The sequence below is a fragment of the Cetorhinus maximus genome, chromosome 3 (assembly GCF_964194155.1).
Source record: "Cetorhinus maximus chromosome 3, sCetMax3.hap1.1, whole genome shotgun sequence".
NCBI classification, from domain to species: domain Eukaryota; kingdom Metazoa; phylum Chordata; class Chondrichthyes; order Lamniformes; family Cetorhinidae; genus Cetorhinus; species Cetorhinus maximus.
The window spans coordinates 179,197,017-179,325,487 of NC_135881.1; the positions used below are offsets into that span (position 1 = coordinate 179,197,017).

General features: G+C 44.0%; 1 protein-coding gene across 1 annotated transcript; it reads left to right on the plus strand.

The window, feature by feature from the left end:
• The first annotated feature begins 59,889 nt into the window (after positions 1-59,889).
• LOC144679072 (acidic amino acid decarboxylase GADL1-like) lies at positions 59,890-120,447 on the plus strand. The gene is made up of 12 exons (XM_078539345.1): positions 59,890-60,066; positions 75,215-75,381; positions 77,912-78,038; positions 87,120-87,210; positions 91,313-91,419; positions 97,289-97,404; positions 99,680-99,759; positions 104,501-104,555; positions 107,123-107,239; positions 108,088-108,152; positions 111,131-111,212; positions 119,505-120,447. The coding sequence occupies exons 1-12, from the start codon at positions 60,003-60,005 to the stop codon at positions 119,706-119,708; spliced, it is 1,275 nt and encodes a 424-aa protein (XP_078395471.1). The 5' UTR covers positions 59,890-60,002; the 3' UTR covers positions 119,709-120,447.
• The last annotated feature ends 8,024 nt before the right edge of the window (positions 120,448-128,471 follow it).

The following is a 128,471-nucleotide window of genomic DNA, read 5'->3' on the forward strand; positions in this document are numbered from 1 at the left end:
AAGCCCCAGGATGTTGATAGTGGGGTATTCAGTGATGGTAATGCCATTGAATGTCAAGAGCAGATGGTTAGACTCTCTCTTGTGGAGATGGTCATTGTCTGGCACTTGTGTGGCACAAATGTTACTTGCCGCTTGTCAGCCCAAGCCTGGATATTATCCAGGTCTTGCTGCATTTGGACATGGACTGCTTCAGTATCTGAGGAGTCGTGAATGGTGCTGAACATTGTGCAATCATCAGCGAACATCCCCACTTCTAACCTTATGATGGAAAGAAGGTCATTGATGAAGCAACTGAAGATGGTTGGGCCTAGGACACTGCCCTGAGGAACTCCTGCAGTGATGTCCTGGAACTGAGATGATTGACCTCCAACAACCACAACCATCTTCCTTTGTATGACTCCAACCAGTGGAGAATTTTCCCCCTGATTTCCATTGACTCCACTTTTGCTAGTGCTCCTTGATGCTACACACAGTCAAATGTCAAGGACAGTCACTCTCACCTGATCTCTGAAGTTCAGCTCTTTTGTCCATGTTTGAACCAAGGCTGTAATGAGTTCAGGAGCTGAGTGGCCCTAGCAGAACCCAAACTGAGTGTCAGTGAGCAGGTTATTGCTGAGCAAGTGCTACTTCATAGCACTATCGATGACCCTTTCTATCACTTTACTGATGATTGAGAGTAGAATGATGGAGCAGTAATTGGCTGGGTTGGATTTGTCCTGCTTTTTGTGTACAAGACATACCTGGGCAATTTTCCACATTGCTGGGTAGATGCCAGCATTGTAGCTGTACTGGAACAGCTTGGCTAGGGGTGCAACAAGTTCTGGAGCACAAGTCTTCAGTACTATTGCCGGAATGTTGTCAGGGCCCTTAGCCTTTGCAGTATCAAGTGCCTTCAGCCATTTCCTGATATCAAATAGAGTGAATCGAATTGGCTGAAGACCGGTACCTGTGATGCTGGGGACCTCTGAAGGAGGCCGAGATGGATCATCCACTCGGCACTACTAACTGAATATTGTTGCAAATGCTTCAGCCTTATCTTTTGCACTGATGTGCTGGGCTCCCCCATCATTGAGGATGGGGATATTTGTGGAGCCTCCTCCTCTGAGTTGTTTAATTGTGCAACACCATTCACGACTGGATGTGGCAGGACTGCAGAGCTTAGATCTGATCTGTGGGTCGTGGAATCGCTTAGCTCTGTCTATCACTTGCTGGTCTATGGCAGTAGCACGAATCACACTTGTGGTGAATTGACATCCGTTTTATAACCTGCCCGTTTTTTCTTATTGAAGATAATGGAATAGAATATCAGGTGGGATGTAAATGAGTCACCGATTTGCTATCACTCATTCTGCATTACTGACAATTTTCATTCTCCATGGACGGATACTGTGACAAATTATTAAAAGCTCTATTTAAATCATGAATTGAGACAATTTTGCAGATTGAGCAGAAATGAATCCCACTTCCTAATTCAATTATGCAAAAGAGGGACTGCTGAATAATAATGCTCTGTTCAGCAGTTTGTAGCTTCTCTTGACAGGATTGAATACTAAATATGTCTAAGATTCAGGGTCTGAGGACCTGAGCAGCTGAAGAAACAGTTAACCACAAGCAGAGGTGGGGGGAAACAGACTCAGGAGACACCAAAAGGCCAGCACTTGGAAAGAAATTCTCTTCCATCCCCGCCATCTGGAGTTGGGAGTAAGGTTGCCAACCCTCCAAGTTTATTTGGCAGTCTCCAGGAATTAAAGATTGATCCCCTGAACACTGCTGCAAGCAATCTAGGAGGAAAATCATAGGGCATTATAAAAATATATTTTATTTTTCAATTTTCTTTGAACACTTTTGTTTATAAGTTATGAAAATATTGTAAATGGGGAATAATGGTAATTTGATTGGTTGGAAGTGGAAGGTCATGTGAGGAACTTTCAGGAATAAGTTCAATCAGAATTGGCAACACTAGCTCGGAGAAATAAGGGATGCTTTCCAAACAAGGCTAGATAGATACTTGACCAGCATCTATGTTGGCACTCAAACCATCTATAAACAGTTGACTGGACAAATTAGCTTACTGATCAGTCTGCTGGTGCCTTTCATTTATTACAGCCCACCATTTCCACCCACTTTGGATATTGCTTGATTGACTTGTCCTGATGTGTTAAATACCTAAAATGTAGGCCTCTTGTGAGAACTTTGAGTGTGAGTGTAGCTGATGGATTAAGGGGAGGGGGCCATGTAGCCTTATGATGGTGATGCATGTTGATTTCTGCTAGGCTAACGAGAAAGGTGAGATAGACTCACCTGTCCCATGAAAACCTAGTGGATTAGGCAGTGTAATGGTGATGATGTGTCTGTTTGATCTGCAGTCCATAAGTTTTAAGGGAGCTGAATCTTACATCAGTCCATGCAAAAGAATTCTATAAAGATTGCAAGTGTTTTCAGCGGCGTCCTGTCCAATTTTCTTCTCTCTTCCCCTGAAGTTGCTGCCCTTCATTTAAGTCCAGCAGATCACCAATATGTCCCATGTGTCCAGTTTCACATTTGAGACTGAGAGAGTCAGCAGAATACTCTACGCTGAAGCTGCTACTGTTCTCTGATCCTGTTCTCTAATCCAGTCCCCCATTCATTCTCTGATCCAGTCCCCCATTCATTCTCTGATCCTGTCCTCTGATCCAGTCCTTCGTTCATCCTCCAATCCTGTCCTCTGATCCAGTCCTCCATTCATCCTCTGTTTCTGTCCTCTAAATGCCCACTGATGAATGTTGTCCTGGTGGGGTGGAGGGTGCCACTGGATAAACATCAAGAATGGGAGTGTTAGCTAATCTTTTCCCCTTCCTGAGCTGAGGCATGCTGGGACCAATTGCAAGGTCGCAACTGCTACTAACAGCGACAATAACTTGCATTTACACTGTCTTTAGAGGAGCGTTATCAGACAAAAGTTCTGCCTGATATCAACTAATTTAACACAGGCTGTGGATTGAATCTGGAATCTTTTCATTTTGTGTGACTTACTATCACACCTCACCGTCCAATAAAGCGCTGAGGAAACTGAGCTATGGTTTTAGAACTGTTTCAATGACATGTGGACTGTTACCACATTTGACTTTCTTAGACTTAAGATATGGGGACTATTTTCACAGGAGCTAAGAAGGCTAATTAATAATTTAATAGAGGATTTTAAAATTATGAAGGGCTTTGATAGGTAAATAAGGAACATTTATTTGCTCTGGTTACGGAGTTCGTAATTAGGGATTATCAATTAAAATTGACATTAAGAAAGTGAGGAACGAGGATAGCAAAAATTTGAATAGGAAGTATCAGAGCATGGATTGCTTTGTTAGAGAGACTGGTTAAAATGTCTTTTAAGAGAAAAGTGGATAAAAATTTGAATTGGAAGAAGATACAGGATCATGTGGAGAAAACAAGGCACTGGGATTAGTTTTGGATTTATCCACAAAAGAACAAGTACATACATAATGGGCCAAATGGCTGCTTACTGTGTTATTTGCTTATGGTTCTATGATAACAACATTAAATTTCAGATTGCTTTTAGAAAATTGCAAATCTGAACTCAGAGTCTAAAGTAATACAAATAGTCATCCAATACTGCAATGGAAAGTGTTTTAAACTGACAATTCACAAAATAGATTTGGTACCAATGCGTGCTCTATAGTAACAATAATAACAGCAATTTAAATTTTTGTAGTGCTGTTAGCACAGGAAACTGCCTGAGCTGTTTCACAGATGGAAATTGGGATTGAACCAGGCTAGAAGAGTGATATTAGGATTTAGAATGGAAATCTTAGCTGAATAATTAGGTTCTAATTAGGCATGAAATACCAAACAATTATAGGTCAGTTAGTCTTACATCGGTGGTGAGCAAATTAGTAGAATCAATCCTGAGAGATAGGATTAACTGTCATGTGGAAAGGCATGAACTAGTCAGCATGGATTTGTTAAAGGAAGGTCTTGCCTCACAAATTTGATTGAATACTTTGAGGAAGTGACAAGAAGGGTTGATGAAGGCAGTGCAGTGGATGTTGTGTACATGGATTTTAGCAAAGCATTTGACAAGGTCCCACATGGCAGATTGGTCAGGAAAGTAAAAGCCCTTGGGATTCAGGGTAATGTGGCAAACTGGATAAAAGGTTGGCTTTGTAACAGGAAACAAAAGGTCAGGTCGATGGATGCCCTTGCGAATGGAAAGGTGTCTCAAGTGGTGTTCCACAGGGCTCGGTGTTGGGACCCTTGCTGTTTGTGTTGTATATTAACAATTTGGACGTGAACGTGGGGGGCACGATTGGGAAATTTGCAGATGACACAAAGATTGGCCGAGTAGTGGATAGTGTAGAGGATAGCCATAATCTCCAAAATGATGTAGATGGGTTGGTGGAATGGGCGGTAAAGTGGCAGATGGATTTTAACATAGAGAAGTGTGAGGTCATACATTTAGGGAGGTCAAACAGTTACAGGGATTACACAATAAATGGGAATATACTAAGAGGGGTAGATGAAGTGAGAGATCTTGGCATACAAGTACACAGGTCCCTGTAGGCAGCAGTTCATAGGTAAGGTTGTAAAGAAGGCATATGGAATGCCCTCCTTCATTGGCAGAGGTATAGAATATAAAAGTAAGGATATAATGTTGGAATTGTATAAAACACTGGTGAGGCCACAACTGGAGTATTGTGTGCAGTTCTAGTCACCACATTACAGGAAGGAGGTAATAGCTCTGGAGCGAGTGCAGAGGAGGTTTACAAGAATGTTGCCAGGGTTAAAAAAGTGTAGCTACGAGGAGAGATTGGATAGGTTGGGGTTATTTTCCTTAGAATAAAGAAGGCTGAGAGGTGACTTGATCGAGGTGTACAAAATTATGAGGGGAATAGATAGAGTGGACAGGATAAAATTGTTTCCCTTGGTGGATAATTCTAGAACTAGGGGACATAGATTGAAGATAAGTGGCAGAAGGTGTAGGAGGGTCTTGAGGAAGAACCTTTTGACGCAGAGGGTAGTGGGTGTCTGGAATTCGCTGCCCAAGTTGGTGTTAGAAGCAGAAACTCTAAACTCTTTTAAAAAGTACCTGGATTTGCACCTTAAGTGTTGTAAGCTGCAGGGCTATGGGCCGGGTGCAGGAAGGTGGGATTAGAAAGGGCACCTGGGTGTCCTCGGGCTGGCATGGTCAAGATGGGCCGACTGGCCTCCTTCTGCGCTGTAACTTTTCTATGGTTCTGAAAAATTTAAATATGGAGAAACAGTTGGAGAGGCAAAGAGGTGAAGGGAAAGACTTCCAAAGAGAAGGAGAGTTATGGCTCAAGGCTCTACTAGCATTGTTGTGGTGAAATAAGGAGAAGGTAAATAGGCAGCTAGAATTAGAGGAACAGAGTATTCTGGAGGGCTTGTAGAGCTAGAATAGGACTGATAGAAAAGGCTTTGGTGGGATTTACAGATAAGAATAGTGGTACATTGGAGAACAGCAGTGATGGATAAATGAGACAGTACAGGACATGATATATGCAGCAACATTTTGGATAAGTTGGTGAAAGGAGACGAATGGGCAGCCAGCAAGAGCAAGAACATGTTATGGAAGTACCATTAATTCCATGTTCCCCTTTGAGTCTCACACCACCATGTCTTTGAACTGAACCAAGCCAGTCATAATCATAGTGTGATTTTGATATTAATTGAGCTTCAAAACACACATTTACCCATCACCAAAGTCTCACACTACCATGTCTTGTACATCTATTCTCATTCCTTTATTGACAATGGGTCAATGTGTCAAAATTCCTACCAAACACAAATCTGGTAGCACGATCACTGCAGAAACTGCAGACATTCAAGGAGAAGGTCTACCACCATCTTTCCAGGGCAACTGGAGATGGGTAATAAATTCAGCTTTTCCAGTGTAGCCCACACACCGAGAAGCAATATAGATTAAAAAGGAGGGGTGCAGACGGAAGCAAGCAGCATTGCAGATTTTGGTGATGGGTAAATGTGTGTTTTGAAGCTCGGTTAATATTAAAAATCACACCATAGTTATGACTGGTTTTGGTCAGTTCAGAAAATTGCTGGAGAGGGAGATGAAATTCATGTCAAGGGAACAAAGACCTGAATTTCACTCCCCACCATCAGCAGGTTTGTAGGCAGGGAGGGGAGGAAATAGAAGGTACAGGCTTTCCTCTGGGTTCCCGTCCAGCCTGACCTTGCAGCAATTTTAATGCTGGGGTGGGCAAGGCCTCGAATGGGCTGCCCACCCTTGCCCCAATTGAAGCCCTCAATTTTTATGTTGGCGGGAGGATTTCCCTGGCATGGGGGAAGCACAACAAGGAACAGGCTTAGGTCTCGGGTGGGAAGCGGGGGGCACCTCCATCAGAATCCTCCTTCTAACTGAGGGCGCCCCCCACCCTTAAAGTCCGGTGCCCACTGGACCTCCCTCCCCCATCCCCGGCTTGGCCACCACCACCCAAATCGCTCATTTTCCACCGGACCCCCAGGCCTTCCCTGGCCTCACTGCACTGGGATCCCAAAAATTTACCTTTCCGTCTTGTCCCGGGAATTACGCTCAGGCATCTCCCTGAACTTCCTCTTCTGCCCACTGCAGTTCCTGTTGTTGCAGGGACTAGGGAGCTGCCGGCCAATCAGATTAGCTGGCAGCTCTCTAAGGCGGGACTTCCCCCTGAGTGAGGGACACAAGCCCTGCCTGCACACAATTGACGCTCATTCAAGTGTGAATGGCTGCGGGGCAGAGAGGGGAGCCCCACCGTCTGAAATATTCAGACCAAAGTCTGTGGGAGAGGCCCAAAGACAATGGTTTCAATCTCTCTTGATGTTGAGCGGGGGAAGTTGTGGCTCATTCAGGACTTGATATCAGAAATCCAGTCTGATAGCACAGAGGTGGTCAAGACAAGTGATGAAGAGGCGGAGTTGGGCATTGTTGACATACATGTGGAAGCTGACCATGTGTTCACAGATGATTTTACCAAAGACCAGCAAATAGTTTAGGAAAAATATCTTGGTTTTGACGCAACCGTTTGCAATTGCTATCACACTGTGGTGTCTACACCTCTAAAAAATAACATTAATATGCATACTGTTGTGCCTATAGGTTTATCAGAAATATGACCCCTATGTCACAGAATTACACCAATGTTCCAGGTCCTATAGTGCAATTAGCTTCTCATTTCATCGAGTTGAAAGATGAAACGCTGAAAGACGCTTTAAAACTACAACAATGCAATATTATGCATCATCAATAGATGGCGCACCTGTTTTTAGATAGCTCCCAATGATTTTCCTGTGCAGTATTTTCAGCCAGGCAATTTGCTTCCCCGGGAAGAAGATAGCCTTCTCAATAAGACTTTCAGATGACGTTTGCTTTCATAGATTATAATCATTAGTGCTGTGTTTCTTTTCACTTGAGATTTCTAATGAATCTGTTATGTGGAAAAGCAAATTTTATGTGTGAGGCCTAGATTTTAAAAATGTAACAATATGCACTGATAGACAATGGTGAGGATCCAGCAACCTGCCCAGTTTGGATAAATGAACAATTAATCCTATTAATAAACTCATTGTCAGCTTTTCAAGGGACAGTTTGGAATTTTGGTGGAGGCACACAGGTTGCACGATGGCTGAGGAACTGTCCAGGTGCAAGGTGGCAGCAACACAGCAGAGAGCCAGTTAAGGCTGTGTCATGAAATTAAGTGGCCCCATAAAAGGGTGAACTAGAAACATTGAAAATAGAAAATAGGAGCAGGAGTAGGTCATTCGGCCCTTCGAGCCTGCTCCACCATTCAGTATGATTGTGGCTGATCCTCTATCTCAACGCTATATTCCCACTCTCTCCCCATACCCCTTGACGCCTTTAGATTCCAGAAATCTATTTCCCTCTTAAATATATTCAGTGACTTATCTCCACAGCCTTCTGTGGTAGAGAATTCCATAGGTTCACCACCCTCTGAGTGAAGAAGTTTGTCCTCATCTCAGTCCTAAATGGTTTACCCAGTATCCTGAGACTGTGACCCCTTGTTCTAGACCCCTCCCCCCATCAATCCAGAGGAAATATCCTCCCTGCATCCAGTCTGTCCATCCCTGTCAGAATTTTATATGTTTCAATGAGATCTCCTCTCATTCTTCTAAACTCCAGTGAATACAGGCTTAGTCAGCCCAATCTGTCCTCGTACGACAATCCTGCCATCCCAGGAATCAGTCTGGTGAACCTTCGCTGCACTCCCTCTATGGCAAGTATATCCTTTCATAGGTAAGGAGACCAAAACTGCACGCAATACTCCGGGTGTGGTCTCACCAAGACCCTGTACAGCTGCAGTAAGACATCCTTGTGCCTGTACTCTCGCAGTGAAGGCTAACATACCATTTGTCTTCTTAACTGCTTGCTGCAACTGCATGCTTGCTTTCAGTGTTTGGTGTACAAGATCACTCAGGTTCCTTTGTACAACAACATTTCTCAATCTATCACCATTTAAATAGTACTCTGCCATTCTGTTTTTCCTACCAAAGTGGATAACTTCACACTTATCCACAGTATACTACATCTACCATGTATTTGCCCACTCACTCAACCTGCCTAAATCACCTTGAAGCCTCTTAACACCCTCCTCATCACTCACGTTCCCACCTAGTTTCATGTCATCAGCAAACTTGGAAGTATTACATTTCGTTCCCTCATCCGATTCATTGATATATATTGTGAATAGCTGGGGCCTATGCACTGACTCTTGTGGTACTCCACTAGTCACCACCTGCCACTCCGCAAAAGACCCATTTATTCCTACTCCCTGTTTCCTGTCTGCTAACCAATTCTCAATCCATGCCAATATATCACCCCAATCCCAAGTGCTTTAATTTTACACACTAACCTCTTATGTGGGACTTTATCAAAAGCTTTCTGAAAATCCAAATACACCACATCCAATGGTTCTCCCTTATCTATTCTGCTTGTTATGTCCTCAAAGAACTCCAGTAGGTTTGTCAAACATGATTTCCCTTTCATAAATCCATGTTGTCTTTGTCTAATTGTGTTGATATTTTCTAAGTGTCCTGTTATCACATCCTTTATAATAGACTCTAGCATTTTCCCTACTACTGAGGTTAGGGTATCCTGTCTGTAATTCACTGTTTTCTCCCATCCTCTTTTTTTAAATAGTAGGGTTACGTTTGCCACCCTCAAATCTGCCAGGATTGTTCCAGAATCTACAGACTTTTGGAAGATGACAGCCAACACATTCACTATTTCCATGGCCACCCCCCTTTAGTACCCTGGGATGTAGATTATTGGGCTCTGGGGATTTATCAGCTTTCAGTTTCATTAATTCCTCTAGCACTATTGTTTTAGTAATATTAATTTCCTTCAATTCCTCCTTTTCACAAGACCCTTGGTTCCCTACTATTTCTGGGAAGTTATTTGTGTCTTCCTCCGTGAAGACAGAACTAAAGTAGTTGGTTAATTGCTCTGCCATTTCCTTGTTTTCCATTAAAAATTCTCCCATTTCAGACTGTAAGGGACCTACATTTGTCTTCATTAACCTTTTTCTTTTTACATACATTTAGAAGCTTTTACAGTTTGCTTTTATGTTCCTTGCAAGACTCTTGCAAAACTCTTGCTAGAGGTCACTCAGCTATTAGCACACAGGTGCCATTAAGTATGCAGAGGTTGTGGACTGAGTGGTATGTAAATGCCTAGCAGTGGACAGGATTCTTGACACTCCAGGGATTGTGGTGCCATAAGGAGTGGGACCAGAAATTATAGTGAATGCATCTGAGCACAAGCAAGACAGCAGCTAGACATGGAATTAAAAGTCTTAGATATTGGGCCGAGTGTTGATGAGGATCAACATCTTCAGCAGCAGCTGAAAATTCCTGGGAGTGAGGAGGGCACCAGAGAGGAAAGAGGGGCAGGAAGGCTACAGATGCCATACCCATATCATTGGCAATGATGAAGCTACCTGGACATGTCGAGAACCAGTGCTACAGGAGATTGCACCTTTCCAGGCTGATTCTCATGAGATTTGTACCCTCACTGCAGAAGACCTCACGCCTCGCAGCAATGCTCATCATTTCCAGTCGCCGTCAAATTCAATGTGGCCTTGAACCTCTTCACCTCTGGCTTCTCCCAAGGATCAGCAGCGGATTTTGGTGGTGTCTTGCAAGTGACAGCACACCATGCATTTTGCAGGTCACTGATGCCCTGTTTGCGAAAGTTGGGCAGTGTATACAATTTCAAACAGGGCATCACAGGCAGGAAGGGCTGTGGGATTCACCTCCATGGCTGGATTCCCAAAGGTGCAGGGCATCACTGATTACACTCATGTGACCATTAAGGCACCAAGTAAGTGGCCGGTGAGATTCATCAACATCAAGGACTTCCGCTCCCTCAATATTCATCTGGTCTGCGACCACAACAAAAGTTTCCTGTATGTGTGCACCTGCTTTCCTGGCAGCTGCCATGACTCCTTCATCCCCTGGCAGCCCAGCCCTGACCCCAAATTTTGTGGCTGGATTCTAAGGGGCAAGAGTTACCCCTTGAAGAAATGGGTACTCACTCCTTTACGTGATCCCAAGGCATCCACTCTGTTGCTGCCGATGGCCCTCCATGAGGTTGGCCACCCTCTCAATGTAGGATCTCATGTGTTGAAAGCCCTGAGCCATGGTGGTACACATGAGCTGAATGGGCCTCTCCATTCTCAGCGCATGACTCCACGCTGCCTCAGAGAACTCTGACATGTTGGTACACATCTCTTGCTACTTTAGTGTAGTTTTCTGGTGAAAAGAGTTTGGTGGCTGGGAATAATTGGAACAGGCATGCAGACCCCATAACCCAGTCACCTTTTTAAAGTTGTACATTCCCTCCTTACCTGTATAATAAATACTTTCATTTTACATAATTGTGTATAGTTAAATAGCAATTTGAAAGCGGGGAATTTCTTTGCAGTACAGGGGCAGGGAGCCAAAAATGTGAGGCAATACCAGCACCACAGGTAGGAGGGTGCAATTATAAACAGGTTTCTACAGTCAGCTCCCATTTTAAATGCAGGCATAGGAATCTATAATGGAAAAAGCTGAAGTTAGAAGGTAATGATTTATGGAGCATGCAGGCTATAAGTGGCCGAATTTAACGCTCCTGCTTCGTGGGGCACATTATATGGCGTGATGACGTCGGGCGCCATTCTGATGCCATCACGCTGGTTCCGCACAATACCACGTGTGGGCAGGTCAAAATGTTGGAACCCACCCGTGTTATTCAAATCTCAATTTAAATGCCCATCGAGGCAATTAACAAGCACTCAGAAACAATAATACGGGCAGAAGGAAATAAAACACCTTCAAGGTCAGGTTCTCACCAGGCGTGAAAATCGTTATTTTAAGGGCAGGCGTGGTCGAGCGAGTTTTTATAAACTGCAGCTGGGAGCAGAGTCTCAGCCTTGCAGTTTCAGAAACCCCTGGCTGCAGGGAGTGCTCATTTGACTAGGTGTTGCAGAATTTCTGATCTTGTATCGTCAGAAGGACTATCCTCACATTTAGAAGGGTCATCTGAAGTCTCATTTAACATCCTCTCTGTCAACTAGCGGTGAGTGGTGTCAACGCTCATACACAGGTGGGGATTGTAGGAGGCACAAACTCCTGTGAGGAGGATTAGGAGGAATAGGAGGAGGAGGAGGGTGAGAGGAATAAGGGATCAGAGAGATGCCCTGGAGGCAGTGCTCCTCAGTATGGGGGCAGAGTAGCACCAGGCCCTGATGGTCAGGAGGAGCCTCGGGAAGCATCTCACAGGCGCTGAAGACATTATGCTGCACTGAGGGTGTGCAGGCAGTGATTCAGTCACCTCCAAATGACTGAAACTCAGTGCCAAAGAAGACTGAGTCTCTCAAGGGGAACTGTGACGTTTCTTTGTGAGATTCTGGCTGGAGTGATTGCGTCAAACTGCATTGGGGGAGGCCACCCGATGCCTGTCGCCCTGAAGGTTACAGTGGCCCTGAATTTTTTTTGCCACAGGCTCTTTTCAGGCAGCATCCAGGGACCTGACAGGGGTAACCCAGCTGGCTGTGCACCACTGCATCAAGGTGTTTACAGATCCAATGTTCCAGAGGCCGGTAATTACACAGCTTTCACCACTGATGATCAAAGCCAGATAGAGAGGGCCTGAGGATTTGCAGCCATTGCTGGTTTCCCCAGGGTGTAGGGAACCATCGATTCACTCACATAGGCATCAAAGCTCCTGCGGGACAGCCCTGTGCGTTCATAAACAGAAAGGGGTTCCAATCAACGTTCAGCTGGGCTGCGGCCACAAAAGGGGGTGTCACGCAGGTGTGTGTCCACATATCCAGGCAGCAGCCATGATGCATATATCAGGAATTTGCAAATTTCGGCTCTTTTTACCGGCCCAGAAGCATTGGAGTGTTGGCTTTTGGGTGATAAGGGCTATCCTCTCAATTGATGGCTTATGACACCTGAGAGGGCCCCAAGATCTGAGGGAGAGGGGAGGTTTAATGGGAGTCACGCCAGAACCAGGGCTACAGCGGAGCAGATAATCGGCCTTTTCAAAATACATTCCTGATGCCCTGACCGATCAGGAAGAGCATTACAGTGCTCCACCTCAAGGGTCTCCCTGATGGTTGTGGTCTGCTGTGTCCTCCATAACATTGCTATACAAAGTGGAGATACTTTGGAGGATGATGAGAGGCCACAAGGGGACCAGTTGTCTGAGGATGATGGCGAGGATGAGGCAAGGCAAGACGGCGAAGGCACTATGAATGCCACTGTCCGTGAGCAGGTAGATGCTGTGACACTAGGGATGCTTTAATACAGCAATATTTTGTGTAGAGCCTTGCAATACATCAACTTAACAGATGTCAGAAAATATATCCATCCATTTTGCACTTACAATGAGCAACTCCTGAGACCCTAACAGGCCACACTTCTCCAATCACCCACAAGAATCCACATATACTCCAGCCCTTACTCAAAATTTCAAACCCTAGCTTCACCTACAGACACAAATCACACATTCTACATCTTTGAAAAAGAACACAAGCCTGAGGAAATTTGATTTTGGAGTTTAATCAAAGGATTAACAAGCAAAATACATTGTTAATGATGGTTTTCACCTGTGTGCCTCTATTCGTGGCTGCTGTGAATATGGACAAAAATATCTATGCGTGCTCCAGTGTAGTGGTCCCCCCTCGCTTGCAGCTGCACTGGACAGAGGCGTCTGACCTGCCACCTCCCTTGCTCTGGGTGACTTCAGCGGGCGTCCATTTGTGTGACTTAGGCCTTGAGGTGCCAGCCACTTCAGGAGACTCTTGCACAGATGCATGTGGGTCTTGAGTCGCTGTGGTAATTGCCGAAGCCAGTGTCAATGGCTGTTGGGCGTATGAGATGCTGTCCATTCCCCCCTTACAAGTGCCATGAGAAGAACTCACAGATGGAGGTAGCAGCTGCTCATCCACTGCCACTAGGGCTGCTTGGTCCTCCCTGTCAACCAGTGAGGTTCCAGGAGCTGTGTGGGCGAACAAACTCCCTGTTCCCCTGTTACCTTGGGCCTGAGCCCCTGAGCTCAGAGCCAGGGCAAAATGGTGTGGAGGTCAGAGGGCATCCTGACAATCGCATCTGCAATGTGCTCAGTTTGCCTCTCCAAGGCAGTCGCCAGTCTGTTCATGGTGGAGGCTTGGCGCTCTGAAGAGAGTAATCACAGTGCACAAGGCCTGCATGGACACCTCCACAGTCCAGGCCAAAGCCACACAACCCCTCTGGCATACTAGCCATATCTTCACAGACCTCACGTTGCACATCCAGCATCTGCTGTCTTGCAGTCGACTCAAGAGGTTCATCATCCGACTCAGAATCAGACTCAGGATCACCCCGGGCACTCCCCTAAATGCCCGAGGCCTGTTCAACCACACTCTCCGGCAGTTACACATGTGATTGTTATGTGCCCTCACCAGTGTATACATGACCCCTGACCGACACGTATACCCTGTTGAAGTGCCAGTATCTGCGATGGTGCTGAGTGCCGAGAGAGGCTGTGATGGTGCACTGTCTGAGGGTTCCTCGGAGGAGGAGGAGGGAGGTTCCTGAACTGTCTCCGATGTAGGCTGCACTGAAGAGGCTTCTCCTGTAACAGATAGGAATCATTAAGCTGGGTAATCGGCTATCATTTTACTTAACGCATCATACCTAACTCTTGACTCACATACACCTTTTCGTGGTCAGACATGCATGAATGAACTCTGCGGAAACAATGAATCTATGAACGAAGATCTGAACCCTTAGATCATGACACTTGTCAAGGGTCCAGAGTGTGTAATCCCAGCACCAAACACCGTGCAGTTTTCCATTACACACCTTTAAACCGCACTGACCGTCACATCTTATCACCCAGTGTGATAATTTTGCCATCTCACCAGGACCAGGCCTGCTTCCAATCTCGCCACTGACTATCCTCCTGGAACGCTCATTGTCTACGAGGGACTGAATTTGTTCTTCAAATTGTGTAGGGATCTTCAGTCTTGCCATTCCACCACCTGTGTGGGAGCGCTCGCGGGTATTCTTGTCTAACTAAATGCAAGATGTTTCTTTTAGTATTAAGTGTGCTCTGAAGAAGGGCCTTGCCTGAGACAACCTGACTTCTTCAGGGTGCTGACAGGTCTGCTGCCTGATCCTATCATTTTCTGCTTTATGCTGTATTTGCAACTTTTGTTTGGGTTTTAGTAGCATTTTGTGTGGCCTTTTATGTGAATTTATGAGTTTATTAAACTAAGGGATTTATGTGCACTCAGTGCCAGCATCAAGTATGCCCTGCATCAATAGAAAATTGATTAAATGCATACTCTCTTTAGTCTTCTCAAATATCATACACTATTGTTCCTTTTTTATTTGCTCTGTGTTTTTCCATCCTGAATGCACAATGGCTACATTTCAATGATGTTGTTCAGTACAGAAAGACATTTCAGAGTGAATTAGGGAAAAATGTACGGTGGGCAGGAAAAATAAGGGAAACACATAAGTTGGTAATGGAGACTAAAGCATAGTCAAAGTAGAGCTTTCCAGAAGGCTTTAGAAAACAAAGGGATGTGACAAGGAGGAGGAGGAAGGCAGGGCTGCAGAGGGAAGGGGAATAAGAAAGCATCTAGTGCCTGAAGAACGTAGGTGTGAGCAGTGATGTACAGCTGGATGGATTGCTGGAGGATGGTGTGGCAAGGACCTTGAAGGATTTGAAAGTAATTGTGTTTAGTTTTGTTTTGAAATGTGGGCATTGCTGGAGAGGCTGATATTTATTGTTCATCCTTGTTTGCCGTGAGAAGGCAGTAAAGTCCATGCGGTGATGGTGTTCCAACTATGGAGTTAGGATATTTGTCCAGCAAGAGTGAAGGAACTGTGGTGACTTGCAGGAGAATTTCCTCCAAAATGGGGAGCTCTTGATGTGGGGAATTTCAGATGGAATTTGGCTGCCCAACATCTCTCCATTCCACTGTACTTGGAGAACAAATGTGCTTCATCAGTTAATTGGCAGAAGTTTTGAAAAAGAATCTAATGTTTCTTAAAATGAGCTACCTATCTGCAAATGTATTTTTAAAAAATTGCAACTGAATGCTAATTTTGTTCTCTCACCATCTATCCTTTGTGGATGCACCGACTAAGATTACCAACTGAAAGCCAATTAATGCTGAATTGTTCTCCTTTAATGAAGCAACCCATATCTCCTTGTGATTACACTGAGGTGAGTCAAACTAATTTTGCACAAGATCTTTAACCAGCATTCCACTTTCAACCAGCAGTGCTGCAAGTGTCATTATATATTTCTGTTTGCACCATTCATTACTCTTAAACAGCATCATTTCACACCTCTGTCACATTTTGTGAATTTCAGTAAGTGGATAATACTGAAGCAAATAAATAGAGGAGTTGCAAAATATATAATAATTAGGGGATCCCATGATGTATAAGAAATAAAAGGTTCAATGCTTAAGGCTGAGAAACATTTTCTTGTGCTTGAACCTTGAATTACCTGTTATCACTTGGGCCTTCATTTGTATTCACAGCAACATAGACAGAACCAGATGGCCCATGTTTGGAAACCTCTAGCTTTCTGCATTCTATAAATGGAGTCTATTTTGCATTGCAGGTTTCACTACAGGTACTCCTGTGTAGAAAACATTACACTGTCAGACTTTATCATTCAAGCTAAAATTAATAAAGCAGGGTAATTACAAAAATATAATTAAATGAAGCAAAAGAAAATAGCAGAGCCTCAGTGAGAATCCAGCAGGTTTGGGTCCAATACCCAATTCATGCCCTGCCCAGTTTTATGCTCCACAATGAAAAAAAATTTGAAACAAGACGGAACTATGCTTCCATCGCACAATACATTCCCTCAGGTTAAAAGGTACCTACTAGGCTATGCTGCATAAAAGAAAGCAGAAGCTAGTGGTGAACAGCTGTTTTTCGGAGTGGAATAAAGTTACAGTGGTGTTCCCAAAGGGTTGGTATTAGGACCAACGCTGTTTTTGATATACATTAAGGACCTGGACTTGGGTATTCAGGGGATAATTTCAAACTTTGCAGATAATATGAAACTTGGAAATGTTGAAGACAATGTGAAAGATAGTAACAGACTTCAGGAGGATGTAGACTGACTAGTGAAGAGTAGGAAGAATGAGCAGAGACAATATAAGCTAAATGGTACAATTTTTAATTGGCTGCAGGAACATAGAGAGCTCAGGGTGTATGGGCACAAATTTTTGAAGGTGGCAGAATAAGTTGAGAGGTCTGTTTAAAAAGCATATGAGATCCTTGGCTTTATTAGTAGAGGCAGAGAGTACAAAAACAAGGAAGTTAAGCTAATCCTTTATAAAACTGGTTAAGCCTCAGCCAGAGTATTGTCTTCAATTCTCAGCACTACACTTTAGGAGGAATGTCAAGGTCTTCAGGAAGACACAGAAGAGATTTATTAGAATAGTGTCAGAATGAGGGATTTCAGTTATGTAGAAAAACTGGGGTTGCCTTCCTTATAGCAGAGGAAGTTAAGAGCAGATTTGGTAGAAGTTATCGAAATCATGTTTCCAATGGCAGAAGGGTCGGTAACCAAAGGACACAAATTTAAGGTAATTATCAAAAGTACCAGAAGAGACAGGGTATTTTTTGATGCAGCAAGTTGTTGTGATTTGGAATGCACGGCCTGGAAGGATGGAGGAAGCAGATTCAATAGTAACTTTCAAAAGGACATTGGATAAATAGTTGAAGGGAAAAAGAATGACAGAGCTATGGGAAAAGAGCAGGGGAGTAGAACTAATTGGGTAGCCTCCTCCTGTGCTGTATCATACTGTGACATTACCATGATTATACAAAACAAACACTTCATTAATAATTCAATATTTTTCATTACTGTAATTGTCCTAACATTATGTGCGGCAGTTATTAACAAAATAAACTGGTTTCAGAAACATGAGATGCAAGTTTCCAAAAATATTTGTTTTATGCATATCTCAAATGCAAGGAACAAATGCCCTATATTAACAGCAGTAAAATCATACTATTAATACATAGTTACAAATATAAAAGAAGGGAAATGACAACCTGGTCCACCCAACCTGGTCCCATCCAGACATGGTGCAGCTCACATGTGAGAACAGCCCAATCCCCCTGTCCTGCCCATCACACAATTCCATGGAAGCAGCAAAAAAAGGAGAAAAATAAGCTGAAGCTAATTTTGGAAAACCTTTGAAAAATTCGATTCTGACCTCCAAAAGCAAACAAACAAATCTTTAGGAGATGGTAGTAACTCATGGGTATCACTAATCCTAGAAACCCCACCACAAGCTTCAGTCACTCCTGCTATCTCCCTCTGGTAGCCAAATGATACATACCGTGTCTCTAAGTATAATTTGGGTTCAAGCTTGTCAAATCAGATATTCATACTCAGGCATGTATTTAAAAATTGTCAATTTTTCTCAATTCTCAATCATCTTTATTAATGACAGACTTCACATATACTAGCAAAGCAATAACATGCAACAGCATTGTAAGGTCACCAAACTACATTCCCAATCAAGGGCAACTTTAGCAACAGAACACAGTGATTATCTTTGCCCTGAGAACCACCAAGATGTTTTTTATTTTTGCGGAGGATTCACTGTAGCTCTCCATCCAGACATATCCCTTATACACTATCTTGTCACTACCATGTGACAGCTCTGTTGCAATTGCCTTTTGTTTCTCAGGTTTCACAAGAACTTTACTACCCTTGCTTGGACAGTCTGGACCCTCCTGCTGCTGATGACCTTTCAATTAATACCAGCAAATTTCAACTACCTTTCGCCCAGCAGATTCATTCCTTTTCTGATGGCCATTTGATTTTAGGAATCATCCAATTTAAAAGTCTGAAGACCCATTTATACATCCACCCTCAGAATTTCGCAAGGGCTTCAATTTGTTCTCACACAAGCACCATTCCCTAAAATCCCAGACATTGATAAACTAGATCAAAATATTATGATTTAAAACCAAATGCTAAATTTCAAACACACAGCTGCAATAATATTAAGATAAAACATAAGACGCTAGCAAACTCCATCAAATTCTGCTGAGAGCTCAATTAACCCTTTCGCTTCTTGGTTACTATGGGTGGGATCATCCCAGGTTTCCACAAAGGCACGGTAGCGGGTGGGAAAAAAGTTGATATACCTGCTGGCCTCAATGGCAAGTTTTCACGCCGTATCATCCCCTTCCTGCCTCATTAATTATTCACTCACAGGGAACATTCGATTTCGCTGGCGGGCAACCTCTGATTTACTCGCCGCGCTGTCACCTTGACGCTTTCTCATGCTGGGCACCATATTTAAACTGCAGCCATGCGCACACCTTCAGTAGCACCCCCCCACCCCCAATTCAGTCACACCTCCCTGGAACGCCTTTTGGACACTGTGGAGGCCTGTCATGATGTCCTCTACCCCCGCTCTGGCTGCAGGAGGGACTACAACATCATCAGTCCAGCTTGGGAGATGGTGGCAGTGGTGGCCAGGGCCAAAGCTGCCCACAAGAGGTCAGCCATCCAGTGCAGAAAAAGGATGAATGATCTTATCTGTGCCACCAGGGTAGGTCAACCATCTCATCACTCTAAACTCACACACTCACAAGACCATCACACATTCACTGGCATCTCACTCACTGTCAGCTCAAGGGACATCACCACTCACTTTCTCACACACATCCTCACATCTCCGTTTGGCCTCATCTCCTCTGGAGTTTACCTCCTCATCCTGTCCATGGCTCCACTCTGCACCTACACGTACACCTGGCATCATTCTCATTTGGCCTGGCATGCACCTTGCTCATGCTCTCTCCATTGGCCTTTATGCAGGTCAAGATCACACAATAAAAGGGAGCGGTCCCAGGCCGGAGGTGGAGTGCCGGACATCAGGGTCCTCACTCCCTTTGAAGACTGTGTGTTAGAGCTGGCCGGAGGGGACGTGGACCACCACTTGGGTGGCCAGAGTTTAGTGTGCTGCGTGGCTGCCCGAAACCCCACCCTTCTGACCGATTGGCAGCAGCTTTGCCCACTGGACTCCAGGCTGTGCTCTCAGCTCAGGCGCATGCAGTCTCCTAACCCGCACTGCAAGGCTGCACTGTTAGCTTGAATCATGGGGTAGACTGGTCCAAACCCAAATGAAGACATTGCAAGGGGCTGTGAGGGCCTCCACCAGTGACTGCTCCATGGCCAGCTTTAGCAAGGAGATTGTACAACTTGCATAGTCGTCTAATTTTTTGGCAGCCCCCTAAAATGCTCATTAATTTGCAGTCTGCACCCGAAGGGTTAAATGCTCGGGAGCATTTGGTGGCACTTTCATCCCTCTGTGTTCCTTGAGTGGGCAGATAAGCTAGAGGCCTGACTCAAAGCATGTCAATGTGGCTGTGCCTGACTGTCTCAGCTGCGGAACACTGCTCATTTTATACAAGGTTTCCCTGCTGCGTCACCTCTTCCCTCCCCCACCGCATTTCATTGTGCATTACCATCAGACCGTACTGCCTAGCTGTCCACCTTGCCCCAACCACAGTGCAGTCCTTTCTTGGCTCCGCGCTGTCAGCCAGCCGGGAAAAAGCGACTTACATGTGCCCTCACCTGAATGTGTGACATCTCTTCCTTGAAGTCGAATGGGTGACCCTCGCCTGATTCAGTGAGCGCTGTGCAACGTTAGTGTGCACTCAACTCCGATGTTCCCCTCAAAGTTCAGCTCGTCAGGTGCACGCCTTTTAAATGCTGTTATGAATCACATCGTTTTGAAGTCACACTGACGTGGGAGATAAACTCGATGTGGGGGACAGCGGGAAAGGTGGCCCGCCATTGATGGGCAGAGCAGACAATGGCTAACTGGCTTCACAATGACGTGAAACCAATTTTTGACCCTTCCCGCCATATGGTTCCGCCCGGGCCATGACGCCTGCTGCCAACGGGGACGGAAAATTCTGCCCTACATTTACTCATCCACCATCCTTATTAGGGATTCATTTAGTTCTGTTTTGAAGTGCTGCTGTGAACCCATATTTATTGCACAATTCGGTAAGCTGTTACAGAGCTTGAATAGCTTCTGTGAGTCACGAACAGCAATATTAAGATCAAGCCATGTGAATAAATAATACAATTCAAATTAATGTAAGCAATTACATTTTTAAGCAACCTCGGTCAACAGTAATGATGTATTATTTCTACTTGTGTCCTTTTCTATTATTCTCATTGGCTGCTGTAAGCATGTAACTGGCTTGAATGTTGCATGTTTGATTGGCTGGATGCTGGATCAATGCTGGCAAAGGCATATCTGTTGGAGAGGTGATTTGCTGGGTTTCAGTTTATATAGTAAGAAACTGCTGGTTCATGATAGCTAAATGACTGTTTCCATGATAACTATCACTCATTGGTTTTGAGAACCATGAGATATGTGGGACTATTGTGACTGAAAAAAGCACTCTTGTCTTTGGTTTGTGGTAGCTAGCCATTGCTCATTGATATCTGGGAAGCACATGACCATAACCTGGAAAGACATCAAAACCATGAGAAAACACTGATACAGGATCACCAGAAATCACTAATATAAAATCACTAAAAATAACTAATGCAGAATCACTGGAAATCACCATTACAAAATCACTGGAAATTGCTGATAGAGAAACACCGGAAATCACAAATACAAAAATCACTAGAAACTACTAATACAGAGTCAATGGAAATCATTAATACAGAATAACTGGAAATTACTAATACAGAATCACCAGAACTGGTAATATAAAATCACTAGGAATGACGAATGTAGAATCACTGGAAATTACCATTACAAAATCACTGAAAATGACTGATACAGGATCATTGGACATCCCAAATAGAAAATCACTAGAAATTACTAATGCAGAAACACTGGAAATCACTAAAACAGAATCACTTGAAATGACTAATACAAAATCACTGGAAATCACTAATACAGAATAACTGGAAATTACTAATACAGAGACACCAGAAATCACCAATACAAAATTATGAGAAATTACTAATACGGAATCACTGGAAATGACTAATACGGAATTACTGCAAATGACTAATACAAAATCACTAGAAATCACTAATACAGAATAACTGGAAATCACTAATACAAAATTATGAGAAATGGCTAATACAGAATTACTGGAAATCACTAATGCAGAATCACTGGAAATGACGAATTCAGAATCACTGGAAATCACTAATACAGAATCACTGGAAATGACTAATACGGAATCATTGGAAAGTACTGATACAAAATAACTGGAAACTACTAACAAAGAATCACCAGGAATCACCAGAAATCACTAATATAGAATAACTGGAATACACCAATACAAAATCACTAGAAAGGACTAATACAGAATCATTGGAAATGACAAATACGGAATAACTGGGAATCACTAATACAAAATCATTGGAAATCACTAATATGGAATCACTGGAAATGACGAAGACAGAATCACCGGAAATTACTAATACAGAATCACTAGAAATGACAAATGCAGAATCACTGGAAATCACTAAAATAGAATCAGTGGAAATCACGAATACAAAATTTTGAAAAATGACTAATACAGAATCACTGGAAATGACTAATATGGAACCATTGGAAAGCACTGATACAAAATAACTGGAAATCACTAATGCAGAATAACTGGAATACACCAATACAAAATCACTAGAAAGGACTAATACAGAATCATTGGAAATGACAAATACGGAATAACTGGAAATCACTAATACAAAATCATCAAAATCACTAATACAGAATCACTGGAAATGGTGAAGACAGAATCACCGGAAATCGCTAATACAGAATCACTAGAAATGATGAACACAGACACACTGGAAATCACTAAAATAGAATCAGTGGAAATCACGAATACAAAATTATGAGAAATGACTAATACAGAATCATCGGAAATCACTAATACAGAATCACTAGAATTTACAAATACAGATCACTGGAAATCACAAATACAAAGGGCAAAATTTCCTGTGCCTGCTGGCCTTGGGTGTGCTTGGCGGAGTGAGCGGACAATATGGCAAGGCCAGAAATCGGTTTCACGATGTCGCGAAACCAGTTTGTGATCATCTGCTAAGCCCGTCAATGGCGGGCCGTGTTTCTCGCCATCAGACGCCGGGAACCTCATTGTAACATATCTGCATATCATTATAAGGCCAGCCTGCTGGAATCATCCCCCCTCCGCTGGATTGTCCACCCGCCACACCAATGTGTTTCAGAACACCATATATAAGGTGTGCACTTGGCAGGCTGCACTTTGAGGGGAACTTGGAGGTCAGTGCACAGTAATTGGCGCAAAGGTCACCTGTTGGACTTCAAGGTTGAGGCGCATTGGGGGTGGTCAAGGGCTGCCCTGTGGTTGAGGCGCATTGTGTGGGGGGTGGGGAGGGCAAAGGCTGCCCTGCAGTTGAGGCGCGTTGTGGGGGGGCAACGGCTGCCCTGCGGTTGAAGGTAGTGCACAAGCACGTGCAAGATGGGGAGGGGAGGGAAGCAGCCATGCATTAAGGAAACCTTGTATAAAGTGACCATTCCATTCATTCTGGTTTGGACCAGCCTCCCCCATGGTTCAAGCTAATAGTGCAGTCTTGCAGCGCGGGCTAGGAGAATGTCTGCACCTGAGCTGGGAGTACAGCATGCTGTCCAGTGGGCAAAGCTGCCGCCAATCGGTCAGGTGGAGTGGGGTGGAGGTGGTTGGGATTTCGGGCAGCCATGCAGTGCACTAAACTCTGGCCATCCAAGAGATGACCAGCACTCTTTGGAAGGGGCCTTCAGACTTAACCAAGAGAGGTTCTTAGAACACCCAAGCTAACCCATGCATCTCTCCCTTTCATCCTGCAGGAGGAGAACATCAGGAGCATGGAGCCTGGTGAACTAGGTGTATGCCTTGTGGCTTACAGAGAGTGAAGACAACAGAGAAGAGAGCGACGGAGGCACCTGGCTGCACAGAGAGAGGAGCAGCACCAACAAGGGGCGGCTGGGGCTCCTGCACACGCCGCTGAAGAGTCACAGCGAGCCATCGCTGGTTGACACCTAGTTAGACCCAGGGTCTATAGACACCGCCTTTCATTCCTGCAGATGACCGAGAACCAGTGTCGCCGAAGACTGTGCATGTCTAGGAAACTGGTTGGTCACATCTGCCAACTACTGCAGGATTTGGCACCACGGGTCATGGAGGGCATCCACTGCCAGTGGCCATGAAAATGACCGTGACGCTCAATTTTTACACCAGTGGCTCCTTTCAGGGCTCCACAGGTGACTTCTGTGGGATATCACAATCCTCCGCCCACAAACATGACTCACGGCTGTCATCTTCGTGAAGGCACACAATTTTGTGCATTTCACCCGGGAAAGCCAAGATGCAGGAGCGATTGGATTTGCCCAGATCTCGGATTTCCCACGGGTGCAAGGTGTGACCAACTGCACTCATGTGGCGCTCAGATCTCCGTCACAACAAACGGTCAACTACATCAACTGCAAGAGCTTCCATTCACTGAATGTGCAGCTGGTGTGCGACCACCACAAACACATCCTGCAGATCTGCGCACGGTTTCTAGGGAGCATTCATGACTCCTACATTCTCAGTCAGTCACAGATCCCTGACATCTTCTAGGGTCCACAGAGGCTGCAGGGATGGCTCCTCGGGGTCAGGGGTGACCCACAGAGGACGTGGCTGATGACACCTGTGTGGCCTCAGACTGCAGCAAAGTGAAGGTACAATGGGGCTCGTGCTGCAACTCATAACTTGGCAAAGCAGACCATCGGGATGATGAAAATGAGGATCCGGTGCCTGGACTGGTCTGGTGGAGCCCTGCAATATAGTCCACAGAGGGTCTCATGCATAGTCATCACCTGCTGCACCCTTTACAACCTAGCGCTGCAATGGGGAGAGGAGCTGGCTGAGGAGGAGCTGGAGGTCTCCTCTGTTGAAGGTAACGAGGGTGAGGAGGTCCTCGAAGGTGATGATGACGGCTATGAGGCCCTTGCACTGGCCAGACAAGGCCGGTGTGCTTGGGAGGCCCTTATAGTTGCTAGATTTATGGAGCATGATGATGATATGGGGTGAGGAGACACCATAGATCCTCATATTGCATCTACGAACATTTGACTCCAGTCTAGCTTATGGCAGCACAGATACCCTTTGATAATGCTCCTGTCATGGAGGTGCAGTGGAGGCCCTAATAGTCACTCGATTGCAGGAGAGTGATGACGACATGCAGTGATGACACTCCATAGATCTTCACATAGCCTCTGAGAAAGTCTGACTCCTGTCTGGCCAAGGGCAGCTCTCTTGTGATCAGGGTCATATCATGGAGACTCAGCCATGAAACTTTAAAGGCATCTGATCCTTTGTCCGCCTTCAGCACCTGAGCCCTTCAGGAGCACAGCATCACTGGCCACAGATGCTGAAGAAATGGGGGCCAGCTCCACCTTAAAGGTGCTGAGAGCGCTCGGAGAGAATGATGGAACTTAGTGATGTCTGCCCACAACATCCTGGCAGCATTGTCAAGCACCGTTGAGGTGCAGGCATCAGTAATGTATCCAGGGAGTGTGAGGCTGGGCCATCACTTTGGTCTGAAGGCTGCACAAAGCACAGGGAAGAGGCCCTGGACTGAGACACCTGCCCTTATCTTGTGCAGAAAGATTTCACATCTGAGTGACATGAACACTGCTCATCAGAACAAGGAACCACAGGCAGGAAGTCATTGTTGAGAGTTTATTTACAATAGTGAACATTATGTAGAAGTGATTAACACCTGTGCCCAGGCTGTGTAACTGCATCTTCTTAACCTTCCTATCCCTGCCGCTATGTCTTGGTGCGCCCCCAACATCCACAGTGGAGGTGGAGACAGCCTGCTGACTGCGATGACCTTGACGGGCATCCTCTGGAGGGCTGAGAACTGGAGGGCCCTGGCCTCCTTTCAGGATCCTGCTGTGTGGCAGTGGCACCCTCCTCGACCTGTGGAGCTGGAGCTGCTGGGGTCACAGGAAGAGAGGATTCGGATGGATTGGACACTCCCGGAGTCACCTGAGTGGATAGGCCTGGGGTGTGCACCTGTTGATGCTCCTCCCTATGAGCGTCCTTGGGCTTCTGGCTGACTCCTTGAGGAGAAGGGGTAGCTGGAGCGACATTGAGCTGCCCCACATCCCTCTCGTGTACACATTGTTGCAGGCCAACTATGGCATCGGTGATGGAGTTCAGCCCATGCAGCAGTGCAGGACCGATGCCCTAGACCAAGGCCTCCATAGTGGCCGCCATCCTACCAGTGTTGACCTCGGTGCATTGGCATGCCAGCGCCATCACTTCAGCCTGAAGGTGGACTGGCTCCTTCATTGTGCCTTGCAATCTGAGGAGTGTAGCAGACATCCCTTCCTGATGTTCCCGAGCTTGCCTTTGCAGCTCCAGCAACTGTGACATGACTGAGTCCAGAGGCTCGTCATCTGACTCTGACTCAGCAAACTTCTGGCCTCCAGCGGTCCTCTGAGTGCCGGGGACCTGGGAAGTCCCTGCTGCTGCCTGCTGTGGATCAAAAGTGTGATGTGCTCACCAGATTGTGCTCCCGTGGCTACTCTAAAGCTAGGTCCCACCGAGGTGTGTCTCTGTGCTGGTGGAGGGTGTGGGTGAGCACTGTGATGGGACTTCAAGGTTTCAGATTCCTCTTCAGAGGTTTCTTCGGGGCGTGATTGGAGGTCCTGGGTTGTGGACTCAGTCGGCCGTTTCCCAGGTGTGCCTGCAGAAGCAAGGAGAGATAATTAGTGCATGGCAGTGGCCTGTGAAACAGGACACATCACTCACAGCATGGTTGTCTGATTGATGTTGCACTGCTGAATCCTCACTTGGTAGAGCACCGCCAACCTCACCGTCAGCACAGGAATGGTCCAGATCCTTGCCGGCCAGCTGGATGGTTCTGTTTTCAAAGTCCACGAGGACCTTGATTTCAGGCATTCCTCCACTGGCCTGCAACCTCTCTCTCCCATTGTGTGCCAGCTTGTCCTGCATGAATAGAGATGGAGAGAGTGTAAGCAGGGTGCCTGCCAGACCAGATAATAAGTATGCCTGGCATGTGTGCGTGGTGAGTGGTCCCACGGACGGGATGAGGACAATGAATGTGTGTTTGAGAGAGTGAATTGTAATGTCCCTTGAACTGGCAGTGAGTGAGGGCCCTGTGGATTCCATCCAAAATCACTGTAAATTACTAAGACAGAATCACGAGAAATGACTAAAGTAGAATCACTGGAAATCACTAATATAGAATCGCTACTACAGAATCACCAGAAATGATGAATACCGAATCACTGGAAATCACTATTACAGAATCTCTGGAAATCACGAATAAAGGATCACTGGAAATTACTAAACAGAATCACTGGAAATCATTAACACAAAATCAATGGAAATTACTAATACAGAATTACTGAAAATTACTTATTCAGAATCAGGGGAAATCACTAATACAGAATCACCAGAAATCCCTAGTACAAAATCACTAGAAATCACAAGTACAGAATCGCTAGAAATCACTAATGCAGAATCACTGAAAATTATGAATACAGAATCGCTGGGGATTACGAATATGAAATCACTAATCCAAAACCACCGGAAATCACTAATATAGAATCACTGGAAATGAGTAATAGAGATTAACTGGAAATTAAGGTGACACGGTGGCGTAGTAGTAATATCACCAGACTAGTAATCCAGATGCCCAGACTAATGTTCTGGAAACAGACAACCCGCGGCCCTCTTCACATGAGCAAACTTTAGGCCAACAGCATTGAGACTCTGCAGATTTTATCCTTTATCTTATAGCACCCATCCTCCAAAGCCCATTTCTGCAGAGAGACTCTATCTGTTTGTCCTTTGTTTGTCTGTGTCCGTGTGTGTGTCTGTGCGTGTGCTGGGGAATTCTATAAGAAGAGATAGATAGTTATACTTCCTGATTACAACTGTGTGTTAACCAGTACTTGCAACTTGTTGAAAGAAGTTTTGTTAAAAATAAGTTAATCGTTCTGAGTTTTTGAAAGAAGCCTGGTCAGACTCTTTTTTTCTTCTGGGTGTTAGAGGTATAGGTACACAATTAGTCATTTTGGTGAGAAAATTAAACTTTTAAATTAATGGTACAGCCTGTAGAGTAGTGGAGCTTGATAATTCGTGCACTCCTCCCATCCTGGTCATAACACAAGCAGCATGTAAAATTTGTGGAAATTGTTTTTAATCATTGCTGTGTGCAGCCAGTGCTACTTGTGCTGTTCATTTATTGCACGCTTCAGCAGGAGGCCCTATAACACACGTGGCTAGTACTACTTAATGGCAACTTGCCCCTCTTAAAGGGGAGGTACAGGGTTGCTGCAAGAAGTCATGGGAGTTTAGTGAAAAGTGAACCTGTGCTGTGATACTTTGAGGGAAGACTGTACACATGAGAAGGCACTCACCTAGGTTTTCTGACAATGCACTGAAGGTCTTGGCGCAAGACATGGAGAGAAGTAGCGATATGCTGTATCCACAGCAGGGTAGGATGCCTTCTAGGCATATGCTCAGTGGAAACAATTATCACCGGAGGTCAGTGCTGGGAGTGTTGCTCCAAGAACATGGATGCAGTGCAAGAAGATGTTTAATGATTTGACACGAGTTGTCAAGGTGAGCAAGTTCATTCTCAATGATCTTGTGAAACCCACTGCAAAAGTTAATCTGGTCTCCGAATTCCTGGCTTTTCCTTTGATAAATACCTGGTGTGACTGTGGACTTATTAATTCTTCACGTACTGTTTCGGGCAAAGGAGCATACAAATTAAAAAATAGTCAAAATAGAAATAATCCAATTTCAGAATCCTTAAATAAAAATCTTCATTTGCAACAGTATTAGGGAAAAATATGGCCTCCTAAAGGATTAACAAGTCATGGAAGTGAGAAGATTGACAGTAGACAGAATATTATTAATTATTTAATCATATAGCTTTCACTGGGTAAGAGATTGATAGTCTCTTTGAGTATCTAGAAAATGTTGTAGAGAATGTCCCTGGGGAGAAAACATAGGTCAGAGATGAAACAACTAATTACAAGCTAGAGTTCTTTAGAGGAGAAAAATATTTTTGGGAGATACAAGATGTGTGCTGAGTGGATGAACAACAGAAGACATTTGGGTAAAATAATAGATTGATAGTAAAAGTAGAAGGTGATTACACAGTGAAGAGTGTGAGGCTATACAGAGTGTAATGGAGCATGGGTCCGCTCATTAATCAAATGTTGAAAATACCATCACACTATATGTTCCCAGACTTATGCAAGGAGTGACAAAATTGATAGTTTGCTTCCTGACCTAAAGAGGATCTTTAGTTACAGCTCAGATTCATCCATTGATTTAAATAGCAAGAATGCTTTCTGATCAAAAACAAAAATGTGTGTGTTCCATATCTCTCCCATTGATGTCATATGAGCTCGTACCTGTAATGGCAGGAATTTCTGATTGTGTATGGGTTGGGAGAATTTGCACAATCTGCACAAACCCCTCCGCTAACACCCCCCAACCACCACCCGCCACCCCCCAACACACACAAGCCTCTTCTTGCGAAATTCAGCATTTGAAAAATGATCTCACCTGAGGAAGCTCCCACTTGCAATGGGCTACCTTTGGGTCCAAATTTACATGTAACTCAGCAAGAATGAACTTAGAGGGCTCCAGCATAGTTTAAAGGGTTTTATTCTCTCCTGGAAGATGAACTAAAGGGTTTAGAACTCACCAATCCCTAAAAAAATTCTTGCGTGTTCCTAGATCACATACATATGCCATGTTGGGTGGAAGAGAAGCAAAACTGTAAAAGGCACACTTTCTAGAAAATAGTATCCCAACAAAACTGGAATACAGTGTGACCTTTGTTTCCAGCTGTATTCTGCTTGATTTTAAGGTTGAAATTAGATGGGTGAAGGCAAGCATGGGACTAGGACCTGTTACACCAGAGCCCTGCTTGACCATTTCAGGACATGGCAGGGCAGCTCAGTCAAGTGGAATGCGTGTCCTGTAATATGTGCGAAGTCATGGACGCCACTGGTGTCCAAGACAACCATATGTGCAGGAAGTGCTGTCAGCTGCAGAAACTTGGTTTGGGTTTCAGAGCTCGAGTGGCGGCTGGAGTCAGTGGTGCATCCGTGAGACTGAGAGCTATGTGGATAGCATGGTCAGAGAGGTGGTCACACCGCAGCTTAAGAGCCTGGAGACAGAGAGGGAATGGGTGACTACCAGGTAATCCAAGAGAAGTAGGCAGGTATTGCAGGAGTCCCCTGGGGTCCAGCTCACAAATCGATTTTCTGTTTTGGAAGCTGGTGAGGGCACTGGTTCATCAGAGAAGTGCAGTCAGAGCCATGTTTGTGGTACCACGAGCGGCTCGGCTGTACAGGAGGGGAGGAAGGAGAAAGAAAGAGCAATAGTGATAGGAGATTCATTGGTTAGGGGAACAGACAGGCATTTCTGTGACTCCAGAATGATATGTTGCCTCTCTGATGCCAGGGTCAAGGATGTCACAGAGTGGCTGCAGGACATTCTTCTGGGAGGATGAACAGCCAGAGGTTGTGGTCCACATTGATACCAATGACTTAGGCAGGAAGGGGAGGGTGTGATCCTGCACTCAGAATTTAGGGAGCTAGGTAGAAAATTAGCAAGCAGGACCTCATACGTACTAATCTCTGGATTACTCCCAGTGCCACATGCCAGTGAATACAGAAATAGGAGAATAAGGCATATGAATGTGTGGCTGGAAAGATGGTGCAGGAGGGAGGGCTTTAGATTCCTGGGATACTGGATCTGGCTCTGGGGGAGATGGCACCTTTACAAGCCGAACGGGTTGCACTTGAACAGAGCTGGGACTAAGTTCCTTGCAGGGCATTTTGCTAGTGCTGTTGGGAGGGCTTTAAACTAACTCGGCAGGGCATGGGAACCAAGAGAAAATATTAGAGAGGAACAACAGTGTGCATAAAATACTGGAAGGGACAGATAGTACTAGCATAGAGAATAGTAAATTAATAGGTGAAGTCGGGATGAGGAAGAAAGTAACAAAATTTAAATCAGGGTTACTGTGCATGTATGTGAATGCACGGAGTATAGTAAATAAGATTGGGGAGTTACAGGTGCAGATTGCCATGTGGAAATACGATGTTGTGGCGATAACAGTGGCCTGGCTCAAGGAAGGGCAAAATTGGGTGTTAAATATTCCCGGATATTCAAAAAAGAATTAGTTCGGGCACAGTCAAGGTATATTCCATCATAAGGGAAAGGTAGGGCAAACAAATCCAGAGCTCTCTAGATGAGAAAGGAGATAGAAATTAAGATAAAGAAGAAAAAGTTGCTTATGACAGGTGTCAGGTAGAAAATACAATTGAGAACCAAGAGGAATACAGAAGGTCCAGAGGGGAGGTGAAAAAGCATATTAGAGAAGTGAAGAGGGATTATGAGAAAAGACTGACGGCCAACATAAAGGGGAATCCAAAAGTCTTCCACAGGCGTATAAATAGTAAAAGGGTGGTAAAAGGACGAGTAGGGCCGATTAGGGACCTAAAAGGGAATTTACACATGAATGAAGGGGCCATGGCTGAGGCATTAAATAAATACTTTGCATCCGTCCTTACCAAGGAGGTGGATGCTACAGAGGCCACGGTGACAGAGGAGGAAGCAATTTTGTCTCAAAATTGATAAGGAGGAAGTGTTGAATAGACTGTCGGTACTTAAAGCTGACAAGGCACCTGGACTGGATGAGTTGCATCCAAGGATATTGAAGGACGTGAGAGTAGAAATTGGAGGGGCACTAGCCAGAATTTTTCAGTCTTCCCTATACTCAGGGGAGGTGCCCGAGGACTGGAGAACTGGAAACATGACGCCCTTGTTCAAAAAAGGATGAAAGGATAAGCCTAGCAATTACAGATCAATCAGTTTAACTTCAGAGGTGGGCAAGATTCTAGAAACAATTATTTGGGATAGAATTAGTAGTCACATAGAAAAATATGTGTTGATAAGAAAGAGCCAGCATGGATTTCTAAAGGGGAAATCGTGTTTGACTTACTTGCTGGAGTTTTTTGAAGAGGTAACAGAAAAGGTCAATGAGGGTAATACAGTTGATGTGTACATGGAATTTCAAAAGGCATTTGATACAGTGACACAACAGACTTGTGAGAAAAGTTATTGCTCATGGAATAAAAGGGACAGTAGCAACATGGATTCAAAATTAGCTGAAAAATAGGAATCAGATCAATGGATATTTTTCAGGCTGGATATTTTTCAGGCTGGTGGAGCTCCCCAGGGGTCAGTATTGGGACCCTTGCTGTTCCTGGTATATATAAATGATCTAGATCTTGGTGTGCAGGAGACAATTTCAAAGTTTGCAGATGATACAAAGCTTGGGAGTGTTGTAAACTGTGAGGAGGACAGAGTAGAACTTCGAAAGGACATAGACAAGTTGGTGGATTGGGCAGATAGGTGGCAGATGAAGTTCAATGCAGAGAAGTGTGAGGTGACGCATTTTGGTACATGGAGAGAGAGTATAAAATAAGGGGTGAAATTTTGAAGGGGGCGCAGGAGCAGAAAGACCTGGATGTATATGTGCATAGATCATTGAAGGTGGCAGGACAGATGGAGAGAGCAATTAATAAAGCATATAGTATCCTGGGCTTTATTAATAGAGGCATAGAGTACAAGAGCAAGGAGGTTATGCTGAATTTATATAAGACCCTCGTTAGACCTCAGCTGGAGTATTGTGTACAGTTCTGGGTGCCACATTATAGAAAGGATGTGAACACATTGGAAGGAGTGCAGAAGAGGTTTACAAGAATGATTCCAGGGATGAGAAACTTCAGCTATGAGCATAGATTGGAGATGTTGGGACTGTTCTCCAGAGAGAAGAAGGCTAAGAGGGGATTAGATAGAGGTGTTCAAAATCATGAAGGGGCTGTACAGGATAGATAGGGAGAAGCTGTTCCCACTCGTAAAAAGATGAAGAACGAGAGGGCACAGATTTAAGGTGATTTGCAAAAGAAGCAAATGTGACGTGAGAAAAAACTTTTTCACACAATGAGTGGTTCGGGTCTGGAATGCACTGCCTGGAAGTGTGGTGGAGGCAGGCTCAATCGAGGCATTCAAGAGGGCATTAGATGATTATTTGAATAGAAGCAATGTGTAGGGTTATGGGGAAAAGGCAGGAGAATGAAATTGAGTCAATGCTCATTTGGAGAGCCAGTGCAGACACAATAGGCCAAATAGCCTCCTTCTGTGCCACTAAAATTCTGTGATTCTGTGAATCTGTGAAGTTTAAGGACAGCTGTGCTTCTTCATTGCTTCATCATCGTGGGTCTTTATTGAACTGCCTTAAGGTGGCGACCTGACTACGGAAAGCCGTGTGTGTGTCATGTAGACTGATTGCGTTTCAAACCCAATCATCCCCCTTTTCACATCAAACAAAAGATACAAACATCCCTTGTTCTTAACGAACAGAAGAGATATTTGCATACATGATAAATATGACTGTGAGTTACCCAAGTTCTCACTGCTCTCATGCATTAACAACTGTTTGTTCTACTAGTCAGTCTTTGCACAGATAGGCTTGAATTTTATGCATGTTGTGCATGTGCAGTTGGCAGGTCCAGAAGCGGAAGTTTTATCTGCTCCTGCCCGTGATGGCAACCTGGATGCGATTTCATGCTGGGTGACCAATTAAGGTCAGCCCAGCCTGAAACCGGTCCAGACATTGGCTCAGCACTGCCGGTGGGGGTGGGAGCGTGGTGGGTGCTGAGTCCGATGGTAAGCCGGGGGGGGGCGGCATTTAAAAGAACACAGGCAGCTCCCTGAAGGCTGTCAATAGTTGGAGAGGAGCCTCAGGGAGCTGTCAATCTGAGAGTGCAAGATTGTATGCATGCCAGGACTGATGGCCTCAGCACCCTCTGGGCATGCCAGAGGGAAGGCAATGCTGGTGGGCACTCTCTCCCCTCTCCAGTTCTCTGACGAGTGCCTGCATGCTCTAGTAGAGGCAGTGAGTGCCTGATGTAACATACTCATGCCCTGGGATGGCAAGAGGATGCCACCCTACCAGACGAAGAAGGCCTTGATGGAGATGGCTGCCCAGGAGAGTCGGCATGATGTTGTGTGCCGCACATGGATCCAGTGCTGGAAATGGTTCAGTGATCTTCTGCGCTCCACAAGTGTGAGAAACAACTTGTTTGGAATTGTGTATCGATGCCTAGGAGGGTGGGCATTCTTCGTGGCACTCAGGGGTGTGAGATGCGGAGTGCCAAATGGTTCATACCCTTGTGCGTGCCAAAGCTGGGAGATGTGCCCGCAGAGTGAGGTGTGCTAATCTGACATGCACCTCAACCTGTGTCTCCTTGGGGTGCAGGGGGTGGGGGGTGCAAGACTGGGATTGTGTGGCAGGTAGAGGGTGTACTAATGAATGCACTTTTGCCCATACGGGAGAAGAGAAGCCATAATGCACCGGAGTGCACACGAATGGGTGGTGGGGTGCCCAACATACTGATACTTTCCAAGGTCGAGATGGACATGGAATGCGAGTGTGGAGCAAGGTACATAGATCATGGAGAGGCAGTGGTCTTGGAGGAAGGTAAGAGTCCAGCGGACAGGTGAGAGACTGGGGAAGTGTGTAAGAGCTGTAGGATCGTGGCATCTCCAATGAGAAGTTCTAATCAACAGTCCCCATTGCTCATCCAATCACAGTGCCTCAGTGAGGCAGTTGTCCATTGTGACAAGCAACCGTCATGCACAGTCATTTTGTTACAGTGTAATCAACTGACATATTCTGTTCCTCCCACAGATGTGCCACCCTTACGATGCCTGAGAGGAGGCACAGACAGATGCACCCGCGTCACATGGTCTCTCCGTTCCAAGCACCAGTGCAGGTACAGGCACATTGTTGGGCAATAGCACCTCAGATCAGCTGGTAGTGCACACTGGTGAAGGCACATCACAATCACATGAGGAGCTGGCAGAGGCAGAGTGTGCCCAACATGTCAGCAGTCGGAGGGCTGCTAGAGACCAGGAACAACTGAGTCTGAGGCAGATGATGAGTCTCTGGGTTCATCCATCAGGTAGCAGGTGCTGGAAGTCCAGCAGGGTGCATGGAAGGATCTGGTGGAGATCCATGAGGGTCTGCACTTCATGGTCTCTGCCTTGGAGGAGTCCATTCTTAGCATGAACACTGCATTGACCCGGACCTCTGAGCGCACAGCCTCCTCCATTGATAGAGTGCCAACTCTCACGGAGGGGCAGCTCCAGGAATAGAATCAGGGGTTTCTTTGGCTGTGCTTGGACTTGCAAGCCCACATACTGGCAGTGACTTCAGCAGGTCACTGCCTGTGTGAGAGATGGATGAGGCACCTAGTGACTCTGCTAGGTGCTCATCCATCAATGGTGAGCAGGGAGGTTCAAACCAACCTCATGTTGGCGGACGAGCTACATTTCGTATCTGCGGGCTCCTCCCAGGCTGCTCCAGACGAAGGCAGCAACTCCTCACCCCTCTGCCATTGTCTGTGGCATCTGATGACACCACAACAACTGAGGCGTGCCCAGCCATGGCGCTGTTTGCTCCCTCCCAGGCGGTGCCTGCACAGGCTCCGCTGGCCAGAGGACGTCAGCCAAGGTCATCAAGGCCCAACAGGACATCACAGTCAGCAGGCTGCCTCCAGTGCTGCTGCCAGTGAAGCAGTGCACCAAGACGCAGCATTCGCAAGCGGATGTTTACATCACTATAAACATAAGAAGGGTCTTCACTGGTGATATTACTTCAGTCGAAACGTGTTCTATATTCAAATTGTGTAAACATGACCATCATTTAAAGATGTTATTATGTTTCATGGTTGGAATGTGTTTTACGTTTCTCATTGATGTTGGGCATGGGAGTGGCTTGTGACAGGCTGGAAGGGCTGCAAACTTTATGTTAGAGGTAGTTAGCTGACATAGGATCACAAGATAGCCTCATCAGGAACATTCAGTAAGGAGGCGTCACCCTTGCCCTCACTTTCAAGCCATTTCTTGGATGCCAGGCTGAATGAACGGAGAATCAAGCCCTCCCTGGTCTCCCTCCCTCCCACAAGGTTCATCACTTCTGCAGCCATATCCTCACCCTGGGCCTCCTCTGGATCCTCATCAGACCCATCAGTTCAGTGGTCCCCTGCAGCCTGGGGAGCTGCCTTGCTGTCTTTGTCCTCCAAAAGGACCCCCTTGACAGAGCCAAATTGTGCAGAATGCAGCATATGATGACAATAAGCAAGGTGCTCTCTAAAGGATATTGCAGTGCTCCCCCGATCAGTCCAGGCAGCAGAGCCTCATCTTGAGCAGGCCAATGGTCCTCTCAATTACTGCCCGTGTAGAGGCAGGACTTCTAATGTACCTCTCCTCTGCTTCTGTCCTTGAGTGTCGGCATGGCATCATGAGCCACCTTTTCAGGGAATAGCCTTTGTCACCCAGGAGCCAACCATCCAACTGAGCTGGAGCGACGGAGAGCTTTGGAACCTGGGAGTGCCACAGGGTGTACGCATCATGAGAGCTCCCCGGTTACCTGGTGCAGGCCTGCAAAATCTGTGTCCTGTGGTCACAAACAGTCTAGCTGTTGATGGAGTGAAAGCCCTTTCTGTTAACAAAGGCACCCAGCTCACCTGCTGGCCACCTACCATCTTTGGGCCACATGACAAGCCAGGGGCTGGCGGCCTGGTTGTGGAGCAACCATTGACGTTCTGAAACAACAATCCCACTACCTGGACCACCCAGTTTCAACTCCAAGTTTGTTAGGTCTGCTTTGTCCTCCACAGCCTTCCTGTCTTGAGGATGCAACACTTGCTAGTAGACCTCGGGAGGAGGAGAAAGAAGAAGAGGAGTAGGAAAGGAGAAGGTATCTGAGTTCACTTTGCTCCAGACAGGTAGTCTGTGATTGGTTACTCAGATTCCAGTTCCCCTGTGATCTCATCCCCAAATTACTGTTGCTCCATAATTCCCCACCTTTCCATCCCTCTGCTGCAGGCAACAACAGCATCCTTTTGGCGAAAATCTTAAAAGACACCACAAAAAAATTCCACAACTTTATACAACATCACTTTTAATGATACATGCAAAACCGAACTGTTCGCCCTTGTGCATTCCCTTAGTGCTGGTTTTGCTGGTCTTCTGACTGGCCTGGTGCTCCTACACAGAGTTACCCCCATGGCTGCAGCAGGGCTGGTGGAAGGCTGCTGATTATGACTGGCGGGGAGACTGCAGGTGGCATTATGGGAAGACCTGAAACTACATTGGACCTTGACGGCCCGGCTCTGCACCACAACAACTCAGCATGGGTAGCAGCAGTCGGAGATGGTTGGCTGAAAGACGACAGCAAGAGCACTGGCAGAGTGGTAATGGTGGGAGCATGAATATTGTCATCCGGAGAAAGGACAGCAGGTTTGTGCTTCATGGTGCTGATACCACTATCTCAGGACGCCTCCACAGTAATCCCAATAATTCTTGGAGCTCAAATTGCTGGACAGTGTGAGAGCTGTAATGGCAGCAGGCAGCGCCTGCATGGCACCAAGCTGACCCTGCAAGGCACAAGCAACAATCTCATGACCTCAGTCTGAGCTTCCATTTAAACATTGAGATGTTGGGTGGCTTCGGCCTGTGTTGCAATAGAAACTGAGATTTCAGGCACTAGGCACTGTATCAGGGCTGGGCCCTCAGGTGCTGTCCTGGAGTTGGCCACCACTTCCACGATGGAAAGGATAGGCTCCTCCATGCTCCTTGACAGTGACAACAGATTTTCTGGCAGGCCTGCCGATGCACCAAGGATACTTGTGTGCCTGCCCATCGATGTTCTCCTGTTTGCCGCCCCGTTGAAGTTCTCACCTGAGTTCTCTGCAGCAAAACCCATCTGTGACCTAACCCTCCAGTGAGCTGCCATGCACCCTTTCCCCTGCCTTGACTGTAGTCCATTCATGCCTGGTGACTCAGCACATGCTGATCCTAACCTAAACTACCTTCTAACTTACACACGGTGTCAGTATCTGAGCTCCTGGCTACAATTGTCAGATAAAGTGATGGGGCTTCTCCATCAGAGGTCAACTGTTGCTTCTGTCCTTCACAGTGAGGCTACACCGGGTGGCCGGGTGGCAAACCTTGCATCTTGGATACTGGGTCTACAAAAGGGAAAAAGTCTGATTTGCATTCATAAAGCACCTTCTGGATGTCAACTCTTTTGAGTCAAACATTAAACTAACTTAAAATCAGGGATAAAGTAAAAGCAGTCCCTTAAAGGGAAACTGCAAAAATAAAGACAAAATTTCAAAGGAAACTTACCAACATTAAATCAAAATGTGGTCAAAAGGGTCTATAAAACACCGCTGCAACTGCGGTGCCCACCAAGCACGGAAGGCCTTGATGGTGCCAGCAGACACTGCGTGCTCTCTCTCCAGCGACGCCCAGCTGCGAATATAGCCGCAGAAGAGGAGCAGACAGTCAGGCCAGATGACCCCCTCGATCGCCCACTACCTGGACCTGTTAATGGCCAACTTGGCCAGGCCCAGGAGCAGGTTCACGAGGAAGTACTCCTCCCTCCTGGACCCCCTCCACACCGGGTTTCCGTAGATCAGGAGTGTGGGACTGAAGTGCAAACAAAACAAAAGTAGAAGGTTTTTCAAATAACTGAAAAGGGAGTGCAGCCTAAGACACCCTATATAAACGCGGTCCACGGACTCTACAAGGCCGCAAAAGACGCAGGTATCTTGGGAGTCTGTGAACCGACACAACCTACGGTTGTACGGGACTGCTGCGGGCAACACTTTCCAACCCAGGTCCCTGATGGAAAGTGGGAGGACATCCCCGTAGAGGGCCCCCCACAGGGGACCTCCCCCGCCAGATGGCAACAAGACACACCAGGGCGTGTCCGGGCGATGGGTGAGGGCAAGGAAGTGAAGGGTGTGCAGCAGCAGCCCATGTAGGAAACCCCTCCACGCTTTGCTAACGGGCACGGAGGACATTTCCGTGAGGTGACTCAGGTTGCGGGGCACCGGATCCCGAGGGAGGGTTCGGGGCTTGGGGCTCTTGCGGCACTTCGAGTCCCAGTATGAGGTTGGGGCCGAGCACAACTGTCCTAAGGCCTTGGATGGCATTGGCCGCGAGCCGGACGTCCACCGACACACATTGCGCCAACTCCTGGGGAATCATCCAGCCCACTCCTCCGCCACCTAGCAGGTCCCTGATCCTGGTCACCCCAGCAGCCACAGTCCTTCTCTCTGCCAGCCATTGAAAAGGGCGGAGGTGCGGATTCCTGAGCAGCGGCTCTCTGATGATAGCCGCTACTCCTGACGGAGGAGAGCTGCGCCACGAGGCGGCCATGTTCCAGACTTTGATCAGGTCCTGGCAAAAGACGGGCTGTGTCTGCAAGGAGCCACAAAGGCCCCTCAGGTCTACAAACAGGAGCTGCACGTCATAATTCAGGCCGTGCACCTGATGGAAAAAATACATCGCCAGGGCACACCATTTGGAGGGGGCTCCAGGGCCTGAAGGCAGAAAGTCGCCACCTGGGTGCGTAGGCACACAGCGCCTGACCACCCTCCCAAAAGGCAATCACATGGCAGAGGCGAACGTTAAGTTTGAACCTGTGGTTTTGCTTTCAGTCTTGTCAAGCTGAGGAAGAACAGCTACTCTAGCTGACTCCCTCTCTCTGCATCTATAAAGCACCTCCTGGATGGTAAGCTGTCCAATTGTGCTTTACAGTCAATGAGGTACTTAATAGAAGTGTTGTCACTTATGTAATGTATGAAATGCTACAGACACGCATCAAGGTCTCTCAAACTATAATGTGATAACGATCGGATAATCTCTTTATTTAAAGTGTGCCATGGCATCTTTTACATCTACCCAAGAGGGCAGATGGGGCCTTGGATAATATCTAATCTGAAAGACAGCATATCAGAGCATTCAACACTCATTCAGTACTGTACTGGGCATGTCAGCCTGGATTATGTGTTCATGTCTCTGGAGAGGGACTTGAATCCACAACATTCTGCCACAGATGAGAGAATGTCACCATGAGCTACATCTGACAGCTATAGCTTGACTTAATTTCAACGAAACACAACCAGTGAAAATACACTTACCATGAAAATAACTCTATAATATTTAATCTTCCTGGCTCTGTCTCTCCTCAATACTCATACCCCCTCTCCACAGCTGGTAACAGATAAGCAGCTGATGTTATCTTTTACACACACACACACACACTCCTTTCTTTGACATTTCAAACACATTTAGTTTAAAATTAGTTCAAAATATTTTAAATGCTGAGGGGCGGAGCATGTGTCAAATATAACACCAGCTGGAGCTGACAGCTATTCGAAGTGTTGGTCTGCTATTTTAAATCAGTATTTCATTCTACAGTATTTCCAAACAGACCAAGCCAATTATCAAAAAATGGTGTATTAAAAAAAGTTTCCTGGCCTGATACAGTTGACAGGGAACCTTGCCTCTTTTTACCATGTACTGAGATTGAGGCACGTGCTCATTCGATTTTCTACCCTATAGTTCCATCCACAAAAACACTAATAGGTTTATCAAACATGATTATTTTTTCTTAAAAAATGTTAACACTCTCTAATCATTTATGATTTTCTAAGTGCCTTGTCAACACCGCCTTAAAAATGGATTCCAGTGGGATTGGTAGGTTGTGGGGCTGTAGAATTCAGCAAAGTGGCAGTATTGAGAATAGAGGAATAGAGGGGTAGGGCACAGATTTTAAAATGAAAACCACAGGACCTTGAAAGAAGTGGGGTCTTCCTCTTTTAATTGTGTCAGATACATGCCATGGGATTATGGCAGAAAGTCAGTGATTTTTTTTATCCCTGGTATTGATTCACAATCGGAAAGCTGGATGTGAGAGAAACATGTTTGGTTTGCTCATTGAGGAACTTCAGATGCATCCCCAGAGTAATAGAATTATATTTTTATGATTGCTAGCAAGACTGCTCAGTCGCAAAATATCAGCTATCACTTCCACCCTGCCTGTCCAACATTGCATTGGATGAAAGAGAGAGATAGGACATTGGGGGAGAGAGAGTAAGAAGAAAGGAAAGAGGAGAGTGGGAAAAGGAAAGGTGACAGAGAGGAGAGATAAGCTGTATTCTGGTTGTGGAAACCCATTATTATGGCATGCACATCATGACACTAATACAATCTGGAAATCCATAACTTGTTTTGAAGGCCGTGTCCATTTGCAACACAAGCTTCCTAAAACTGAAATCCCATTTTTCTACCAAAGATACAGGCTCCTTATCAAAGATATCCATGAAAGCATTCTGACCCATGAGAATATGGGTAATTTATTGATATTATTTTATGAGCTTATTAATTTTATTTTCTTCCCTCAGGTGGCTGGCAAACCAAAATGGCAGCCACAAAAGTTCTGGATGGCTTCATTGGTTATGCTCCTTATTTATTGGGAGTTGTTTCCTGACTGCCTTTTCTTGAGTAATAGCTGTAGCTCCCAGTCACTATTTGTTGAGCAGTGCGTTCCATAGCTGTTTCATTACAATGTATTAGTGTTTTATCAAAAGCTATATTTCAGCCGATTAGGTGCAAGTGTGCTACTTTACATGTGACGCTTTGAGGTATGATACATGAGTGTGAAATGCAAGAGCGGTCTCCTGTAGCATTTCTCACAGCAAGTTCTCACAACAGTCTTGCTCATCTCTGTTATTTTAATGTTGCTGGATCTCATTCTGTTTCTTTACTCTTCTTTTTCTCCCTTCCTTTCTCTTCTCAGCTTCTCTCTCTCTGCCATCTTCTCTTTCTTTCTCTTTATCCTACCTTTCTTTTTTCTGGGTGGAAAATGAATGGGTGATATGATGTGGTTAGGGCAGGGAGTTGCTGACGGATGCCCATATTTTGGATCACTCCCATTGCATTATATTTTCAAGTTTTTAGATACTCTGTCCTTTTCCAATCTGTCCTCACATGCTCCTTCCACTGACCACCTATTCTTCACTTCGATGAGCATTGCTCTCCTGTAATCTTCTCTTAGTGGCATTCCTGCTGTTCTAATATTGTTTCCCATGTTCAATACTCTTTGGGTTGTGCTTTTTCATCTCTCATATTTCCCTGCTGCCCTCCCCAATCCTCACCAGTGTTAACCATAACAGTTTTGAAGGGATACCCCCCTCAATCCTCATCTCTAACCCTCTAATCACCAATGTAAGCCAAAGATTTGCTGAAGAGATAAATGTCTCTCCCTTGCCATGCTGCTATTTGTCAGTTTGGGAAACTGCCCCTGGCTCTTGCCTCCTGATCCTGGGCCCATTGCCTAATTCTCACTGGTTTTGGAATTCAGCATTTTAACTTTCGAAGCACTATGAACACCCAGCAGTCAAGTTTTGAGGGATTTTGCTGGTGAGATCTTGCAGTCTGTCAGTTCGGGTCATAAAATTGTGGGTGGGACCATGAATGTCCGATGTGCTCTGCACCTGATTTTGCGATTCAAGTTTTGGGGATATTTTTGAGACCCATGCTCTGGGATTACACAGGCTTCATTAGCATGTATAGATGGATACTTAAACAACCCGAGCCCAATCTTTGCACATTATGTGCAATGCGGTTCTCATCTAAATAGCATCAATCATGATGCCTTCTTTGTGCAGCATTGCATGGTGGCTGCATCATTTGTAGGAGCAGCAACATGGAATGGATGGAGTGGAACTTGAAGAATAATCAGACTGCAATTTAAACGGCATTTTCCAACCACTGTAGTGTTTAACTTTTTTCAGAACTTGTGTTGTTCAGGAATTTAAAATTTTTAAATCATCCCTGCTAGGTCTTCTGACTCTTCACACTCTGGGTGTTAAAGCTGGACTTCCACAGGATTCAATGGAGTCTTCTGCTGCAATGAAGAATTTAATTTCTGCCTTCAGCATCCAAGCCATTTTATTCCACAGGGCAATGTCTTGACCAATTAGGGTCAAGCTGCCTGGTTTAAATTTCAAAAAGTGCTTGGCAGTTAACTGTCAGTCACTATCAGTGGTACATTCTTCATCGCAATGCCACATGCCAACCAATCAGCACTCTCTTCACATACAGCATAATTGGTCTCTTCCCCTTATATTGGTATTCTTGCGATTGTCCTGATGAGTGCAAGACAAAAAGCTTAGACAAGCCTCTTATATCAGCAATTTTCCTTATCTGCTTTTAAGGTCTAGATTTGCTCTTTCATACTGTGAATCACATCCTGTATGTTGTTCAGATTGGATCAAAGTTCAAGAATTTCATCAGCTTTGGTTGTTAATTCTGCTTTCAAGCAACTGTTCTGATGCATCAGCAATTCTTTTTCAACCTTCTCTGTTTCTTTCAAAGCCTCTTCAGAAATTGACACCTCAGAAATTTGTTTGTTCAGATCGTGAACAGTTTGATTCATTGAAGACCTTAGTTTATCATGTGTTTTCAAAGGTACATAGTCAGCTTGAATCTTAAGTTTTAAATCTTCCAGTTCAGCTTTGATATGAACGTTTTCCAATTTTACTTCTGCCTTTTCTTTCTCTGCCTGCCGCAGAGCTTTGTTCTTGTCATCCACTTTGATTTCAGTGTTAGCGAAGTCTGCCTGCGTGAAGTCTTAACTTGTTCCAGTTCTGTAATGGTGTTGCATGTGGCTTCAATATTTTCTCACAGTGTAGAACGGTCCACAACTTTTGTCTCGACCATAGTCATCTGGCTTAGCACTGCCACCTAGTTTGGGAAATGTATCAGCATTTTCAAAAAGATTTTATCTTTAAGGCTTCAAGAAGTTTCCCTGCCTCTCTGGTACCCTCATGTGGTTCCTTGGGTAGTGTCTTGTTCCCTCTCGTAGCTTTACTGTGGGATTCCTATCCATCTTTTTAAGCTCTGTGCACTCCACACTTGAAAGTTAAAGTATCTGTCAATGGCTTTTGATATTTCATTGAAGCTGGCTGAGGCTTCATCAATGCATTGCAATAGGATTACTTTGTCAGCAAATTCACCAAATGAGTATAAAAACATATTAACCTGGACTTTTCTGATTTCCTACTTAGACCTGATGTACTCCAGTAATTTAAAAATTTTCTTCTCCAGGAGGCCCAATTTTGTGTCAGGTTTGGCACTTGCATAAGTCCAAATTGATCTGGAAGAGTGGATTTCTGATCATGGTTAAACTTTTTAAATTGCAGGTAAAAGCTGATAAATAGCTTATGAACATACAAAGTGCTCTCAAAATAAGAATGCTGGTTTTTGAAACCGGTGAAACTTAGTCAGCGGGGGTGAGACGAAGCATCCTGGGAAGGAGATGAGGAGGGCACGGGAATCTTTCATACACTAGAGAATGCAGTAAAGAACACAGTGGGCATGGGGATGATAATTAGTTTGACTGATAGGCAGCAGCCTCAGGAGAGGGGATGGGAGTGGAATGGGGGGGGATGCAGACTGCAGCAGAAGCCGAATAAAAAGATAATGAATGTAAAACGAAAATGTTAAGCTTTCCAATTGAAAAGAAAATATACCACATATTACCTTGATAAATGAATGGGTCCAAGAGAAGTACACTTAGGGCAGAATTTTGCCCTCGTCAGGCGGGTGTGGCAGGCGGGCCCGGGAGTGGCCACGAAAGTGAACGTTGTGGGCGATCGGGGCACGACTGTGTTTTCACACTGACGGGATAATTAAGGCCTTACGTGGATGAGGTTTCGCAAAAAATCCAAAGGCCGCTTGGCCTTTTCACCTGCCCACCAACCATAAGGTTGGACGTGCAGCCAAAAATTTCATTTAATTAGATCTTTTAGAAGTAGGCCATTTAGGACTGAGTTGTGTAGGATTATCTTCAATTAGAGGGGGGTGAATTTTTAGAAGTATAGATCCCATAGGGAAGTGGAGGCACCATCATTGAGTAGGCTCAACTATTAGATTGGAAGATTTCTAGCTGATAAAAATGTCCAGGGATATGAGGTTATTGAGGGAAATCGGTGGCCAGAACAGCCTGATCAAGGTGCATGGTGGGGAAATCTAGAGGGGACAAGTGGTCTACACATGCTGTTTTTTCCTATGCACCAATGTCTCTGGGTCCACCTGAAGGAGTTCTCTGCAAGGCATTCTTCTCATTTGGAGCAGGTGCCAGGGTGACATGTCATGGTGAAGGACATCCTGGAGGGTCACATATGAGTGTTCCTCAAGTTCATACTTTCATGTGAATGGAGACATTTCGCATTGACCGGGGTAATGACAGACATGTCTGTGAGCCCTCCCTCAGACTATTGAACTTCCCTCCATCACTTTCGAAGCACAATCGAGAGACCCTTGCCTTGCCATCATAGAGGTCCACCCATCTCCTTATCACTGATGAACATGTACCTGGGAGACTCGGTCTGAGTCAGGACATTGCTGCTGTTCCCCCACCTGTGCCTTTGGAGGTACCAGCTCCCTCCCACTCTCCCTTCTTCCCTGCCGCAGATAACACAAGATGCCAATCATCACGCAATGTATTGCAGCTCCCAACCTTGATGGGATCTTGCTGGAATGCGAGCCGTGAGCCATGGAGCAGCAAGAGAAATGACTACAGGGCAAGGACAGTGTGGGAAAATCTTCAACGGAAGTCCACAAAAGGCTACAGTGAAAGGAAGCCATAGAGAAAGTCCTACCTTTACCAGAATGATTTGACCAAGTGGAAGGCCTGGGTCAAGCTGAGAAGTGTCAGAACTGGCATTGCAGGTTTACCAGATATAGAACCGCTTCAGGACTAGCAGATAATCCTAGTAAGGAACAGGCCGGTACCCTTCTCTACACCATAGGCAGCAGTGCAGACGATGTAATGGTCAGACGGGGCATAAACGAAGTGACCGTGAGATGTGAAGAAGTTATCAAAGCCTTTGATACATATTTTAGTTTTCGAAGGAACACCTTTATAGAGAATATGAAGTTCAATATGCACACTCAAAGATCGGGAATGAACATAGATTCTTTCATTAATGATTTATGTCAACTAGCTCAGAATTGTGAATATGGAACCCTGAAAGATGAATTAATTCAGGATTGCACTGTTGTAGAGAGGAAAATTTGTCGGATTTTCTTCAGTCGGGGGAAGGTTGGACCCTATCAAAGGCTTTACAATTAACAAGGCAGGCCAAAAGCAAAATCAGATATTTATTTGAAGTGACAAAGAGATTTAATGGAGAAAAACAGCTGACACAGTGCAGTTTGTAGGACACAGAAGTAGCAACACACCTAATCCAAAACAGGGAACGAGTGAAGAGAACATGATAGCCGCTATTATTCAGTGTTCTCATTGTGGTGGGAAAAGGCTGCACTGGCACGAAGAATGCCCTGCCAAAAATGTGGAGCGCCATTCCTGCAAGAGAGGCCACTTTAAATTGGTATGTCGCAGCAAAAAGCTACTAACACAAAAATTAAAGGAGAAACAACTAAGATCACATACCAGTCAGATGAAAAAGAAAATTAAGTGCCATTATTGGGAGAAATTACAGGATCAAATGTGAACTATTGGAGCACAGATGGTCAACAGACATAAAATAAACTTGAAATTAGACACTGGAACAGGATTTTTAATTCTTTTAGACTCAAAACAGCGGCTAGAGCAAGATTTCCTCCAGCATATGACTCCGCAGTCCAGGAGTCATTCATTTGAAGATCAAGAGACAGTTGACTGCTAAACTCCAGTACAAAGGATGAGAAATCACAGAAACTTTGCATGTGATGCACAATCAAGAATTCTCACTGTTAAGTCAAAAAGCTTGCATAGATCGACACCTCACCTACAAAGTAGATGAATTGGAAAGCTCAGAAAAATCAACAGAATCCAGGACAGAATTCCCCAAACTATTCAGATGTCTTGGGAAGTTGAAAACAGCCTATCGTATCACATTGAGATCAGATGCAAAACAGTGTGCTTGTTCACCCTAAGGAAGGCTCCATACCTACTTTTACAGAAAGTGAATCAAGACATTGAATCAATGCTGCATCTGGATGTCATCTCACCTGTGACCAAACCTACAAGTTGGTGTTGAGGTATGGTTCCAGTACTGAAGCCAAATGGTTCAATAAGAATCCAATTTGAACTCACACAGTTAAACAAAGCAGTGGAAAGGGAGATCTGCCCAATGGCATCTGTGGATGAGAGTCTGACAAAGCTAGCAAAAAGTACAATTTTTACGAAGCTGGATGCAAACAGTGGCTTCTGGCAACTACCTTTGGATGAAGAATCCAAATTACTGACTACATTTATCAAACCCTTCAGGAGATATTGTTTCAATTGCCTACCCTTTGGAATTACATCAACACCAGAGATTTTTCAGAGAACAATGACAGGCATTTTGGATGGACCAGAAGGGGTAATCTGCTACATGGAAGACATCCTGATCCACGGGTCCACTGTATTGGAGCATGTAACAAAGGTGAGAGCAATGTTGCAAGCAGGACCCAACTCTTAACAATAAGTGCGAGTTCTCACAACCAATCATTATATCTCTGGGACACATTGTTCATACATCAGGCGTCAGGGCTGATTCCCAAAATACCAAGGCAATCAAAGATTTTCCACCACCCCACAATGTTACAGAGCTTCAATGCTTCATAGGGATAGTCAATCAGGTAGGGAAGTTCCTCCCTAATCTGGCACATGTGAACAAACCACTATGACAATTGCTCAGGCAAGACCAAACTAAGCCTGTATTGTACATGGTTAGTATAATGTTCAATAAAAGGTAAAGTTTACCAACAGCCTAGCCTCCAGCATTATTTATGAGACCAGATCCTGAGAAACCCCTAAGGCCCACAACAATGATAGCAGACAGGTGGGCCTGGAAGATTCCACTCAGTATGTACGTGTCAGCACTTAACACTAGGTTTATTTCTTTTCCTATATACAGACACATTGGGTGGAATAATACGGTGGGGGTGGGATGGGGGGGCGGTGGTTGGTGGACGTTGGTGTGGAGCTGACATGTTCCATACTCTGACCTGTCCCGCAGCCATAAAGCAGGCCGGATTAATGAAGGCCAGATGGGACTTCCTGCCCCTCGTTGGGGAGGAAGGGCCACCCTCTGTCCTGGCAGCGCCTGGAGAGCGTCAGTGGCCACTGCTGGGACTGCAGAAGAAGGAGAAGACCGAGGCACAGAGATTCCCCCGAGCAGGTAAGTCTGGGGTCTTGGGCCAGGAGGGTTTGGGTAGGTTAGGGAGAGGGATGGGGGGGTTTAGGGAGGGAGCAGGTAGGAAGGATGGGGGCATTCGATCTTAGTGGGGGCTGCCCGGAGTCAGCAAAGGGCAGGCCCCGAAGAGCAAACCCCACCCTTCCTTTCCCACTCTTTAAACATTTAAGTGAAAAAAATCAGGCTTCCTGCTCCCGCCCGGCTGCCTATGCTAAACGTTTTATGGCGTGGGCAGCGTATTACCAGGGTCAATTAGCTTGATATCATGCCTGATTGACCCTTGATTATTCATTTAAATATGACGAGCATGCTGCTAATTTCGGCACCCATCCACCCCCTCTGGGGCTGAGCTCAGGGTTGGGCAGGAAGGTGGTGAGGTGGGCACCCGCCCCATTTTATATGTCTCCCCACCTTGGGAAACATGCTTGGTCTGGGCACGTAAAATTCAACCCATGTGTATGTCAATACTTTTCCACTAGGTTCATACCTTTTCCTGTAGAGAACCACAGGCTGGAATCTTGTTCTCTGGAGTATAAGTTTGGCGGCGGGAGTGGAAAGAAGAATAATTTCCACTGGGGGTGGGATGACTGGCCGCATGCGATCTTGTGCTGTTCAGCTCATTACATATGCATCAATGAGGAGCTTGGTGAATCCTGTGGTGGGGCAGGCAGGAAGTTGCCTTCTCCACTGTTACCTCATGGGGTTAAAAGTCCAGGTGTCACATTTAAAGGGCACCCAGATAGCCATCCACTCACTGCAAGCCAAGAACATCAGCCTGGCTGTTGTGCAGGAATCTACACCAATGAGAAAGTCCCAGAGAAGACAGTGTGTGGCCCCATGGTTTAGCGAAGTTTCCCTGCAGTTTCTCCTCCAGCCTGTCCAGGAAAGTGGGGAGGTGATGTTTCTCAGAGATGGTAGGGCAGATCTGACCATGGCGACCTGGGTGGAGGTCGCAGTGGAGGTTGGTGCCCATGGGGCCCACAGGAGAAAAATGATAAATGACCTGCTGTGCTCTGCCAGGGTAAGTGGCACAGCCTACTAACTGCAAAGGGCATCAGGCAGTGCAAGTGTGCATGTGAACAGGGATGTCAGGCAGGAATTTGGGTTGCAGGACTCAGCAGAAGATAGGACATATGCACTGAATGTGTGCCGGCCACTTCATGCTGTCAATCTTCTATCAGTTGCAGGGCACCCTGATTGTTAATCGCTTACTGGGGAAGGCTCAGGAGCTGGAATAGGCATGCATGCTCCTAAACTGCACATGCACCCAAAGGGATGACAATCAGTCCTCCTGTCTGTCTGCAGGACAAAAACACGCACAATAGAAAGGACCAGGCCAAGACTGCTGGCGGCCTACCTGACATCTAAATTCTGACCCCATTCAAGGATGAGGCCGCAGGATTAGCCATGGAGGAGCAGGACCATGCCTGTGCTGAAGGTGAGATAGGACTCCCCCAGGAAGCCAGTGAGGATGCCTCCAGCCTGTAGTTGTCAGATGTGCTGACAGAGTGAGATATGCTTTAATAAGGGAGCCAGCTTAAAGGTACACTAAATCTTTCTTTATGGCCAAGTCCAGAGGCTTGTCATCTGCAAAGGGCTCCATTTTCTCCATTCCAGGTACCAGTAAGGAAAGGGGGAGGCCCACAAGAGAGACCAGCCACCAAACTAGCCCCAACATCACCTCTGAGGAGGATGCCCTCAGAAGCCTCAGAGGATTCACCATCAGGGCATTCACCTGCACCCTCCACCAGCACAGAGACTTCCACCTCGGTGGCTGCATGTTCTAGAGTAGGCTCGGGGTTAGAGTCTGGTGAGCATTTCACTGACATGGGTCTACAGCTAATGGAGGAAGTGACAGCCGAGGTCTTTGATACTTGGAGGACTGCAGGAGACCAGGCCCCTGCTCAGCCCCATGCAGACGACGAGCCTCTGAACTCAGCCATAAGAGACCTGATGGAGATGCAGAGGCAGGTAGGGGAACACCAGGCAGAAATACCAGAGGTCATGAGCAGACTGGAGGAATCAATCCACATTCTGTTTGCTGTCATGGCTCCAGCATGCGAGTGTTTGGTTGCCTCAATGGAAGAGGTGGCGGCCATCTAGGAGACCTAGCTCCAGCAGAACACACAGTGGCTTCAGGATATGCACTCAGATCTGCACTCCATCGCTCTAGCCATGGGTGCAGTGCAGCAGTGGCTAGGCGAGAGGGGGATAGGGCACTTTTACCTCCTTCCAGGTTCCCCTTCCCCTCAAGGAGTCAGGGAGATGGCGTTGGACACCCACAGGGGGGAGGAGCACCAGCAACATATCCCAGGGGCTTCAGCCCAGGGCACTCCAAGAGTGCCCTGTCACTCAATCTCCCCTCTGCCAGTGACCCCAACACCTCCAGCAGATCAGGACGAGGAGGGTGCACCTGTATCTGGGAGCCCCTTAGCAGACCGGGGCCTTCTAGGTCTTGGGCCACCAGAGGACATGCGCCAAAGTCATCACAGTCAACAGGGCATAGCAGTCAGCAGGCTGCCTCCACCTCAGTTGTGGATGTTGGGCCTGCACCCAGACATAGTAATAGGAAAAGAAACATAAAAAGTTTTGAAGGCACACAAGTGGCATGGGTGTACAACCATTGTGTATATTTTTGGCACTTGTAAATATATGTTCACTTGCACTGTTTGGAAGGTCCTGGATTCCATCTTGCTGCTAGTTGCTTCGATGGTTGTGGGCATTTAAGGGTGTGGAATCTGAGCCACATCGGAGTCCGATACTGAATTCCAATGGATTCAGTGCTCTCACATTATCAACATAGTGAGTACTCAATAATCCTACATGCGCATGATTAAACACAGGCCATCATTTGTGAGTGTGCAGCCTGGGCACACATCATGCAATCCATTGCTTGAAATTCACCATATTCTGAGCTTTGAAAATGATGTCTGCGCAGAGTGTTCAGCGAGGTCATTGCATCTCCTGCTGCTGTTGCCCTGATGTGAAATGTGGGTGGATGCAAGGAGCACTCAAGGGGAGTTAAATCTGCTATGTGAATGGCAAGGAACACTAAATCCAGTTTCAGGGCTCAGAGTGTGAAGCTCTACATTGTCTTCTTAACAGTAGAAAACCAGAGGCTGCCCTACATGTTTGGAGAAAGCTGTGATGGGCACATTCAATCATTAAATGCCTTCCTTGTTGATTTGTTATTCTGAGCTAACATGCAGGTGAAGATTGCAAGTAGGGAGGCAACAGGCAAGTTAGCCTTGACTGTAAGAAGGATTGAGTATAGGATTTAAAGAGGTGTGTGTGCAGTTGGCTGAAGCATTTCTGAGACCTCACATGGAGGTTTGTTTGCCCTGCTTGTCTCATTATCAAGGGTTGCAGTAGACCTTGCATGAAGGAATTGCAACCAAAGTGCATCAGATCTCATTGAAGGACCAGGTCTTAGTCCATGAGGTGAGAGAGAGTAAAATGGGCCTATGTGCTGGGCTGTGCCGAGGACTGTGAGGCTATCCATGTGAAGCATCAGCAGTTCTAACAGGGCTCTGCAGGCTCCAGGCAAGAAAGATACTTACCTTGGCTGGAATTTCCACAATGAGGGATCACAGTCTTGCACTATTATTAAGGCCATCTAAGACTGGGACTTGTAGGAGTCTCTGCAATTGGAGGGTCCAGAGTGGTTGCTACTCAACAACCCATAGTGCAGGTGAGGCCTCTCAGTGAGTGGACTCCAAAGTAACCCTAAAACTTTGCGGCATGATAATGTTGTCAAGGGATATGGGTTTATTATGGGCAAGTAGTGATCCGGGGGCAGGAACACGATCTTCCCTGATCAATCTGCATGGAGAAGCGATCTCGAGGGGACAAATGGTGTTCCCATACTACTCATTCCTATGCACCCATATATCTGGTTCCACCTGAAGTAGCAAGGTCTACCCCCCGCACCCCAGCATTAGAACAGGTGTGAGGGTGACATGAGTGCATCCCTGCCAAGGTAAGGTTTATGTTGCTTCCAAGTTGCTACGCATACGGAGCCTGCATCATCTCATCCTCAATGGACCTGTGAATGAATTGTAGTGATCTAGTTAGTGAGCATATTCTTTGCAAATTTGTCTCCATCTCTGAACCACTAAGCCAGTATTAAGCCCTGTGCCTGCCTTCAGTCTAGACATGGCATCACCACCTTCCAGGTGAAGGGTATCCTGGAGGAACAGAGATGAGTATTCCTCCCGATCATACATCATTGTGCAAGGAAACATTGTGCTTTGACTGGGTTAATGACAGCCACATGCGAAGACTCTCCCTCAGACACTATTCAGCTTGCCTCCATTACCCTCAAGACTCCACAGAGAGATCATTGCCTTGGCATCATAGAAAGACTTACCACATGAGCCCTTGTCAGCCATGACCATTGACCTGGGAGGATGGAGGTTTGGAGTCAGGAGTTTGCTGCCAACCACCAGCTGTGCCCCTTGGAGACATTCACCTTCCTCACTCTCTTTATCCCTGCCTCTGACAGCAGCAGATGGCAAATCACACAGAATTATCAACACCTCCAGACTTTGATGGGTTCTCACTGGAATGCAATCCATTAATAAGAACATAAGAAATAGGAGCAGGAGTTGGCCCCTCAAGCCTGCCCCGCCATTCGATAAGATGATGGCTGATCTGCCTCAGGCCTCAACTCCTTTTACATGCCAGCTCCTCATACCCCTCAACTCCCCGATATTTCAAAAATCTATATAACTCCTCTTTAACTACTTTCAATGACTTTGCCTCCACAACTCTCTGGGGTAGAGAATTCCAGACATTCACTACCTTCTGAGAGAAGAAACTCCTTCATATCTCAGGTTTAAATGAGTGTCCCCTTATTCTGTAAATAGGTCCTCTAGTTCGAGATTCCCCACTAGTGGAAACATCTCAACATCTACCCTGTCAAGCCCCCTCAGAATCTTTCAATAAGATCACCCTTCATTTTACTAAACTCAAATGAATAAAGGTCTGTTTAGCCATTCTTGATAAGTCAAACCCTTCATCCCAGGAATCAGCCTAGTGAATCTCTTTTGAACTGCCTCCAATGCCCGTATATCCTTTCTTAAATACGGGGACCAAAACTGTACACAGTACTCCAGATGTGGCCTCATCAACACCCTGTACAGTTGTAACAAGAGTTCCCTATTTTTAAACTCCAACCCTCTAGCAATATAGGACAAAATTATACTTGTCTTCTTAATTACATGCTGCACCTAACTTTTTGTGTTACACGCACAAGAACTCCCAGATCCCTCTGTGCTGCACTTTTTTGGAGCCTCTCTCCATTTAAATAATTAGTCCTGGAGCAATGCTGATTTATTGGGCTTTGGAGCCTCGAGAGTATAACTCAGCAGAGCTTGGTTCTCCATGGCGTGGACTATTAATTAATAGGGTGCTCCTTCACTTGACCCAAAAAAATGAGACATTAAATCTGTTATAAGTATATATTTAGACTGTTCCAATTTGGCTGTGTATGGCCTAATACTGGAACCCAAACTGCCCTTTTAAACTGTTTGAATTTGACAGAGATATAATTGTCAGGCAAAGATTCAGACACCACACCAGTAAATAGTATCAAAGTTTATTAATTATAAGCAAGTTTTAGAAACTTATCAACTAACTAACAAAGGCAGAATATAGGTAAAGCATACTTATCAATGAAACTCTACCAACTCCAATGGGTGATCAATCCAAGAGAAGTGGACAACTACTTGAACACCTCACGCTGACAGAGAAACAATCACTGCCTCTGAGAAGCACTACACCTTCCTGGGATTTCTAGAGGTGTCAGCTGTGGCTCAGTTCATAGCACCCTCGCCTTTGAATCAGAGGGTTGTGGGTTCATGTCCCACTCCCGGAAACCAAGAACTGTGATTGTACTCGAAAGAGTTGCAATCTGTGACTGTTGATAACTCAAAAGAGTTTCCTGGGATTTCTACTGGCAGGAATCAGTCACAGTACTAACTATCCATCTGCCCTGAAGTTTATTGGAAACGACCTTCACTCTGATAAGATACTCAAATACCCCCAAAGATCTAAACCGGTTCTTCCACACTTGATGTAACAAAGATGGTTACTGCATACCCTTTTTTTTATATATACTCAAAAGATGTTGTAAGGTCACCTTAGCCAAGTTGTTGGAAATGGCTAATTGGTCTATAATTTGTCAATAATGTGATGAGTTAACTTCATTGGTTCTAGCTAATCATGTACATTGCCTTAAATTTAAGGCAATGCCTTCCTTTTAAGCTATGTCTCTTATCTTGATGTTTTTACAGGAGTCCCATTCATTAAGACAGACCCAACAATCAAGGACAGTGCGTGTTTCCTGTTAGGGAGGGAATCCAACACTTATCGCATTTCTTTCCCGGCTGTTACAGCACTTTAATTCTCTCATAAGAAACACGAATGGAGAAATACAAAAATAGCATAAAGTGACTTCTCATTAATTACTAATTATTAATTACTTATCTTTCAATTATCTGAGTAATTGAGGTATTTCTCCTAATTAAATCATCTGTTGCTAGTCAGTAACTGCTTCGGTAATACTGTTTTGGGTTAGTTTGTTGTAAAAGGTTAACAACATCAAAATTACTTCTCATCTCAGCGTTAACACAAAATGGTGTTTTGACCTTGTTAGCTTATTACAATGAATATAACATGAAATTAACCTGAAAATGGTTGTTACACTAAAATCTAGTAGCCAACCTTACAACTCTTCCCACCCGTTCTGAGACCCCTCTCACATCAAATGCTTGAGAAGGTTTATGAATTGCATGACAACCATAACAGTTTCAGCATTGTGCATGTGAGGTTTGCGAGAGCATCAAGAACCTTCTACCCTCCCCCGTTACCCACCAAGTTTTGCCCCATCTCCTCTACAATCACCGCCTTCCCATTCTTCTTCCTCCCATAACCATTCAGCCTTCCCCCGTTAGCCTGGACCTAATTATTATTTATGCTAGCATTGCTGCTCTCCCCCATTCTCTTCACTTTCGATGAGCCCATGTCCCTTCTAACCCTTCCTGTTCTCGAGGCTAGTTGTACCCTGACTTTCAATGACCATCTCCATGAGACCATCCACTACACCTCCCCTTGAACCTAGCTAGCACTTGCACTCTACTTGATTCTCCCTCCCATGTCCTGCCTCTGCTTGACCCTTTCCCCCTTCAACTGCCTCCCCTGTCCTACCTCTGCTCCACTCTTCCCCTCCCTTTGCCTGTCTCGCTATCCAGCCTCCAATCCACCATTCCCCCATAGCCTGCCTCCCTTATCTAGCCTCCGCTCCACCCTCTTCCTCTTCCCCACTGGACCTCTCTCTTGTATCCAGTCTCTGCACAGCTTGGCCTACCAGCACTTGATCTCAATCAAGAGGCTGATATTTGTGAGTGGTTCCTAAGAAGGCCAAAGCAGTTCACTTCACTTCAAAGTTCTGGAAGAAGTTAACCACGCCAGGTGCACACCACTTATATACAGTTGCAAATGTGAATGTTCTAATTTCTTACTGGTGGGGAACTTAATTTTGAGGGGGAACTTAATTCTGGCAAGCTGGCCTTTTAATGAACATGCATGACATGCTAATGCATGCACAAGGGCTTCCCGTCATTGTTCGTTGGGAAGCTTGACCCGTCTTTAAAGTCCTGAGAACTTAATTGCAAAAGTTCATCCTGCTGTTGGGAATCTGATTCTTGGCCTCACACCAAATTAAGATCCCCCACCCGCCAAGCTTCCCACTGCAGGTGGGACCGGAAGATTCTGCCCGCAATGTTCACATGTGTCAGTACTTTTCCAGGAAGTTTATATCTTTTCCCGTTGTTACAGAGGTACGTTGATATCAAATGTTAAATTTCAATTTCATCTGTTGGAATCACATATGGAATTTATTTTTAAAAAAGTCAGTTGCGATTGTTAAAACAAAGGCACTGACTTAAGATGGCTGCCACAGGTCACCTGACATGTCTGCAACTGCAAGTCGGTCAAGTTTCTGGAAGTTTCCAATGTGGATTACAACTAAAACATATTCAGGCAACCCTCCTGTGGAATTTCATACCTGCTGGTGTCAAGGATTACTTCAAAGATAGACTGAAACTTATAATGGCTCTACCATTTGCATCACTATAAAAGCTACCATCAATTCTGTTAGTCTGGAGATGGAGAATCTAAAAAGACAATGGCTACCTTGGAGGTGTTGTATATGTTTTCCCTGGCTCATTACATGGAAGAATGAGTCAGTTGGAAGTGATGGTTTGGACATTTAAAAAAATAGTCACATTGGCTGGAACACAATAGCAAAGGTCTGTCTAGACATGAACTAATCAATTACCTTCTGTGGAATATTCAGTCATGAACAGAAAGGTTATGTGACTGGGATCACCACTCTGAAATGTCTTTTATTACAAAACTCTGCTTGCTAATGGCAGTCTAGAGAGTGAAATACCTGAAGGCAGCAAAAAGGCTGTTTACCTCTCTCCCTATTTCAACTGAACTCGACCCTGCCAGCTTATATTGCATTGTGAACAGCAAATAGAGAAATTCTAAAGAATACTTCAAATTCCAAAGCAGTGTTTCCAGCGGGGAAAAAAAACAAGGACTACCACTTTAAGAACTGCCCCAGCCATGGACAGTAGTGATCTGTTAATTCTTTATATCTTTGCCTTTTATTGTTGAATCTTAATTTGGCCAAAAGTTAACCTCCTCTACTTTATAACTTGTATTTTTGCATGCTTGTGTGCATGTGTATTCTGACAGACTGGACATGTGTTTACCTTTTTAAATATTTTAATATCTTTACCTGGTTGGGTTTTTAGCACAATAAAAACGAACCCCTTACCTGGTTAAACTCAAGAAAATCTGTTGCACTGAGTTCCTTGCCATTAGCACAAAAATAAGTAAGTACACACATTGAATTGACACATTCATCCATATAAATTTCGAACCCTGATAAAATCAACCGAGAATAGAAAGAAAGGGGGAATCCTTGCACCTGTCCTCACCTGGTCGTAAGGGATATTTGGGAACGAGTGTCCAGATTTGAGTCCACAGATGTAATGAGAGTAATTGGAAATGGGAACCAAATTAATTCTTAGAAATAAATTAAAAAACTTCAATCCAGGTTTTCTTGTGTACAGTGCTATAATGCTAACAACATGTCCACTTTTGAAGCTAGTGTTTTTCTAGAATTGGGTGAGGTAACTTGGAACAGTTTGAAGGCCCTATCCCTTGAAGAATTGAAGAGTGTGGCTAGATATTTAGAGATAGAAATAGGGCCAAAAGCTAAGAAACCTGACATTCAAAAACTAGTGGTCAACAATCTGGAAATTGAATTGGAAGCGACAGAGATAAGCATAGAGATGGGAACAGGAACTAGCTTTTGCAAAGATGCAGCTGGAACATAGGAGCCTAGAGTTAGAATTCCAGGAATGTCTAGGGAAAAAGAGAAGAAAGGAAAACAGAAAAGGGAAGAGAGGCTAAGGAGCGAGAAACAGCATTTCAAGAGAGGGAAAAAGGGAGAGGTAGGAAAGGAGGAAAAAAGGAGAACTTCAACTTAAACAGCTTGAGCTGAGAGGAGAAAAATCCACTGTACCCAATGAGGACGCCTATAGTGAGAGAACCACTGCTAATTCAGGGCCAAGTGCTGAAATTTTTAAATTCTCCCAAATGATTCCAAAACTTGAGCAGGGAGATGTAGAAGCATTTTTCATTTGATTTGAGAAGATAGCAAAGCAAATGAAATGGCCAGCAGAGAGCTGGACTCTGCTAATGCAAATTAGGTTAGCAGGCAAAGCCCACAAAGTTTGTGCCATGCCATCCGATGAGATTTTAGCCAATTATGAAATTACTAAGAAAGATATCGTCAGCTTACGAACTAGTCCCTGAGGCAGATTGCCAGGAATTCTGAACCCTCCAGAAACAGCCCGAACAAACTTACATGTTGTTAGTATTATAGCACTGTACACAAGAAAACACTTTAAAAGAGTCAAGCAACTTGATTTTGACCCCTGGATACGTTCACTTAAAATAGAGACCACCTATGAAAGCCTCCGGGAGATAATTCTCCTCGAAGAGTTTGAAAACTCACTCTCTATTTCTATAAAGAACCATGTGGAAAGGGTTTCCAGGCAGCCTTCATGGTATATGATTATGAGTTAACCCATAGACCCCCGAATCCAAGAAAACTGGGATCTGCTAACTCTCACAGACGGGGGGAGAGATAGAAGGGAGATGAATGAAGCTGGGACAGACAGAAAAGTAAAGGGACTAATGAAGGAAGGGCAGAACAGATCCCACCTTTTAAAAGAAGAAACCCCGATGGGAGACCAGTAGGGAACTGCCCATGTGTTTTCATTAGGGTTATATCTTGTATATAGACACAAGTGTGTGTGTGTTTGTGTATGTCTGAATGTGTGTGTGTATGTGAGTACTTTTCCGTTAGGTTTATACCTTTTCCTGTATATGGCCACAATTGTGTGTGTGTGTGTCAATATTTTTCCAGTAGGTTTATATCTTTTTCTGTATATAGACACAGTGCTTGTGCGTCAATATTTTTCCACTAGGTTTATATCTTTCCCTGTATATAGACACAAGTGTGTGTGTGTTTGTGTATGTCTGTATGTGTGTGTAAGCACTTTTCCGTTAGGTTTATACCTTTTCCTGTATATGGCCACAATTGTGTGTGTGTATCAATACTTTTCCTGTAGGTTTATATCTTTTTCTGTATATAGACACAGTGCTTGTGTGTCAATATTTTCCCACTAGGTTTATATCTTTCCTTGTATGTAGATGCAAGTGTCTGTATCAGTACCTTTCCACCAAGTTCAATCTTTTCCTGCATATAGACACAAGTGAGTATAGTTCTGCTAGGTTTATATCTTTTCATGTGTATAGTCAGTGTGTGTGTCAGTGTTTTCCATTAGGTTCATAAGCTTTAATGTTTATAAATAGGTATGTGCTTCAGCACATTTCCACTTGTTTCATGTTCTCATATAGATAGAATCACGCAACTTAGAAGGAGACCATTTGGCCCTTCAAGCCTGTGTCGGTTCCAATGAGTTCTATTCCCCTGCCATTTCCTCATAGTCTTGCAAATTTCTTCCCTTCAGGTATTCATGCTTTTGAATCTACTTCAATCACCCTTTCATGCAGTGCATACCGGATCATGACAACTTGCTGCATAAAAACATCTCATCTCCCTTAAATGGGGCGTCATAATCCACAACACATTTGAAAGTTAATAAAGAAGATGTGCTCAAAGATGAAAGGATTAAATATTCACAAGGCTTGTTGCAATATGTAAAACATAGAAGCAGGAATACGACACGCAGCCCCTTGAGCCTGTTCCACCATTCAATTTAATCCCGGTTGATTGTAGCTCAATTTAAAACCTTTATATCCTTTGTTTCATATCCCTTGATACAAAAATCCAACAATTGTAGTCTTACAAATTTCAATGGATGCATTAGTTTCAAACTTTTCCACTAGATTTATACGTTTTCACGTGCATGTGTGTCTCAGTGCTTTTCCAGAAGTTTTATAGCTATTGAAGTGCGCAGATAGTTATGCACTGTGTTCATACATATATTTATTTAAGTAAGGGTAATATTCATTCCTTAGATATATTATCTTATGTACAGTTGTAGATGTATCTCCGTACTTTCTCATCTTTTACATGCATTTGACTTGCAGATGATAAATACGGGGATGTTTCAGCACTGTGCCACTCGGCTTGTTCACTCTTTTTTGTTTTGTGTATATATATAAAATATATTTTTAGACAAGCATCTGTGTGTTAATCTTAGTCTTTTACCATCAGCTTTTTATAAACACACATTTGTTTTATATGGTCAGAAGGAACCCCAGTAATTTTCCATTGGGTTTATATATATATAAAAATGTGCGCGCAACAGGGTTCGGTACTTTTCCACTGGATTTACATGTTGCATGGAATGCATACAGATCTGTGTCTCGCATGCAGTATTTTTCCACTGGGTTTACATTCCCCATTATACACGCACACGAGCGGGTTTCAGTACTTTTCCATTGAGCTCAGTTGCTCACTCGCTGTGCTTTCCCATTCTGACGTCAGGAGCTACTTGTCTGTCTCGATCTGCCGCTGGCTTCCCACTCTCCGCCCCTTTCCCCACCTTCCTCCTCTTTCGGTGCCTTTCTGCCTCTTCCCCTCTCTCCATCCCTTTATTACGTCCCGCGAACCGCTCGAGCGACACAAGTCAAGACGGAGACCACAGGCATCCGACAGCTTCGATGGGAGACACGAGCCACAGCGCGCAGACAATGGAGATCCAGGGATACAGCAGTCCCAATGCGGGTAATGTTCACTTGCAGTGCTGCAGCTTGTGTGTGTGTGTGTGTTAACAGGTGTCAGTGCAACACAGCGCAGATGCAAAGGGCATCCGTTCTTGGCGGGGTTTGGGGGGGGGTGGGGGGTGGGAAGACTTGGTGTTTTAATGCGCAACAATCGAATTTGCTGGGACCTCACAGGCGATGTGCAGTCAGGTATCCCGAAGGATATTTGGATAAAACAAAAAGGGGGAGAGTTCTTAGGAGAACTGCGTCTGACTGAAATTCCCGCTACAATTTTTCGCCCCCCACCCCCCCCCCCCCCGTTACCAAGTTTTCGAAACTGCTCTCAAAAAAAAAGAGAAATAAATGATTTTCCATTTGCGCGCGCCCGAGAAGTGTATTTTTTTTTTAAAAAAAGAGAGATGTGTTTGAATTCAGCAACTAGGAGCTGGTTCGATTCCAAGGTAAATGAGCCAGTAGGGTTGTGGATAGGTGAGATGAGGAGGAGCGCCGAGTCTCCTCAGTGCTTCTCCTCCTCTCTTACATCAGATGATACGGCGCAGGAGAAGGTCGCTGCGTTCAGCAGAGCTGTGCCGGCCTTGGGAGAGAGCCATCCGATCAGACTCACTCCCCCCCCCCCCCCCACCACATTGCAGGTGCTTCTCCGACCCCCACGACCCCTTTAAGTGATGGAGGGAAGAGGGGGTGTGGGCTGGGAATCACCTCTTTGATCCCCTCTGCAATGGACAGGAGAATCGAAGCCTCCCTTCGAGATGTTGCTCATCTCCCAACCTTGCTCCCCGCCCCTCTTGCTAGCCGAGCTCAGCCAAGTTGGGTATAATTCCACTGCGACTGTTGTTGAGCAACTTCAAATGACCAGATGGGTCGCTGTCTCTATGGAAACCCGAGATACAGTGGATACAATCGCCTATGCTGCAAATTACCGCATGGAATTATTATTATTATCGTTGTCGTTGTGACCTTGGTTTAACCGGACTCATCTCCAAGGCGACTTACCCCAGTTTGCTCCAACATTAATCTGCTATCATTCAAATCCTGGGCAGGCTTTTAAGAGGATTATGTCATTCTAATTTCTTTTCGCAAAATGCTGAAAGGGACACACAAAAAAAAAATCATTTTATACGTGTGTGTGTGTGCGTGTGTGTACACGTCGTGGTTTCTGCTTTCTGAGTTACTTTGCTGATGTTATACTTCTGGTGTTCTCCGATTTCGCAGAAGGAGGCGTTTCGTTGCCAGTAAACTCCACCTCTCATCCCCTGCCCCTCCTCACCCATCACCTCCCCCAAAAATGGACAAGTTGACTCCTGAGCTTAGATTTGAGTATGTTGCTGTGGCGATACAGTAAATAAATAGGCATAATACAGCCCAGCATCCGCAGAATTTTGCTTTTATCTTATTCCTTGTGGTGATTGAAACAGATAAACCTTAGAAATAACAGAAAAATAGATATGGGTAAATAGTTTTAGGATCTTCCTGTAGTTCTATGTTTTTAACTATTTTTGCCACCATTTGCACTGTGCAATTTCTACTGTGCAGAACTGTGAACCGTTTGATCTAGGCTTTTGTTGCGAAAATAAGGCTCAGTTGCACGCGTTTACGATAAATATTACATTGCTTATAAGGGCACTATCTTGATGGGCAAAAGAATCGATAAACGTTTTCGCGGGGGGGCGGAAGAGCGGTGGTTAAGGTGTCACCGAAGCTCACAGCTCAGGAGAAGACTATTCGCGTTTGTGGGAAAAGCAGAAAAGCATTGTAAATTAATCCCACTTCCTCACGCTTTGTCCATAGCCCTGCAATGCTTTTCATTTTTAAGCCGATATCCAGTCCCCTTTTGAACACTGCTATTGAATATGCTTCCACCACCCTCTCAGGCAGGAATATAGCATTAAATGCACATGGTTTCAGGCTTTTTTTTTTACCATGTATTTATAAATGAGTGCCAAGGTTCGTATGGGAGAGCGGGCTTTGAAATGCAAGGTCTTAAGGCTGACAACTGCTGGAAGGGCATTGATGTCAGGCATTCATTCTAGTTTCCTCTTCTGCGAGCATCTGTAAACTAAAGATTTATCCTCATGAACTAATAATATTAGTCAAGGGGCACAATTTCATTATTAATATATTTGACGACCCATTTTTGGCTTGAGAAAGCTGAATAACCATGTCATTTGTTTCACAGTGCCATGATGTGTTTTGATGTGATTTAACATGTACAGCACCACATGACTCACCTAGGTGATGCGAGACAGTGGGAGATCCTGGTGGATTTACTTGTTGGCAGCAAGTTCTGTGTGGTGTTCATGTCAGAGATTGACTTTGTTGCATTTCTGCTGTTAGCATGTCAGTTTACAGAATTTGGACTTTTAATCGGTTGCTAAACTGGCCGTTAAAGGCAGTATTGAAAACCAAAAGAAAATAAGTAAAAGTTGCAAAATAAATTGTAAGGAGAAGATTTTAAATTTTGGGGAAAATGGCAGAATGAGATGCAAACAAACCAAACTGATTGGCTTTGGCATTCAAGTTTTGACTTGACGTACCCAGCAGTGTAAGGGTTAAAATGTTAGCGTTATATTTTAGTTGGCAAACTAATAAAATCTGAACATTTTCAGCTCCTTGGAGTTGCACAGATTAGGAGGGACCTAATTAGGAAACATTCAGGGTCAAGGAATTTGATATTTCTGATTACAGGCTGCTGCATTGAGTGACATGAGCACTGCACATGCATAGTGGCGGGAATATAGGAGCAGGAGTAGGCCATTCAGCCCTTCAAACCTATTCCGCCATTCTGCACCTCAACTCCATTTTCTTAACTTTGCTCCACATCCCTTGATACCTAACAAGGAATTGTCCCCTAATGGAGATACTTTAGGTTTTTGTTAGGTTTTTGAAATTGTGCTAGCTTTCTCAGTGGGTGGGGATGGAGGTCTCAGCAACTGGAACAGCTTCTCTGAAAACATTGGGTGGTACTGTGTACAATGAACACAGTAACTGCTGCTCTGCCAGCTCTTACAACACTGATAAAAAGTTTCATAGTTTTGTTAAAGCGGAAATAAAAGAAATAACATCAGCCCTGTAAGAAGCATTTTGAAATTGACACTGCAATATTGTGTAATATCTGTCTGGACCACAGTTCTTTCATCCTCCTGCCTTCATTAGCTGTTGATCCTAAAGGTCAAGAGTTCTACTCGCTAAAAAGGACAATCAAGAACAAGCAAAAAGTTAAGGAACAACATGAAACAAGAAGTAAAAAATGAAAGAATGCAAAAAAATCAGATTCTGGAGAATGGGAAAGAAACAAATAGCACTAAAGGGTAGTAAAGAAGATAGGAAGAGCTACAAAAAGAGAATATGAAAAGAAACTGGCAACAAATATCAAAATCAATACAAAACTCTTCTACAGTTAGTTTAGAAAAGAGAGGGTGGCCAGAAACAATGTGGGCTCTTTGAAAACTGATAATGGCGATGTTGTCAATGAAAGTAAAGAAATGGTGGACATGCTGAATAGTTACTTTGTGTCATTATTTGCTGCAGAGGATGAGGTCAGCATGCCTCACATCCCAAGGAAACTAATTATTGAATAAGGGCAGAGACTCAACAAAATTTACTTAAGCGGGACAACAGTGATGGAGAAATTTATGACATTAAAGAGCGACAAGTCCCCAGGACCAGATGGTTTCCATCCCAGGATTTGGAAAGAAATAGGCATCAACATTGCAGAAGCCCCAACTATAATCTTCCAAAGATCTTTCAATTTGGGAATTTAACCTTAGACTGGAAAATCGTGCATGTCACTCGCTTTTTGTGAAAATTTGGAGAGGGAAACCAGGGAATTATAGGCCAGTTAGCCCAACATCAATTGTTGGCAGGACATGCCAACATTAAATGTATTTTCCTGTATAACCAATTTTGGTTAAAAAAGTGCTGAAAATCCTAGTTTTCGTGTCTTGTTGGATCCTACAGGCTGGGTCAAATTTGTCACTCTGGATACATTGACACGATCATGTGTGTTGTCACCCCTTTTTTTGCTACCCAATAAACACCTTTAAAGATATTATTTGAGAATAAATGGACATATTTCTATTGAGAAATCCCAAATTGAATTGAGGTATGTGCTAATGATATAAAAGTTCTTCAGTCGTCATTTACTTTATTTGTATAGTTGTATCATATTGCATGCTTTTGGTTACCAAAGGCCTTTAATATTTATCTCGATGAATGTAAATTGGAAAAACTTGGGACTAGTGGAGAGTTGTTAGAAGCTGGGATTGTACTCCCTGTAACAGAAAAGGTTAAGAGGAGATTTAATGGAGCCATTCAAAATTATGAAGGGTTTGTTGGAATAAATTAGGAAAAACTGCTTCCATTGGCAGGAAGGTCTGTAGCAAAAGAACACTGGTTTAGTTAATTGGCAAAAGAACCAGTGGGGCAAAGAGAATTTTTTTAACATGGCAACTTCTTATGATTTGGAATGCGTTGCTTGCAAGTGTGGGGGAAGCAGGTTCAATGGTAACTTTAAAAAGGGAATTAGGTACTTAAAATGGGAAAAAAAAATTACAGGGCCACGTGGAAAAAGTGGAACTAATTGCATAGCTGTTTCAAAGAGCCAACACAAGCATGATGGACCAAATGGTCTCCTTCTGTACCATATGATTCTATGATTCTCGTAAGACACTATAGAGACACAATCAATTATATAGCACTATGGATTGGAACAAACTAACGCAGTGTTAAGAAAAGTTAAGAATATTTTGTTGCGCATCAGATGATCAAATTGGCAGAATAATTCCACTGTGAGACAGCAAGTTAATAAAGTTTTTAATTTGTTTGATTTATTTCAAGAATATTTACTTGAGATATGTTCAATGTCTCTTTCACTTGGGGGTTTATGTCTCTGGTATGTTTTTCAGATCTGTTTGAACAACTGATTTTTATTTCAGTGTCATAATTGACATCCTTTAAATGCCCCATTTCTATTGCATTATATTTATTTAACACTATGGCATAGGCTACTGGTGCATTTTTGAACAACAGTACTCAATTGCTTAACCTTGGTTTAGTGAGTACTAATTCCAAAAGCTTGCTGGAACAGGGGTAGAAATCTACCTTTGCATGCTTTTAAATGGACAATTAGCTGGAGTACCTAATAAAATTTTAATAGCTGAATGAAAATGACCAAATAGGACCAGGAAAAACCATTCATTCCTCTGGTTCACAACATGGACACTTTGAATTATGGGCTGCTCCACACTTAAATCGAATATAGTTTTCAACATATATTTTCAATGCAATAATTACTCAGGGCATTTCCTATAACAGTCTGGAATCAACATGCAGTGCACAGAAAGTAGGAGTGCGGATTTGATCCTCCCTACCCAGTTGAGTTCCTAATCCTGGCTGTGCTTCTTTAGAAACAGGCAGAGAGAGCATGGACAATTCTGTCTTCACTTAGTGTCTACATAATCTCACTTTTCAAGCAGGAATTAGTGAATAGTGATTAGGAGTAGGGACTCTGACTGCTTCTTCCCCTCCTAATACAGGGATGCTGAAGCCAACTGGTAATGTCCTCACCACAAGTTTATGTCAGGAAAGAGAGTCCATGGATTCAAACTAGGCTGCTTCAGCTCTCTATACATAGGCAGTGGATTTACCCACTGAATAATTAGAAGAACATGAAAAATGATAATTTTTGTTGTGAGACTTGTAACAGTACTATCAGATATGTCAGGTCTTTTGGATTTCCTGCAATTTCCATAGTGTAACTATGAAGCAAATAACTGAATTAAAATATAACTGTTTCAGAAACATAAATTAAAAGAAAAAAATCTCTAAATGCTGGACATCTGAAATGAAGATGGAAAATTTTCGAAATACACAAGTCAGTCAGCAGCTGTAAAGAGAATAGATAGGTGTTATATCAGAGCCATATTTAAAATGTTAAACCTGCCGATTCTCTTTAGAGATGCCTGCTGCATTTTCTGTCTTTATTTTGAAACTTATCCTGCTCATCTGTGTGTTTTCACCTGGTTTTCAGAGTTTAATTGCTAAATATTTTATCCAGTCCTTATTGATTTAATCAGCTTTTTTTGTTTCAGGCCTAATGGGTATACCCTCGGTCCAGACACCTAAAGCTGCAAATAATCAGATAACTGTGGCCTCCTTTGGTGTGATTCTGCACTCTTGTAAAATCAAAGAGTTAATAATGCAGCATGTATTTATTAATAAGAATATTATGGTGAGTCACTGTGAAAACTCATTGCTTTGCTAGTAACAAAGGTTTCAGTATAGACTGTTTTATGCTGAGCACTATACAGTCTGATGACTCAATTTGCTGTGAACATATAGATCTGCTCACTCACTGATTTCAATGACTTTCCTTTCTCACTGCCATAGTGAGCTGAAAAGCGCTGGAGTTGAAATAGTAACCATACATAACAAGAGATCACCTATTGAAAAGCTTCTATATTAGAATGATTAGCACCAAACGTAGACTTCATCTTAACTTAATCACTGATAATAGGTGAAAACATCAAAAACAGGAGTTCGACTGAGTCAAAGGCCTCAAGAGCATACGATAAAAGTCTGTTTCGTCAATGGATTGTATTATGTCCTAGTGCCCCTTCCATAATTACATTTTAGTGAATATCTGGCATGGACTCCAAGGGCTGAATGACCTTGTTCTGTCCTGTATATGACTCTAGGAATGACACTACTTACATTTATGCTGAAATTTTACTGATTCAAAATAATACATTAAAAGTGATGTTTATTTATGGACATTCAAGCTCCTGTTATCAGCTGTGGAACTCGTTCTGTCCCATTGCTTTAATGTCAGTTAATTCCATTCCTAACTTTGCACTGAAATCCCTAATTAATTATAAAATAATATTGTCATAATTCATGTTCAAAAAGATGTTCAAAGGAAACTCACAGAGGCAGCCAAGTCATAAAAGAAGACTATTGTTTGAAAAGATCTCAACTCCCAGCACCCTCAGACTTCAATATAGAATGGCAAACTTTGTTCCTTCCCAGAAATGAATCTTTTCCTTTCAATGTTCTCCTCTTTATACCATCTGCTCCACCTCGTTACCCCACATCTGTAACGTAGCTTATGATGGGATACAAAGGGCAACAGTAGTTATCTGGCATGTCACCAAACAACTGTCCTTCACATGAACAATGAGAGTTAGGAGGGAATGTAATCAGCAGTTCTACCTGTGCCCAGAGTTGTCTTTGCGACTATACACAAAATTTACAGCAAGTGTCAGTAAATATTGATTAGTAGTATAAATGTGGAACTTTGGCTCCATTATATTGTCACAGACAAATGTTTGTTTTCCTTTTACTGCCTGTGCTCAATATGTATGTATTTGGTGTGTATTTTCTTAACCTCACAGTGATTGTCACAATTAAATAATCCAGCAGCAAGTTTTTGTGAGTTTTAAAATAATAAAGGTTATTTATTGTCACACACTTGCCCCGGATGTTTTAAATGTCTCATTCACTCATCTCACACACACTAACACAGAGACAAAGATTAGGTACAGATAAAGGTAAAATAGCATGGTTACAACTCTAAGTTATCTCAGTCTCTTTTGTGGCAAGCCTCGAGTTTGTTAGATGAGTTGATGTTTTGGTTGAAGTGAAGGTCTTAAAAGCAGAGGATTCTCATTAAGTGCGAGGCTTCTTGTAATCAAAGTTTCTAGAGGTTGGTTCTCAGGTGAACTCAATATTGGAGCAGGTTTTGGGGAGTCCTGGAGCAGGTTTGGGGGAGTCCTTTTCCCACTTTCATGGTAATGCTGTTTATTACCTTGGCTGCATGGATGACTTGTAACGGGTTTGATGGCTTTCTATGCAGAACAGCTTCTGCAGCTTTTGAAAGCAGACAGAAAGCAGGACTTTCTCATCACATGACCTTTTACAAGCCCAAAGTCCTTTTCCAAATAGGGTGTGTGGTTAGGTCGATTATACGTCCTGTGTTGTGGATCTCACACCTTGAGAGTTTGACCCATTTGAAAGACCCATTCAATTGATGATACCCTTTTGAACTAGTTTCAGGAAAGGACATTGAGCCAGCATAAGTCTGGAAGGTTCCTTTTGTTCCCGCTTGAACAAAGGAGTTGCTTCAATCGCAAAAGAAATCAGCTGATTCTCTGGTGTCCATCTTTTTGCCGCCTTTTGTGATCAGTTTTAAAATATAAAAAATAATTTGATGTTCAGAATATGCTGGGACATGATAATATCCATCAACTCTTCCCATTTATAATGGAAGCTGCTTTTGTAACAATAGGCTGGATTTTATAGGGGGACATATTCCGCAGCCCCCAACTGAAATGTCCGTTGGCAGCCTTCCCACCTGAAAACTGGCTGCCCTGCAGCAATACCACACTGGGGGCAGCCTTAATTGATTTAGATTGGAGGTTCTGCCCTCATCGGGGAGGAAGACCCACCCTAGAGAGCTGCTGGCCAATCTGATTGGCCAGCAGCTCTGTAGTACTAACAGTGCCAAAATCGAGTAGCGGCCACTACTGGCACTACAAGCAGTCTACGAAGAAAAAGTGTCATGGATTCCAGACTTCAGGTAAGTCTAGGATTTTGGATGGGCTTGCCTGGCAGACCTCAGTGAGGGGGGCGAGTGAGGGGGGAGTGGGAGCAGGAGGGTGACAGCCATAATTTAGAGGCTAGAGGGCGACACTTAAAAGGAGGGTGCATGATCTTGGAAGGGCTGCACTGATGGGCACAGGGGACCCCTGCAAGGGAGTACCCCCCTTCCCTGCCTGATGGTAGCCCACATCGTGAAAACTGCCGGACTGCCCGCCTTGCCTCTGCCTTCCCCTACCTCATGTAATATAGAGTGGGAGAAATTCCTGGTCAGCCATGTGATGAAAGGAATTTGCAGCCTCTACTATCACTCTCCATAGCTCCAGGCTACAAAGACCCATTGCAGCCCCAGTTGTTTCTTAAATAATTGCGCAATTTTTGTCTCCTCTATTTGACCTAGAAGCTCTTTCCAAGTATTGATTATTCTATGGGTGAAGAACCTCCCGGTATCAGCCCTAAATTTGCCCTTTTTTAGTTTAAACATGTATCTTCTTGCCCCGCTCCTGCAACATAGTCATTTTTCAGGTTCACTTTTTTCATATTCTTTGTTATATCATTTAGGAGCCCCTGTGGTGCAGTGATAGTGTCCCTGCTTCTGGGCCAGTAGCTCTGGGTTCAAGTCCCACTCCAGGGCTCGAGGGCTAAAGGAAGGTATGTTCATAACATGGCCAAACAGGTCGAGTGTCAACTTGTGATATCCTTTCAATACATGCCAATGGCAGGTGGTAAGAGTGAGAGAGATTCCTGATCAGCCATGTGATGAAAGGAATTTGGAGCCACTACTGGGCTACAACATGCATGTAAAATTGCCACAGGAACTCAGACTTCTTGGGGGCTGGTTGGCTAGCTGGTTAGACAGCCAATGTGGATCAGACTGGTGCCAACAGCATGATCACTGTTCTGGCTGGGGTGGATTCAGGACCTGCCTCCTTTTCCTGGCTGCGGTGGAAATCGTGGCACTGAGGATCAGACCTGCCTTTGGGAAGAGAAATCAAGAAGAAGATTGCATTATCTTCTTCTGTAAGATCACCTCTCAGGCATGTTGTTTCACAAACGAAAAGTCAAAGTCTACACTTAGATTCTAATATGATGGATCAGCATCATTGTCCTTCTTAAGTTTCCTCCAATGCTTGAATGAATCCTTTATTTCTGAATCTCTCCCCTATATTTGAATGTCTCCTCCATGTTTGGATATTTCACCTCCTCTTTGTCTCAGTGATTAGAACCAGACAAAATGTTCAAGATGTGGCTTGGTGCACCATACAGTTTGAGGATGACTTCTGTGTCTTGCGTTCCAGTGTTTTGGATATATGATTAACGACAACAACAACATGACATATTTATATACATTAAGTAGGAAAGCATTCTAAGGCACTCCACCTGAGCGTTATAAGCAAAATTAGACACCGTGCCATATGAGGCAATATTTGGGCTAATAGCATAAGGTTGGTCAACAAGGTGGGCTTTAAGACATGTCTTAAAGCAAAAAAGAGGGGTAGAGAGTCAGAATGGCTTAGGGAGGAATTTCCAAAGTTTTGGACCTAGACAGCTGAAACTCTTTAGAGTTATCAACAGTCACAGATTGCAACTCTTTCGAGTACAATCACAGTTCTTGGGTTCCGGGAGTGGGACATGAAGCCACAACCCTCTGATTCAAAGGCGAGGGTGCTATGAACTGAGCCACAGCTGACACCTCCTAGACAGCTGAAGGTGCACCACCTATGGTGGAGCAATTAAGATTGGAGATGCTCAAGAGGCCAGAATTAGATGAGTACAGATATCATGGAGGGCTGGAAGATATTTCAGAGATAGGGAGGTGCAAGGCCATAGGAAGGATGAGATTTTAAAATCAATGCTTGACTGGGAACCAATGTAAGTCAGTAAGCACAGGGGTGATGAACAGGTCTTGGCGCAAATAAGGACACGGACAGTAGAATTTTGGATCTCAAGTTTATGACTAATTTGCATTGAGTATCTGAGTCGAAGGGGGGAACTTTAACTCCCAAGAATGGACAGTTGGGAACTGCTGGTGAGCGTGGCATAAAAATGGTTGATTTTTAAAGCAGGAGTGCAACCCGACTCCAGTGTGCCCACTTCCGGGCTTAAAGGCGTGCATTTGGAAACTTAATTACCAGGGTTGGAAATTTCCTAATTGGAACGCAGGTGGATACTTACTGGCACAATTTGCATAATTAGGAGGCTCCAAATTTCACTTAAGAAGGATGGATTTCCAGGGACTTGTAAAACGGACAGTGGAAACAGGCGAGTTTGAGCAGCAGTTTTGATGGGCATTTAAACTTGTCAGTGGCCTATCTGAATAAAAATCTTACTTACTGAAGCTGCTGTCGCACTTCCCTCTGGCATATATCTGGCACAGAGTGCTTGTGTGGAAACAGCTTTTTTCAATCTTAGCAGATTTCAATTGACAAGGTCGGGATAGGAAGTGCCTTGGTTGTGTTCGACAGCACATCGAACAGGAAGACCGTCACCATTCGTGGCAATAATGGTGTGCTGTGGTGGGATCAGCAAATGCACAGGAGAATTGCGGGTTGAGGAGGACAAAGGGGGCTCATCATTCATCTGCAGATATAGGAAAGCATAGAGCAGAAGGATGAAGATGGGGCATCCATCGCTAGACAAGCCGCTCACATTACTGCCTGTTTGTCCTATTATGGCAAAGGTTCACCTTGTGTGATACATAACAAGTTAAACCCCATTGTTTGCTCTCACCACCAGCACCAATCCACTGCACCCCCGGACTCATCATTAAACAGCCTCAATCACACATTCAACTATTGCACTTCTACTCATTGAGCTCCAGCAGGTATTAACACTCATCATGAAAGAAGTGAAAGGGAAATCAGGATAGGTAATAATGGGCAAGATGTGGGAATGCTGTTAATCATTAAATTTTGTGTGGATTTATACAAAAAAAGGAAACTTAACAACATTTTGTGAAACACCCATTGTTTCCGGTTTGTCATCTATTTTGAAAAAGAACAATATGTGCCTTATTCCCATGTACCCCAACCTCTCCAATGGCTTTTACCTGTGAATGCCTTGTAAATCTCCTCTCTTTATGTTAGTGCTCTGGGATAAATGCTATCTCTTCTTGGAGAATTATTTGTTTACAACTTCTTTAGTGTGAGAAGACTTCTCAATTATATAAAAATTCTTCTTATCTCTACTTCTGTTGCTCATATCTTTTCTTGTGAATAACTGGAGGAAGGAATCCATTATCTTCTCTGTTTCAGTGCAGTTTTCATTTTTTGTGGATGTCACCACTGACTGCACTTTTATTCCTATTGTACTGAAAGAATTTCTTACTGTTAAGCTTTGGAACTGCAGCCTTCTATTTTTACCAGGTCTCTCTTTGTCCTTCTGAACATATTTCTGCATACTACGGCATTTATCTCAGTGATCTTCTCCCCCTTTCTCCCTGAAGGGTTTGTGGATTTTACTGTTGATTAATTTTGTTAATCCATTAACCGTTATGCTTGGTTAGTATATGCTTGCTGATTCTCAGTATTTAATTTATACTGCATGCTCAGCATTTTGCCTTTAAAGGTGCTCCACTTGTCCTCTGCTGAACCTTAGTTGAAAATTACCATTTCAATTCATTTGTTTGAACTGTTCCCTCATTTTGTTGAAATTAGCTTTTTAAAAATGTTGACTCCATCGGTGACATTTCAGCATGCCAGATCATACCAAACTATAGTCACATTGATGCTTTAGTCAGTATTCCCCCTGGGTGACATGATTCACATTTTCTGTGGATGAAATTCAACTTCAGTGAGGGTGCAAAATGAGTGATAGTGGATTAAGCCACCCATTAGACACCATTGAAGTCAATGGATGGGTAAATTGGGTGGGGTGTACAGTGGACAGCTGAGCAGCTATCATCTGCTTTGTGCCCCTGTTGAAGTTGAATTTTACCCCCATTTTGTTTTGATGTAACCAGCTTTTCCAATGTTTCATTCTTTGAAAATACCCCTATGAATGTGAAATTAACGTTTGATATATTTAACATTCAAGCACAAATCTAGATTATTTGATATTTGTAACACTACAATGATTTGCAGTTTGTTGGTTTCAGTTTTCTGAGACATTGGACGGAATCATCCCACATTTGCATAAAGTGCAGCAGCGGGCGGGAAAAAGGATGTCTTACCCGCCAGCCGCAATGGCGGCTTTTCACGCCGCATCGTCCCATTCCCCGCGTGTCCCGCCTCATTAATATTGCATTCTCGGGAAGCATGCCAGGCCTCTGATTCGCCTGCCCCTCCATCGCCTCAGGCCTTCAGTAATCCAGGCACCGTATTTAAAGGGTGCCCCTGCACTAAGCTAGCCCTCTCTAAGGCACCGGAAGCTGCTGCAAAGTCATGCTGCGACCACATTTAGCGACACTTCCCTCAGGCCCCTACTGGATGTTGTTGAGGCCCGCTGTGAAGTCCTCTAGCCCCGCTCTGGGCGAAGACCAGCAATCAAGGTGACAAATCCAGCATGGGAGATGGTGGCAGCAATGGTCAATGCCAATGTCCTGCAAAAGAAGACAGCCACCCAGTGTCAAAAGAGGACAAATAATCTCCTCCGTTCTTTGGGGGTAAGTCACTCTTCTCATCACTGTCAACTCACACACTCACAAACCCATCACACATCCACAGGGATCTCACTCACTGCCAGTTCAAGGGACATCACCACTCACTCTTACACACCTTCATCTGCCCTGCAGATCGTGTCCTCATCCTGTCCATGGCAGCACTCACCACCTACACATGCCAGACATCCTTCTTATCTGGCCTGGCAGGCATCCTGCTTACACTCTCTCCATCTGTATTTATGCAGGACAAGCTGGCACACAGCAAAAGGGAGAAGTTGCAGACCGGTGGTGGAATGCCTGACATTGAAGTCCTCACAGATTTTCAAAATAGAGTCATCCAGCTGGCCGACGATGATCTGGACCATTCCTGTGCTGACGGTGAGGTCGGCTGTGCTCAACCAAGTGAGGATCCAGCAGTGCAACGTCCATCTGACAACCATGCTGTGAGTCAATTCCCCTGTTCCGCAGTCCCTTGCCATGCACTAATTATCTTTCCTTGCTTTCTCAGTCTCCCTGGGAAGCAGCCGAGGGGATCCACAACCCAGGTCCTTGACTCAAACCCTGAAGACATCTCGGAATAAGAATCAGATGACACCCTAATTGAAGGCCCGTCACAGCGCTCACCCACATCCCCCACCAGCACAGAGACACATACCTCAGTGGGACTTAGTTCTAGAGTAGCCTCAGGATCACAATCTGGTGAGCACATCGCACTATCTGATCCACAGCAGGCGGCAGCAGGGACTTCCCAGGTTTCTGGCACTCAGAGGACTGGTGGAGACAGGAAATCTTCTGAGTGTGAGTCAGATGAGGAGCCTCTGGACTCGGTCAGACCTCAGTTGCTGGAGCTGCAAAGGCAAGCTCAGGAGCATCACAGAGGGATGTCCAATGCGCTCCTCAGATTGCAAGGCACGATGGAGGAGTCCGTCCGCCTTTAGTCTGAGGTGATAGTGCTGGAATGCCAACGCACCAAGGTCAACACTGGTAGGATGGTGGCTGCCATGGAGACCATAGTCCAGGACATCAGTCCTGCATGGCTGCTTGAGCTGAACTCCATCGCTGACGTCATAGTTGACCTCCAATAGTGTCAACACGAGAGGGGTGCAGGGCAGCTCGATCTCACTGCAGCTTCCCCGTCTACTCAAGGAGTCACCAGGGGCCTTCAGGCACCCATAAGGAGAAGGATCAGCAGGTGCACACCTGGGGATGTCCACCCCGGTGACTCTGGGACTGTCCACCCATCCGAATCCCCTCTTCCTGTGACCCCAGAAGCTCCAGCTCCACAGACTGAGTAGGGTGCCGTTGCCACACAGCAGGACCCCGAAAACAGGCCAGGGCCCTCTAGGTCTTGGCTCCCAGAGGATGCCTGTCAAGGTCATCACAGACAGGATGTAGCAGTCAGCAGGCTGCCTCCACCTCCGCTGTGGATGTCGGGGGAGCTGTCTTTATCTTGTGCAGAACCAAGGTTCACATCTGAGGGACACAAACACTGCTCATCATAACAAGGAGCCATAGGCAAGGAGATATTTTTGGGAGTTTATTTACAATAGTGAACAGTATGTACAAATGATTAACACCCATGCCCAGGCTGTGCAACTACATCTTCTTAACCTTTCTAACCCTGCCCCCTCATCACCCCCGCCCCCCCCAGGGTTGCCGGGTGCATGCCTTTTAAAGGCAGTTGTGAAGCATGCCGTTCTGAAGTCACGCCATTCTTTGGCATATCTGTATTCTACAGAACAGCTCTCATGATAAGTATAAATTGTAATAGTCAGTTATTCAGTGTTAGATTGTATAGAATGAAATGTAGAACAGAGAGGGGTGTACTGGTGTCACTTTTGAGTTTTAGAATCGAATGATCTCCAGAGTGTATGTAGTCACTTTTATGATCCAATTGTACTGCAGTATGCTGTTTGTTCAGGCACTAAAACTATCTTGTTATTTTTCTACGTAGATGAATTGATCAACGACCACTATCTTAAAAAGGGTGCAATCCTGGTGGATGGGGTGGTCTTGAATGGGCCTCTGCAGAATGCAAAAGCAGGAGAGAAGTTTGTTGAAGAGGCGTTCCCTATCATCATGGAAGATGCCATAAAGAAAGCGACTGATGTCAATGAGAAGGTACAACCCAAGGCAATAAGCAGCCATGCAGTGTGACAGTAGCAGTAGATTCTTAAAATGCATCGGCAAATGCAAGACTTTGGCAACTGAGTGCCAACTTTTCAAGGCCTTCTACAAAGAAAGCCTTTTAACATTGATGACGTATTTGTATCCACGAAGTTATACCTACCAAATCTCCCATCGTAAGCTAATTGATCTTAAAACAGTTTGTTATCCATCAGATTTCTGTACTTGAATAATATAGGGTAGTATCAGCTCTTTAGAAACTAGTTTCCTGGTTGGTACTACATCCAAATGGAGGATGGGTAGGGGACTTTTAAGTTATTTTCCACACTCGTTGGCCATACTTAGCATTGATCATGATGATAGATTGTTATGTTATTAAGTGAAACATCTTTACTATTTCTGCACCTACTGGCTTCCTCTACATGACCCAACAGCATCAACTCAATCTCAGAAGAGCATTCCTCTATACAGTGTCTAGATTGCAACCTTCCATTTCTTACACCAGTTTGTTAGTTTTACCTCTTTTCCCTCCAATTTTTTTTTTGAAGGTTGAACCTCTAAGAAAGTTTGAACAATTCCTTAATAAAAGTGGGTTCCTTTGATATTCAGATCTTTTGCTGTCAGCTTTAACCAATTGTCTTACTTTGGAGATATGGATGGTTAAGAGTTTCTCAACATCTTTCCTTGAATAGTGATCAATTTTCCATTTTTAATCATAACTTGACAATTTCTTAGTGGATTTTATGATTATCAGCTTGTTTGATTGAATACATTATAAACAAGTGGAGTGCATACCTTTGCCACACTGTGTTAACTCAATGTTATTACAATCATGCAGCTCTTCCTTGAGGCATTTCCCTGCCTAGTTGATGCACTTTAACTACAAAGCTACAAAAATAAATCTTTTTATTAAGAGTCTCCATTTCACTGAGGAGGTTTCAGGCCAATCCACATGCAACAACCTGCTCTGAAAACTCTGCTCACAGCTGGGACAAATTCTACCACAGCAGCTGAGTCAATCCACAACATTTTAAAGCAACCCACAACATTGTAAATAAAACAACCTGCAACATTCTTAAAAAAGTCAATTTGCCCTATCTTCCAATATACCCTTTAAAAAATTCCAGGATGCAGATCTGTATTGTTGCCAAAAAATAATCAGATCTTCCTTGGCCATATCCCTATCTGTGTGTCAAGTTTCATTGAAATCTGTACATTATTTTTTGTGATATATTATTGACAGACAAGCAGACCAACAAACAGGGTGAAAACATTACCTTCTCCACCTTCAGTGGCAGAGGTAATGACAAAAAATAAAATAGTTATCTCAAGAATTGTAAACAACAAGAAGGGGAAATGGTTTTAAAGTAATATTATGGAGTAAGCACTTCATACTGTGCATCATTCTGCATTAGACAAAGTTACACTATGATCAAAATCTACATAATATTTTAAAAGTCATATGCCTGTATGCAATTCCTGTCAATTTTGCCAAGATAAATTTCTATGTACACAATTATACTGGAAACTATTGGCTGAATGTTACGGGGCCTGCAGGAGTGGGCTGGGAGGTGGGGGAGCTGAAAAATTGGGAGGGCTTTTGGGGGGGTGGAGCACCTGTCACCTCCCTGCTGCTACTGGCTGTTTACTAGCAGCATGTCAACCCTCTGCCACATGGAGAGATCGCCTGTTGGCCTCGACCTCCCTGCAGGCTTGGGGTGGGGGGTGTCCTGATCGGGCACTCGTTAGCCCACGGAGGGTCCCTGGTGGCAATGCCCCCCACCAGCAACATTCCCCCCCTGCCCTCATCAACCACCCCTGCCTCCTTGTCTGGGCTTGCCTCACTGGTCCTGGTGATCCCTGATCCCAATTAACTTGCTGTAAGACCAGTAACCATTGCTGGTCTCCTGGGTGGGTGCAGTTCCAGCAGTGGCCACTGCTTCTGCTGGCACTGCAGGGACTGAAGAACTGCCTGCCCTCCGATTATCTGGCAGTTCTTCGATGCTGGCTCTCGTCCCTTAAAGGGACCTCCCTGACGGCAGGTCAGTAGCTGCAAGATTTCTATCAGGGCTCCCATAAACGGCTGAGGCAGGACTGCCCTAGTTTTCTGGCTAATTGTTAGGACCATTGCCTCCCCATCAAAATCTAGCCCTATTTGGAAAGTTGCCACACTGTAATCACACCCATCTATCAGTTCTGGCATTGCAGCATTTGCACCTCCCAGCTCCTCAGTCCATACAGCGAGGAACTTCTCTTCTAATCAAATCTATTTCTCTGCTTCCTAAAGCGCCTTATATTTTCTGTTTAACTATGCATAATGATACAAGTATTAATTAACAATAAGGACAGCGTGACTTTAAAATGACATTATTAAATCAAAATGCTTTTTGAAAAGAAAATGAGCATTGATGCAATAAGTTACTGGATTTTGATTTCACAGTTATGCCAAGAATAAATCTCTCAGTCTTGTCACAAGATCTTTCCCTGTGCTTGCATTGCCCCTATCTTTGCCTATACCTTCCAGGTCTGTGAATGGCAGCCTCCCGAAGAGCTCATGAAGCTTCTTGACCTGGAATTGAGGGACACAGGAGAATCCCATCACCAGCTGCTACAACATTGTCGGGATGTTATAAAGTACAGTGTGAAAACAGGTAGGATAATGCCTAGTGCCGGTACTTTATATTTGAAACCTCATATTGGGTCAGAGGACAGCATCCTTTCTCAGTGTGCAAGGAATGAGGTAGATTGTGCTTCTTAAGTGAAAGTCAGGCCATAAACCATGATTGGGGTTGATGTAGACTTACCCACCCTCCAGGATTGTCTCCAGAAATTTAAGACTTATTTCCACAACAATGCAGTGACATGAGGTGTGAATGACTGCCCTTCCAAGTTATAGTATAAAAATATTAGACATGGGAAGAAAATCTGTTTGACTGACAGTCATGAATCATCTATTCAGCTAACGAACAGAATGTTTGCTTTCCAATTGGCTGAGAAAGTGGTGCACCAGGAGTACGGACATGTTGGGTAACCAATGGCAGGCTGTGTGGGGGCGCAGGATGATTGGAGGCAAGAGGCCGTGTGATGACACCTACAGGAATATGTCCATCCAGAGTTGGCAACCATAGGTTAGCATAATGTCCATTCTTCATTGCAGACAATTCAAGGGGACTTCAAAAATTTTGAAACAAGAAAATAGTTTTGAATTAAAGCCATTGAAGAGCTAAAATCATTGCTAACATTGCCCACTTTTGCTGATGGATTATATTATTAAATGCATTTCATGGTAATTTACAGATGGGTTTGGTGCCTGGTTGGTGCTGAGTTAACTGATTGCGAAGTGTGGGGAAGGAACAAATCAGCTGAGGATTAAAAAGTGGTTGTGTCTGGGCAGAGATGGCTTGACACCCTTTTCATTGAAGAATATTTTTCATCATAATTGATGCTGCTAATACCTGATAACAAGAAAGTGCAAACATTCACTTCAAAAAGTGCTTTCTGAGAATGCTGGGGATGAAAAATTAGTTGCCAATCAAGCTGGAATTGCAATAATGATCCTTCAATCTTTCTACCGCTGCTAATGAATCGTTTAGTCAGTATAAATATTAAAAGGCTGTTTACTTTGGCATTTAGGAGGAAATAGCTGAAAGAGAAGTGAGAAAATCCTGAATTACTAATGAGACCCTAGGTGTACTAATAACCCCTGTAACTAAACATCATCAGATTTTTGATGGCTCCCAAATGTAAAAAGGTTGCATTGGGGAGTTACATGTTAATTCAGAGTCAACATGCTCTCAACTGTTCCAAGGACCTGGCTGCATGATTCAAAGACGCGCATTAAACAAATCATAGCTTAGTAGGAAATTATGGCTGCTTTATTTAGGAAGGGAATCTGGAAATTGTTGGAACCGTAGAGATTACAGGGGGTATATGGAACTACTGATAGACAGTAACATTTTTTGAGATTCGCAGAAACACACAGTAGTAATGATAAAGCATTTTAATACAGCACCCGAATGGATAGAAGCCCTTCTGTACTTTTCACAGAATCGTTATGGTGCAGAAGGAGGCCATTTGGCCCGTTGTGTCTGCACTGGCTGTCTGAATGAGCAACTCACCTAATACCATTCCCCCGCCTTCTCCCCGTGACCCTGCATATTCTTCCTTTTCAGATAACAGTCTAATTCTCTTTTGAATGTTTCAATTGACCTGCCTCCACTGCACTGTCAGGCAGCGCATTCCAAACCCTAACTGCTTGCTGTGTAAAAGCTTCTCCTCATATCACGTTTGCTTCTTTTAGTAGTTATTTTAAAATGCCACCCACCCCCACCCCTGACCACCCACCCCTCTCCAACCCCGACCTCTTCACTGGTCAGGGGGAAACAAGCAGTTTACCAAGCACAGCTGAAAAGTATAACTTATCTGAGCACTAAATGCTACTAACAAGTGAGCACTGATGGGCAAGATTGATGAGGTTGGTACAGGGTGGAAACTCTTTTGAGTTATCAACAGTCACAGATTGCATCTCTTTCGAGTACAATCACAGTTCTTGGTTTCCGGGAGTGGGACATGAACCCACAACCCTCTGATTCAAAGGTGAGGGTGCTATGAACTGAGCCACAGTAGAGCATATTGAGGACCTCTCCTCAGTGCATAGGGATATAGTATCATGTTGCCACTTGCACATTGCAATGAAAGCTGGTCTTAGTAAGCCCTTAAGAAGTAAAAAGGCAGTCTTTTCTTCTCACAATTTGGCAGCCATTTTTTACATGAAGATAGAGCCATGCGTGAATACTTCGCCAAAGATTTTGATGAGCACAACACCGTCTTTTATGCATGTCTGCTCTATTTTTTTTGCCACAGCTAGCAAAGATAGGCCTGCTGACCCTGGGGACAATGTCAGGCTTGGTTCTGATGCTGACCTTGAAGCGCACAGCAGTAAAGATCATTAGAAAATGTGATGCAAACGCAACTTTATTCTTGTCCGTGATGCTGTGCTGCTGTGCCCAACCAATCAAGCATAGCAACATTGAATCATAGTACAGCTGGAAGCCATTCAGTTCCTTGTGCACACGCTGTCTGTTTTGAACAAGTTACCCATTTGGTCCCATTCCCCTGTTGTCTCCCCACAAACTTTAATTTTTATGTGCTTTGTAGTCGACGTTCTGGCTTTTTACAAGTTTTTAACTGAAGATTATAAGTGTAAACAGTGAACAAGTTACTCATGAAGGAACAAACCTATTCTTTTTTGTACTGACCTGAATCTGAAAAATTAATATTAATATCTCAGTAGGCCTCCTTTCACGTTCCATATTTGTTAGGAACTCTTTTTCATTCAGTAGAGTCAGGTGATTGTTCCTAAGGTTACAGGAGAATGCAACTGCAGGCTAGTAATGATGTTGTTCAACAGATGCTACTGTCATCTTATAAGGACAAATCTTCTGGCATATCTGATTGAAAAAATGTGCTTAACATCAGCTTTATTATATCCTTTGGCACCAGCCCTTCTGCTGAATAGTGAAAAGAAAAATCAGAGCAATGCAGTGTTGCCATTAGCTCTTTGATCCACATGTCAGCTGCTTGCACCTGTTGCCCTGACACTGAACCCCGCCCCCCCCACCCTCCATGGTGAGCTGAGAGGCTAGGACAAGGGTTAAGAAAATCAGAGGCGTTGCTTCACTCCTCTGGGTAGGAGTCATTCTACTGTTTACCTTCAGGCTGGAGGTTACTGAATACAGGATGCAGAGGCCCATGAGTGTATAACTGTTTTCCTGGTCAGTTTACTTGATGGTACAGAGACCCATAGACAAAAGTGAAAATAAAGCACCCTACCAAAAAGATGAGAATGTCAATGAAGTATGGGCCTTAAAAGCATGTTATGCAATACCCCGCTGTATCAATATAAAATAACTGGGTTAACACCTCCATCAGAATAGTGGACAGAACACTATCATGCGGAAGCATTGAAGCATTTATCATTGAATCACAGAAATTTGCAGCAAGGAAGGTGGTTATTTGACCTCTCGTGTACACACCGACAAGAAGCCATCCAGCTCAATCCCATTTTCCAGCTCTTGGTAACCTTGTATTTATACAGCACTTCATGAAGTACTTTTTAAATGTTGTGAGGGGGTTTTCCTGTCTTTACCATCTTTTCAGGCAGGGTATTCCAGATCCCCTACCCGGTCTGGGTGAAAAAATTTCCACTCAAATCCCCTCCAAACTGATTTCTTACCCTAAATCTTTGCCCCCCAGTCATGGACCCATCAACCAAGGTGAAGAGGGCCTTCCTATACACTATATCTAGACCCCTCATAATTTTATATGCTTCAATTAGATTTCCCCTCAACCTCTTCTGTTCCAAAGGAAACAATCCTAGCTTATCCAAACTTTCCTCATAATTAAAACTGTCCAGTCCAAGCAACATGGTGTTCAATCTGCTCTGTACCTTCGCTAGGTCAATCACAACTTTCCTTTGGTGTGATGACCAGAACTCTCACAGTACTCCAGCTGTGGCCAAACTAGTGTTTTATACAATAACAGCATAACCTCCCTGCTCTTATAGTCTGTGCTTCGAATAATAAAGGAAAGCATCCCTATGTCTTCTTGATCACCTTATCTACATGTTCAGCCACCTCTAAGTATCTATGGACATGCACTTCAAGATCCCTCTGTTCCTCTACATTTCTCAATGTCCTTAACATTCTTTGTGTATTCCCTTGCCTTGTTAGCCTTCCCTGAATGCATTACCTCATACTTCTCCAGACTGAACTCCACCCACCTGACTAGCCCATTGATATCTTCCTGCAGTCATTATCAACTACACGGATAATTTTTGTATTATCTTCAAACTTCTTAATAATACCCTCGATAGGCAAGTCTATACCACGAAAAGAAAGGGACCTAGTATTGAGTGCTGTGGAACCCTGATGGAAGCAGCCATCCAATTAAAAAAAACATTGACCATTATCTTTTGCTTCCCACCTATGAGCCAATTTGGATCCAATTTGTCACTTTGCCTTGGATCCCATGGACTTTTGCTTTTGTGACCAGTCTGCCATTTTAGACCTTAACAAAAGCCTTGTTAAAATCCATATGGACTACATCTAATGCACTATCCTCATCATACCCTCCTAGTTACCTCCTCACAACATTCAGTAATGTTAGTCAGGCATGACGTTCCCTTAACAAATCTGTGCTGACGTCTTTGATATTGTCCAATAGAATCTTAAAGCCCTAGTGAAATATTTCCAGCAATACATGCATTTTAGTTCTCTTGAATGGATATAAAATACTTTCTTGGGTTTTAAGTATCAGAAAGCACCATCTCAGTTTCATCCTTTTTGTGGGTAATAAATGCTTGTTTTACTGAGTGCTGATGGCATTTAAAACATTTTCTCCTGTGAATTCTTTCCCCTAGCTTCCTGAAAAGTTGGTTCTTCCTAGGAATCAGTTCCAAACATACCGATGTGTTAGTGAGCATATCTTTCCAAATCTGACTTAGCAAATTATATTAACCCAGCCCAGACACTTTCCTCTTGGTTACTCTGTTCACGTTCTCTATTAAGTGCACTTCATTCTGTTTGTATATTTTTTTTGCATTGATTGTAATGTTATGGTTGACAAATGAAAGAAAATTGAACCTTGCACAGTGCATACTTCTCAAAAATGGTCTGTTTGCACAGCCGTAAGTAAATAATGGTCCATATCGAGTTGGCTGATCTCAACCAGGGTGCCAGTAAGGTGTCTCAATTGACCTCAGTGCCCTTGGGCAAGCAAGGAAAAATACGCCACAAAATCCAGCTCTGGATCAGCATCCTCGAACCCTGTCATCAGGCGAGGACAGACTTGACTGTGATGATCTTGTGGTCAAATTGGTAGCTGGCACTCATGGGGCTCACTCATAAAGAAAAATGACTTAGAAAGCACTGGGGGACAACCAACCCATTTGGGAGTTTATCCCTGCGTGAGGCAGACCCTCCAGGAGAAGGAAGGAAGAAAATCAGGGAATGGGGAGAAAGGCCATGGAACCACCTGTGTCAGCAATGTGGACTGTTGTCAATTAGTGAAAAGTGAGCAGATTAGCTTTGGGAGTGCTGTACTGCAATTACCATCAATAGTTCCTGCATGTTTTTACACTCTACTCACATTACCCATGAGATATGACAGCAACATCTGCTGTCCTGGAAACTAGTGGCGTGATGTTATCCTCTTTCCAATGTCTACTGAAGAAAGGAAAAGATAAAAATAGAACTAATCCTGCACAACAACGGAATAATTTCTTATGCACAGCAAATGAAACGTTAAAGGATATTGATCTTCCACATTAAGCTGCAGATTTTAATAGATCAATTTTCTATTTCCTATTTGCATTTTCTTCCTTTTTGCCTTCTGGAAGTGGGAATCAATCACAAGGTAATTACAGATGTCCATCCAGAGATTCTGACACCTCCCTATTGCAACCTCCAATTGAATCTCAAATTATGCTAGAGTTTTTGTCTCTACTACTGTAGCATGTTTTTGAAGAAGAATTTCCTGATATCAATTTTAAAATTTACTTCTACTGGTTTGGACCCATGTCCCCTAGTTCTCACAGTTTAATTTAATTTCTAGTTTAACTTCTTAAAACAATCACCACTCAATGAGCTTTCTGTCCAGGCTGAAAGACCCAAATCTCTCAAATCGTTGCTCATAATTCAGACTCCTGACACTGGAGAAAAGCCTGGTAGCTCTTCTCTGTACTGCAACAACCTGGGTTACAGGTAGTAGTGACTTCCTAATACTCTACCTAAATAACCACTCATCATGTGTGAGTCTACACTATCTTGGGGACTAACTGACTCGGAGGGGCAGGAGACATCACAGCTAGTCCCAATTTTGTCCTCACTCACATTCCAGTAGGAATTTTGATCAAGTCTAGGAATCTTAATCTTTTTCCTCACCCCACTGCTCCCAAAACCAGGGACACTGAGTGCAATTATAGCAATCCCATTCCAGCTGAGATCAGCTAAATCAGCACAGACCTAGCCTGGGATCTTCCTGTTCTGTGTAGCTCAGTGTCACGAGGCATTTACTCCCAGTTATGCTATCAAGGGAATTACTTAACCAACTTAAACAATCATTTAAAAGATGCCCTGCAGCTGCTTGCCGAGGCTTCCTCAACAGCACCTTTCAAACTGATGATTTTTACCACCTAGAAGGACAAGAGCAATAGGTGTACGGAGACACCACCACCTGCTAGTTCCCTCCTAAGTCATGCACCATCCCAGCCTGGAAATACATCACCGTTCTGCCAAAATCCTGCAACTCCCTAACTAACAGCACCATGGGTGTACAACACACGGATTGCAGTGGTTCAAGAAGGCAGCTCACCACCGCCTCCTAAAGGGCAATTAGGGATGGTCAATAAATTCTGGCCCCATCAGTGATGCTCACATCCCATGAATAAATAAAGAAAAACCTATTTTTCAACTGGTTCTTCAAGGAGCTCATTGACAGAATCAATGACTTTAGTCAGGATCTATACTGTACACCAGTGATACATCACAACCAAATAGTAAGGAAGATACTATTTAGCAAATAGCAAACAGGGATGAAAAGCATCAATTGTGAATTTCAAAAGAAGGCAACAGTCAAAATTGGGCAGTCAGCAACAACTACTGAATAAAAAAATTAAAAGAGCCAAATTATTCAGGATAATATTGTAAAACATTCTGAACATCATCACAAGCTGTCATTGGCTAAAAAACTTAGCACTGGAAATAAAGGGCTGGATTTTTACTACAGAGGTGGGTAGTTCAAGTTGGGAAATTTCCTGGCTCGTGCACCCATCTCGGGAAAAAGCCCTGAATGGCGTGATTTTCGCTCCATGGGCGGGTGGGGGTGGGGGTGGGAGGTGGCTGCGGGATAGAGTTGGGTTCGCCTCCCCTGGATGCAAATTGGAGGCAGCCACAGGGGCTGCCAGGTGCCAAGGTGGGCTTGTTAAAAGGCCTAACTCAGTTCTCTTGGACTTCTGCAGTTGTTTTGTTAAATATTAGGGCCTCTAACCCTCATCTCTCATACCCCATCACCATCCACACTCCCCCATGCCCTATCCATAGCATCACATGCCCCCTACCCAGCCCCATGGCCCCCTGTAGCCTCCATGCCAGCTTATCTCCAACATATCTCCCCCCACCCCCCACCACATGGCCCCTTATAACCTACATGCCAACTCATGCTTCCCACTACCCCTATGGCCGCTTATAGCCTCCATACCAACTTAATGTCAACCCATGTCCTCCGTGCAGTATCCACCATGGGCAGAACTCAGGTGCCATATTGAGATGAAATAACATAAAGATGTAAATACCTATTATAGCTTTAACTATTAAAAACAAACACTACCATTCATGAAAGTCCATTCAAAACTTTAAAAAGCCTCTCAAGTACTTAATCCTTTACCAAAACCAACAGTCTTGTGTTCATAATCCCAGAGTGAAGATAACTAATCCTTTAATAACTTTTCGAGCTGTCAGTCAAACTGTGAACTTATAACCCCTCTGCTGCAATAATTGTAGGCTGTGGAAAGCCGCCAACCATTAACAATGATGTAATGATAGCCCTTGAGGAAATGTCAACAAACAGCTATTGTAACTGCTGGAGCAGATTTTGTTCAACTCTTACAGACACAGGCAGGTTGTTTATTTCTTAATTTTTAAGGGGCTGAGGAATCAAACAACTTCACAGCTTGAGTTTTTCTACTCTCACTGATGCAGGCAGGCTGTTTTTTCATTTTTAAAGGGTTGGGAAGTTAAATAGCTTGACAGATTGACACTTCTACATAACCCATCCGCTCTTCATGAGCATTTATGTCTCCATAAATATGTGAATATTGTACTGTGGGTTAAGGCCCTTGCTCCAGTGAAAATGAGATCTGTTTGAAGTTAACACTGAGTTCACATGGCCCTGCTGAGTTTGGGTTTTCCCTTGTGTGAGTCATGCCTGCCCCCTTTCTCCTCTTGGCAAAAATAGGATCTGTCTGAAGTGGGGGTGGATCCGGGTTCTGTTGCAATCTTTAAAAGTCCACATAGTCTTCGCAACTCCGTAAAAACCTGGCACAACGTTTTTGACATAATAAAGATTTGAAAAATTACAAACTTTGTAAGACACTGATTACACATACAGGGCTATGCAGTACCATTTGTGTAAACGGTCTTAAGAATGTTTTGTATTAGAGAATTGCGCCTCTCTGTGAAGCCTCAGGCTTAAATTTATACTTCCTAAAAGTGGTCTAAGATCTTACTTGACAATAACAACTGATCCTAGCAACAACCTGTGGGCATTTTTAACTCCGATATAATTCTGGATAAGTCAAAGCTTTCAGAAAATTCACGAGCATAACACGAAGTAACACTGCCTAAAATACTGAAGGTAATCTTTATAATAAAATGTTTTAAATCTATAATTTTCTCTATGAATGCCAAGTATCTGCATGTATATAATTGATCTCTCTCTTGCTCAGCCACAACACGAGAGACATTGTGATGAAAATAACTTCTCTTTCTGTCTTTATGACATTGCCTCAGTTTGACAGCAAGAGAGCTCAGCACTGGTTCTCAAATGTTTCCAGGTACAATGTTAGCGGCACGATATTTAAAGTAACCTGCTCTTCTTTTGATCATCATCAGCAGTGGACAGAGGAAATAAGCCAATTAGTACAAATGCATAAAGAGTATTTTTATTTTTTTTAGGCCATCCAAGATTCTATAACCAGCTATATGCCGGGATGGATCATTATTCTCTTGTTGCCCGCTTTATCACTGAAGCACTCAATCCCAGCATGTGAGTAGTAGTTCCTAATGCTTCTATTGTATAGTTCTTTTCTATGTAGTCAACATTGAATATGCTCCTCTTTTTCCTTCTCCCTGTTATATTTTTCTTGATTTTTAGTTTCTAATTTCCCCAAATTACCCAGCAACAATAAAAGTATGGGAAGCTCATATCCAGGTTGTCTTCTATGCTCCTCTTAAGTTGATAGCTGGGTTATGCATAAGGATTGTATTGTGTTGGGCACTCTGCTGACTTCTCCTCTCCTTGGAGAGCCACCTGCCCTCTGCTCAGCAGCTTCCTGAGCTGAGATTGGTAACTTGACGAGCTGGGACCATGGGTGCCACATATAACTCAGAACGTGTGTTAAAACACTGGTACTCTAAAATGCTGTGGTAAGCCAGGTCCTCACGAACCTGAATCAATTCTCTGGGATCACATAGGCAATATGATTCATGCCATCCAACCACTACAATACGGCCTAGAGAGGAAGTCCAACAGCAGCCTTTCAGGAAAAAAATAGATGCAAACCCTCTAAAATCCAGAGATTGTTTTGTGCATTCAAATATTTTATATCAAGCATTGTCAGCGCACTGGGAGGTTTTCTTTTCCTTTTTGTTTATTCTGAGAATTTTTCATTATGCAAACTCGCTGGGGGCAATATTAACCTAACTTGCAGGGTGGGAAACTGACCAGATCAGGTAGAACGCTGATTTTATACCTTGCCCGATATTCCGCGTTAACTTCAATGGGGATTAAAATTGGGCAGAGTGTAAAACCAGCATTGCATCCAGTCTTGTCAGTTTCTCAACTCTCAAGGTTAAAATTGTTCCCATTGGGCGGGGTGCAAAAGCAGCATTCCACCTGATCCCGTGGACTTCCCACTCGGCAATTGAGGTTAGAATTGCCCTCGGTAAGTCAGAAAGGAAGATAGAACAATGGAGGAGCTTAAAAATATGCCTTGAGTCAACTGAAGAGAGTGCACAAAGTTCAAATGTAATACCCGTCAGTAAGTACCAAGTGTAATACTCATCAATAGGTACCAAGTGTAATACTGATCAATAGGTACCAAGTGTAATACCCATCAGTAAGTACCAAGTGTAATGATCGGCCATTAAATGTAGCCTGTAATGCTTTGTACTTTATGCAATCCCAATAAAAGTATGGTAGCTGTGTTATTCTTGTATAGAGACGGGGGCGGGGCCCACTCGCCGACTTGTAAAATGATGCAGGGATACGTCGGGCCTGCGTCCTGGCGTCATTTAGTTTGGTGGGTGTGCAGCTGAATTGGCTGTGCGCCCGCCGAACTGTCAATGGCCTATTAAGGCCATTAAAAAACTAATTAACCTGATTGATGGACCTGCCCATCCAACCTTAAGGCCCTGGCAGGTAGGCCAGGAGCCCAGGCAGGCCTCGGAAAAACAATAAAACCATATCCACGGGCAGGATGAGGTTTCATGAAGTTTTTAAAATTTTTATCAAATGTTTAAATAAAAGACATGGACATGTCCCAACTCATGTGACAGTGTCACATGAGGGGACGTGGCAGGGAAATTTTTTCATTACCTTTCTGTCAACGTTTGAATCGGAGCTGATGTCCCTGAGGCAGCACTTTGCCTCAGGGAGATCTGTGCGCTCTTTCATGTGAAGGAGCGCACTTCCGGCTGAGGGAATCCCACCACCGCCCCCCCACCCCGCCCGCACAGGGAGCGCATAGCACTTCCTGGCGGACGTCACACTGGGTGGGCCTTAATTGGCCCGCCCACGTAAAATGGCGACGTGCCCCCGAATAGGGGCGCTGATCGGAGGCCCAGCCGCCCGCTCCTGCCCTTCCCACCTGACGGGGGGAAAATGTTGCCCTTGGAATCCTGAGAACCAATATTTATAGGTTTATGGTGTGTGCACTTTATCCTGCGCTCCAGATTAGTGAATGTATTTTTGTCTTCTGACTGGAATGCTTTCCAAAATAGAGTTGACCCAAATCAACAATATTGCAGTTTTCAGTTCCACCTGAGTACTGTAGTCAACATTTGCAAGCAACTAATAATGATAGGGCTGTCCTTTTGCACAGTCAGCACTTTAAATAACTTCTTCATCAAACCCAAAAAACACCTATTGGATGATGAACCAAAGAGGGGGAGAATCTTTGCGAAGATCTCTAGTTAGTAAATCTGTGACTACAAGAGCAGGTCAGAGGCTGGGAACTCTGCGGAGTGTAACTCACCTCCTGACTCCCCAAAGCCTGAACAACATCTACAAGGCACAAGTCAGGAGTGTGATGGAATACTCTCAACTTGTATTATGAGTACAGCTCCCACAACACTCATGAAGCTTGACACCATTCAGGTCAAAGCAGCCCACTTGATTGTCATCCCATCCGCCACCTTAAACCTTAAACGCATAGTGACAGCAGTGTATACCACAGACAAACATATTGGAAAGCACCACAGCAACTCACCAAGCCTCCTTCGACAGCACCTTCCAAACCCACGACCTCTATCACCTGAAGGACAAGGGCAGCAGATGCATAGGAACATCACCACCTGCAAGTTCCCCTCCAAGCCACACACCATCCTGACTTGGAACTATATTGCCATTCCTTCACTGTCGCTGTATCAAAATCCTGGAACTCCCTCCCTAACGGCACTCTGGGTGTACCTACACTACAGGGGCTGCAGTGGTTCAAGGGCAGTTAGGGATGGGCAACAAATACTGGCCTAACCAATGATACCTGCATCCTGTGAAAGAGTGAAAAATAACTGTAGTGACAGGACAGTTGGGAGGGATATGAATATAATTATTGTTCAAGGCTGTCATTAATCCCAGAAGGACAGTGAGCTGGAAATTAAGGATGCATGGATTCATTTTGAGGTTGTAAAATGTAGAGCTTGTCCTGTGTGGCAAAAACAGGATTCTCTACTTTACCTCACTGAATGTCTTCAGCAACAAGGAGTACCACCCAGGTTTTCTTCCCTGATGCCTCTGGTCTGTGAATTATTGTGTAACCTTCTGTGATCTCTGTTGGTTAACAAGAAGTTGGATTAAAGCCCAACACACCTGGGGGAATGGATTCCAATCTTCCATCTCATATAATTAATTCTCACTGCGACCCCCCCATTAACACCCTCATATTGTTTTTACCAGGTCAACTGAGATAATGGTAGATGGGGAAGAGACTGAGTGCTCCTCTGTGCTCATGGGTGTTTTGGTTTGCACTGAGCAGACTGGGAAATACTTTCCATAACACATGAATAATTTCGTACCCCAGGGATTTAGTGCAACACCAGGGCCAAACAAGCTTCCTCTCAAAAGCTGTTTTAGGTTCAGCTAAGTCAACGAGCACTTTGTTATTGCTCAGTCCTCAGAAAAAGGATTTTTCTTTAGAATGTTTTTAAAGCTTGCGTTCTTTTCACCTGGCCTTAGTTTGAATGAAGTAAAAGCAGAGAGTGCTGGACTCACAACTCAGCAGGTCAGGCAGTGTCTGTGGAGAGAAAAACTGCGTTAACGTTTTGAGCCTGTGACGTTTCATTAGAATTGAATTGGCAGAAAAACTCCCTGGTATTTGGGCTTTCGTTCCTTTGTAGATCTCCTTCGATACATATATCTATATTTATACGTAGATATTTAAAGTCACCCTTGTGCCACTTACTTTTTTCACTGGGACGACAGATGAGAGAGAGACCAGATTTACACCTTTCCATTTCCCTGATCTTAATTTTTAGGTTGCAGTTGCAATCTGTGAGAGAAGCTGCAGTGGTTGGAATTGAAATCAATTCATCTGGAAATGTTGCAATATGGTAGTTAGCATTGCCATTCTGTTTAGTGATGAATCAGCAGCAGGTCCCATCACAGGTGGCTTATTTTTTTTCTCCTTGCTGCTGTTGCACATGAGTAGAATTCAGTCTGATTTTGTTAGTTTATATTTGAAACAGCTGATAAGACACAGTCTCATGTTTCCTATGTTACAACAGTGATAACACTTCAAAAATAATTCATTGGCCTTAAAGTGCTTTGGGATGTCCTGAGGTTATGGAAGGTCCTATATAAATATATAAATGCAAGCCTTTCTCCCTTTTACTGCTCTGTTTTATCTTATTACCCATTTTCTCCACTGCAGCTACACTTATGAGGTTGCACCAGTCTTTGTACTCATGGAGGAAGTTGTTCTGAAGAAGATGAGGGAGTTTATAGGCTGGACAAAAGGAGATGGTATCTTCAGCCCTGGTAAGAAACAAATCATTTCATTATTTCAACTTTACTGAAAAAAATTACCTTTATTTAACCTAAAGCCATTAACTTTTCCAAAGCCACTAATGTCTGCAGTAGTTATTTGGATTTGCAGCCTTTAAAATAGATACCAACTTTTTCTGTTGTGCTTATTGTATTTTGCACATAAGAAGGCCATTCAGCCCATTGTGCCTGGATGGCTCTTTGCATGAGTTTAACTTTAATGTAGTAGGATTTTGCATTGAGGTAGTCTAATAAGCTCTTGAAGCTATTGAATCAGTAGAGTGCTTCATCAGGTGAGAGCACATAGGAGGAGTGGAAGGAGCAACTGGCTGAATAATTAGGACTGCAACTATTTACCATATTAACAACTTATATGATGGGATAGAAAGCCACATATCCAAATTTTCCAAAGACACAAAGATAGACAGCATTGTAAGTTGTGTAGCTAGTAGCATAAAATTTCAGAGAGATACAGATTAAGCAAATGGACAAAATTGTGGCAAAAGGATTTCAATGTAAATGTGAAGTCATTCACTTTAGACCTAAAAAGGACGGAACAGGGTATTTTCTAAAGATTAAAAGCTAGAAACAATAGAGGTGCGAAGGGACTTGGAGGCATCCAGGTACACAGGTCATTAAAATGCCATGAACAGGTGCAGAAGACAATCCAAAAGGCCTAATGGAATACTGACCATTTATATCCACAGGACTGAAATACGAGAGGGTAAAAGTCATGTTTCAGCTAATATAAAGCCCGGTTAGAGCACACCTGGAATATTGTGAGCTGTTCTGGATGCCCCAAACCAGGAAGAATATATTGGCTTTGGAGGGAGTACGCTGTAGGTTTACCAAATTAATGCTTGCCCCCTAAGGGTTAAAATACAAGGGGAGATTACACAAACCAGGATTGTATTTCCTGGAATTTAGAAGGTTAAGGAGTGATTTGATTGAAGTTTTCAAGATATTAAGGGGAACTGATAAGGTACTTAGAGAAAAGCTATTTCTGCTGGTTGGGGAGTCTAGGGCTGGGGCATTGTCTAAACATTAGAGACAGACTTTTCAGGAGTGAAATTAGGAAACACGTTTACCCGCAAAGGGTGGTAGAAGTTCAGGACCCTCTTCTGCAAACAGCAATTAGGCTAGATCAGTTGTTAATTTTAAATCTGAGCTTGATAGATTTTTGTTAAGCAAAGATATTAAGGGATCTGGGACAGAGACGGATGTATAGAGTTGGGTTGTAGATCTTCTATGATCTCAGTGATTGGCAGAATAAGCTCAAGGGGTTAAAAGGCCTATTCCTGTTCCTATTTTCTGGTGGTGACCCTACTTTCAACCCACAGAACAGGCCACATCCGCTGTTGATGAATTATGGAACGGGGGGGGTCATTTCATTATTCCCTCCAGGCTGAGACAGGAAGTTAAGTATTAGGATCCGAAAAGCATAAGAAACCGGAAGAAATCTATGAATCTTTATATAAAAAAGTCCTGCTTAATATATCCATTAAGCTGAAAGGGACCCACTTGAAAGACCTGTTCAGGGAAGCAGTGAAGGCTGATAGTGTGGATAAATATAAAGGAGGATCTGGGGAGTGAGTGATTGAGAACAGCTATATAACTGCAGCCTTTTTCAGGCCCTGTCCTTTCCTGTATTCCATAAAATAAATTACAATTAAGTATGAATTACAAGCAAGTATGAAGAAAGAAATCTTAGATGGGATCTTGACAACCTTTATTCAATCCAAGGAAATGTCAGGGATTTACATCAGCCGTGAATCTAAAGACAAGCATAAACATCAGTTAGCATTTAGTTGATCTCAGTTTGTGCCTGTTAGAATTTGTGGCGTTACAAAGGCAGGCTCAAGGCTAAATACTCTATGGGGAGGATTTCCGGTCGGTGAGCGAGGGTGGGGCCCGCTCGCCCATGTGTAAAATGATGTGAGATGGCGTCAGGTGGAACTCCTGACGTCACCCGCATTATTTCCATTTTCAGGTCGGCGGGGACGCTGCTGAGTCAGCTGCGCGCCCACCGACCTGTCAACGGCCTATTGAGGCCATTAATAAACCAATTTAGGTAATTGACAGGGCTGCCTGTCCAACCTTAGGGGGCCCTGGTGGGCTTAAGATAAAGCATGAAACCTCATCCACAGGCGGGATGAGGTTTCATGAGGGTTTTAAAATATTTAATAAAGGTTTCAGTAAATGTGATGGATGTGTCCCAACTCATGTGACAGTGTCACATGAGGGGACATGTCAGGGAAATGTTGTTATCATTTGCTTACCATTTTTACATTTGGAGCCCATCTCCCTGAAGCAGCACTTAGCCTCAGGGAGATTAGTGCGCTCTTTTGTACGCATGCACGAAAGAGCGCACTCCCAGCTGAGGGAATTACCCCCCGTCCGCACAGGGAGCGCATAGCGGGCCTTAATTGTCCTGCCCACGTAAAATGGCAGTGCGCCTCCGATCGGGGGCACCAATCGGAGGCGCGCCTGCCCGTGCCCGCTCCTGCACCTCCCCTGCGACAGTGGGGGGGGAAAATTTTCCCCTATCTATTTGCCAAATACAGCTCAGTTGCTCATAACCTCCTATCCTTAAAGGACACTTGATCAGTCCACATTTAAGAATTTGTTCAAGTCCTACAAAGAAATCATTGTATTAAACATAATGTGATGTGGAATTTGCCTTCATTTTCTGCTATATCTCCACATGCTTGCGCCTGTGCTGTTTCGTGAGCCTCTTTTCCCATCTGGCCTTCCTACTTCTGACTATGGGTGGGATTTTACTGGCAGAATCCAAAATACCTGCCCAAAGTTAACAGACCTTTGGCTGCTGCCCAAATTTTCCGGTCCAGCCTGCACTGATTCCTACTGTGGGCGGGACTAGAAAATCCCTGTGTCTAATGTTCGGTGACCTCATTTGACAAAAGACTAGAAGCCCATTACATCACCTGTGATGTCCATGACCCTGCTGCTCCTGTCAATGGCGTTTAGATTTGATCTGCTCTTCCTGTTCCGTTTTGAAATGACAAATAACCATTCCCCAAATCCTTTATATGTATTTTCTCCTCTTCTGTTTAACCACAGACTCCTCCAATGGCAGAAATCTTTCAGTCCTTAACTGCTGCACCAGTATGCTGAAGCGTGTATTTTTTCCATTGAGTTTGCTCCCTTAAATCACCATTTCAGTTTCTACTGTAGTCTGCTGGAAACAGTGCAAATGTACAATTGAATACCATTCCATCTCTCTTAACTTTGCACTTGAATTCTCCTGTATGCTGTCATTTGATTAAAGCTTCAGATATGTATTTGTGCAGTATTTTTCTATATTTTGATGATCGTGATTTTTGTATGGAACATCAGAATGCGAGCAGGTCATTCTGCTCCTCAATCCTGATTCGCCATTTACTGAGATTCATGGCTGATGTGTATCCTAACCCCACCCATCCGTCTTAGCTCCACATCCATTTGGCTAACAAAAATCTATAAAATTTAGATTTAAAGTTATTGATTGAGCTAGCATACACTGCTTTTTATAGGAGAGGGTTCCACACTCCTGCCAGCGTTTGACTGAAGAAGTGTTTCCTAACTTCTCTCCAGAATCGCCTGACTGATTCCACTTCCACTCACTTAAAACATTCCTAACTTCAGTTCTGGTGAAAGGCCCGAAACGTTAACTTTGTTCCTCTCCATGATGCTGCCTGACCTGCTGAGTATTTCTAGCATTTTCTGTTTTTATTTCTGATTTTGAGGTTATGTTTTCTTGCCTGGACACACCCACCTGTGAAAAAAGTTTCTTCCTATGCACCCTACCAATTCTTTTCAAAATACTGAAATCCTAATGGAATCACCTGCTCACCTTCTATATTCCAGGGAATAAAATCCCAGTTTGTGTAATCATTCCTCATGCCTTTGGAGCCCTTGGAACATTCTGGTGAATTTACACTGCACGTCTTCATTTCTAAGGTGCGGTGCACAGAAATGTATACATGCAGATGTGGCCTAACAGGGTTCTGTATAACTGTAGCAAACCTTCCTCCCTTTTCCTTGCTAGCCCTCAAGCTATCAAAACTTTTTCGACCATTAGCCTTTTTACTATTTCTGTCTTCATCTGTTATATTTTAGTGACCTGTACATCCACAAATCTCTTTGCACCTTTGCTTTTCCTGGGAGTGAACTTTTAGGTTGGCGAGCAGGGGCGGGGCCCGCTCGCCGACGTGTAAGATGACACGGGGTGATGTCGGGCGTGTGTCCTGATGTCACCCCGCGTCATTTATATTTTCAGGTCGGCGGTCGCGCAGCCAACTTGGCTGTGGGCCCACCGACCCAGCTGTGCGCCCACCGACCTGTCAACAGGCACTTAAAGAAGTAATTGAAGTAAACAATGGACCTGCCCATCCAACCTTAAGGGCGGGATGAGGTTTCATGAGGAATTTAAAATGTTCCAGAAATTTTTAAATAAAAGTAATGGACGTGTCCCAGCTCATGTGACAATGTCACATGAGGGGACATATCAATAATTTTTTTTCTCATCTTTATTCAATGTTTGAAACTTGAGCCGATCTCCCTAAGGCAGCAATTTGCCTCAAGAAGATCTGTGCACTCTTTCACGCACATGCGTGAAAGAGCTCACTCCCAGTTTAGGGAATCCCCCTCCGCCTGCACAGCGCATAGCGCTTCCTGGCGCACGCCATGCTGGGCGGGCCTTAATTGGCCCGCCCACGTAAAATGGTGGCGCGCCCTCGACTGGGGGCGCCGATCGGGAACACGCCTGCTTGCGCCCGCTCCCGCACAATGCCCCCGATGGGGGGAAGATCCTGCCCCTGGCTTTTTACTATTTAAAAAATACACAGATCTATCCTTTTTTGGTCCAAACTGGAATGCCTGAAACCAACTTGCATTGAAATCTAGCTGTTGCAGTTTTGCCCACTTATTTAATTTATCATTGTCTCTTTGTAATGTTATTCTTCCTTCTATACTGCCTACTATGCCACCAGTTTTGTGTCAGTGGAAAACTAGTACATGGCTCTCCATTGCATTATCTAAGTCGTTGATAAATATAGTGAATTGCTAAGGTCCTAGCACAGACTGTTATTTAATAGGCAAGTGCCATGGAGAAGCTTATTCAGTCTATGGCATTGGGCTGCAAAGGTGATTGTACTTCTCACCAACAGCATTTTAGGGATTAGAGGTGATTTTTTATATATACATATTCAGGTGAGTTGCATCAACTGTATTCACAGGGCTTTTGGTTGCTCTTTAAGAGCTAGTTTTTAACCAATAAAAATGCCTCTAATAAAACATACTCCCAAAGCCAAAATTGATGCTGAGGTCAGACAAACAAAAATTGGATCAGATTTAGTTAGAAGAAGAAACACACAAGTTAAAATAGGAAGAAAGGCCACAGGGGGAAACAGAGAATAGGAGCAAAATGCTGAAACTTGGTAAAGTTTCACCTTTTAAAATTGTAATGTATCATTATGCTACTGTTGGTGACCTGAAGAAAAATAAGAGTGGTTAGCTGAGTTGACTATATAGCTAGAGTTTGATATAGAATGATACCAATAGTATGGGCTCAACCCTCATACCAACTATGGTAGTTCATGGAGGCCTGCATCCTTAGCCTTGTCCCATAATTGATATGGAGTGATCTCCCTCATACTATATGACCAATTCCCTCTCTCTAAAGGGGAGAGATGTCTGTTGTCCTTTGTAGACTCTGACTGATTATCAGCCCAGGATGATGGAGGATCCCTGAGCCATTTACCAACCACTGTTGGCAAGTTGCTGTGATAGAAATAGTGCTTATTTTTCCAATCTATAATTTCCCACTCAAATAATGATTTTCCATGTTCTCGATCCTAAACAGGAGGCTCTGTTTCCAACATGTATGCTGTAAATTTAGCCCGGTACAAGTGCTGTCCGGAGTTAAAGGAGTTTGGGCTTTCAGGTTCACCCCCTTTGGCGATGTTCACATCTGAGGAGGTACGTGGCACATTCATAAATGGTCTGTATTAAGAGGTCTTGATAGGTTATGTTGGTTTCACTGTTATAGGAAGATTGAAGACTCTCACTGCAGTTTATTAGACTAAGTGCACTAGAATGGAGAATTAATTCAAGTTGTACTGGCAGATGGGTCGCTGGGGGCAGGTGGTGGAGGTGGCTCTGAACTAGGAACTTTGGAACATTAGGAGCAAGAGTACACTGTTTGGCTCCTCCTGCCTGCTCCAGCATTCAATTAGATCATGGCTGATCCATTTATCTTCTTTTGCTCCATATCATTTGATACCCTTAAAAATCTTATCAATCTCATATGGATGGAAACCCTCTAAGCGTAAAGGAAAAAAAAGACAGGGAATCAATATGGAAGTAGTGCTGTGCCTGACAACAGCACAGGAAATTGTTTAGTCTTTATTGTGAGGTAACAATCATTCACGAATGCTGTGATAACCTTGCCACTCAGTGAAGGGATCAGGCCTATATATAGGTCATTCCGCACATCATGAATATACAAGCATACAAATTAGGAGCTGGAGTAGGCTATTCGGCCCCTTAAGCCTGTTTTGCCATTCTATCAATATCCTGGGGGTTACCATTGACCAAAAACTGAACTGGACTAGTTGTATAAGTACTGTGGCTACAAGAGCAGGTCAGAAGCTTGGAATCCTGCAGCAGGTAACTCACCACCTGACTCCCCAAAGCCTGTCCACCATCTACAAGGCACAAGTCAGGAGTGTCATGGAATACTCTCCACTTGCCTGGTTGAGTGCAACTCCAACAACATTCAAGAAGCTTGACACCATCCAGGACAAAGCAGCCCACTTGATTGACACCACATTCACAAACATTCACTCCCTCCACCATTGACGCACAGTGGCAGCAGTGTGTACCGTCTACAAGATGCACTGCAGGAACTCACCAAGCCTCCTTACACAGCACCTTTCAAACCCACAATTGCCGTTCCTTCACTGTCATTGGGTCAAAATCCTGGAACTTCCTTCCTAACAGCACTGTGGGTGTACCTGCACCACATGGACTGCAGCAGTTCAAGAAGGCATCTTCTCCAGGGCAATTAGGGATGAGCAATAAATGCTGACCTAGCCAGCGTTGCTCATAGCCCATGAACGAATAAAAAAAAAAGATAAGATCATGGCTAAACTAATTGTGGCCTCAACTCCACTTTCCTCCCTACCCCACTATACTCTGTGCTGACTATCTGAGTCCACTTAGCCTCGTTTTTCTGGCTTTTTCACATGTGCCTATTTAAATTTTTCTTCTTCAAATATTTATCCACTTATCTTTTAAGAACTATTATGGATTCTGCTTCCATCATTATTTCTGGTAAGGCATTCCATCTCTTAACAGCACTCTGCATAAAAGAAAAACACTCCTAATTTCTCCCTTCATCCTTTTGATCATATTATAAATTTATGCCCCCTTTTAACCAACTCATCAACCAATGGAAATAGTTTTAGTTCCCAATTTGCCTTATGAAAATCACTCATAATTTTAAACAGCCATACAAGACCTTCCGTTAACCTCTGTTCCAGTGTAAAGGGTCCCAGTTTTTCTAGTGACTCCTCATAACCAAAACCTCTCATCCTTGTATCATCTGAGTGAATCACTTCTGTGCTGTTTCCATGGCCTTGACATCACAAAGGTTGCAAAGAGGAGTGTAGAGGACAAGATTAATCGAGAAGTATTGTTCAGTGGCACTTAGGTTTTAACAGTCTGTAGCTTGTGGGAGGTCAGGAGGACTGAGGGAGTTAAGGAGTGCCACAGCTCTGAGATCCTGGGAAAGAATTTGTTAGGAGAAAAAGACTGTGAGAGTTTTTCCATGACCTTGTTATTGTTCTCTCCTCTGCATCCAACTTCTATTCCAATTGCTACGTAAAACAAAACCAGACTTACTTCTTGAACTCACATTATTAACCTGTGCAAACTGCTGTTCTTGACTGCATATCTGCGATTAATAAACCCATTCTTGTAAAATCCAAAATAAGTTAAGGAAGAGGAACATTACAAATGCACAGGATCATGCCCACAACATTTTCTTCAGATTCCCAGCATTACTTTAATAAATTACACAAAAACCTTGTTGCATTTCTTTTGATCTGTTGGATAGAACAGGATTTTCCAATAGAAATAAAAGAAAAATTCATCTAAGCCATTCAGTTGAAGCTGCAAAAATTGGAACATTAAGCAATATGACGTAGCCCAGGCTGATGAAAATTATTTAAGCGTTCTTTTTGTTCCATAGTGCCACTACTCTGTGAAGAAAGCTGCTGCCTTCCTTGGAATCGGCACCCGCAATGTCTACATGGTGAAAGCTGACAAAAGGTAGGGAAAATGTCTGTTTAGTCAGAAAACAGAATGCACGGGCTAGCAACAGTTAATGTTGCCTGGCATTCTTCGTCCACTCCTTGTCAATAAGGCCTTAATTCAAACATTGATGTGAAAATGCTTCGTAAAAAAGTTAACTCCTGTCACATGTTTGGAAATGAAGTGTGACTCTGTTGCTTCCACTTTAGTCTTAAAGCAGGAATTATTAGGTGAAAGAAGACCAAAGTCCATTTCTCTTCAATTTGTCCATGGGATGTTAATGCTGGGTGTTCCGTCCAGTTTTCTTCTTATTAGAGTTTTTTGTAACAGTTTGATACTGGTAGTTGCATGAGAAAACAATAATGGAATTGACTAACCACCACAATCAATCTCTATTGCTATCTCGTCCTCTGAACAGTCTACAATAGACCCAGACATGAGGGGAGGAAAACTCCCACTGGTGGAGAGCTTACAGAACCACAGGTCCAAAGACATCTGTTCCTTCCAGGCATACTACACTTACCATATGTTTTTGCCAAATGAAGATGCCTTTAAGTTAGCTCAGGCACATTCATATTTAGGTGTCAGATGTAGCTCAGTGGTACCACTCTCATTTCTATGTCAAAGACCTGGGTTCAAGTACCACTCCAGAGACTTGAGTGCACAGTCCAGGTTGACATTCCCAATGTAATAATGGAGACATTAAACCAAGGCCCTGTTTGCTCTCTCAGGTGGACATAAAAGATCCCATCACACTTTTCAAAGAAGGGCAGGGGAATTCCAGGACAATATTTATCGTTTAACCAATATCACTAAAGCTGTTGATCCAGTCATCGTCTCATTGCTGTTTGTGGGACCTTGTTGTGGCCGAATTGGCTGCCACACTCCCCACATCACAGCAGTACAAAAAATTACCAGAGTAACACACTTGTAAAAAAGGTTGTGCCCAAAGTAAACTACTGATGTTACTGCCTTCAATATTTTGAGTTCCTCTGAAAAATATCACTTGCAGTGCCTCAGAGTTCTCTTGGCTGCTGACCTCACTACTTTTATGATTGTTTTAACACAAGTTCTGAATAAAATAGCTTAAATCTATTTTGTTAAATGCCTATGATTTACAAACCTTCTTAAGCAGCTCTTCCCAAAAAATCTGAAATTAAAGCGCAATAGAGAACAGAATCCAAGGCGGTTGGTGAAGTTGAAACAAAGGCACAGAGCTTTTCTTTGTTGAGAGAGTTTATTGACTTTGTTCAGACTCACAGCTCTCCTCTCCCACACCCAGGGCAGAATATTGAGCTTGCCGGCAGGCATGCCCAACCCGGCCGAGCGTAAAATGATGCGCGATGACATCGGGCGAGCGTCCCAACGTCATCATGTAGTCCAGCGATATTTCGTTCGGCGGGCGCGCGCAGGAGTCGGTGCTGTGCCAGCGGACAATTAAAAGGCCCATAAAAAGGTCATTAATTTAAAATTACGCTGCCTGTTCAACCTTGTGGTTAGCGGGCAGGGGAAAATGCCAAGCGGCCTTTGCACGTTTTAGGAAACCTCATCCACGGGCGGGATGAGGTTTCCAAAAGCAAATAAAAATAAAAATTTCACACTTGAATTAAAATCAGTGCTGCTGCTCGCGTTCCACACCGGGTGGGCCTTAACTGGCCCGCCTGTGTAAAATCGTGGTGTGGTGCCGATCGTGGACGGCGGTCAGCTTCCCGACTGCCCCTGCCCGCCCCTGATGAGCACCCCCGCCAAGGGCAAAATTCTGCTCCCAGTGTCTGGGCTGCCCCCTATTTATACATGCTCAAAGCACCTAATTAAACAACCTCCTTCACCTGTGTATCAATATAACTATATTGATATATATACAATATAACTAACATACCATTAACAAACACTATCCAGAATAGTGAACCTGCTCGCTTCCTCGACTTTTCAGTGGCTGCAGGCATTGATCGTGCAATTATTTTTGACTGATGTTGGAATGTCTTTCATTTTTCTTTTTGCTTTAATATATAAAAATCAATGTCATATAAATTGTACATTCAATTCTTCAACTCAATCTATAAAAACATATAATGGGATGATTTGGTAGTTCTTATTTAGCCCCAGTAGCTTGCTATCTTATTTTTGGAGCTGCTTTCGATGCCTGCACTAGCTGCTGATATGCACCAGATACTAATAGGGCAGAATCTTCTGTTCGGTGAGCGGGGGCGGGGCCCACTCGCTGACACATAAAATGCCGCGGGGTGACACTGGGCATGCGTCCCGACATCACCCTGCGTCATTTACATTTTCAGGTCGGTGGCCTATTACAGCCATTAAAAAGACTAATTGAAACCATTAATGGACCTGCCCGCCCAACCTTAAGGTTGGCGGGAGAGGCCGGGAGCCCTGCCGGGCTTCTGAAAAAAGCATGAAACCTCATCCACGGGCGGGATGATTAAAAAATCTCAGAATATTTCAAAATAAAAGTTATGGACATGTCCCAGCTCATGTGACAGGGTCACATGATGGGACATGGCAGCGAAATTTTTCTCTCACCTTTATTTGAATTTCTCAATCGGAGCCGATCTCCCCGAGGCAGCACTTGGTCTCAGGGAGATCTGTGCGTTCTTTCGTGAAAGAGCGCACTCCTGGCGGAGGGAATCCCCTCCCCCCCTCCCACCCGCACAGGGAATACATAGCGCTTCCTGGTGGACGTCACGCTGGGCGGGCCTTAATTGGCCCGCCCACGTAAAATGACTGCGCGCCCCCGACTGGGGCTGCTGATTGGGAACCCGCCTGCCCGCTCCCGCACACCCCCCCCCCCCCCCCCCCTCAACAGGCGGGAAAATGTTGCCCATAATTTCGTACGCACAAAGGTATTTCTGGTGACATCATTGCCTGACAGGAGCAGCATCTCCTGTATTCCTGTATTCCTTGCTGGGTCTTTGTTTTTGCCTCTTGCCGCAGGTGTGCAACTTTGAAAGTCAGCCACATGAGAAATGAAATCCATTTTGCTTATTTAACCACTGTCGTTTCTGAACAAGCCTTTGAAACAAGTTGAGTACACTGAGGCTGAGCAATAGCTTAGGCATCAGCTCACAAACAGAAAAAAATTCTGAACACTTGTGGTTGAAATTTATTCGACATGTACAAAAAGCACCAGAAGGTGAACCCCATCCCCTCCTTTTCTATTTTTTTTTAAGAAGTTATTTTCTCTGCTTCCCTCTTTGGTCTTGGTGTTCAAACTTTAAAACAAAGTAAGCAAAAGAGCCGGCGTGATCAGCTCCGCGCCGCCATTTTACGCGGGCGGGCCAATTAAGGCCCACCCGTCGTAAGACGCGAGCGGTAGCGCTCTGCACTACCTGTGTGGGCGGGGGGAGGAGGGAGAGTCGGGGCCAGCGCTCACTCAAGTGCGAAAGAGCGCTTCAATCTCCCTGAGATTGAAACGCTTTTGAAAAACATAGGGCAGAAACTTCCCCCCCATCGGGGGAGGGGGTTGTGCGGGGGTGGGCACGAACCTAAGGGGGCGCGCTGCCATTTTACGTGGGCTGGCCAATTAAGGCCCGCCCAGCGTGATGCTCGCCCAGGCGGGCGGGTGGTGGGGGTGGATTCCCTGAGTCAGGACCTGCGCTCTTTTGCCCATGCACGCAAAAGAGTACAGAAATCTCCCTGAGGCACCTCAATTTGTTTAAGTTTTAAACATCTAAATAAAGAAATTAAAGACTTTTAAAACATGCCCCCTCATGTGACAGTGAGCTGGGACATGTCAATGAATTTTTTTTTGATAATTTTAATTGAATTTTTAAACACTTCATGAAACTTCATCCCGCCCGTGGAGGAGGTTCCATGAAAAATGCGAAGGCCGCCTGGGCTCTTCGCCTGCCCGACAACCTTAAGGTTGGCCGGGCAGCTCACTTAATTATTTTAATTAGCTTCTAACCAGCCTTAAAAGGCCTTTGACAGTTTGGCGGGCGCACAGCAGACTTGGCTGCACGCCCGCCGAACTGAAAATTTAAGTGATGCACGATGACGTCGGAACGCACGCCCGCATGTCACTTTACGCGTTGGCGAGTGGGCCCGCCCCCGCTCGCTGACCGGAAAATTCTACCTCTAAATAAATGTAATGAAAATTTATTGAACATGTCCCCTCATGTGACTGTGTCACATGAGATGGGGACATGATTTCATTTTTCTGAAAACCTTTTTATTTCATTCGTAAAAGCTTTAGGAAACCTCATCCCGCCAGGGGTTCCGGTGTATTTTTATAGCAAAGTGAGGAACTCTTGCTATTGTCAGCTCATGCAGATATGGAGAAACATTGCCAAAAGGAGAGAATAAAGTTGTAAATGGGATCAAAAGAAATCTACCTTTTGGTAATTACTTAGTATTGCTGCTAGCATTTCATTGGATTAATCAGCCCTAGAACCTTGCAACGCCTCTGTCCTCTTCTAGTTATGGTATCTGGTGCATCACCAATTTGCTTTGGTTCATCATTGGTGGCCGTGGCTTCAGTTGCTTAAGGCCCTAAGCTCTGGAATTTCCTTCTTAAACCACTCTGCCCCTCGACCTCTCTCTCTCTTTAAAATGCTACCTAACACCTACTTCCTTAATATTCCCTTATGTGGCTTGGTGTCACATCTCGTTCGATAATGCTTCTGTGAAGTGCCAGTGCTGTTTTACTATTTTAAAGGTGGTATAAAAATACAACTTGGTGTTGTTGTTGAGTGAAACCCATTTTTGCACTGAAGCTGAACAATGTGTTCTTTGTTTCTTTCAGAGGGAAGATGATACCAGAAGAGTTGAAGAAAGAAATCCAAAGAGCCAAGAAAGAAGTGAGGGTCTTAGAGATCTAACAGAAATTAAGCTACTGCTTGCAAAGTGCTGAGTGTTTCTCTTGAAGGGATGGATGTTTACCGTGTGTATGAGTGACGATGCATTCACACTAAAGCGGCCCACAGTAGTAGTGTAAATCTGGACCTTAGATTAGGCGCTAACCTTGTACTTGTGCCACAACTTAACATTGGTGCAATCACTTTGCACTGGCACTACTGTTGTAAATGCACCCTGTGAATAAGTTTTTGATAAAGCTATCTTCATGAACGTGCTGGAAATTTGGAACTCTCTCACCCAAAACAGTGTTGAGAATTGAAAGTTTCAAAACCTGAGATTGATAGGTTTTTTGTTAGGTAAGGGCATCAAGGTTGACTGAACCAAGCTGGGTCAGTCGAGGTAAGATACAGGTCACCCATGATCCGATTGAATGGTGGAACACGTTCAAGGGGCTGAATGGCCTATTCCTGATCATATGCTCCTGTTAAAGTCATGAAATGTCAGTAAGAAGAATCAACTTGGATCTTATTCTTCAGGATTGAGCAGGGCAGGAGCGTTTGAAACTGTAGATATACATATGATGCAATCTCTAATGTCTCCCCAGGCCAAACATTGAAATTATGGCAATGAGAGGGAGGAAATTTGATTGGCTAGGAGCCAAGATTTCTACTGGTGGCTTTGTTGGTACTGCTTCTGCCATCAAAAGAACTAAAGGGAAGATGAGGAGAATTTATTCTTTATGTGGCAAGTTATTATGATCTGGAATGTACAGCCAGAAAGGGTGCTGGAAGCAAACTCGGTGATAACAATTAAAGGGGAATTGAAAAGATTCTTGAAAAGGAAAAAAGTGCATGGTTTTTGGGAAAGTGCAGGGGAGTGGGGCACTATCAAAAAGCCAGCACAGGCACAATGAACCGAATGGTCACCTTCTGTATTGTAAGCTTCTATGATTCATCACGAGCAGCAAGTGATAGACAGAGCTAAGCGATTTCACAACCAACGGATCAGATCTAAACTCTGCAGTCCTGCCACATCCAATCGTGAATGGTGGTGGATAATTAAACAACTCCCTGGAGGAGGAAGCTCCACAAATAGCTCCATCCTCAATGGTGGAGGAGCCCAGCACATCAGTGCAAGGCAATGGCCATCTCCAACAAGAGAAAGTCTAACTATCATCCCTTGACATTCAATGGCATTACCATTGCTGAATCCCCCACTATCAACATCCTGGGGGTTACCACTGACCAGAAGCTGAACTGGACTAGCCATATAAATACTGTGGCTACAAGAGCAGGTCAGAGGCTAGGAATTGTGCGACGAGTAACTCACCTTCTGAGTTTCCAAAGCCAGTCCACCATCTACAAGGCCCAAGTCAGGAGTGTGATGGAATACTCCCCACTTGCCTGGATGAGTGCAGCTCTATCAACACTCAAGAAGCTTGACACCATCGAGGGCAAAGCAGCCTGCTTGATTGGTACCCCTTCCGTAAACATTCACTCCCTCCACCACCGGCAAACAGTAGCAGCAGTGTGTACCATCTACAAGATGCACTGCAGAAATTCACCAAGGCTCCTTAGGCAGCACCTTCCAAAACCACGACCACTACCACCTAGATGGACAAAGGCAGCAGATGCATGGGAACGCCGCCACCTGGAAGTTCCCCTCCAAGCCACACACCATCCTGACTTGTAAATATATCACCGTTCCTTCACTGTCGCTGGTCAAAATCCTGGAACTCCCTCCCTAACTGTGGGTGTACCTACACCACATGGGCTGCAGCGGTTCAGGAAGGCAGCTCACCACCACCCTCTCAAGGGCAATTAGGGGTGGGCAATAAATGCTGGCCTAGCCAACGACGCCCACATCCTGTAAATGAGTAAAAAAAAAACTTGACCATAAGAGTTTAATTCATAATGTTATGAATTTGCACTTCTGGTATGGAGTTCAGGCGGAGAGGGCGGGAATATGAAATTTATGCCTGACATGCCACTACTGTTGATTTGGGGCTTATGAGCACTTCCAGTAATGTTAAGGCACAGGTGCCAAAGCAGCTCCGAGGAAGTTCCTGTTGCTGGTGGCAAATTGTTATATTTTTCTTCCAACAAGATGTGGCTACATTTTAAAATTCCCATCGTTGCCTGGTACAGGTAGTCTTTTAGTTGCTTATATTCTGATTCATCTCATTGCTGTTTTCTCGGATTGTGCTGGCCACAAGATTGTTGCCTGCACATGAATGACCAATGCAGCTCAAAATAATTCCTTATATATGAAGTGTTTTTGAGGCACTGTGAAGAAACATCGGCCTTGAAGTTCTGCAAGAGTTCTCCCATACTCCATAAGCTGGTGCCGACAGAAAACAATGGCACTCCCAGAGAAATAGCGGAGACCCTGGCATAAACTGGTAACCTTGATCTCTGCTTGTCTACTGCCAGAGTTATAACGGGAAACCACGAAGAATCCTGGTGGAATCTAAGGGCCATTATAAGGTGTCACCTAATGCAGGGCTTTATTTTTTCTTTGGGCTATCACATCTTGAATGAATACTCTTTTTCTTGCGGTCACTCCACAGGGGGCTTTGCCTTTTATAGTCATCGCCACTGCAGGAACCACAGTGCTGGGAGCGTTTGACCCTCTGAATGAGATTGCGGACATCTGTGAAGCAGAGGGGATCTGGTTCCACGTTGATGTGAGTGTCCAATGCATTTGAACGAATAATTAGGAGGTCTGCTATCTGTATGTGGGCTCTTTTCATAAGGATGATAAGTATGTGCTGGTTCCCCTTATGCTACTGGCGTGATCTCCAAAGGTTAGGACTTATGAACTGTGTGAGGCTTTGGGGAAAGGGAGGAAGGAGGAGAAGCTGGCTGGGATGGAGCATTGGAATTACGCAGATGTTAATGGATTTATTTGGTTTTTATTTTAGAGGCATGATAAGGAACTTATTAATGTTACTTAACTTAACTGGAGTGAATGGGCTTGGTAGACCGGCCTTTTCTAACCCTTGCGTGCTTACGAGATTGAACTTGACCCCACTCATTTCCAGCAAAACTGAATTTATTTCTGGAAAAGTTGGATACTAGCTGTGTTCAGTTACTTATTTTTTCCACTGTGTGTGTGAAAGCCTGACCAGTATAGAAAATACCGAAGACCTTACAACCCACGTGTGAGTTTCAGCAAATCTATTACTATGAAAGAATATGGAAAATACATCCAGTAGCAGATAAATGTCCTGCAAAGTGTTAAAGTTCTCAACAGAAGGAATCAATTTTAATAACAGTTGCAGCATCTTAAATAATAAGAATGCACATCAATAGTTGAAAGTTTAAAAAAAACATTAGAGCATGTATACACAAGATTCATAAAGATATTAACAGATATATGGGAGTGAGTTCAAGACTGTAACCTCTCTTGACCCTTCTGTACCTTCAACATTGTTGTATATCTTACGGTGTAGTGTTCACCTTCTACTATAGTGTATATTCTATAATGTGGTGTATATCTTACAATGTTATGTATATCATTGTTTTTCTCCAGGCATCATGGGGAGGCGGTGCATTGATATCTAGAAAACATCATTCTCTTCTGAATGGTATCCACAGGTAAATGGAACTTGGGTATTTAATCTTTACTAAACGTTACAACTGATCTCTGTAATATACACTCTAGGAGTTCTTGTCTGTAAGTGTGAAAGCTTTAACTTCTAGCCACCCCCTTCTTTATTGTTTTTTGCAAAGTAACAAAACAAGAGTTGCTAATCAGTTTGGGAGGATCCCTCTCTCCACCTGCACATTCACACATGCAGACACAACAGTCTCAGTTTCAGCAGTAGCTCTGTGACGTGCCTCAGTTTTTTCTGACGAGTATTTTGGTAAACTGCTTCTCAGCATTTGGAAATTGTAAGGTGACTAGAAGTAACAAATTACATTTGGCCCTTTTTGCCCTTCTAAACTCAACATGTTAAGATTTTTAAAAAAAGGTCATGCACTTTGTATATTTTTTTATTTGTTCATGGGATGTGGGTATCACTGGCTAGGCCAGCATTTATTATCCATCCCTAATTGCCCTGTTCAGAGGGCATTTACTTGCAGCATTTGCAAATTCAATATATAAAGTTGCATTAAGATGAGTTCTCAGGATCTACCTCCTGGTCTGGCTTCTTTCCAATTCACCTCTAAACTCAAGAGTGAGGATTTTGTGTGTGGAATGTGGCAATGAAGTGGCTGCTGTTGTCAGGAGAACTCAAACATTACATCAAAGGTTCGCGAGATCAATTCCTGGGATGAGGGGCTGTCCTTTAAGGAGAGTTTGAGGAGACTGGGCCTATGGAGTTTAGAAGAATGAGAGGTGATCTCATTGAAACATATACAACTCTTAGAGGGCTTGTTAGGGTAGATGCTGAAAGACTGTTTCCTCTGACTGAAGAGTTTAGAACTAGGGATCATAGTCTCAAGATAAATGGTTGTCCATTTAGGACTGAGATGAGAAATTTTCAATCTTTGATATTCTCTAACCCAGAGGAATGTGGATACTCAGCTGTTCAGTATATTCAAGACTCAGAGTGGTAAATTTGTGGATAGTTAAGGTATCAAGTGAAATAAGGAGAGGGTGGAAAAGAGGAGTTGAGGTAGATGACCTCAGCGAACAGCTGATCACGTTCAAGGGGCCTTGTGTTCCCTCTTAATTTCTTTTTCTAGTGCAGGGGTGATTTCTTTAAGTGTGTGGCCCCTTTAAATTTTTGCTCATGCACGCACAACAATTTAAAGAGGCCAACTTGTGTGTTACATGTGTGGGAACCTTTGGGTTGAGTTTAGAGAGAACATTGGCCATTTGGCCCACTCCTGCTCCTATTTGAACAGAAGAAGAGTAACTAAAGCTAGTGTTGGTCCTTTAGAGAGTTAGTCTGGGGAATAGATAATGGAAAACAAAAAAAAAGGCAGAGGCATTGAACAGGTATTTTGTGTCTGTCTTTACAGTAGAGGACTTGGAAAACTTCTCAAAGATTCTTGAAAATCAAGAAGTGATAGGGAGGCATGAACTTAATATCATCACTATCACCAGGGAAAGGGTGCTAGGAAAACTATTAGGCCTAAAGGCTGGTAAGTCCCCAGGACCGGATGGCCTGCATCGTAGGGTCTCCAAAGAAGTGGCGGCACAGATAGCAGATGCATTGGTTATAATCTTCCAAAATTCATTAGATTCTCGAAAGGTTACAACAGATTGGAAATAGCTAACCTAACACCTTTATTCAAGAAAGGAGGGAGGCCGAAAGCAGGAAACTATAGTCCAGTTAGCCTAACATCTTTCATAGGGAAAGTGCTAGAATCCACTATTAAGGAGAAGGATATTAAGATAATCACAATTTGATCAGCCAGAACCAACATGGCTTTGTGAAAGGTAAACCGTGTTTAACTAACCTGTTAGAGAGTTTTTGACAAAGTAACATTCAGGGTGGTTAAATAGGAACCGGTAGATGCGGTGTACTTGGACTTCCAAAAAGCATTTGATATGGTGCCACATCAAAGGTTACTTACACAAGATGAGAGCACATGGTGTAGGGGGTAACATATTAGCATGGATAAAGGATTGGCTGGCTAACAGGAAGCAGAGAGTAGGGGTAAGTGGGTCTTTTCCGGTTGGCAAGCTGTAACTATTGGAGTGCCACAGGGTTCAGTGCTGGGTCCTCAACTATTTATAATCTATATCAATGACTTGAATGACCGAATATTTGCTGATTACACCAAGATAGGTATGAAATTAAGTTGTCAAGAGGAGTGAGGGAGTCCAGAAAGGGATATAGACAGGTTAAGTGAATGGACAAAAATTTGGTAATTGGAGTACAACGTGGATAAATGTGAACTTGTTCACTTTGGCAGGAAGAATAGAAAAGCAGTGTATCATTTAAATGGAGAAAGATTGCAGAACACGGTGGTACAGAGGGATCTAGGTGTCCTGGTATATGACTCACATAAAGTTAGTATGCAGGTACAGAAAGTGATCAGGAAGACAAATGGAATGTTGGTGCTTGTTGCAAGAGGAATGGAATATAAAAATAGGAAAGTTTTATTCCAGCTGTACAGGGCCTTGGTGAGACCACATTTGGAATACTGTCTGCAGTTTTAGTTGTCTTATTTAAAAAAAGATATAATTGTTTTAGAAGCAGTTCAGAGAAGGTTCACTGGACTCTACCTGGGATGAAGGGATTGTCTTATGAAGAAAGGTTGAACATTCCTCCCGACGTCATCTTGCGTCATTTTCCTGTTGGCGAGCGGGCCCTGCCCCCAAATCGCCGACAGGAAACTTCTGTTCCTATATGTTCCTATGTTTCTATGTTCCTATGACCTATGTTCTCATTGTCCTTTAAGATCCTCCTAATCATCCACCATCCACCTTTGAGGTCTCTACTGAGCTCTCTTTAAATCCTTATCTCCCACACATCCTCCTGACAACACTGCTTAATAATGAGGCAGCACTTCCATCTCTTTCACATGGTTCTGGCCCTGTCTAGTCATTGCAGAGTAAGAGCAATGTTTTGATTGATTCCCCTAGTTGAATGGCATGCTCTATTTACCATCTTCAGGGCTGACTCGGTTGCCTGGAATCCACACAAGATGCTGATGGCCGGTATCCAGTGCTGTGCTTTTCTTCTGAAGGACAACACAGTGAGTATTCATTACCAAGGCTGACGGAAAGCACTTGGAACCCAATCCAGACCAAAGGAAATGTTAATGAGCTGACACGTGCCTCTACTTGCTAAATCCTTTGGAAAGTGTCAGCTTTCGTTCGCCAAGTATAGGGATTTATGACACTGTCCTTACTCATTTTCACACACTTTTGTCAAGTGACCATTTTAAACTTTTGGTTGCTGGGACCCAAGAGAATTATAATTCAACTAGTTTTGCAGAAGAAGAACCAATGTCAGCATGGGAGTATTCCCACTGGAACCAATCGAGTACACACCGTATACATGAAGCCAGACAAATGAAAAAATTGTTGATTTGTTTCTGCACTAGTTTTGGCACTGTAACAGCCTGTTCCCTGCACTTCTGTGATAATAAATACATTCATAGTTTGGTTCCCAAGATTGGAAAATATATACAAATAAATCCTGGAAATGGGTCAAGTTACTGAATGCATTTAAACAGTGTCAACAAATCTTGGAACCTAATCACTGATCATAGTTGTGGGTTCTCCCACTTGGACTTCAACCTGGTCTTTGAGAAATTTTGGAATGCTTACTCCAGATTTGCTGACAGTGTTTCCCCAGAATAGCTATGCATGAGTTCCATTGCACGTCAGGATTCAACTGATCAAAGTCATATTGTTGACTTCATGTTAAGATAGGTCACCCCTTGTGCTGGGAAGGAAAAGGTCAAGTTCCAGCTCCTGGTCACTTATCCAACACTTCACATTAGAACCAGTGGCCTGAATGTGGAGGTGGGCCCCACTTGCCAATGCGCAAAATGATGCGCAGCGCGTCAGGCATGCGTCCCGACATCACTGCGCGTCACTCCGATCTTCAGTTCGGCGGGCGCACACCGGAGTTGGCTGCATGCCTGCCAAACTGTCGAAGGCCTATTAAGGCCATTTAACAGCCAATTGAAAGAGTTAACAGGGCTGCCCATCCAACCTCAAGGTTGGCAGGCAGGCGAAGAGCCCAGGCGGCCTTCGCATTTATCATGGAACCTCATCCACGGGTGGGATGAGGTTTCATGAAGGCTTCATAAATCAAATAAAACTTTTTATTATAATTCATTGACATGTCCCAGCTCATGTGACATTGTCACATGAGGGGACATGTATGAATAATTTTTTCCATTTTTTTTTTGAAGTTTTCATAATGAAAATAATTTCCCTGAGGCAGCTCCATGCCTCAGGGAGATTTCTGTGCTCTTTCACATGCATGCATGAAAGAGCACAGGCCCCAACTCTGCCTCCTCCCCATGCCCTTAATCGGCCCTCCCACGTAAAATGGCGGTGCGCAACCGATCACGGGCAGTGATCGGCTATGCGCCCGCCTGCGCCCGCTCCCGCCCAGCCCGCACAATGGGGAGAAAATTCTCCCATGTGTGTGAAGATATTGTTATGGCACAGCTGATGATAAATCCTGAGTTGTTCAAATCCCAGAGGGAAACTTGAGACAACTGCCACAGCTAACTTTTTCAATTTGTATGTTTCGAGATGCGGGCTTTGAATTCAGTAGTAATAAGACCACTGAGCCTTAAATTAATCATTTATTAATAAAATAAATGATTTTAAGCACATATATGTCTACAAATTACTACTATAACTTCTAAATTCCCTATTTAATCTGACTCCTTGTTACACCTCCGTTAAGGCAACAGTAGGACACATAGGGAAAATTTTTCGCCAAATGGGGCGGGGGTGGGGGGAAGCGCGGGAAGGTGCGCCTCCGATCGGCGCCCCCAATTGGGGGCGTGCCGCCATTTTATGTGGGCAGGCCAATTAAGGCCCGCGGAACGTGACATCCGCCAGGAAGCGCTATGCGCTCCCTGTGCGGGCAGGGGGGGGATTCCCCCAGCCGGGAGTGCGCTCTTTTGTGCATGCACGCGAAGGAGCGCACAGATCTCCCTGAGGCTAAGTGCTGCTTCAGGGAGATCGGCTCGGAATTAAAGTTTTTATTGGAAATGATAAAAAAATTTCCCTGACATGTCCGCTCATGTGACACTGTCTCATGAGTTGGGACATGTCCATAGCTTTTATTGAAAGATTTAATAAAAATTTAAATACCCTCATGAAACCTCATCCCGCCTGTGGATGAGGTTTCATGCTTTTTCCGAAGCCCGCCAGGGCTCCCGGCCTGCCCACCAACCTTAAGGTTGGACAGGCAGGTCCATTAATGACCTTAATTAGTTTTTCATTGGCCTCAATAGGCTGTTGACAGGTCAGCGGGCATGCAGCTGACTCGGCTGCGCCCCCGCCGACCTGAAAATGGAAATGACGCAGGTGACGTCAGGAGTTCCACCCGACGTCATCCCGCGTCATTTTACACGCCGGTGAGTGGGCCCCCCCCCCGCTCACCAACCGGAAGATCCTGCCCATTGATTTTAAAAGACCCAGGCAAAGAAACACGATACCCTGAACAATCCAATCCAAACTTCAGTTCTTTGCAGACAGCAGCTTGAGGCTTAGATGCTGAAGGCTTTTCACACTTGTTAGATTTTAAAATGCCTATCCTTACACACAGCCTTCGCTCTTTTATACATATTTTCCCCTTTGAATGCAAATTCCCATTGTTTCACTATGGCTTAGGACTTTACCTCCCTGGTCATAAAAAATTATCATAGTACCAATTTTACTAGTAATCTTTGGGAAAAAATAAACACTGGGCAGGATCTTTTGGTTGGCGAGCGGGGGCGGGATGGCGTTGGGTGGAACTCCCGATGTCACCCCTCGTCATTTCCATTTTCAGGTCGGTGGGGGCACAGCCGAATTAGCTGCCTATTGAGGCCATTGAAAATGTAATTAACATCATTAACGGGCCTGCCCGTCCAACCTTAAGGTTGGCGGGCAGGCCGGGAGCCCTGGCAGGCTTCAGAAAAAGCATGAAACCTCATCCACCGGTGGGATGAGGTTTCAGGAGAGTTTTTCAATATTTAATAAAGGTTTCAATAAAAGTTATGGACATGTCCCAACTCATGTGACGGTGTCAAATGAGGGGACATATCAGGAAAATCTTGCTATCATTTGTTTAACAATTTTTAATTTGGAGCTGATCTCCCCGAGGCAGTGCCTAGCCTCAGGGAGATCAGTGCGTTCTTTCGCGCATATGCATGAAAGAGCGCACCCTCGGCTGAGGGAATCCCCCCCACCCGTACAGGGAGCGCATAGCGCTTCCTGGTGGACGTCATGCTGGGTGGGTCTTAATTGGCCTGCCCACGTAAAATGCCTGCCTGCGCCTGCTCCCGTTCCTGCACTAACCCCCCGCAATGGGGGGCATATTTTTCCCACTGTTTCTAAACTTCACCTGGCTAGGTGACACATTTCACCCCTCCTTTGAAAACACTCTAGCCTGGTTTATTTAAAAATGCAAATATCCTTTTACTCCTTACATTCTAAACTTCCTCCAGACCAGCTGCCTTTAATCCAATTAAGTCTCACACACACACACACACACACACACACAGACACAGGTACCACTATTTTACAATAAATTCCAATAACATTATTATATCTTCCTGACAATATAATCTGGCTTGGTTGTGATGGCCCCGCCCCACCACCCGCACCCCCCCATGATCAAAGTCCACTGATACTCAGTGTTCATGCTCGTGCACGTGGAATAGCCATATATAATAGAACCAATTTAATAATAACTGGGTGCCCTGCCTCACTGACCACATCACTGATGGCTTGTTGCTTATGGTACAAAGCCCTTTGTCTTGTGCTAAGTTGGTGCCAATTATATTCAAGTGGATGGTTGAACATTTTTTGTAATGAAAGGCAAGATTGTATATATTATTCAGATTAATCAGGTGGGCAGGGTCCACTCAGAGAATATGTACATATTTAAATTGTAATGTAATTGCAATACACCTTTGTTATTTGATAATGGTTGCATGATAAAAGTTTAATTGTGAAACCTAATGCCAGCTTCATTAAGCAGTGCCAGAGAGGAGTGAATTCAGCCAGGCCCCTTTAGCCTCTTTACAAACAGTAGTTGAAGTTTGAAGTAACAGTTCCATGGACACCTATAACTGGCATCAGCTTTGGCTGTTTTGTTCAGCTATCTTCGTTCTGTAAATGCCATGCATTAAATAAGAATTTAACAACATCTTGCAAAAGTCAGTAATTAAAGGGATATTGCTTTCCTTTTATTATTAAAATATAATTCTTGTCGATCTTCTTACTCATTTGTTTTTTTTCCCCTCCCTTCACTCTTGAGGCTGTTGCCCATTCACACCCCAGGCTTTGTACAGGCACCAACAGTTTTCTCGCATCTCAAGTGGCCATTTCCAGGCAGGTTAACTGTTTGTGATCAGACTGATCCTCTCCTTGTTCAACACCTAGGAAGTGCCACTGAGTAGCTATTGGGAGTAGGATCCCTGACAGAGGTTTTGTTTTCTTTAGCCCATATATGCTGAAATATATTGTAAGGCCTTCTACTGTGGCCACAGCAGAGATCAGTTAATTCAGCACAGAATGGAAACAGCTCCCCCAACCCCCAACACCATCATTATTTTTACATTGTCATGATTGCAGACTTTGGGCTTGTGGAGCCGAGAATTCTCCCGTCCCTGTGCTCCCAATGCAACAGCCAAAATTCAGGCCTTAGTGTCTCATTAACGTCCACCATATCCAATGCGGTTACACATGTTTGCACGGAAACTCCCTCGAGACATTGGGAAGGGCTTGCAATACATATACTGAGGTCATTTCTTCCTGTGACAGAAATCCAAAGACAGCAACCAATCCCACGGTATATTACCATCTGTGTAGTCACTCCCGCTAACTCCTACCTTACTCCAGAATAACTTGATATTGCCTTTTTTAATGGTTGATCCATTGTTATTTAGATAATTGATCCTAATTACCTATTAGTCTCAATTAAACATCCTGTGCTATATGTTACCAATAGAAGACTATAGGTGACAGTCTTGAAACTAAAGAGATCGTAAAAGTGTCACAGAAATATTGCTTTGGGATTAAAACCTAGTTCAATCACATTGCTGTCCTCATACCCTGCCAGTTTGTATGTGATTATGTTTAGCCTGCAGTTTTTAATACCATCTCTCAGGTTCATGTTGGTACCATTTCATAAGTTTCTGAACTGTTGCTCCAAATCCACAATATTGTGATGATTGAAAGAGTCACATGAGTGAACTGCAGGGTCAAAATAATTTCCTATTTCAAGGGCACTTCTTGAGATTTTCTTGCGGGCTAATTTTTGATTTTCGGGAGTTACTTTTTGGTTTTCAGTGGCTCCTTTTTCATTCTTCCTGACTCCTTTATTAACTGATGCAGTCATGTAGTAACATTACCTTTTGTGTTTGTAATCCTGTAGCACCAAGCTAACCATCAGATAATGAATTGTCTAATTCACATATACCTCACATTTCAGTGTCTTAGTGTTTTTTCCAAGCTAGTGCACCTCCTCACGTGATCATCCATGCTTTAGTGGGACATAGATTGCACAGAACCACCCTAGTTACATTAAAGACACACATCACTTTATAGAGGTGGTTAACTCACTAACCGTACCCCCGAGTGCCTTGCTTTATACAATAGATATTGAAAGTTTGTACACAAAGATAGAAACATAAAGATATGCTGGCTATCGGAAATCATATAAATCATAGAATGTTAGGGCACAGAAGGAGGCCATTCGGCTCATCGTCCCTGTGTTAACTCTCGGACATAGAGCTGTCAAATTAGCCCCCACACCCACCTGCCTTTCCCTCATAGCCCTGCAAAAATTTTTCCCTTCGAATATTTATCCAGTTCTTCACATCTTGCTGCAAACCATTATTATTAATGATTTATAAAAGTCAACTCCCATCACAGCCAGATGGTGAATTAAGGTAAGTTTTAAAATCAATTTAAGTAATACATAAAAAAGAAAGAAAATCAAAAAATAAAAAGTTCAGGCACAAATTCGCCAGTAATATTGCAGCCAACAGCACCACCATCAATTCACCGGGCAGCCATAAATTCCTTGAGATTGTCTATTGTTCGTACTGCTCGTCACAGTCCTTCTTTTGATGTCGAAAACCTTTCAAACACCTCTGTTTCCAAATGCAGCTGTACTCCAGCTCCATGCTACATGGGCGGTCAAAATCACTCATCCTCTTTAGAGTCTGTGCAGACCAAGGTGTCAGTATCTTTAAAGAATTTGAGAGCCAGGTGGAGGCCCTGCCGTTTCAACATCTCCTTGGCCTGTGTCCACCCCTCCTGCTGCTACTTCTCTTTCCCAATGGCATCTCCAACCCTGGCCTGGGCATCCCCTCAGCCTGAGCCAGGTCCCTGCCTCAACCAGGGCACCTTGGATAAGCGTTGTCACGTGAGGCCTCTGCTGATTGTTGCTATCCTGCTCCCTCTCATCTGGGTTCAGGCTTAGAGTGATGGCAGCAGTGGGACTGGCCAGCTCCAGCTCCTCCAATCACAGGCTCCCTCTCTCCCACCCTAGCTGTTCCTCCAGCCATAGGTTCTGTCTCTTGAGGAGCAGTAAGATCGGGAGAAAGGAACCTGTGATTGGAGGAGCGGGGGCAGTGAGTACTGGGGAGACAGAATCTGCGATTGGAGGAGCAGCTCCCCACCGATTCTGTCTCTCCCATGTATGGCGGTGACTTTTCTCTCATTTGTCACCCATGTCATTGATTTTTTGTGGGCTTTTTGGTGGCTTTTGAGGATGAATTTGCCCGCTGCCCCCATGTATTTTGAACCCCAATGAACTGTGTGAGTTGTTCTGATTAAGAAAAGCCTTTGCTTTTGAAGGGGACTGGGTGATGCAGGCATAGCCACACGGAGAAAATCTTTAGGAATATACAGATCTTTCTAGTTAAATCATGATTTATGAAAACTAGTCGGCTTCCCATGGCAATAATATAGGGAGTCAAGACTAAATTAGGTCTTCAGGGGTGACAGGGGATTCATCTTATATTCTGTCCTACATTTATATTTCTGTGTCCACATTTATAATAGAAATTGCCTATGTGAGCTTGTTATGCTGTAATTAACACTCCCACCAGTGGTGGTGCTGTGACAGGAAAGTGTAATTAGATCTTGACAGCTTGACACAGGCAGTTACCATTACACATGTGGACATAAGAACGTCAAATAAATAGTTGACAGGAAGTGCCTGAAAATATACAATTTTCAGTATATAAAATATACATTGGCTATGGGGCACAATATTTATAACTTATCTCTGATCTCAGAATTTATCTAATTAATATATAAAATTTTATATTTTATGCCAAGAATCATATTTCTTCCCTTGCCCACATACACATGGATATGCACAAAAACTATTTTCCTTCTAGTTCTCCATCCAGCACTCTCATGGGTTTGTAATATGATCCATCACATTGAAGTCTTCCTTCTGATGAGCTTCTTTGCAATCATCACTCTGAGGGCTAGTGAAGTGGGATGCTCCTGTTTTTCCCTATCTAGTGCCACCTTGATTACTGCTAGGTCATACATAAGTGCACAATACGGCTCCCCTTACTCTTTGCCTAACAGTGTACCGTAAACCCAGCCTCAGAGTTGCCTTCCCCATGCATTTTTTTCTCAATGTCTCCCTGACTGAGATAGTTCTTTAATCCCAATTTGTGCTGAATTGTAGGCAGCTGTGTGCATGAAGTTGAATTGAGGTTGCTCCAACTAATTTCTCAAAGGACCTTCCCAGGCAGCAGGAAGAGGAGGCTTTCATCCTATTAGCCTGGTATGAATTTTAACTGGGGTCATGGAGGTAAAATGACACTGTAATGCCCCACCCAGTCACTGGAAACATTCTACAGACCCTAGCCAAGTAGCTAAGATAAACATAAACAGGGATCTCCTGGCCCTTCTTTCTTCACTTAAGAGATACAAGAGATCATTAGCAGGGATCTGAGATGAATAGTTTATGGCATGAAAAGCCAAGCTTCAAAATATGGGTGGAGTTTTTGAATAGTTTCGAACAGCACTGGTAAAGACTTGATAGGAAATTATCTGCCCTGTGGCCCATGAGTGGACCCAGGAAACCAAGTAGGATTGGAGAGAAGCTAGAAGGATTCATGCTCTAGAAACAAGTGTAGTATTAGGGATTTTACTAATGAGAGTTATAAAGGTAGCATTAGTTCTACCTAGAATGTCAGGACTGCAACCAAGGAAACCCTTGAATTAGTGAAAAGCTTGGTATACTTACAAGAGTGCTGATCTATTCAGTAATGATCAGTAATCTTTTCATCAGTATTTCATGTATTTATTCATCTCTGGCTTCTCCTTTTCAGGGCTTGATTGACAGATGCCACTGTGGTCAGGCTATGTACCTCTTCCAACAGGATAAGTTCTACAATGTTGATTATGATAAGGGTGACAAGTCGATCCAATGCAGCCGAAGGGCTGACGCTTTCAAATTCTGGTTGACATGGAAGGCTGTTGGATCAAGTGGACTGGAGGAGAGAGTCAACCGGGCTTTTGCATCTGCCAGGTAGGACATTAACCACGAGCAGTTGAGCCTCGAGGGTAACATGTTTGACTGAATGTGAATGACATTACTGATTCATGTATGTGTTGTGGCATCTGCTTATATAGCTTATAGTGGAAGAATTGTGCTATGAAGAATGAAACTATTTGGCCCATGGTGTCTTTCCTGGCTTAGATTGGGTGAGGGCATAGGGAGCATTGGGGTAAAGGGCACCGTAGCTGTGCCCAGTACTATCTAATTCTGCACCAGTCATTGCACTGAGTGTAGTCTTTGAACCCTAAACATGGAAAAACGAAGTAAAGTCTTATGTAGCATTGTTATGTAAATATGATACCTAAAAAAAATACTTGGAGCTCTTCATAGAATCATACAATGCAGAAGGAGGCCATTCAGCCCATCATGCCTGTTATAGCTCTTTGAAAGAGCTGTCCAATTTTTTGAACTTCCCTGCTCTTCCTAATTACCCTGAAAATCTTTTCCAGTATTCAACAAATCCCCTTTTGAAAGTTACTAGTGAATCTTCTTCTACCACCCTTTCATGCAGTCCATTCCAGAGAGGGTGCATAATATATCCATAAATGGAATTGGATTAGAAAATGGAAGAGGCTTGTAATTCGCAAAACACCAATGGTTATTACTGACCAAAGGATAGAAGTAGACAGGAGTGTTCACGTTAATGAGAGGAATTAATAAAAGTCAAATATGGATAAGGAACAAGACGGCATAAAATCCTTCAGTACTAAAGCAAAAGAAAGGAATTAAAATCATAAGACAAAAGTGTAGTGGGTATCCAGTAAAATCAACCAATGAATGGAGGAGCCTACTTTCTTTACATCAGATGTGATAAGTCTGTAGTCATTAAATTTTACTAATGTATATCTTTGTATTAGCTGCAAGTTTCTGTTATGTCCTGAATGTAAAAGAATGACTTGCATTTATATGGTGCCTTTAACGACCACTGGACACTCCAAAACACTTTACAGCCAGTGAAGTACTTTATTTGAAGTGTTTCCTGATGTAGGAAACATGAGGTTTGGAGCTTTCTCAAGTCTCTCAGCTGGCCTGAATTTGGAACATTCACGCACATCATCCTCTCTCCACACTGCTTGAATTTAAAGAGCCCCAAAAATGGAGCTATCCCAATCCTTGACCTCACCCCAGCCCCCCAGTGGAAATCTTTCCTTCCACCCTCCTGGAGCTCAGATATTTCAGGGTCTGAGTCTTGAATTTATAGGACTGCTCCTTCAAGAGAGTACCTAGTAAATATTTAGTGCATTGAACAGTGTGAAGAGCTGTGTTCCTTCTAAGCTGCATGGCTGAAGCAACCCAAAAGTCTTTGCATAAGCCGTGTACAAGTTGGCCCCTTTAATTTACCACGCGTGCAGGGTTGAGTAAAAAATTTAGAGGTTGCGTACCTCAGCAAATTGCTTGCACACTCCAAAAGATACTCGAGGGGCTGAATGGCCTGATGCAGCTACTAATTTGGTAACTAGTAGTTATGTTGGTAATCAGCCAAAAGAGTTATATCTCAGTGAAGCCATGGTTTTATATCATTGTTCCGCACATTTATAAATAAGCAGAAACAGGTTTAGGCAAATGTTTTTTTCATGAATCACACAATCATTTAAAGTCTAATAGGATTAAGATCCGGTTAATTTAATCGCCATTGTCATCAAAAGATCTGCAGATCAATATCAGAATGTTCTGGAATTTCCCAACTGGCATAAAACTAGAAAATCTAATGACTGACGTCAACCACCGGCCTGGTTTGTTGATTTGTTCAGTGATTAGTTTCTAGGAGTTGGTAGTACATAGAAACCACCAATCTTGCTCAGCAGATTTTCAAGAACTAACTTGGCAAGACCTTTCCAGATATGGTTGAGACATAAAGCTTCTTTATGTCACTGTTCCATGTAATTTGCGCATTTATTTTACATTGAATTTACAGCATACAAACAGGCCATTCAGCCCAGCTTCTTATAATTATAACTTCTAGAAAGAAGCATTGTCAATGAATTAGCCAAAAGGATATTTTGCAACTACAGGGTGACTTGGTTGAACATGTGGATGAGCCAACTCCCAATCTCGGTGAAGTTGACTGTTCAGAATTTAATAGTAATTTTCAATCTCCTGTGAGAGCAGAGAATCAGATAAATACCCGAGCTAATTAGGGAAAAAAAATCTGGAAAATTCCTGTTCAACCTCTTGTAAACGTATTAATGTAACACACATGACTTGGTTCCTGACACTGATCACACAGGATTATATAGGATAAACGGCACTGAAACAGGCCATTCAGCCCAACCAATCCATGCCAGTATTTAGGTTTCACTTGGGCCTCCTTTCTCCTTTCCTTACCTAAATTAACATCGTAACCCTTTATTCCCTTCTCCCTTAAATGCTTGTCTGACTTCTCCTTAAATGCATCTATACTATTTGACACAACCACTACCTGTGGTGGTAAGTTTCGCTTTCTCACCACTCTTTAGGTAAAGACGTTTCTTCTGAATTCCCGATTGTATTTCTTGGTGACTATCTTATATTGATGGTCTTGAGATATGGTCTTCTCGCAAGAGGAAATATTCTGTCTGTCTCCACTCTATCAGCACCTTTCATAATTTTTGTTATCTCTATTTGGCCACCCTCAGCATTCTTTCCTCAAGAGGAAATGGGCCCCGCCTGTCAATCTTTCCTGATATGTACACCGAGACACTTCTGGTATGATCCTTGTAAATCTTCTCTGCACCCTCTCCAGTGTCTCTATATCCTTTCTATAATATGGCCACTGGAACTGCACGCAGTACTCTGAAATGTGATCTAACCAAGGTTGTCTGTACTTTTCAATTCTATCCTGTTGGAAATAAAACATAATGCTTGGTTTGTTTGTTGTTTTGTGGTTTTGCTAATAACCTGTGGCTCAACTTTTACTGAGATCTCTTTGTTTTCTACCCCACCTAGACTTGCACATTCCAAGTAATAAGTGACTTCCCTTTTCTTCCTACTTCACATGTGTTGAATTTCATTTGCCAACTATTTGCCCATTCTGTAGGTGCATTAAGGTCCTCCTGTAATTTGTTGCAGTCCACCTCAGTATTGACTATCCTCCCAATTTGGTGTCATCCTCAAATTTAGAAATTGTGGCCGGAATCTTCTCCTCTCTCTAGTGGCATGTTTGGAGGTGGGGAGAGTGACGGATGAACACTCCACTGCCTTCCTACCTCTACCCCGATTAAATCTGTGGCGGGAAGGCCCATGGTCGACCTTTGCACCTCAACACCAATTAAGGCCCTTAAGTGACCATTAATGACCGCTTAAGGGCCTCATCCCGCTGCTATTAACCCAGTTGTGGGTGGGCCTGTCGCCATATGGTGTGTATGACAAGTAAACCAGTGCGGGCTGATTGTCGTCTTCTGGCTGGGCGTGGGTTCCCTCCTTCAAAGGCACTCACTGCCTGATCGAGGGACCCAGCATTGGGAAGGGCAGCCTGCTGAAAGCCACCCCCATGCCCCTGCTGCCGACCCCCCCCCCCCTACAACCCCCTCACATGTCCCTACCCCAAGAACCCCACCCTGCAAAACCCCTCCCACCATTACTTAACTGTGGCCCGGGTCGCTCCATGGCTCTGAGACCCTGGTGGCTGTAGTTGAAAAGAGCTGCCTCCCTCTAATTGGCTGGCAGCTTTCAGCTGGCAGGATCTCCACTCCACGGGCCTTGATCCCAGGGAAAGGTCCTGCACTGGCCTCTCAGCTGCCTGATTGTCTCATGATTTGGACAGGCCTTCCCCAAAGGAAGCTACGCGGGTCTCTCTCTGGCTCTGCAGGCGCCAGGCAAGACCCCCGTCATCTCCACGAGATTCTGCCCTGTGTTTTTGATTCCAAAGTCCAAATCTTTAATGTAAATTGTGAACAGTAGTGGTCCCAGCACTGATTCATGTGAAACGCCACTTCCCACCTTTTGTCACTCTAAATAACTACCCTTTATGCCCACTCTCTGCTTTCTGTCTCGAAACCAGCTAGCAATCCATTTTGCCATCTGTCTCCTTACTCCACCTTCTCTGACCTTATTCGTTAATCTAAGATGGGGCCCTTAATTGAGGCCTTTTGAAAATGTAGATAAATTACATCAACTACTTCGCTGTTGTCTACTCTCTCTGTTGCCTCCTCACAAAATTCAATAATGTTGGTTAAGCAGGATTTTCCCTTTTGAAATCTGTGCTGACCATTCATTATTATTTCTCAATTCTTGTTTTTTATTCTCTCCTCTATGGGGATTCCATTATTTTTCCTAGTACTGAGGTTAAGCAGGCAGGTCTATAATTCCCACAGTGTGCTCTATCCCCTTTCTTAAATACAGAATTACATTAGATATCAGCCAGTCCTCTGGCACTAGAGTTTTTTTTAACCAATTATCAAATATGCGTACTGATGTCTCTCCTGATTCTTCCCTAGATTTTTAAAAAATATGTGGATGCAATCCATCCAGACCAGGGGCTTTATCTTCTTTGAGTTTGTTTAGTTCATTCAGAATATCCCCTTTTTTATTTTAAATGCACTTGGAAGGCTGTCTCCATACCTTGCCCATGTTTGGTGTGGAGCGGTGCTCCTGTAGCTATATAACCACTTCTCTCTCTCTAATGGAGAGAGATGCCTGTGGCCCCTCATGGACCATGGCTAACTATCTATCACATTGCTCATCTCATCATTCAATGTCATATCTACCTGTTCTATCTCCCTGGTAAACACAGAGGTTAAATAATTAATATTTCTGCCACCTCTAATACCATCATTGTCTGTGGTATTATTCTAGCTATTCTTTAATGCTCCTATTCCCACCACAGCCTGGAGTCTTACTTAAGTCATGGATTGGAATCTGGCTCAGTGGTAAATGACAGCAGGACATATTCTGGATAGGTGGCAGCTGGGAGCTCACAATGCGGAGTCCAAAAGACGCAGATTTTTGATTGCGTTAGAACTGATCATGGGATGGTGGAGAGAACTCTTTGTTTGATTTCAGGTTTTATAGATAAGGTATTCCTAACAACATGGGTGTTCACCTGAAATAGGTAGGATGTGACTCAGTGGTACGTGTCTCACCGTGGAGTCTGAAAATGGTGGAATCAAGCCCCCCACCTCCACCCCTGCCCCCCCACCTCCACCCCTGCCCCCCCACCTCCACCCCTGCCCCCCCACCTCCACCCCTGCCCCCCCACCTCCACCCCTGCCCCCCCACCTCCACCCCTGCCCCCCCACCTCCACCCCTGCCCCCCCACCTCCACCCCTGCCCCCCCACCTCCAGAGACTTGAGCACAAATTGCTGATGCTCCAGTGCCTATTGGAGGTGCTATCCTTTGGATAAGGCATTAAACTGGATTGTCTGCCCTCCCTGGTGCATATAAAACATTGTAAGGCCCTATTTTGAAGAAGAGCAGGGAAGATTTCCTTGGAGTTCTGACCAATGTTTGTTGCTGGACCAACAGCTAAAACAGATTATTGGGTCATTCTTGCAGTTTGTGGGGCTCATGCTGTATGTCAATTGGCTGCTGTGTTTCCTACATAGCAACAATGACTTCACTTCAGAAAGTACTTCATTGTGACTCTAAAGTGCTTTGTGATGTCCTGAGGCTGTGAAAGGAGCTGCATAACTGCAGGTTCTTCCCATTTCAATACCAGGGTAGTAGCCCTCACTACTATTCATTATTATATGCGATAGATAGATGCCACTCTCCTGGTTCAGACTTGGTTTGGAAGATCCCTACTACAATAGTTAAGTTCTTCCAGCTGTCCTGGTGGCTGCAATAATTTGTACAGGTTGCTTCCAGGAGAACAAAGAACAAAGAAAAGTACAGCACAGGAACAGGCCCTTCGGCCCTCCAATCCTACGCCGATCATATTGCCCGTCAACTAAAACATTTTGCACTTCCGGGGTCCGTATCCCTCTATTCCCATCCTATTCATGTGTTTGTCAAGCTGCTTCTTAAACACCACTATCGTACCTGCTTCCACCACCTCCTCTGGCAGCGAATTCCAGACACTCACTACCCTCTGCGTAAAAACTTGCCCCGCACATCTCCTCCATAGTTTTCTCCTCTCACCTTAAATCTATGTCCTCTAGTAATTGAGTCTTCCACCCTGGGAAAAAGCTTCTGACTATCTACTCTGTCCATGTCACTCATAATTTTGTAAACTTCTATCAAGTTGCCCCTCAATCTCCATCGCTCTAGTGAGAACAATCCGAGTTTCTCCAACCTCTCCTCATAGCTAATAACCTCCAGACCAGGCAGCATCCTGGTAAACCTCCTCTGCACCCTCTCCAACGCCTCCATATCCTTCTGGTAATGTGGCGACCAGAATTGCCCGCAATATTCCAAGTGTGGTCTAACCAAGGTTCTATACAGCTGCAGCATGACTTCCCAGCTTTTATACTCAATACCCCTACCAATGAAGGCAAGCATGCCATATGCCTTCCTGACTACCTTATCCACCTGCGTTGCCACTTTCAGTGACCTGTGGACCTGTACACCCAGATCCCTCTGCCCATCAATACACTTAAGGGTTCTGCCATTTACAGTATAATTCCTGCCTGTATTAGACCTTCCAAAATGCATTACCTCGCATTTGTCCAGATTAAACTCCATCTGCCATTTCTCCACCCAAGTCTCCAACCGATCTATATCCCGTTGTATCCTTTGACAATCCTCTTCACTATCTGCAACTCCTCCAACCTTAGTGTCGTCTGCAAACTTACTAATTAGCCCAGTTACATTTTCATCCAAATCATTTATGTATACTACAAACAGCAAAGGTCCCAGCACTGATCCCTGCGGAACTCCACTAGTCACAGCTCTCCATTCAGAAAAGCACCCTTCCACTGCTACCCTCTGTCTTCTATGACCAAGCCAATTCTGTATCCATCTTGCCAGCTCACCTCTGATCCCATGCGACTTTACCTTCTGTACCAGTCTACCATGAGGGACCTTGTCAAAGGCCTTACTGAAATCCATGTATATAACATCCACTGCCCTTCCATCGTTGATCATCTTTGTCACTTCCTCGAAAAACTCGATCAAGTTAGTGAGACACGACCTCCCCTTCACAAAACCGTGCTGCCTCTCACTAAAACGCCCATTTGCTTCCAAATGGTAGTAATTCCTGTCACGAAGAATCTTCTCCAATAATTTCCTTAACACTGACGTAAGGCTCACCGCCCTGTAATTTCCTGGATTATCCCTGCTACCCTTCTTAAACAATGGAACAACATTGGCCATTGTCCAGTCCTCTGGGACCTCACCCGTAGCCAGTGAGGATACAAAGATTTATGTCAAGGCCCCAGCAATCTCCTCCTTTGCCTCCCTCAGTACTCTGGGGTAGATCCCATCTGGCCCTGGGGACTTATCCATCTTAATATTCTTCAAGACCCCTAACATCTGCTCTTTTTTTTGATCTCAACATGATCCAGGCTATCTACAGAGTTTGAAAGGAGTCTACGAAACTCCACTCCACAGCTTGATGTAGAAGTGAATGCAATAATGGAGTGGACATGCCAGAATTCTCTTCACAGATCACATCTGTCTCTTAATACTCATTTAAAAAAGATTAGCTTTAATAAGCACAGCAGATATTGGGAATAACATAGTAAGACCTGAGCCAGCGTAGCAGGTAGGCCGACTATATTCTCTTATGGACAGGGATGAGAGAGAACTACTGAAACCCCTATTCGCTTTCATTATTCTCTGTAATCAGTGTGTTTTTGAAAAGGAAGATGTGTGTGTTTCTTAACTGCTGAGTCTGTGCTCAATTTGAATAGCCAGCAGCAAGCTTTTTGTGGGTTTAAATGAAGAGGATTATTTATTCATATGTTCACTCCGAAATCTAACGCTACATCATTCATGCACACGCACACAAATAACACAGCACACAAGGAAAATGCAGTTAAAGAGAATAGTGCATTTCTACAAGTTGTAAACAAAAGAGTAGCTCTTAATTCGCATCATTGGCTCATCTTGAAAAAAAGGATGCGTTGCTGGCCTGGTGAAGAAGGCATTTTTGCTCCTGAAGGATCATCTAAGTGGATTCAATAGTCGGAGTTGAATATCAGAATTGTTGCAGGATTCCCTCAAAGAGATGAATTTTCAGCAGGTCATAAAATTAGTTACTTGTAGTCTCATTGCCAGCAGGTTGGTTTTCTGTACTAGTAGACGTGAAAAAGAATATGCGTGGAGACCTTAAGATGTTGTAGTTTTAAATTTTTAAAGGCACAGATGTTGCTCCCCTCTCTGCTGCAGCTGACCGTGCAGTTATTGTTCTGTGTTCTGCGAACAGCACTCAAAGCCTTTTTTGAAGGGGAGGACAAGATGGCTGCCTTACCATGTGGTCCTTCATATCTCCCTTCCAAATATGGCATTGGGCTTAAGTTAATTAGCCACAAGCTGGGTCTTTGTGTGCATTCACCCTGGGGGCCTGAGACAATCACAGTCTTTTGTTCTGAAAAGACCCATTCAAGCCAGGAAAAACCTTTTGGGTGGTTTCAGGAGATGAGTATTAACACTTAGTCCGTAAGGTGTCCTTTTGCCATTTCAAAACAGTGTGGTAATAGGAATCCACAGATCAAGTAAGTTGACTCTTGGCAGCCAACTTTTGTAGAATTTTAATGTCCATTTTTAAAAGAAAAGTTAGTTCCAGAAGATTCCAAAATGACAACAGTTCATGTTTTAAAAGTTATGGATAGGATATGCCTCTACTGGGCTTGACAATATAAAAATATATATGCGTAT

What these genes read in the sequence shown, in the direction of transcription:
- LOC144679072 (XM_078539345.1), top strand. Translation starts at nt 60,003, where the DNA reads ATGGGAGACACGAGCCACAGCGCGCAGACAATGGAGATCCAGGGATAC. An exon ending in AGATGGTATCTTCAGCCCTG is followed by an intron (nt 91,420 to 97,288) that starts GTAAGAAACAAA and finishes GATCCTAAACAG; the next exon opens with GAGGCTCTGTTTCCAACATG. An exon ending in TTCTTCTGAAGGACAACACA is followed by an intron (nt 111,213 to 119,504) that starts GTGAGTATTCAT and finishes TCTCCTTTTCAG; the next exon opens with GGCTTGATTGACAGATGCCA.